The sequence below is a fragment of the Primulina eburnea genome, chromosome 11 (assembly GCF_022965805.1).
Source record: "Primulina eburnea isolate SZY01 chromosome 11, ASM2296580v1, whole genome shotgun sequence".
Classification (NCBI taxonomy): domain Eukaryota; kingdom Viridiplantae; phylum Streptophyta; class Magnoliopsida; order Lamiales; family Gesneriaceae; genus Primulina; species Primulina eburnea.
The window spans coordinates 7,251,091-7,364,396 of record NC_133111.1 but is presented as its reverse complement, the minus strand read 5'-3'; the positions used below and the strand labels follow the sequence as shown (position 1 = coordinate 7,364,396).

General features: G+C 35.4%; 6 protein-coding genes, 1 long non-coding RNA gene and 2 other non-coding genes across 10 annotated transcripts; 3 read left to right on the top strand and 6 right to left on the bottom strand.

Moving 5' to 3' along the window:
- Positions 1 to 15,578: 15,578 nt before the first annotated feature.
- LOC140806437 (small nucleolar RNA R71) lies at positions 15,579 to 15,685 on the bottom strand. The gene has a single exon (XR_012112512.1). It is a non-coding gene; the product is annotated as a small nucleolar RNA R71 (small nucleolar RNA).
- Positions 15,686 to 28,871: 13,186 nt separating this feature from the next.
- Positions 28,872 to 28,977, bottom strand: LOC140806413 (small nucleolar RNA R71). The gene has a single exon (XR_012112489.1). It is a non-coding gene; the product is annotated as a small nucleolar RNA R71 (small nucleolar RNA).
- A 19,176-nt stretch (positions 28,978 to 48,153) lies between these two features.
- On the top strand, positions 48,154 to 50,883 carry LOC140805026 (uncharacterized). Its single transcript, XM_073161205.1, has 3 exons — positions 48,154 to 48,366; positions 49,584 to 49,789; positions 50,421 to 50,883. The coding sequence occupies exons 1-3, from the start codon at positions 48,277 to 48,279 to the stop codon at positions 50,683 to 50,685; spliced, it is 561 nt and encodes a 186-aa protein (XP_073017306.1). The 5' UTR covers positions 48,154 to 48,276; the 3' UTR covers positions 50,686 to 50,883.
- An 8,812-nt stretch (positions 50,884 to 59,695) lies between these two features.
- Positions 59,696 to 63,668, bottom strand: LOC140804952 (uncharacterized). 2 transcript variants are annotated; one of them, XM_073161118.1, is made up of 4 exons: positions 63,336 to 63,668; positions 63,125 to 63,255; positions 62,974 to 63,049; positions 59,696 to 60,131 (listed from the first exon to the last, which is right to left on the bottom strand). In XM_073161118.1, the coding sequence occupies exons 1-3, from the start codon at positions 63,520 to 63,522 to the stop codon at positions 63,023 to 63,025; spliced, it is 345 nt and encodes a 114-aa protein (XP_073017219.1). In that variant the 5' UTR covers positions 63,523 to 63,668; the 3' UTR covers positions 59,696 to 60,131; positions 62,974 to 63,022. The 2 variants fall into 2 exon arrangements, with proteins under 2 accessions (XP_073017219.1, XP_073017218.1); XM_073161117.1 differs by lacking the exon at positions 59,696 to 60,131 and having other exon boundaries at positions 62,414 to 63,049; positions 63,336 to 63,666.
- A 175-nt stretch (positions 63,669 to 63,843) lies between these two features.
- On the bottom strand, positions 63,844 to 66,554 carry LOC140805138 (uncharacterized). The gene is made up of 3 exons (XR_012112281.1): positions 65,939 to 66,554; positions 64,812 to 64,954; positions 63,844 to 64,682 (listed from the first exon to the last, which is right to left on the bottom strand). It is a non-coding gene; the product is annotated as an uncharacterized lncRNA (long non-coding RNA).
- Positions 66,555 to 68,327: 1,773 nt separating this feature from the next.
- On the top strand, positions 68,328 to 71,772 carry LOC140805077 (ribosome biogenesis protein BRX1 homolog 2-like). Its single transcript, XM_073161262.1, has 8 exons — positions 68,328 to 68,611; positions 68,705 to 68,846; positions 69,096 to 69,174; positions 69,307 to 69,431; positions 70,036 to 70,137; positions 70,690 to 70,758; positions 70,840 to 70,938; positions 71,349 to 71,772. Exons 1-8 carry the CDS (start codon positions 68,412 to 68,414, stop codon positions 71,478 to 71,480), a joined length of 948 nt encoding a protein of 315 aa, XP_073017363.1. The 5' UTR covers positions 68,328 to 68,411; the 3' UTR covers positions 71,481 to 71,772.
- A 472-nt stretch (positions 71,773 to 72,244) lies between these two features.
- LOC140804663 (choline transporter protein 1-like) lies at positions 72,245 to 77,580 on the bottom strand. Its single transcript, XM_073160752.1, has 10 exons — positions 77,203 to 77,580; positions 76,114 to 76,472; positions 75,793 to 75,938; positions 75,381 to 75,564; positions 75,032 to 75,105; positions 74,771 to 74,884; positions 74,085 to 74,441; positions 73,741 to 74,001; positions 73,174 to 73,401; positions 72,245 to 72,694 (listed from the first exon to the last, which is right to left on the bottom strand). The coding sequence occupies exons 1-10, from the start codon at positions 77,412 to 77,414 to the stop codon at positions 72,509 to 72,511; spliced, it is 2,121 nt and encodes a 706-aa protein (XP_073016853.1). The 5' UTR covers positions 77,415 to 77,580; the 3' UTR covers positions 72,245 to 72,508.
- Positions 77,581 to 85,163: 7,583 nt separating this feature from the next.
- On the top strand, positions 85,164 to 87,132 carry LOC140805344 (uncharacterized). Its single transcript, XM_073161621.1, has 2 exons — positions 85,164 to 85,212; positions 86,492 to 87,132. The coding sequence occupies exons 1-2, from the start codon at positions 85,164 to 85,166 to the stop codon at positions 87,130 to 87,132; spliced, it is 690 nt and encodes a 229-aa protein (XP_073017722.1).
- Positions 87,133 to 100,227: 13,095 nt separating this feature from the next.
- Positions 100,228 to 101,037, bottom strand: LOC140805210 (protein GRIM REAPER). The gene has a single exon (XM_073161439.1). It carries the CDS (start codon positions 101,014 to 101,016, stop codon positions 100,528 to 100,530), a length of 489 nt encoding a protein of 162 aa, XP_073017540.1. The 5' UTR covers positions 101,017 to 101,037; the 3' UTR covers positions 100,228 to 100,527.
- Between the last annotated feature and the right edge of the window lie 12,269 nt (positions 101,038 to 113,306).

Below are 113,306 nucleotides of genomic sequence, written 5' to 3'. Positions count from 1 at the left end.
CAGTTTGATATACATTAGTTTAATTTTTTTTTGGAGAAATTTTAACTTATATTATAATTTCATAAAAAAATATAATTTTAAAATAAACAATTTAGCGACTGTTAATTTTAGCAAAATTTTTTTATCAAACTGTCGCTAGTTTTAGCGACAATTTTTTCTAATTTTGGCTACGTTTTCTAAAAACGTCTCTAAACTTGCGACGATTTTTGAAATTCCGTCGTTTATGGTCAACGACTACCGATATAGGGATGTAATTCAAAACTGTAACTATAACCATCGCAAACTGCCTTTTTTTGGAGAAATTCCGTCGTTTATACCTAAAACATTATTTTATGCAACGGAATTTAAAAAAAAAAACATTACTTTATGCTACAAAATTTCATTATGTAGTTATGTTATAAAAATATTTCATAATATATGTTACTTTGAGTAAAAATTATTCAACCCGTGAAAAATTATTTTTTCGTAATTTTATTTTTCATTGAAAACTTTCATTATTATGAAAAATCTTCCGTAATATATGATGATTTGAGTTAAAAGTTGTACTTTTATATCAAATGTTTTTTAATTTTCATTATAGGTATGAATAAGATCGACCAATCTTATGAATATTAATATGTGAGACATATGATACCTATTCTTTTAATTTGGAGATAGATAAATAGCAGTCTTTTTTGAAAAAAAAGTATAAACGTAAAGGAGAGATATCAAATTATCTCGTTATTTTTTTATTTTCAAATTTTCTCAATCATTGCAGCGATTAAAAGTTGAAGATCTTACCGACTTACCCCATATGTGAAATCCCCCAACTTTACTGATTTCCATTGTTTGTAGTGTTATTGATTCATTATTAAAAATTTAAAACTAGTGGTCATGACACCGTTAGGTGTGATCCATAAAATAAGTTTAAAAAATAAAATGAAAGTAATCAATTTTTTAAATTAAAACGATAGGAAAGAAGAGATAAGAAGCTTCTAAAATATGAAATTGAGTAATTAAATGACATTTTTGGAATTATGAATAAACTTTGCCAAAATTAGTATAAAATGTTTAACTTTAATTAATAGTATATACATTTTAAGAACCTAATTTTAATAATCCATAATTTGAGGACCTAAGTGCAAAAATAAAAATCTAAGGGAATATTTTAGAATTTACCGAATTTTGGGATTAAATTATGAGTTTCGAGAATTTTAAGGTTTAATGAGGTTATGTCGAAAATTTAATGAAAAAAATACAAATTTTGAAGAGTTGTAGGGTGAGAATTATAATCTTAGAGAGCTTTAAAGGACCAAATTGCAAATTCCAAAATTTTGAGGATTAAATTCGAACTTTTGGGGAACACTTGGGTAAAATCAGTAATTTTTCGAGGTTATGAGAATTGATTTTGAGTTTAATAAGCTTAAAATTTTTGAAATTTATATTATGGGAAACCTATAAAATAGAATTAAGAACGCCAAGAACTTATAGGTAATTGTAGAATTTTAGAAATTTAGAACAAATCGGGTAATATTCGAGGAAAATAAGAACTAATTTTGCAATTTTAAGAAATTTGAGGACTCGTTTAACAGTAAGTGAGAATTTAATGGTATAAATGATAGGAATTGTCGGTGATTTAGGCTTGAAGGATATTTAGAACCTTTAGGTATCTGGGTTATAATGTTATAAGGAATGATAATCAAGGATATTGTATGATAAATCAATCTCGAGCTTGAAAATGTAAGCGTTAGTGAAATAATGTTGTGGTAAATTAAGAATTTAAAGTGATGACAATTTACGGTAAAGTTGATTAGTTAATTAAGCTATAAGATTAGACATTGAGTTAACAAATTTTTGGAAACTTCAGTTTGATGTGCCATAAGTTTTAGTCTTGATATTAATAGTTAAGATTATATATTTTTTTTTTTGGAATTTAATTTTTCTAAGAAGTTGAGTATGATGGTTAGGTTATTTGATAGACGCATGTAAGAAGTGAGTTAGACACCATATCTTAAGAATTTTTTTTAAAGTCATTGAGAAACTTGGGAATAAGTGATTATATGTGTGGGAATTATATATGTTATCTAAGACTATTTGGGTTATGTAAGCTTGAATTTCAAGATTTTGAAATAGGTGTAAATACAAGAATTTTGGGTGAAATAAAAACAAAAGGGTATTAGTTGTGTTCAACACAGATTATCATTGGACGAATATTAAGATTTTTATCGAGTAAGAAATCTAAAATCTTGATATGGAGATTTTAAAGTTCTCTGGGTTATAAGTGAAGTTGATTTATTAGAATTAGTCTAAGGCTAACATGAGATAACTTATTAAGTTTTATACGCTAGTATTAATTAAACATTTAAGATACATAAGAATGCGATATTCGTTCCAATGAGGAAAGCCCAAGAGTCTTAGACCTCAATTATATTGTAATTGGAAAGGAAATAGTTTAAGCATGTAATTGGTACTAGAATGGTTTTATTATTTAGGTAGAAGATCGGCGTTGTACATTTTGGATTTTATGGATTAACGTTACTCGAATTTAAGATTTGCAACAATTTAATATGTGGGATGTACTCTTAAATAATGAAGTCACGTAAGTTTGGTGTCGTAAGACAAGATCTGATTCAAGGATCTTAGGTTAATATTATTATGGGGTTGAGGTAAGGTTTAACTTCTAAGTGTAATACCAATGATAGAAGTCGATCAATAAATTTTGGTGCTAAGGTTTCTTATGTCGAACTGCGTAAATACAAATGTCATAGGTCATTGAAAATTACGGGTATAGTATAAGAAAACTAAGACGCAATAAAATTCGGACTGCCATTCCTAATATTGAGAATTTTGAGAAAAGTTGAAATTCAAAGTTATAGAAAAAAAATGGAACTAGGTCACCATGGGTTGTTAGAAGCTGAATTTCGCAAACGAAGATTTAGAAGGTAGAGTTAATCAGGACCGAGGAAAACATAAGGACACATTAAGATTTATTATTTTATCAGAGTAGCGCTGCAGAAACGTGGATTATTGGGATACTAGAATTAAGAGTCTAAACTTTTGCTCATCGAGGATAAGCGAATTTCGGCGACGAAATTCAATTTAAGGGGAGAAGATTGTAATTTCCCAAAAAATTTGAAGGTCCACGTAAACCACATGCATGCAAGTTATAAATTTTTTTGGTATTTTATTAAATTCTTTTAAAGCATAAAATGCATGTTTATTTTATTAATTGATGTTTAATTATTTTTATGCATTTTATCCATAATTCAGGTATGATAGGATTTAATTCAGTGGAATTTTAAAAGTTCACGCATTAGGGTTTCTAGGTGCATTTCACGTTTGAACGAGGATCGGAGACCGGAGAATTTTCAGGAAAATTATTTTATTGCACGATTATTTCTATAAATTAATTTAAGGTGTTTTTAATGGGTATTTCTCAAAAATGAGATTTTATTTGGGTATTTTTACCCGCAAGATTTTATTTTTAACATTATGCAAATTTTATCAAATCGGAGGACTTTTTAAGGGTTCAGCGATTATTTTCAAAACCTTTTCAACACGAATTATTTTACGTGAGTGCGTTTGGATGTAATGGTTCAGTTTGAAGCTTATCGTGCTTAAAACCCTTTTAAAACTTTTAAATTGCAAATTGTGGCTAATTATCAATTTATTAACTATATAATTAGGATTTTAAACACCATTTACCCTAAACCTAAACCTAAAACTAAGTGATCAGACGACACTCTTGCCCCCAGCTGCTTTGTTCTCTCGGGTTGTTCAGCACCAATCTTCAAGAAAATCTCGGTGGTCTCTTGTTCTTGCTTAAGGGAGCCTCACTCTCCTCATTTTTGGTCATCAAACTTCATAAGGAAAGCTTGTTACTTCTTTCATTGCATCATGCACGTCATATTAATGCTGTGTGTACATATCTTCATGAAATCGTTCGATCTAGTCAAGAGCACGATTTATCCTTCGGGTTTGCACCATTTTATCACATCGTGATTGTGTGTGGCTCACGGTTTTCTGATAATCTGTGCAAGGGGCTGCTGTGAGGTGTTGATAAGGGGCTGAGATTAGTTTCAAGATGTTGTATGAAGATTTAAACCAAATGCCGATGCTGTAGGGTGAGAGATCGAGAGTTTGGGGCTTGGGTGGTTCGAATTCTGTCGGCTAGGGCTGCAGCTGTGCATGGGCTCGATCCCAGCCATGTCTCAGCCTTTGTCATGTCTGGTATGATGTTAGGAGTGGACCATGGGCACCTGGACGAGGGAGGAGTTCGGATCTTGGAGATGTAGTTTGTGTTGGAAATTATTTAGCATCCGGAACAATTCCGGCAAAAAAAAATTTAATTTCGATCAAATCGAAACACAGCAGAAGCGATTATATAATTTCATAAATTATAATCGAACATATGAATATTAATTAAATATGAATTTAAATAAAACAACTTACAAAAAAAACTAACCTCTTGTAGTTTTCTCTTTTTTGCGAATCCGAGATGCGTAGGAAACCACAGCCTTCCAGTACGATCCTTCCAATCGACGGTAGTGTGTGGGCACTCAAAAACACAAAAGCTAGAAATCAAAACTTTTTTTTCTTATTCTCTACTCTCTTTTCAACTCATGAAAAAGTAGAGGAAAAAATGTATATTAATGTTTTTTTGTGTGTTTAGAAAAGACTACTAGGATCCTATTTATAATATTCAAATCAAGAGCCAAAATCCCAATCTAATTGAGAATAAACCATCGGCCATCACATCTTGGATATCCCAAGATTTTATTTTATTTGAATAATATATTTTATCCATTTTAAAACTATTTTAAAAGGCAAAAGATTTCTAAAATCTTATTAAAATAAATTAGAATCTCATTCTAACTTATTTAGGAGTTAAATAATATCTAAATTTTATTCACAATAAATTAAAGATATTAAATAGGATTTCTAAGATCTTATCAAGATAAATTAGAATCTTAGTCTAATTTATTTAGATATAATATCTAAATTTTATTCACAATAAATTAAAGATATTAAATAGGATTTCTAGGATCTTATCAAAATAAATTAGAATCTTATTCTAACTTATTTTCAGATAGCAAATAATATATAGATTTTATTCGCAATAAATTAAAGATATTATCAACATCTTTTGAATATTATCACAATAATCCAAATCTATAATTATCTCATAATTATAATTTAATATAATTAATATACTCATAATCAATTATATTTATCTACATACTCTTGGAGTTATGGAAACATTTTTCCATATCCACACATGATTTCTAAATTGTATTTTTTTTTATTCGTCATTAACTTGAAAGGCGTACCGGGGACCATGGACTCATAATTAGAAGCTCCAATAAATTATATAAATAATTAAACTCTTTAATTAATTTATCTAATTTATTAATTCCACAATTACTCCACTAAAAATATGGAATTGCACTCTTCTTCATTATGAAATATCTTACTCTACAAAATTGAGCAGTCCATTGATATAATCATTACATATGGATTAATCCTCCATAGACAATTCGTAATTGAAGCTAGGAATTTTCCGTTTACCTCTTCAATTACTTATTATCCTCATTTACCATTAATTCACTAGTGAATGGTTTAATTTATAACTTAATTATAAATTAGTTGAGCCCAACACTCAGTTCTAGAATTAACAAATAAGAGAATCGTCTTTCTACTTCTCGCAAGAAGGAATGGATTCCATGTCTGTGAATTCATATTCCCAGCCATTTATTTCAAATATAAATCTAAAATGCAAGTAATGAAAAAGTGCACAATTGCAAATTTTAAACAAGAAAATTAAGAATCATATTGAAATGGACAGGAGTTTATAATCACATCAGGATTAAGATTTTTCCATATATGATCATCCTATGATTGACAAAAACTTGTGTGAGACGGTCTCACGGGTCGTATTCGTGAGACGGATCTCTTATTTGGATCACCTATGAAAAAGTATTACTTTTTATGCTAAGAGTATTACATTTTATTGTTAATATGGGTAGGGTTGATCCGTCTCACAGATTATGATCCGTGAGACGGTCTCACATGAGACTCACTCCCTATGATTTAAATAGAATTTCATATTTAATAACGGAATTTATTATGAAATATTTAATTAAATCGGTCCTAGTCCTATATAATCTCATTATATATAAATGCCCTCATCTAGATGTCTCTACATCGACGTTCCGGATAAGACAGTCACATTCATAATGTTCATGAGCCGCATTAGTGATGTTTTAATTAAAGATCCCATACTTTAATTAATTTCATCACGGACTTAATTTAAGTTTATTATCCATAATTTTAATCCTCGTGTATATATAACTTTTATATATACTAAAATCATGGTTACATCCAATAAACTAAGGATTTTACTATGATATTCATGACAATAATATTTCATGAAAAAATGTTCAATAATAAATGTCGTTTTTATTAATAATAAAACATAATTTAACAACAATGCTTTAAGAGCACTATCCCCAACAGTTTGTTAGGGAGAAATTGTGTTAGCCGATCGGGATTTACGTATGATCTTGTACAACAGCATTTCTCTTTGGATTGGCTTAGTTAAGAGGTCCTTACGGTCATAAGGAAGAGATTGAATTGCTGGACAAGTGGTAGGATTAGAGGGGACCGAGTGATTTATGATTGGGGGACATGTGTTGTATTGTGGTTATAGAATAAGATTGGCCGAGAGCTTTGTTTATTTCTGGATCTTTCAGCCGAGAGTTTTGGAGCTGTATCTATAGTATTAGGAGCTTATTAAGTGTTTTTATGATATGGTAAAAGTGGTAGAAGATTTGGGTAAATTTTGGATCGATTAGGATTAAAACCGGAACCTCGATTCGAGTTTTAGAACGAATTAGAAAAGCTGTGATTTTGGCTCGAGTTTATGCCTAGAAATGCTTTTAAAAATGTTTTGGGATATTTTAAGAAGTTTGGTAAGCTTCGGGTCAATTTTAGAGGTCCAGGGATAAATTGGTAATTTTTGGGTTTCCAGGGGTAAAATGGTCATTTTGCATCCGGGGTGAGAATTTGGTCATTGCAGCGCTCTGAGCACAAATTTACTTTATTTTAAATGTTTATGCATCATGATCATAATTTCTAAGATTTTATGAAAATGTACGTTGCATGCGTGATTTTAAGGAAAATTGCATATGTGTATGATTTTTATAAGTGATGAAAATGATAATGTTTTGAATGATGGGAATTATTTGTGGCTGTCGAAGTATATGTAAATGTTTAAGACGTATATGTAAATGCTGATGATGATGCCTAGGCACAGTGGATGGGTGATCCTGTCACTGATGTCCGTCAGCTCCGAGTACCGCGATTCTATGTATGATGGATCCATCGTAAATGATGTACGATAGTCACCTCTAATGAACTGAATTAATCAATGATAAATGATGAATGATGAACGATAAATGATGAACGATGAATGATAAATGATGAATGATGATTAACGATGAGCTGTTTTGACACGTCATGATTTTACACGACACGTTTATGTTACGTTTTTTAAAGTTCATGAAAGTTATGTTGAGTATGATATTTTTCACTGCTGTGTGCTATGCATATATATTTGCTATTAATGGTGCAGGTGTGTTGGGTCTTTAGACTCACTAGGCGTGTGTGATGCAGGTGAGCTTGATACTGAGGAGACTGGAGGTGATGAACTCTGAGTAGGCAAACCTGGAGGGGCGACACGACCCGATGACCACATGTTTTTCGCACATCACGATTTTATGAACTTTGAGTAGACACTAGCATTTTACACGTTTTTATGATACGCTGTTGATTTTCAGGATTTTACTCGTTTATTTTATTTATGCACGATTGTGGGCCGAGTTGGCAATATTTTAAACTGCTATATTTTTAACGTCAAATATTTAAGATTATTTTTAAATAGAATATTTTTCAATAGGGTTATATGCATACAAAATATTTAAATATTATTTCGAAAATGGGAGTTAAAAAAAATATTTTCGCATTTTTAAAACGAGTAGATATTTCAAAAATATTCTAAAAATTTTAAACTATAATGTCTCAAATTAAAATATGATACAAAAAGAGAGTATTTTTTTATAAGTAATATAGTTGAGTTAAAATTAATGATTCTGCTGCAAATATTAAAAACGAATATATTTTGGATAAAGAGAATCCTAATATTATATTTTCGTATTTTGATGTGAGAATGAATAAGCGAATGATTAAAAAAAAATGTTCCAAAAAAAAAAAGATAAAAACATATGATCAGATAATCCCAAGTAATCAGGGACGGAGCCAAAAGAGGACGAGGGTGGCAGCCACTCACCTCAACTTTCCCTTGTCCCACCACACTTTCATTATAAATGTAAGTGTTACGATTGAAAATGTGTTTAGAGAAGATGAATAAACACTTTAAAATATATTGACAAATATTACAAACTTAAGTTGTGTTAGCAACTTAGGTAAACTTTTCCAATTAAACTAAGTATTAGAGCAATTGACAGATAAAGTTCGGAAATATATCAAAATAAAAAGTGAAAAAAATATGCAAACTCACTTCAGCTTCTTTACCAATCTTATTGATCTGAAACACCTAGTCTCATACAACAATTTCATCTGTTTAGAACACAATTTTTTCTGTTACAATGATTCTCACAATACAGTATAACTCATGTAAACAAGTGATAAGTGAGAATAAACAAGTGCACAAATTGATATTTGATCAATCTGATAGAACTTTGAGCGTATGCAAATTAGCTTGGAGATAAAACGCTCGAGTGAGGCTGATAAAGATTAAGAAATACTTATTCGAATGCAACATTTATAGTGACAAAGTTCCTTCTTCTTCTTCTTCTTCTTCTTCTTCTTCTTTTAAAAAAACATTTATGATTCATTCCCTTCTATAAACAAGGGTCCCAACGTTAATAATATAGACGGTATTCACAAGTGTATTGGATGCTCAACAATAAAGAGTGTCAAGTGTCCTTGACTTCTTTCTAAAAATAGCACCAAACAATTAAATTCTCTTGGACACTAACTGAAAGAGACAACCAACGAATCTTTATTTTGTTACAAAGATTTTTTTCATTGTTGATCAAATTCAAACTAAACTCGAAGATAACTATATGTTGTACTCAGAGAAAGTATTCAATTCAGTCCAATGATCAACACGATTGCTTTTAACTCACTAATCTGTTTCATATTAATATATAATTGAATGCTAGACAAGATCAGATCGGTACAATTCTGTTATAAGCTTATCATATCACTTCTTGATGCAGATCAGTGAAGTTCAGCCTATCCCATTTCAATACCTGAGAGGTGGTTGTGTGGAATATGGGATTAAGTTGATGCCTGGTACCACACCTATCTCTAAGGCATCGTATTGGTTGGCCCCAACAAAGATGAAGGAGTCGAAGGAACAGTTAGAATAATTGCTTCAGAAAGGATTTTTAAGAACTATTGCTTTTCTCTAGGGATCATCGATTATTTTTTTGAAGAAGAAAAATGAGTCTATGAGGTTTTGTATCTATTACCGAGCGTTGAATATGGTGACTGCAAAAACAAATACCCTTTGCCAAGGATAGATGACTTGTTTGATCAGTTGCAAGGGTCGCGGTGTTTTATAAGATTGATTTGAGGTCTGGGTAACATCAGTTGAAGGTGAAGGAAGTATATGTGCACAAGACATCTTTCAGGACTAGATATGACCATTTTGAGTTCTTGGTGATGCTATTTGGTTTGACTAATGCGGCAACAGCTTTCATGGATTTGATTAACCGAGTGTTCAGCCTAAATTGATCAGTTTGTCATTGTATTTATGATGACATCTTAGTGTATTCCCAGAGACGAGGGGAGCATGTGTGACATTTGTCTACAATTTTGCAGACATTAGGGGCATATGGACAGTTCAGCAAATGTGACTTTTGTATGGAGCATAATACAATTTTGGACTACAGTTTCTCAGAAAGGTATTCAGGTACACCTTGCAAAGGTTGAGGCGATTAAAGATTGGGTTGAACCGAAGAATGCTATTTAGGTGAGTAGGTTATTACCGAAAGTTCATTCAGAACTTTTCTCTAATTGCTTTTCCATTGATGGAATTGACCCAAAAGGGGGTGAAGTTTGGGTGGTACTATAAGTATGGGAAGATTTTTGAAGAGTTAAAAGGAGAGTTTGATATCCGCTTTTATTTTGGCTATTTTAAGTAGTTCAGTGCATTTTGTTGTGTGTTGGAACATTTCATGTTCGCAATCTTGATTTTGATATTCACAAAACTTGTTATTTTGTTTCTAATGATTTTACCTAAGTGCGTAGAAACTGGATCTTCAAACTGATCAGTTATCGAGCCAAAACTGAAGCTATCGAGATGCAAACTGAAAGCGCCAACTGATCACCCAAAATTAACCAGTTCAAATGAACTATCAAAAGACCGGTTCAATTGATTGTCTAGCTGATAGGCAGTACAACATAAGACCTTCAGAAGCCCGACTAGCTGATGAAGAGCTCAAATGATGAAGAGTCCAGCTGACCAGTTCAAATGAAGCAACGAAATCAATTCAGCTGACGAGCCAACTAAATTCATCGAACCAGTTCAAAATCAGTTCAACTGACCAGTTAAGAACATAAGTTAGGAATCAATCAGTTTACAGAACACGAAAAGCTTATTCAATGGAATCCAGTTGTGCACACTGAGGAAAAACTTTTGTCCAGTCAAAGGAAAATAATAGACGTTGCAGCAGTGTTTAAAGCCAAAACATTCCAGAATGGCTGTCAGAAAGTACAGACAAATTTCGAGGAACAAATTCAAACTGAAACGTTCATATTTGATGAGTCTTGGTGTATGGTCACATTGTCCGTATAAATACCAGACCAATATCATCAATATATAAGTGTGTGGAACACACAAGTGTGTGAAGATAAAAAAGAAGAGAACAAGGGCATGCCAACTACTTTGTATAGAATCAAAATTCTCAGTATGCAAGAACACTTTTGTGTTGTATTCATAGTTCAGTTCTCGCACACACACACACACAATCACTCACATATACAGAGAATTGAGCATACTGATAAGGTGAGTGAGTCTTGCACAAAGTCATTAAACTTTATATGTAGTTTTTGACACATAGACGTTGAAAAAGTGTTGGCTGGAAGGTGTTGCCTTCAGTCTAGGCTAGGAGTTCAGTTAGGCAGTAAGATAAGTCCTAAGATGAGTGTGTTTGTACAAACTGTTTTATAAATCAAAATCTTCTAGTGGAACCTACTCGAGGTAGTAAAAGGGGTGACGTAGAAGCAATTGAAGTCTCTAAACATGCATAAACAAATTGTGTGTTATTAACTGTTATCTATTTTTTTTAAATTGATTTGATCAATTCGAGCAGTTTTCAGTTCAATTTTCACCATAAATGAACTGATATATACACGAACTAATCCCCTTTATATCAGTTAATCGGTTTACACAAGTTAAAAGCTTTAAACTGATTAGCTTTCTTAACGAAGAATTATTTCGAGTTTCCGATTGGTTTAAAACCAAACTAGATCTAATTCATCGGTGTTTACATTCTTAGAACACGAGCTATTGTAGCTCATTGAGAATATTGTGTTTGAAGTACCTTCAAAGTTGCACTCACACGATCCATCATTGTGTATACAGATGCTTTGAAGCAGGGTGCATTGTTGATGAAAAACGATTAAGTGATTGCCCATGCCTCTAAGCAGTTGAAAGTGCATGAGAAGAATTATCCCACTCTTGATCTTGAGTTGGAAGCAGTTGTTTTGCATTGAAGTTGTGGCTCCATGCCATTGCCTCTATGGTGAGAAGTGTGAAATGTTTACAGATCGTAAGATTTTGAAGTACTTCTTCACTCAAAAAGAGTTGAATATGAGAAAACAGAGATTGTTGGAGTTGGTGAAGAATTATGATCGTGACATTAGTTACCACCCTAGTAAAGCTAATGTAGTACTTGATGCATTGGGTCGAAATTCTGCGACATTGGCTCAATGGACAACAGAGAGTCAATTTTTTTTATTTATATTTCAACGATTGAGTTTGGATGTCCTATGACTAAGCAAATCTTTGATGTTTGCATCATTGACAGTAACTTCGAATATGCTAGACTGTATCCGTGTAGGACCTGCCTCTAATGAGTAGTTGGTTAAGTTGAGAGACCTTGATGAGGCTAAGGGCAGAAGATTGAATACAGTGGTTGATGGGATAACAAGGTTCAGATAGCAGGTTTGTGTCCCTTTAGCTGGCCAATTGAGAGAGGTAATTTATGACCGAGACACATGTCTCTCTGTATTATGCTCATACAAGGAGTACGAAGATGTATAAATATTTGCAGCAGTTGTACTGGTGGCTAGAGATGAAGTTGGAAATATCTTGTATTGTGAGTGAGTGCCTTACTTGTCGGTAGGTGAAGGTTGAGAATCATATGCCAGCAAGGACGTTGATACCGTTTCCCATTCCTATGTGGAAGTGGGAGAAGATTGCAATAGACTTTGTACTCGGTTTGTCTACCTCCACAAGATGGATGAATTATTTTTGGGTGATTGTGGATAGATTGACTAAGTTTGCTCATTTCATTCTAGTGAAGACCACATTCATAGTGAAGTTGTTGTTATACTCGAGAGATTGTGAGACTCAGTGGGATCCTATTGAACTTTGTATCAGACAGGGATGTGAATTTCACATTGAACTTTTGGCAGAGTTTGCATCATGATTTGGTATTGGTTGGTCTTTTAATACCTCTTTTCACCCGCAGACGGATGGTCAGCTTGAGAAGTTTTATCAGATTTTGGAAGACATGATTAAGGCATGTGTGATTGATTTTAACGATGGTTGGGAGTGGAAGTTGCCATTAGTCGAGTTCGCTTACAATAACAGTTATAAAGCTTCTAACGGTATGGCTCTTTATGAGGCTTTGTATGAGAGAAAGTGTATGACTCCAGTGCATTGGGAGAAGGTTGGTGAGAATCTAGTTCTTTGACCTGACAATGTGACGGGTACAGTTGGCATTGTGGCCAAAATTAAAGAGAGGATGGAGGTTGTAAGGACCGTGTATCGTATTATCGTAAATCTTATATGATTATCGATAATTCATGCATTTGATATGTGATTATACATTGGATTTATAATATGACCATGAAATTGAGAAAATGAATATTGTATATGAATTGATGTTGTACGAACTTGATTTGAAAGGTCGGACGCCAATATAGTACAAAAGTGTATATTTGTACAGAACATGTGGCGCCCGGGCGGTAGAAAATGACCGCCCGAGCGCCAGGGTTGAAATTATGAGTGTTCGGGCAGAACACCCCGCGCCCGAGCGGTAACTTTCGACCGCCCGAGCGCGGCGTAAATAATTCTCGGGGACAGAATGTCTCGCGCTCGGGCGCGAGAATTCTACCGCCCGAGCGCGAGAGTGGTTGATAGAACTCGTTTTTACGTGTTTTTAGTGTTGGTTTCGAGTCGCATTCATACATCATATTAGCTTGTTCTAGTTTATTCTTGCATTTTGTTTGCATTATTTAGCATATGACTGATTTCGTGTGTTTTGTGGTATTTTGTAGGAATGGAACCAAATATAGCAGAAAATGGGCACAACAACGAAGAAGCCTCGCTAGGGCGGTCAAAACTGACCGCCCCAGCGAGCATTCTAGTCTTACCGAGGATATCGAACAGAAGACCTCTCGCTAGGGCGGTTAAAACTGACCGCCCCAGCGAGACTGCTAGCCTGGACAAGAGAATTTAACAGAAGATCTCTCGCTCGGGCGGTCAAAAGTGGCCGCCCCAGCGAGACTAGAGAGAAGGCTCAAAGTTTTTATTCGAGAGTCACTCGCCCCAGCGGTCAAAACCTACCGCCCTAGCGAGTTACGCGATCCAGCAAGATTCTGCGAGATTTGTTTCTATTTTCATGGACTCTATCCAAGACCACTAACCTAATACACGAGATTGGGCGCCGTTTTTCAGACTTACACATCATATTTTCATCATTTTTTCTGGGAGAGAAGGCTAGGAGTAAGGAAGACTTTCGAAGAACTCGAGAATTCCAAGCGTCGCAGCCATCTTCCATCGTCATATTTAGTATTTTATTATTCAGTATTTTATTCTCTTGCATAGATTGTTGATTTTTAGTATGAATTTGGTTGGCTAAACTCTAAATTTGTTGGGATTTGAGGGGATCCTACCCATACTCGTTGTTTAACATTATTTCTTGACATTTTTACAAGTGATTTGTTTATGCTATTGTTATTTCTTGTTTCAAGCGAAGCCTAGCTATCTTCCTTTGATTATTGCATGTTGTTAACGATTTCGACAGACTAATTAACAATAGGATCGCATAGTATAAACCACGGACTTACAATTTTAGTAGACATACGGAATTGGGTACGTGTCGATAGTAATAGTTCACCCGGATGAAAGCTAGTGGATTCCATGGAACGTAATGCAATCGTGAACTGTTAAATAATTGAGGACACTTGATTACTGCATGTTTATGATTAGTATTAATATAGCTCGACAGAGTATATTGATTAGTCTAGGGAATTCCGTCGAATGCACGAGTAAAAGTCGAGTCTAATTATCTGAACACGAGTGGTAGGTGAACTGATAATTCCCAACAAATTCGTTTCTCATTTGATTTTCATCCAATTTAATCATTGATTTCTTGATTATTTGTTCTTGCATTTTAATCATTTTAGTATTAAATTCACTTTAGTTTAATCACCAACTCCATCTATCGTTGCTAGAGAAATTTAAGTGAAAATAAGAATAGTGTAACGCAGTCCTTGTGGATCGATACTCGTATTCACGTACGTTTATTATAACTTGACTATCGTGCACTTGCGATATTTTAAATCGAGCTTTCATTTATAAAACAAATTTCGGGACTATTCACTGTGCAAGTTTGGCTCGATCAAGTTTTTGGCGCCGTTGCCGGGGACTGTTGATTCACAATTTTTTATTTTTCATTTAAATTCTTTAGTATTATTTATTTTATTGTTAGTTGATACTCCTATTCTGTTGCAGATTTTTCTTGTGGTGCATGCGAAGATCACTCGACGTGGAGCTTGAATTTGACCCTGAAATCGAAAGAACTTTCCGCAGACGAAGACAGCAACAAAGACTCAAAGAACAGATGGAAAGACACGAGCAAGAACGTGGAGAGGAACAGCGTGACAATAGACAAGTTGAGATACCACGTCGCATTCCGATGATGGATTATGCACAACCGTCTCTTGAGGGAGCACGTCCAAGCATCGTGAGACCAGTCATCCGAGCTAACCAGTTTGAGATCAAGCCAGCTATCATTCAGATGATTCAAAACACTGTTCAATTTGGGGGAAGTGCACTTGACGACCCTAATTCTCATATAGCTGATTTTCTTGAAATTTGCGATACTTTTAAGTTTAATGCTGTGTCTGATGATGCTGTTCGTTTGCGTTTATTTCCATTTTCACTAAGAGATAAAGCTAAGGCGTGGTTAAACTGTTTGCCTGTAGGGTCTATCACTACATGGGAGGATATGGCGAAGGCATTCCTGACCAAGTACTTTCCTCCGTCGAAGACTATGAAGCTGAGAGCCGACATTACTACTTTTGCTCAATATGAGTTTGAGTCACTTTACGAGGCATGGGAGCGATACAAGGATTTATTGAGGAGATGTCCACACCATGAGCTACCTCTTGGGTTAGTTGTTCAAACTTTTTACTACGGTCTGCTTACTTCTAACCGTACCATGATAGATGCTGCTGCCTGTGGTAACTTGCTGAGAAAAACGGCTGAGGAAGGATATGAATTATTGGAGGAGATGGCTGCTAGCAGCTATCATCCTCATTCTGATAGGCAGAAACGAGGTGCGGGGGTTAATCAAGTTACTGATTTGTCTGCGGTGTCAGCACAGTTGGAGGCTTTGAACAGAAAGATTGATGGGATGAGTGCGAGTGGATCGGTTATGCGTCTGCAAGAGATTTTCTGTGATAAGTGTGGAGGTGAGCATGACGTGCAGGATTGCCAAGATGGCAATCCATTCTATGTGCCTGAGGGAGCAAAACACGTGGGATTCCAGAACCGTCCTAGAAATGACCCTTATTCAAACTCCTATAATCCGGGATGGAGGAATCACCCAAACTTTTCGTGGGGAGGTCAAAACAACCAAAACCGCCAACAAAGAGGGCCACCACATGGGATGCACCAAGGATTCAAGCCAGAACCGCCTAGGGAGGAGAAGTCAAATTTAGAGCAAATGATGACTAAATTTATTTCTGCAACCGAGACGAGATTTCAGAATCAGGATGCATCCATAAAAGGGTTAGAGAATCAAATTGGACAATTGGCTAAGTTAATTGCTAATAGGGAGCAAGGAACTTTGCCAAGCAACACGGAGACTAACCCGAGAGAGCATGTGAAAGCTGTGGAATTGCGCAGTGGAAAGGCACTTGAGTCTAAGGAGGAAAAGAACAAGCAAGGTGAGGATGAGGTGGAACAGCAAGGAGGTAAGTCTTCTAACTCTACTTTTACACCTATTGCACCGAGTAAAATTGTTATCCCCCCACCTTTTCCTGCAGCACTGAAAAAAGCTAAGTTAGATGCACAATTTGGTAAATTTCTTGAGATATTCAAAAAACTGCATATTAACATTCCTTTTGCTGATGCTTTACTGAATATGCCAAGTTATGCAAAATTCTTGAAAGATATCTTAGCAAACAAGCGGAAGCTAGAAGATCATATGACTGTGAACTTGACTGAAAATTGCTCCGCTTTAGTTCAAAACAGGATGCCTCCTAAGCAAAAAGATCCAGGGAGTTTCTCTATACCTTGCATTATTGGTGATATTAATTTTCATAAAGCTCTATGTGATCTTGGTGCGAGTATTAATTTGATGCCGTATTCTGTGTTTAGGAGACTGGGATTGGGTGAACCCAAGCCAACTAGGATGTCATTGCAGCTGGCTGACAGATCTGTCAAGTATCCACGTGGGATTATCGAAGATGTCTTGGTGAAAGTGGATAAGTTTATTTTTCCTGCAGATTTTGTAGTACTTGATATGGAGGAAGATTTGGAGATGCCTTTAATCCTAGGGAGACCATTTCTGGCTACAGGGAAAGCACTGATCGATGTTGACGAGGGAAAATTGAGACTGAGAGTTGGAGAAGAAGAAATTATTTTTGATGTCTTTAATACTCTCAAGCACACAATGCACGATGATAGTTGTTTTCGCGTTGATGTCTTAGATTCTCTTGTTTGTGATTTTGTGCAGGATGGATTGCAAGAGCCATTGGAGGCTACTCTCACTACTGAAAAACAGGAGGACGAGCTGGACAAGGAAAGGATGGAGATGGTAGCTCATTTGAATGCCATTCCACCTTGGAGAAAGCAAGTGAGGCTTCGACTAGAGGAATTGGGGGATAGAAAAGATTTAGTGCCTCAAAAGTCAAGCCTAGAGGAGCCACCCACTTTGGAGCTCAAACCACTACCTCCACATCTCAAGTACGTATATTTAGGAGAAAATAATAAACTGCCTGTTATTATTTCCTCTTCTTTGACAGACGATATGGAGAGTAAGCTCTTGGGAGTCCTTAAGGAGCATAGAGGAGCATTCGCTTGGAAAGTTTCGGACATCAAGGGGATAAGTCCTTCGATCTGCATGCACAAAATCCTAATGGAAGATAAGTACTCACCTCTAGCACAACCACAAAGGAGACTCAATCCAAAGATGCAAGAGGTAGTAAAAGCTGAAACGATCAAACTTCTGGACGCAGGTATTATCTATCCTATCTCTGATAGTGCGTGGGTAAGTCCTGTACAATGTGTGCCTAAAAAGGGTGGGATTACTGTTATTGCCAATGAAAAAAATGAGTTGATTCCCACTAGAATCGTTACGGGTTGGCGTGTGTGCATGGATTATAGGAAATTAAATGATGCAACCCGTAAAGATCACTTCCCCTTGCCATTTATTGATCAAATGATTGAACGATTAGCCGGTCATGAATTTTACTGTTTTTTGGATGGATATTCGGGATACAACCAAATCACAATTGCCCCCGAGGACCAAGAGAAAACTACTTTCACTTGCCCTTATGGTACTTTTGCGTTTAGGCGTATGCCCTTTGGTCTATGCAATGCACCTGCTACATTTCAAAGATGCATGACCGCTATTTTTCATGACATGATTGAGAATTTTCTTGAAGTTTTTATGGATGATTTCTCTATTTTTGGCTCTTCATTTGATGAATGTTTAAAAAATTTGAATTTGGTGCTCATTAGATGTGAAGAGAGCAATTTGGTGTTAAATTGGGAGAAATGTCACTTCATGGTGCAAGAGGGGATTGTGTTAGGACACAAAGTATCGGAGAATGGAATCGAGGTCGACAAGGCCAAGGTGGAAGTGATCAAAAATCTACCACCACCTTCATCGATAAAGGGAGTTCGAAGTTTCCTAGGCCATGCGGGTTTTTATAGGCGTTTTATTAAGGATTTTTCTAAAATTGCTAAACCTTTATCCTCTTTGTTGATGAAAGATGTTGAGTTTAATTTTGATTCTACTTGTCTGCAGGCATTCGAAGTACTCAAGAAGAGCTTGGTGACAGCACCTGTGCTGACTGCCCCTGATTGGGAGTTACCGTTTGAGGTAATGTGCGATGCTAGTGATACAGCTGTTGGTGCGGTGCTGGGTCAAAGGAAGAACAAGGTATTTCATACCATCTACTATGCAAGTAAGACCTTAAATGATGCTCAATTGAATTATGCTACTACTGAAAAGGAACTACTTGCTATAGTATTTGCTTTTGAGAAATTTCATTCATACCTTGTTCTGTCTAAAGTGATTGTGTATACAGATCATTCTGCCCTAAAATACTTGCTTGCTAAGAAAGATGCGAAACCTAGGTTAATTAGGTGGATTTTACTATTGCAAGAATTTGATCTCGAGATTCGAGATAAAAAAGGTGTAGAAAATGTGGTTGCTGATCATCTGTCTAGGCTTGAGGATGTTAGAATTAATGGCTTTAACACTGATATAGATGACTGGTTCCCTGATGAGCAATTGTTTGAGGTAAATGCGTGCCCTTGGTATGCCAATTTCGCAAATTTTCTTGTCACTGGCACACCTCCCCCAAATTTATCGTTTCACCAAAGAAAGAAATTCTTTTCTGACGTGAAATATTATTTTTGGGAGGAACCGTTTTTGTTTAAAATCTGTGCAGATGCCATGATAAGGAGATGTGTAGCGGAGGAGGAAACCAGTCAAATTCTGAACCACTGCCATGACCGTGAGGTAGGTGGTCACTTTGGACCCATACGGACGGCATCTAAGGTACTCGAATGTGGCTTCTATTGGCCAACTCTTTTTAAGGATGCTCGTTTGTATGTTCTCAATTGTGATAGATGCCAACGCACAGGTAATATTTCTAACCGTCATGAGATGCCTTTGAATAACATTATTGAGTGTGAAATATTTGATGTGTGGGGGATTGATTTTATGGGTCCTTTTCCTGCGTCTTTTACAAAGAAATTTATTTTGGTGGCAGTAGAGTATGTATCTAAATGGGTGGAGGCGGAGGCTTGTGCCACGAATGATGCACAAGTGGTGTTAAAATTTTTGAAAAAACACATTTTTAATCGATTCGGTACACCACGTGCAATCATAAGTGATGGTGGCACCCATTTTTGCAACAAAATTTTTGATAAACTGATGGGCAAATATGGTGTCACCCACAAAGTTTCCACTCCATACCACCCTCAGACTAGTGGACAAGTTGAAGTGTCAAATCGAGAGATTAAGAGGATTTTAGAAAAGACGGTTAATGTGAATCGAAAGGACTGGTCCATTCGGTTAGATGATGCTTTGTGGGCTTATCGTACTGCGTTCAAAACACCTATAGGCACTACACCATATAGGTTACTTTTTGGTAAAGCATGTCATCTACCCGTAGAATTAGAGCATAGAGCATATTGGGCGACCAAGGCACTGAACTTTGATTTTGCTCTTGCAGGTGAAAAACGACTGTTGCAGTTGAGTCAGTTGGATGAGTTCCGAGGTACAGCGTATGATCTTGCCCTATCTTACAAGGAACGCACCAAAAGAGCCCATGATAAACACATTGTAAGAAGAGAATTCAAAGTGGGTGAAGCGGTGTTGTTATACAACTCTCGCTTACGACTCTTTCCGGGCAAGCTGAAGTCAAGATGGTCAGGACCATTCGTTATAGCCGAGGTGTTCCCATCAGGTGCAGTGGTGTTGCATGACGGCAAGGAAGGGACGTTTACTGTGAACGCCCAAAGATTAAAGCACTATATTGGTGGCACGATTGAGCCACAAATTGGAGTCACTCGGCTCCAAGACAGTCGTTAAGGACATGGGTGAAAAGTCGAGCTCTAGACGATAAATTGAGAACTACTTCTACTCCTTATTTTATTCTTTTCGTTAGTTAATTAATTGCATCATTTGCATTTAGATAATTGCATGGCATTTGCATTAAAATTTTTTTTTTCAAAATGATTTCGAAAATACCTCACTAGGGCGGTTCATTTTAACCGCCCCAGCGAGAGGTTGTAATTTGTAATGGATTTTTGGCCGAGCATGCATCGCTAGGGCGGACACTTTTGTCCGCCCCAGCGAGGAATCGAAATTTTCAAAAACATTTTTTCCCGAAAATCCCTCGCTAGGGCGGTCAAACTTGACCGCCCCCGCGAGTGTTACAACTTTTCAAAATTATTTTAGTCGAGGATGTCTCGCTCGGGCGGTCTAAACTGACCGCCCTAACGAACACTCGCGTCTTTTTAAAATTTTTAAAACCGAGGTTCTCCCGCTAGGGCGGACACTTTTGTCCGCCCCAGCGAGCACTCGTAATTTTCGGGCAGACAGACTCTCGCTAGGGCGGACACTTTTGACCGCCCTAGCGAGTCGCGAATGTTTAAAAGCTGCGCCCTCCCTTCTCTCTTCTCCCACTCGCAAAACCTACACTTTTCTCTCAAATTTTCGCCCCTCCACTCCAGATCTGAAGCGATTGACGTGGTTTCTTGCCAATTTACAGGTATATTTGTGAATCTCCATTGTTGCAAAGCCCAAGACGCGATTTTCCCGGCCAAATCTACACTCTCCGACCACCACCCACGCCGCCGCCTCTTCACGTTCCGGCGAGCTTCCAAATTTTCCGGCGACTTCATATTACTTGTGCACTCTACTCTTACCATGGCTTCCAAACGCTCGAAGGTAACCCGCGGTGCCTCTAGTTCTCGATCCACCCCCTCTATATTTGTGAATGATAGGGCTAGGGAGCGATTTGAGCAAGCTAAACTCCATAGAAAACCAATCCCTGAGAGGGGATGTACTTCGTGGATTTTAGATAATATTTTTGAGGAGTTCCAGGTTGCAGGACGAGGGTGGACGAATTTTTTAGCACAACCGAATGCGGCTGTGGTGCCGGTTGTACGTGAGTTTTACGCTAACGCCCCGGAAGGGACTGAAAATAAGGCTAGGGTGAGGGGACGTCAAGTCCCATATGATCCTAAAACGATAAATGATTTGTTGGGTTTACCGGCAGTGGATGATTCGGTATTCCAGGCTTGGGTGCTGAATCCGGATTACGATCTGATCATTCACACATTGTGTTATTCGGGCACTACGTGGAAGCAGCCGGGAACGTATACGGTGTTTCTTGAGAAATTTTTGAAGGTGGAGGCGGCACTTTGGTATGCCTTTCTATCGAAGAGATTGATGCCGGTAGGGCATACGAGTGATGTACAGCGGGATAGGGCGGTGGTTCTTTATGCGATCTATACCGGGATGCCTATTGATGTGGGCAAACTCATATTCGGGCAGCTGACTATCTGTATCAATTGCAACAATTTAGCCTTTTATTTCCCCACTATCGTGACTGAGCTATGTGCCCGCGCGGGTGTGATTTTCGCGCACGATGATGAGTGGCTACCGCCACTGAGATCCATCGATGAGGCTCTGCATACCTCCAAGTACGCGAAGAGACGGGATGAGCTGCCCGCTGATGTATTTTACGGTCACGTGCAAGCCGCTCCACCACCGCCGGTCGTCGGACATCCACCACCACCGCAGCCACGCCGCCGTGCCATTCGAGACCGAGTCGACGAGTTGGGCGCTTGGGCCACCTACCAGACTCATTATCAGGCCATCGACCAAGCCCACACTCTGAACATCGAGTACTTGGTGCAGGGCATCTCGACTCACTTGGGCTTAGACACTTCCGGCCGGCCGCCTGTTCCAGCATACCCGCCACCTTTCCACTTCCAGTACACGTATCCTATGCCGCCTGCAGCTGACGAGGGCAGTCCACCACCTGAGCATGATGAGGAGGAGGAGTTTTGATCAGGGGAGTTCACTGTTTCCCCTTTCTTTTTCTTTTGCATTTTCTATTGTTGCATTTGAATTCATAAGTTGTTATTGTTTTTCGTGTCTGTTTCGTTTTGTGCGATGAGGGCATTGCACAACTCTAGTATGAGGGGGTCGGGTAGTTTGTTTTGTTTGTTTGTTCAGTTATTTAGTTTGTTAGTTGGGTTTTTAAGTCGGTGTATTTTCGTTGTTAGATTGTGAGTCGTTTATGGTGAGTTGACATGATTTATGAGCCGATGATGATGTTGCTTTGAGAAATATTGATTGGGTCAATGCATGAATGATACTCTGGATTGTTGAAACATGAGTTTTGGTGCAAATTTTGAACTTTTTGAGCACATATGTGTGGGGCCTAGAATTTTGTAGGAATAATGGTGAAATTTGAAATTCTTGTTGGTTAACTTGAAAGACATCACGTATGAATTGATTTAGCATGAAAACCCGTGGAAATAAGTCACTAATTGAGATCGTGCATGATAGCATTTGACTGACCTTGAACCGTACATATGCCCCCTTGTCAATATCCTGAATTCAAATACAGTACTCCTAACCAGCTGTAATCCAAAAAGATATATTCTTAGCCTAGGGAGTACATGTGTGAAAATTGTGCATCAAAATGTTGAAATAACAAAGTTCTTGTAAAAAGAACTTTGTGAAAAAAGGAGATGTAAGGTGAGGGGGAGCCGAAAATAAAAGGAATGAAATTCTATTCCTAGGCTAAAAGTTGGAGATGTAAGGAGTCGAGGAAGTCTGACACACAGTCTTGACAATTGCGCAATGAAAATGATCGATGTACTCCCAACTTTTCGCCACTTGAGCTTATTTTCTTTCCTTTCGACACCCTTCTATGCACTTAAAAATTGACTAAAGTTCAAAATGATGGTTAGTGATGAATGGACACGGGGATGCATGCTAGTGAGATTTGTATTGAAGTGTTAATTGAGTGACTTGCATAACTTGACGATTGATCTATTTGACGTACGAATGACTAGACCCACCATGACACACACACGTTCGAATTAGTGCCAAGACTTATTTGTAGATGAAAAAGAGTATTTATTTGTGAAATGACTTGATTATGATGTGAAAAAATTTACTGAGGCACGAACATAAAATTGTTAACTCACCATTAACTTTTTCTGGTGTTGGTTATTTCGTTTTTTTTATTTATTTTGTCTGTTTAGAATCTCGTGCTTTAACCTATTTTACTCGAGGGCGAGCAAAAGGTTAGTATGAGGGGGTTGATAGAACTCGTTTTTACGTGTTTTAGTGTTGGTTTCGAGTCGCATTCATACATCATATTAGCTTGTTCTAGTTTATTCTTGCATTTTGTTTGCATTATTTAGCATATGACTGATTTCGTGTGTTTTGTGGTATTTTGTAGGAATGGAACCAAATATAGCAGAAAATGGGCACAACAACGAAGAAGCCTCGCTAGGGCGGTCAAAACTGACCGCCCCAGCGAGCATTCTAGTCTTACCGAGGATATCGAACAGAAGACCTCTCGCTAGGGCGGTTAAAACTGACCGCCCCAGCGAGACTGCTAGCCTGGACAAGAGAATTTAACAGAAGATCTCTCGCTCGGGCGGTCAAAAGTGGCCGCCCCAGCGAGACTAGAGAGAAGGCTCAAAGTTTTTATTCGAGAGTCACTCGCCCCAGCGGTCAAAACCTACCGCCCTAGCGAGTTACGCGATCCAGCAAGATTCTGCGAGATTTGTTTCTATTTTCATGGACTCTATCCAAGACCACTAACCTAATACACGAGATTGGGCGCCGTTTTTCAGACTTACACATCATATTTTCATCATTTTTTCTGGGAGAGAAGGCTAGGAGTAAGGAAGACTTTCGAAGAACTCGAGAATTCCAAGCGTCGCAGCCATCTTCCATCGTCATATTTAGTATTTTATTATTCAGTATTTTATTCTCTTGCATAGATTGTTGATTTTTAGTATGAATTTGGTTGGCTAAACTCTAAATTTGTTGGGATTTGAGGGGATCCTACCCATACTCGTTGTTTAACATTATTTCTTGACATTTTTACAAGTGATTTGTTTATGCTATTGTTATTTCTTGTTTCAAGCGAAGCCTAGCTATCTTCCTTTGATTATTGCATGTTGTTAACGATTTCGACAGACTAATTAACAATAGGATCGCATAGTATAAACCACGGACTTACAATTTTAGTAGACATACGGAATTGGGTACGTGTCGATAGTAATAGTTCACCCGGATGAAAGCTAGTGGATTCCATGGAACGTAATGCAATCGTGAACTGTTAAATAATTGAGGACACTTGATTACTGCATGTTTATGATTAGTATTAATATAGCTCGACAGAGTATATTGATTAGTCTAGGGAATTCCGTCGAATGCACGAGTAAAAGTCGAGTCTAATTATCTGAACACGAGTGGTAGGTGAACTGATAATTCCCAACAAATTCGTTTCTCATTTGATTTTCATCCAATTTAATCATTGATTTCTTGATTATTTGTTCTTGCATTTTAATCATTTTAGTATTAAATTCACTTTAGTTTAATCACCAACTCCATCTATCGTTGCTAGAGAAATTTAAGTGAAAATAAGAATAGTGTAACGCAGTCCTTGTGGATCGATACTCGTATTCACGTACGTTTATTATAACTTGACTATCGTGCACTTGCGATATTTTAAATCGAGCTTTCATTTATAAAACAAATTTCGGGACTATTCACTGTGCAAGTTTGGCTCGATCAGTGGTGGAGATAAGAATGAGTTTCTTTCTTTCGTTTTCTTCATTGTACATTTCAGAGTTTCGAGAAACACGAGAGATTTTCATTTTCTTTCGTCCGATTCGACTTTGGAACGCTGTCTAAACGCGAAACCAATTATATATTTGTGATTGTCGCGTCGAGGGCTTCTGACTGAGGTAATTTTCTTCTAGTTCCAGCAGCTTGAAATATCAAAGTGCTGGAATAGCATGTATTTGAAGTTGAATTTCTGATATGTAGTAGAATAACCGACAAGAAACTCGTATTCGAAGTCGAAATTGAATTATGATAAGATTTGAATTTGATATTAATATTTGAAGTTTCAAATGATATTTGAAACTCATATTAATGATTTTGGAGTATGTTGTTGATTGGAATGAGTATGTTATTGATGTAGATAAAGTGTAATATCAATATCTTCAGGCTACATCAACTGGAACGAAGAATTGAGGTATGTTGCGACCGGGTAACATACGACAGGTATCTGTATTATATGATATATGTTGGATTGATTGGATTGGAATACGTGTCTATGTGCCTATTTGATGATTTGACGTGGCATACATGACATTGAGATTTGAGTATCGATGTATAAAATAAATGTTTTGTTGACACACATTGTTTGATGCATACATCGATACATGACATACACGTTGAGCTATGATCCTTGGATACCCTGATATGATTGAATTGGATTCCGGGGTTTGTGAACACAATTGCTATGCCGGTATTATATGACCCGTAAAGCATAGACAATTGTGGCCCCATATGATTGGATATGAGATGTGGGATTTGATGGCGCTTTGCCGACAATATCATACGTGTATTCCCATATCGGCCGGTGTGCCAGCTCGAGCATTGATTTGATTTGATAGCGATTCGATTGATTCTGACATGTGCTCAGTGGATGGGCATTTGACCTGATACTTCCACGACATACATGCATTGCATAACATATATCATTGTTTAGATATCTGTGGTATATATGATTGGTTGTTTCATACGGAGCTTTGCTCACCCCAAAGGGGGTTGTTGTTGTCTTTGTGTGTGGACAATGGCAGGTACTCCAGGATATCAGGAGACCGGAGAGGGTACTTCTGGAGGGAGCCACAGCTTGGGCTGAGGTTTTATGTTTATGTCTTGTTCCCAGTATATATGTATATGTATCTATATACCGGGGCATGTCCCGAGGATATGAGATGTTTGTATGTGATTGGTTGTGATTACGTGTGGGCATGATTATGACGTGAGATGAGATACTACTTTTAGTATTAACATAAAATCACTTGGGCTCATTGTAAAGAAATTTTAAACTCGTTTTCCGCTGTGATTAATTAACCCTAATCAGATTGCATTGTAATAACGATTAGGAGCTAAGGGCCCCACAGAGGTTGTCCAGAGTAGACATAAAAGTTATGCCGATCAAAGGTGTCGTGAGTTGGAGTTTTGGGTAGATGATCATGTGTTTTTGAAGGTGGCTTCTATGAAAGATTGTTTGAGATTTGGAAAAAATGGAAGCTCAATCCTAGATATTTCCTTGCCGCCAAATATGTCAGAAGTTCATAATGTGTTTCATGTTTCAATGCCTCAGAAGTACGTGAAGAATCCATAGCATATCAATCAACATGAGCCAAATTTGTTATATGTGGAAAAGACATTTCATATTCTCAGTCTCAAGTTGGAAAGTTGATATGTGTCGTTTTTACGTGTTTTATTGCATTAGTCGGTGTGTGTTTTCATTGTGCATCGTTTATTTCAATCACATTCTGTTCATTTATAGTAGCCAAGTGCCAAGGCAAGAAAATGAAGTGCAGCAAGGTCGGCGCTCGAGCGGCAGTTTTCTACTGCCCGATCGCGGGAGGTGAAAGTCCGAGGAAATTTACAGAGAGTTTGGCGCTCGGGCGGTAGTTTTGTACCGCCCGAGCGCGAGCAGTGATCCCCAAAGAAAAAATACAGAAGAGTCGGCGCTCGAGCGGTAGTTTTCTACCGCCCGAGCGCGAATGCCGCACTTCCCAAGGAGATTTACAGAAGGTGTGGCGCTCGAGCGGTACTTTTCTACCCCCCGAGCGCCACCTATTTTTGGAAAATATCAAGTTCGATTTCATTCCCTAATTTCGGAGGTGGCTGATATGGAAGGACTCTTAGACGACTTTGGGGTGATTCAGACTTCGTTTTTTTCAGCCGTCACAAGTTGGGAGAGGAATTCACGCTTGGATTGAAGATTCGAAGCTTTCCGGGCACCGTTCTTCACGTTTTTCGTCAACTCTAGTATTTCTTATTTAGTTTTATCATTTAAAATTTGCTTTGATTATTTTGATTATGAATTTCAGTAGCTAAAACTCTATTATTTGTTGGGATTAAAGGGGATCCTACCCCGAACGTGATTTGAATTAATTTATATTTCGATTTTGCGTTATTCTTGATTTTACTACTGTTTTATCGTGTCATTAAGGCGTAGCTAACTTTAACGACGTTTCATATCACGAGTGAGTTCGAGAGAATAACGAGTGATAGGACCGAGTCGTAGAATTCGCGGATCTACAATTTACATAGATATATGAAATTGGATACGTGCCGATAGTCATAGTCCTAAGGGTCGAAAACTAGGGGATTTTATAGATCGAAATGCGATTCGCTCGTGATAAATAATTAAAGATATTTAATTACTTCATTGAGTGGAATTAGTTTGGCATAGCTCGAGAGAGTGTGTTCAATAGATTAGGAAATCCTGTCGGAAGCATAGATCACGATCGAACGAATTAATAAATTAACGAGAGGTAGGTGAACCAAGATTCCCAACAAATCCATTTTTCATTGAATTTTACTCAACAATTTTAGATATTAAATCTCATTACTTGATTTTGAATCTTTTTATTTGCATTCTTATTTGATTTTAGTAGTAATAAAAGAATCAACTCAATTTTCGTTGCTAAATGTTAAATAACTGAAAATAACAATTGTAAAACACAGTCTTCAGTGGAACGATACTCGTACTCACGTACACTATATTATTACTTGACATCGTGCACTTGCGATTAATTTTTGAGCATACAAAATCATATTTTATTGGGGATTTCACTGTGCAAGTTTTGCTCGATCAAGTTTTTGGCGCCGTTGCCGGGGACTGTTAATCTACAATTTTATTTTTAGTTATTTCCTTTAGCATTATTTTATTTCTCTTGAGATAACACTTCATATTTTATTACAGATATCTCTTCCAGTGCATATCAAAGTCACTTGACGTGGAGCTTGAGTTTGATCTTGAAATTGAAAGAACCTTCCGCAGGAGAAGACAACAACAGAGGCTTAAAGAACTGATGGAGAGACACGAGCCAGAACGTGAGGAGGAACAACGTGAAAATAGACAAGTCGAGATGCCACGCCGCATACCGATGCTGGAGTATGCCCAACCTTCTTTGGAGGGTGCACGCCCTAGCATTGTGAGACCTATCGTGCGGGCAAATCACTTTGAAATCAAGCTAGCCATAATCCAGATGATTCAGAACACAGTCGAATTCGGAGGAACTGCAGTGGATGATCCAAACACGCACATCGCGGATTTTCTTGAAATCTGCGATACTTTTAAATTCACTGGAGTTTCTGATGATGCTGTTAGATTGCGTTTATTTCCTTTCTCCGTACGTGATAAAGCTAAAGCGTGGTTAAATTGTTTGCCTGTAGGTTCGATCGCTACATGGGAGGACATGGCGAAAGCTTTCCTCATCAAATACTTCCCTCCCTCCAAGACCATGAAGCTGCGGGCAGACATTACAACATTCGCTCAATTCGATCAGGAATCTTTATATGAGGCATGGGAACGCTTCAAGGACCTACTACGAAGATGCCCACATCACGAGTTACCACTTGGGTTAGTCGTTCAAACATTTTATTACGGTTTGCTTACTCCTAACCGTACTATGATAGATGCTGCTGCGTGTGGGAACCTTTTGAGGAAGACTGCGGAAGAAGGATATGAGTTGTTGGAGGAGATGGCTGCTAGCAGTTATCATCCTCAATCTGACAAGAACAACCAGCGGAGAAGTGCAGGAGTGCACCAGGTAACTGATTTTTCTGCTATTACTGCACAACTTGATGCTTTAAACAGGAAAATAGACGGCTTGAATGTGGGTGGTACGGCGATGCGTCTCCAAGAGATATTCTGTGAAAAGTGTGGAGGGGAACATTATGCGAAGGATTGTCAAGACGACAATCCATTCTATGTGCAAAATGAGGCACCAGTGAATCAAGTAGGAGTCCACAACCGCCCAAGGCATGACCCTTATTCGAACACATACAATCCTGGGTGGAGGCAACATCCTAACTTCTCATGGGGCGGTCAAAACAGTCAGACTAGACCGCAAGGAGGACAACAATATGGCAAACAACCGATGTACAGATCCGATCCTCCTAGAGAAGAAAAGTCCAACTTGGAGCAAATGATGTCTAAGTTTATTTCATCCACTGAAACTAGACTTCAAAATCAGGATGCGTCGATTAAGGGACTTGAAAATCAGATTGGTCAATTAGCGAAGATGATAGCAAGTAGAGAGCCAGGCACCTTGCCCAGTAATACCGAGACTAATCCAAAAGAGCAAGTGAAGGCCATCGAGTTGAAGAGTGGGAAAGTTTTGGAGTCAAAGGAAAAAGAGAAAACTCAAACCATAGACGAGCATACTGCGACATCTAAAGGTAAGTCTTCTAACCCTACACTAGCACCCACTACACAACAAAAAATCGTTATACCTCCTCCTTTTCCTGCTGCATTGAAAAAAGCAAAACTAGATGCACAATTTGGTAAGTTTCTCGAGGTGTTTAAAAAGTTGCATATCAATATTTTCTTTGCCGATGCTCTAATGCAAATACCTAGTTATGCTAAATTTTTGAAGGATATCTTAGCAAATAAGAGGAAGTTGGAGGATCATATGACAGTCAACTTAACTGAAAATTGCTCCGCTTTGGTGCAAAACAAAATCCCACCTAAGCTAAAAGACCCAGGGATTTTCTCTATTCCTTGCATGATTGGTGATGTTGTTTTTCATAAGGCATTATGTGATCTTGGTGCAAGTATTAATCTGATGCCATTTTCTGTGTTTAGGAAACTTGGGTTGGGAGAGCCTAAGCCGACGAGGATGTCCTTGCAACTGGCTGACAGATCTGTCAATTACCCCCGCGGAGTGATTGAGGATGTGCTAGTGAAGGTGGACAAATTCATTTTTCCTGCCGATTTCGTGGTGCTCGACATGGAGGAGGATACCGAGATGCCTCTCATTTTGGGGAGACCATTCCTTGCGACTGGCAAGGCACTGATTGATGTTCAAGAAGGGAAGTTAAGATTGAGAGTGGGCGAGGAAGAGATTACCTTTGATGTTTTTAATGCACTTAAACACACACTGCATTCTGATAGTTGTGATAGAATTGATGCTTTTGATGCCTTTGTGTCTAACTATGTGCAGGATGCTTTGAGAGATCCTTTGGAGGCTGCTATCACTACTGAATTGGGAGAAGATGATTTAGACGAAGAAAAAGCTGAAATAGTGGCATACTTGAATGCCAACCATCCATGGAGAAGGCCAATGCGGATGAGGTTAGAAGATCTGGGAGATCGAAAAGACTTGATCCCACAGAAATCAAGCCTGGAGGAGCCACCGACGCTCGAGCTGAAGCCACTGCCTCCACACCTAAAGTACGTATACCTAGGTGAGCGTAACACTTTACCGGTCATTATTTCTGCTGCTTTGACAGAGGTGATGGAGGACAAACTGTTGAAAGTCTTGAAAGCACACAAGGGTGCGTTTGCGTGGAAGGTGGCAGATATCAAAGGGATCAATCCATCAGTCTGTATGCACAAAATTTTGATGGAAGACAAGTACTCACCTCTTGTGCAACCTCAGAGAAGATTAAATCCAAAGATGCAAGAGGTAGTGAAAGCTGAAACGATTAAGCTTCTCGATGCAAGTATTATCTATGCTATATCTGATAGTGCATGGGTAAGTCCGGTTCAGTGTGTGCCAAAGAAGGGTGAGATTACTGTGATTGCAAATGATAATAATGAACTAATACCCACCAGAACTGTTACGGGATGGCGTGTGTGCATTGATTATAGAAAATTGAATGATGCCACCCGAAAAGACCACTTTCCCCTTCCCTTCATTGATCAAATGCTTGAGAGGTTAGCGGGTCATGAGTTTTATTAGTTTTCTAGATGGGTATTCGGGGTATAATCAAATCACCATTGCACCTGAGGACCAAGAGAAAACCACTTTCACTTGTCCTTATGGAACTTTCGCCTTTCGCCGCATGCCGTTTGGTCTTTGTAATGCTCCTGCCACATTTCAACGTTGCATGACCGCTATATTCCATGATATAATAGAAACTTTTCTTGAAATTTTTATGGACTGACTTCTCTATTTTCGGCCCTTCTTTTGATGACTGTTTGCAGAACCTGAGGGTGGTGTTAGTGAGATGTGAGGAGACGAATTTGGTGCTGAATTGTGAAAAATGCCACTTCATGGTACAAGAGGGAATTGTCCTAGGGCACAAGATTTCGGAGCACGGGATAGAAGTGGATAAGGCGAAAGTTGAAGTCATCAAGAACTTGCCACCTCCGGCAGTCCATAAAGAGAGTTAGAAGTTTTCTAGGCCACGCCGGCTTTTATCGGCGTTTTATAAAAGATTTTACGAAAATTGCCAAACCTCTATCTTCCTTAGTTATGAAAGATGTGCCCTTTGATTTTAATTCTAACTGTTTGCAGGCATAGGAGGACTTAAAGGAGCGCTTGGTGACGGCTCCTGTCTTGGTGGCACCGGATTGGGACTTGCCCTTCGAGATCATGTGCGACGCCAGTGACACTGCAGTAGGGGCCGTACTTGGCCAGCGGCGAAACAAGGTATTTCATACAATTTACTATGCAAGTAAGACTTTAGATGAGGCTCAATTGAATTATGCAACAACTGAAAAGGAATTACTTGCAGTAGTATTCGCACTTGACAAATTTCATTCATACCTTGTTTTGTCTAAAGTAATTGTATTCACTGATCATTCTGCCCTTAAATACTTGCTTGCTAAGAAAGATGCAAAGCCACGCCTTCTTCGGTGGATTTTATTGTTACAAGAATTTGATTTAGAAATAAGAGATAAGAAGGGTGTCGAGAATGTGGTAGCGGATCACTTGTCTAGATTAGAATTTATTTGTGATGATTCTGTCGATCGTGCTATCAATGATTGGTTTCCTGACGAGCAACTGTTTGAGATGAAACATTGTCCATGGTATGCAAATTTCGCTAACTTCCTTGTCACAAGCACACCTCCACCAAACCTATCGTTTCACCAACGAAAGAAATTTTTTTCTGACGTGAAATACTATTTTTGGGAGGAACCGTTTTTGTTCAAAATTTGTGCAGATGCCATGATAAGACGGTGTGTTGCGGAGGAAGAGTTTGATCAAATTCTCAACCATTTCCATGACCGTGAGGTAGGTGGTCACTTCGGACCAACAAGGACGGCATCCAAGGTACTTGAATGTGGCTTTTATTGGCCAACTCTCTTTAAAGATGCTCGTTCTTACGTGCTACATTGTGATAAATGCCAGCGGTCAGGTAACATCTCTAACCGTCATGAAATGCCGTTAAATAATATCATCGAATGTGAGGTTTTTGATGTTTGGGGAATAGACTTTATGAGACCGTTTCCTAGCTCTTTCACGAAAAAATACATTTTGGTTGCGGTGGATTATGTGTCTAAATGGGTAGAGGCGGAAGCATATGCCACCAATGATGCTCAAGTGGTCCTAAAATTTTTAAAGAAAAACATTTTCAACCGATTTGGAACACCACAAGCAATCATTAGTGATGGTGGCACGCATTTTTGCAACAAACTATTTGAAAAACTTTTGAGCAAATATGGTGTCACACATAAAATATCTACCCCTTATCACCCTCAGACGAGTGGGCAAGTTGAGATGTCTAACCGAGAGATAAAGCGAATTTTGGAGAAAGTGGTAGGTGTTAGTAGGAAGGATTGGTCGGTGAGATTAGATGATGCTCTTTGGGCATATAGGACTGCTTTCCAAAACACCAATAGGCACGACACCGTACAGATTATTGTTTGGTAAAGCATGTCACTTACCTGTAGAGATAGAGCATCAGGGCATATTGGGCAACAAAAGCACTAAACTTTAACTTTACTGATGCAGGTGAACGACGTTTACTTCAACTAGATCAGTTGGAGGAATTCCGGAATCTGGCCTATGAACTCGCACTAACCTACAAGGAAAAGACGAAGAAGGCCCATGACAAGCGGATCATTGAGAGAGAGTTCAAAGAAGGTGAAAGTGTCCTACTCTACAACTCTCGGTTGCGACTATTTCCCGGAAAATTGAAGTCGCGATGGTCTGGTCCATTCGTGATCTCAAAGGTTTATCCATCGGGAGCTGTAGAAGTGAAAGATGGGAAGGATGGGACATTTACGGTCAATGCCCATCGCCTGAAGCACTACATGGGTGGCACAATTGAGCCACAACTTGGAATCACCCGGTTCCAAGACATGCCGAACTGAGACAGACCGACAGTCAAGCTCTCGACTGTAAATTGAGAACTATTTTCTTCCTTTCTCTCGCATTTGATTTAGATTTTCTTTCATGTCAATTTAGTTTTTTTCTCTTGTTTTTGTTTTATTTTATTCTTGTTTTTTTAAAAAAAACAAAAACAAAAATAACAAAAAAAAATTTTAAAGGAAAAAAACAGAGGGGTTCGCGCTCGAGCGGTAATTTTATACCGCCCGAGCGCGAACGTCTACCTCGTGAACAAAATTTTCCCGAGAGGTTGGAACTACCGCCCGAGCGCGAGCGCTTAACTCTGGAAAATAAATTCCAGAGAGGTTCGCACTCGAGCGGTAGTTTTCTACCGCTCGAGCGCGACTGCTTTTAAAAGCGCGGAACCCCTTCCCCTTTCCTCATTCTGCACGAAATATTCACCCCCAAATTCACCCCCAAATCCCTAACTCCTCTCATATTTTTCCCTTTTCGATTTTCTTGTGCAGGCACCACCATCTTCACTCAATTTTCCGGCGGCAAGGCACAATCTCCCTTGGGAAGCAAGAACACCATTCTCCAATTCAAAGATCCAACTTGTCCAACACAATGGCTCCCAAAAAGCAAAGAGGTAATCCTAGCTCCTCCTCTTCATCCTCATTTGATAGGGCACGTTTTGTTAGTACGGAGGCTAGGGCTCGATACGAGCATGCCAAAATTCCCCGCAACCCAATAGCCGAGAGGGGAGTCCGGCGACAGTTGGAGGACATATACTTGGATATTATTGTTGGTCTGGAAAGAAGGGGATGGGACAAATTCGGTGAGCAACCTAAGGCGGCGGTAGTCTCTGTGGTTCGCGAATTTTATGCCAATGCAGCGGAGGGGCGAAATGGTTTGGTGTTTGTTAGGGGTAAACATGTACCGTATGATTCGGTGACGATCAATGCACTGTTAGGGACAGCGGAGGTTGACGACTCCCACTTCCAGACATTAGTTGCCAACCCGAATTATGATACGATTCTCGCCACATTGTGCCATCTGGGCGCAATATGGAAACCATTGGGCGGCTCGCCGAGTTGTTTTGACGAGAAGTATTTGAAAGCCGAAGTTGCCCTTTGGTATTTATTTGTGGCTCGGAGAATGATGCCGGTCTCGCATAAGAGCGAGGTCCTAGAAAGAGTGGGCGGTGCTGCTTTATGCTTTGACCGAGGGATACGCCATCAACGTGGGCACACTTATAAATTCACAAATCACACTGAGTGTCCACAACAGTCATGTGGGCCCTGTTCTTCCCCACCATTATCTCCGAGTTGTGTGCCAGAGCGGGAGTCGTATTTCGCGATGATGAGGAGTGGTTGCAGCCCATGAAGCCTATTTGTGTCGAAGACCTCCAGTGGAAACGAGCTAAGCGAATCAGTGAATTTCCCCCTCGGGAGGAGGACGCCGGTGGATCTAGCACTGCCATCCCACGCCGCCGCCCACCACAACCCCGCAGGCGAACTCAGAATGACAAGATGGATGAAAATCTCGCCTTCCAAGCGCATCAGAGTCAGTTCAACTCTTACGTCACGGACCATTTATCGCACATTGACTCCATGATGCGCTCTTTGCTTGTGCACGGGGGCGTTGACCCGTCGACCATTCCACCGACTCCGTTACCTCCTCCCCCATTCCAGTTCCAGTATGATTATTCTCAGCAGGGGGACGCTGCCGGAGTGCCACCACCCGAGCACGACGACGACGACGAGTCTTGACCAGGGGAGTTTACTGTTTCCCCTTTCTTGTTATTCTTTTTGCTTATTCTGTCGTTGCATTTGCATTCATGAGTTTTTTGGTTTTTAGTGTTTGTTTCGTCTTGTGCACTGAGGGCATTGCACAACTCTAGTATGAGGGGGGTAGATTGTTTTGGTTGTTTAGTTAATTGGTTTAGTTTCGTTGCATTTCTTTTGTTTGGTGTCGTTTATGGTGAGAAGACATAGTTTATGAGCCAATGATGATGTCGAATTGATAGTTTACAAAAATATTGATTGGGTCACTTCGTGAATGGTACTCTTGATTGTTAAAGCATGAATTTTGGTACAAAATTTGAACTTTTTGAGCACATATGTGTGGGGACTAGAATTTTGTAGGAATAATGGTGAAATTTGAAAGTTTTGTGTGGTTAACTTGAAAGGCACCATTTATGAGTTGATTTAGCATGTAAACCCGTGAAAATAAGTCGCTAATGGGGACCTTGAATGAGAAAATTTGATTTGCCTTGAACTTTACATTTACCTCCTTTCCAATGCACTGAATTAAAATGTCATACTCCTAACCAGCTGTAATCCAAAGTATTATATTCTTAGCCTAGGGAGTACATGTGTGAAAATTGTGCATTTAAAAAAAAAAAAGAAAAAGAGAAGAAAGAAGGAGATGTAAGGTGAGGGGGAGCCGAAATAAAAGGAATGAAATTCTATTCCTAGGCTAAAAGTTGGAGATATAAGGAGACGAGGAAAGTCAGACGAAAAGTCTTGACGATTGCACAATGAAAATGATCGGTGTACTCCCAACTTTTAGCCACTTGAGCTTATGTTCCTTCTTTTCGACACCCTTATCTGCACTTAAAAGTTGAATAAAGTTCAATTTATGGCTAGTGATAAATGGACACGGGGATGCATGCTAGTGAGACTTGTATTGAAGTGTTAATTGAGTGACTCGCATGATTTGATAATTGATCTATTTGAAGTACGAATGACTAGACCCATCATGACACACACACACGTTCAAATTAGTGTCGAGATTTATGTGTAGATGAGAATGAGTATTCGGTTGCGATTTGACTTGATTATGATTGGTAGTGGGAAAGTAAACTGAGGCATGAACATAAACGTTGTTAACTCACCATTGACATTTACTTGTGTTAGTTATTTCTTGTTTGAGTAATTTTGTGGTTGTTGAGTTTGTTTAGTATCTCGTGCTTTAATCTATTTTACTCGAGGGCGAGCAAAAGGTTAGTATGATGGGGTTGATATGTGTCCGTTTTTACGTGTTTTATTGCATTAGTCGGTGTGTGTTTTGCATTGTGCATCGTTTATTTCAATCACATTCTGTTCATTTTATAGTAAATATTTGCATTTTATCCTATCTCACTCGGGCACGATGAATTTGTAGGAAAAGTGGCCGGAAAACCAAAAATTGGAGCCAAGTGCCAAGGCAAGAAAATGAAGTGCAGCAAGGTCGGCGCTCGAGCGGTAGTTTTCTACCGCCCGAGCGCGGGAGGTGAAAGTCCGAGGAAATTTACAAAGAGTTTGGCGCTCAGGCGGTAGTTTTGTACCGCCCGAGCGAACTACCGCCGAGCGCGAGCAGTGATCCCCAAAGAAAAAATACAGAAGAGTCGGGCGCTCGAGCGGTAGTTTTCTACCGCCCGAGCGAGAATGCCGCACTTCCCAAGGAGATTTACAGAAGGTGTGGCGCTCGAGCGGTACTTTTCTACCGCCCGAGCGCCACCTATTTTTGGAAAATATCAAGTTCGATTTCATTCCCTAATTTCGGAGGTGGCTGATATGGGAGGACTCTTAGACGACTTTGGGGTGATTCAGACTTCGTTTTTTTCAGCCGTCACAAGTTGGGAGAGGAATTCACGCTTGGATTGAAGATTCGAAGCTTTCCGGGCACCGTTCTTCACGTTTTTCGTCAACTCTAGTATTTCTTATTTAGTTTTATCATTTAAACTTTGCTTTGATTATTTTGATTATGAATTTCAGTAGCTAAAACTCTATTATTTGTTGGGATTAAAGGGGATCCTACCCCGAACGCGATTTGAATTAATTTATATTTCGATTGTGCGTTATTCTTGATTTTACTACTGTTTTATCGTGTCATTAAGGCGTAGCTAACTTTAACGACGTTTTCATATCACGAGTGAGTTCGAGAGAATAACGAGTGATAGGATCGAGTAGTAGAATTCGCGGATCTACAATTTACATAGATATATGAAATTGGATACGTGCCGATAGTCATAGTCCTAAGGGTCGAAAACTAGGGGATTTTATAGATTGAAATGCGATTCGCTCGTGATAAATAATTAAAAGATATTTAATTACTTCATTGAGTGGAATTAGTTTGACATAGCTCGAGAGAGTGTGTTCAATAGATTAGGAAATCCTGTCGGAAGCATAGATCACGATCGAACGAATTAATAAATTAACGAGGGGTAGGTGAACCAAGATTCCCAACAAATCCATTTTTCATTGAATTTTACTCAACCATTTTAGACATTAAATCTCATTACTTGATTTTGAATCTTTTTATTTGCATTCTTATTTGATTTTAGTAGTAATAAAACAATCAACTCAATTTTCGTTGCTAAATGTTAAATAACTGAAAATAACAATTGTAAAACACAGTCTTCAGTGGAACGATACTCGTACTCACGTATACTATATTATTACTTGACATCGTGCACTTGCGATTAATTTTTTAGCATACAAAATCATATTTTATTGGGGATTTCACTGTGCAAGTTTTGCTCGATCAAAAGTTGAGAAACAACAAAGAGATCACGGTGGTCAAAGTCTTGTGGGACAATCAATCACTGGAGGAGGCTACTTGGGAGATCGAGACCAACATGAAAGCTTGATACCCGACTTTATTTGGTGAGTCAAATTTCAAGGATGAAATTCATATAAGGAGAAGGATTTTAACTTTGAGAAATTTTAGTTAGCCCTCACGAATTTTTTAAAGTGATAATTGAGAATAAACAATTGCACTAAAAATAGTAATGAAAAATTGAATTCTCTTGGATACTAGCTGAAAGAGGCAACCAACAGATAGCTGTTTCAAAGAGATAATTTATTTCCTCACTGATCGAATTCAAATTAAACTCTGAGATAACTGTATGTTGTACTCTTAGAATGTTCTCATATCAATTAAATGATCAAAACGATTGCTCTTTACTTGACCAATTCAACTTAATATATACTTGACTGTCGAACAAAATCGGATTCGTACTATTCTAATATAAGTTTATCAGTTCACTTTTTATAGGAATCAGTGAAGTTCAACATACCCCATTTCAATATTTTAAATCAAATTTAATTCGTTGAGATACCTGCATTCATCAGTTCAGTTTATAATCACCAAAACTTAAATCCAAATTTTATCTTAATATTAAGGTTGCGTTTACTTTCGAGATATGATTGTGTAGAGATAATTTATACGGTAATTATTAAAAAAAATTGGATAGGATATAGAGTATGGATAAATAATAATATGTTTAGTTTATTAATAAAAAAATGTGATTAAACAAAAAATAACAAATTTGCGCTTTAACTATGATAAGATAGAATGAGAATGATATATTAGGAGTTTTTCCATTTTCTTTCTATTTATACAAGATATATATTATTTATTCTTATTGAAAATAAGGACTAAAAATCATACCCAAATCCAATTATTAACGAGCCTTTGAGTTTAAGAAATTTTTTATTTTGCAAGTAAATTCAGATTTCTTGGGATATCACATGTTAATATACTCAAGTAAACAGAACCTAAATATTTAGCACTTTACTTGGTCAATATTTTATCCAATGTTTTCATAATCAAACCAGTGATCAAACTGATGCATCTTAAAATTGTGGTTTAAATGGTCAGACCAGGACACTATTATATTTTATACAATAATAATATAATATAGCAAATAATATATTTTAAATTATAAAGATATTAAATATATATATAAATAATAAAATATATATTTTTCAAAATTTTAAAAATCAAATAATCTTTAATATTAACTATTATATTTTATACAATAATAATATAATATAGCAAATAATATATTTTAAATTATAAAGATATTAAATATATATATAAATAATAAAATATATATTTTTCAAAATTTTAAAAATCAAATAATCTTTAATATTACTAAAAATAATATTTCTAAAAAAGTTCTAAATCCAAATAATCATATATATATATATATATATATATATATATATATATATATAACCAAAAAAAGTTTAAAAAAATGAACCAATTCAACTGTTTTTTCATGGTTTATCGATTCAATACTGATCTGGCCGATTTTGACATTTAAAAAGGTTTTTTTGATATTATCTGGTCGGATCTGTGATCGGTTTCATGATCGAACCGATCACTCCAGTCCAATTTTAAAAACATAGATTTTATCTCACAACATTACCTGCCTCCCTCAAACTCTTCCCGACCCTGCCTATCAACTCTAAAAACTCAAAATTAAATTATTTACGACATCCTCACTCACTCGATTTTTGTCTCATCGTCAAAATCAATTATTCTATCTAAATAATATTTTAAAAAATAAGAATAATAATATTAGAATGATTAAATGATAATCTCCAAGTTAATGTGTTGAAAGATGTAAGATCAGCAAGTTAATGTGTTGAAAGATGTAAGATCTTGATAAATCCATTGAAGTTTCTCTCCCACAATGTAGTAATCAATCTCAATGTACTTCGTTCTCTCGTAGAAAACAGGGTTGGAAGCAATATGAATTGCTGATTGACTATCACAAAACAACACGACATGCTCATCACAAGAAACGCAAAGATCCTTCAGCAATGATAACAACCAAATCACCTCACAAGTGGCATTGCCCATCGATCTATATTCTTCTTTAGCGGATGACCTAGAAATGGTTTGTTGTTTCTTGTATTTCCATGATATTAAGGACTCACCAAGAAGACATGATATCCAGAAACTGATCGCCAAGTATCTTGACAAGCTGCCTCATCCGAGTCAGGAAAAAAACTAAGTTTAAGTGGGGCTGATTTACCATAAAAATATCTTGGTTCGTTTCACATACTTAAGGAATGAATATACAACCTGCAGGTGTTAAGTTCGAGGCTTAGACACATTTGGCTTAATTTGTTAACTGAATAAGCTTGGTCATGCCTTGTAATGGTTAAATATAAGAGCTTCCCCATCTTTCTTGGATAGATAGAAGGGTCACTCAACAATTCACCATCTTCATTGTTTAGCTTCGAATTTAAATCCAAAGGTGTTGTGCGAGGCTTGGATCCTGAGACCCGCCTTAGTATGTAGGTGAAGGGAATAGTGTTGTTGACAGATAGAAATACGACGAGAAGATCTTGCAACTTAGATCCCCATAAACTTCAAACTGCCCAAATATTTCAGCTTAAAATTTCTATTCAAGAATATCTTCAAGTTTAATGCTTCTTTTTCATTATCTGTGGCAATAACAATGTCGTCCACATAGACCAATAATGTAAAAAAAAAAAAAAATCACCCATGATCGAGTAAACAAAGAACTGTCAGCATGTGACTGATTAAAGCCAATAGTGAGCAATGTAGTTGAAAATTTGGAAAACCATTGTCGTGAGGCCTGTTTGAGACCATATAAAGATTTGTGTAGCTTGCAAACTGCATTTTGGGCAGGTTTGTCCCATGTCATCGATATCCCGGAGTTAATGACATATAAATCTCCTCAACTAAATCACCATGTAAGAAAGCATTGTTGACATCGAGTTGGGTAAGAGACCAACCACGGATTGCAACCAACATTAGCAGTGTTCTGACCGTGACAATTTTGGCCACAGGTGAGAATGTTTCAAAATATTCCACCCCTCTTCTTGTGTGTATCCCTTAGAAACCAACCGCGCTTTATACCTTTTTGGTGTGCCATCGGCTCAAAACTTAGCCTTATACATCAGCGACAACCTACAACACTCTTCCCATGTGGCAAAGAAACAATAGACCAAGTTTGATTGCTTTCTAGAGCTTGCAATTCAGTATCCATGGCTTTACTCCCTCTGGTTGCACAACACCTTGAGAGAAAGTATCTGACTCGGCAATGGAAGATATGTTGTGAACAAGGACTTGGTAAGGAGTGGAAAGTTTAGGGTCGCTGAGGACAGAAGATAAAGGGTGAATTGTGGAGGAAGGAGAGAAGATGCAGTGGCATAACAGTGGTAATCAGTCAACCAAGCAGGCTTAGTTGGAATTCGGTGTGGACGAGCAACATCATTATTGGAATTTATAACCGAGGCATCTAAACGTTGTGAAGGAAAAGGAGCCTAAGTTTGTAAAACAGAATCAGAAAAGAAATTAAAATCCACATAGGGATGAGAATCACATTGGGAAGGGAAAATATTCTCATCAAAAGTTACATCTCGAGATATATGAATCTCATTAGTGAGAAGACTAAGCAATCTATATGCTTTGTAACCAAGTGGATAACCGAGGAAAACAAATTTTATCGCTCGAGGAGAGAATTTTGTACGACGACTAAGAAGAGTTGAACCATGGCACATGCAAAAAAAACACCTTTAAATGAGAATATGAAGGACTTTTAAGAAAGAGTGGATCAAAAGTAGATTTATTTGATAGGAGGGAAGTAGGTGTGCGATTAATAAGATATATGAATGTGTGAATATAATCACTCCAGTATATCAAAGGGATATGAGATTGAAAGAGTAAAGCATGTGCCACGTTAATGATGTGTTGATGTTTTCTTTCCACAACTGAATTTTGTTGTGGCCGTTCCACACAAGAATGAAATGGGATAATTCTTTCGGACTTGAAAATTTCCGAAAAGTGGATTTCAGTAGCATTGTTAGATCTAAATGATTTTATTTTCTTGTCAAACTGTCTATGAATCATCCGACAATAAGAAAGGAATATGCAGTACACCAGATTTAGATTTGAGCAAATAAATCCATGTATATCCAGAATGATCATCAACAATTGTGAAATTTTTTGAAACCATCAACACTTAGGCATAGTTTGGTACATGGGATAAGAGAGGGATTGATAAATAATCCTCCTTATCCCATGTTTGGTACCTTTTTAAAAAGCTCATGATAATATCATGGGCCCTTGATAAATAATTTTTTAGAAGGATAAAATATCCATAATAGAAGGTGTGATAATTTTAATCAAATGATAAAATACACTACAAATGACTTAATTATCCTCAATTTATAATGATTTTTTTATAAATCTATGCTAGTAGGTAGAAATTAAAATCAAATAAATATTTTATTTATTTTTATATATTATATAATATGATAATTATATAAATGATTTCGAAATAATTATATAAATAATTTTTATAAATCTCAATAAAATTATTAATATCACTCGATTAACCTTAAAAATTGATATTTGACTTGACTCAAAAAATCAAGGGCTCAATTATGATATTATATAATATATAAAATTAGGTAAAAATAAATAAATCATGCAAGTACTATTGACACATGTACAGATAAAAAATATGAACTCAAGCAACAACTTTGAAATTATAAAATTTATTATGATAAGGTTAATTTTGTCATTACAATCTAATATATAAATTTAATCACTCTTATTAAAATCATACCAAACATTAAATATAATATCCTACATCTTATTTATCCTTAACATATCATTATATTATATATCACATGTTTATCCTATCATGTGTACCAAACTATGCTTTAATGGATTAAATGGGCCCCATACATCAATATGAATCAAATCAAAAGGACGATCGGACAATGAATTGTTGGAAATAAATGGCAATCGTCTTTGTTTTGATAAATGACATATATTATAGTTCAATATATCATCATAATTGATGGAATTAGTGTCCAAAACTTTTCCCAAAACAAATAACTTGGGAAATGAAGCATTTCCAAATCTATAATGCCAAAGTTGAGACTTGGAAAGGGAAACATTAAAAATCATAGTAGGAACTGGAAATGGGCATAAAATGTACATGTCGCCCACTCTTCTACACATCCCAATCATTTTGTCCTAGTTGATAACCTGGATTTGACAATAATCGGGAGAAGAAAGACTGAGCAAGGAATTTGCTTGGTTAAAGAACTAATGGACATCAAGTTAAACTTGAAATGAGGAACATACTGAACATCTTTCAAGATTAATTCACGAGACAATTTAACTATTCCCATGTGCATAACAGAAACAATCAAATTATTAGGCAATGTGACACTAGAGTGAAATGGTCTGAAGACATGGAAGACTTCAAAGAACAACAAATATGGTGTGTGGCACCTGTGTCTATAATCTGAGATAAAGAAACAACAGGAATAGAATCAGTCGAACAATGAGGAAGTACTAGTGAAACAAAGTGCAATATCAGGATGGTGCTATGAAACCAAAGTATTGTTGTCACCAAGCTGAAGTTGCGAGCTTAAGAATGCAATAAGCTGCCGGCAATTATCTGGATTCAGATTTTCAAAAACAGTTGGCAGTGACCCATCATAATTGTTGCAAGCATGAATAACATGGACTTTTACTTCAGTCTGTTTCTGCTTATACTCTAGATGACTCGGGGGATATCCGTGCAATTGTAACATTTGTCAATAGTGTGATTAGGAAAATGGCAATATGAAGAAATAGGCTTATCAGATTTGTTTCCTTTAAAATTAAGAGCACCTCTTACAACTGTAACATTCGAGGTATCGAAGACTAGTGATTGATCAGGTAGAGTCACATAAACATCACCATGTATAGATATTTGCCTCTCCTCCTGAACCACCAAAGAGAAAGTCTTCGAAATCACTAGTAGTGGTTCCATCATCAAGATCGGAGTATAGATATGAGCATATGACGCATTTAAACCCATTAAGAACTATATCACACACTCCTGATTGTGATAATTCGACCTTTCCTTTATTGAACCACAGTGACACAGAAATTGGCAAAAAATCTTTCAATTTTTCCCACAAGGTTGTCATTCTAGTGTAATATGAACTTATATCCATTGAGCCTTGATGTAGTCCAGTCAAGAGCTTCTTACTTTGAAAAACTCTTGGAGCATTAGTCTGATGAAATCTATCTATAAGATCATTCTAAATGTCATATGTCGTGGATATGTATAATATGCTATTTGTAATCTCTCGGTTAACAGAGTTAAAAATCCACAAGATGACCATGCTATTACAACGAATCCAAGCAGACAAATCACCGAATGGAGGGCGTAATTGTGTACCATCAACAAACATAAGCTTATTTGTAGCGATCAAAGCCATTGACATCGCTCTACTCTAGGTATTATAGTTGTTACCTGTAAGTATATGAGAAACCAAGACCAAACCAGGAAGATCATCATTCTGCAGACAGAACGGGTTACTCGAATCTTCGAAAGATACTCGACCACCTGAATTGTTTGAGCTTGTAGCTTGAGACGAAATGGACACTTGATTTCCTCTCGCCATTGAAGATAATCGGAGATACAACTTAGCTATAACGTAGCTCTGATACCATATCAGAAGCTAAGAAAATTAGAAGAGTCAGGTTTTTCATTATCACCAAAACTGAGTCAAAGACCTCGTATCAGAAGCTACAATAACCGTCGCCCTTTTATATCAATAAACAGAAACACGGTTATGCTTAGCAAATGGAAGAAAGGAAACAAATAAGAAAACTTGTTTCGCTTGTCAATAATCAATTCTCCTATCATTATTTTTATAATTTTCAAATTTTATCTCCAGCACTATTTTTGAAATCCAACTTTCAAGCTTTCTAAATTGTTTATGTTGATGCAACCTAAAGTTCCACGTTGGAAGATCTAGAGAAAGATCATGAGTTAATAAAAATGGAATGATATCTCCATTGGTATAGGCCTTTTGGATGGTTCCAAAAGCAAAACAATGAGGGTTAAAACCCAAAGTGGACAATATCAGTACCAATGTGGAGTTATCCGGATTCCATTGGTCATAACAAGTGGTATCAGAGCCATGGTCTAGATCGAGCCGTGTGGGTAGAATCCTCGATACCTAAACGAAGGAGGTGAGGGATCCTGGTAAAAATTCTTGATTAAACTCTTGGGATGGTTTATGCTCCCAGTATTCATGTAAGGCGTGCGCTCCAACGCAGTGAAGTGGAGTAACCTCGATTGGAGGACGAATAAGGCTTGAGAGGTGGCTCGGACCAGGAGAATAATAGTGGAACTTCGTTTGAGGAGAGTATTGTTGGGATGCAACCAAAGTCCCACGTTGGAAGATCTAGATAAAGATCATGTGTTAATAAAGATGAAATGATATCTCCATTAGTATAAGGCCTTTTGGATGCTTCCAAAAGCAAAACCATGAGGGTTAAAACCTAAAGTGGACAATATCATACCAGTGTGGAGATATCCGGATTCCATTGGTCCTAACAGTTTATATTTTAAACTGTTTTCAATATCATTATTAACCTAATTATATTAATATGAATTTTATGAAGATGATTTAATCACTAATATATATTAAATAAGGGACTGCTTAAATTTTTAGTGTTAACACATTTATTGACGAGCTTTAACTTATGTATCAATTTTTTTTTTTTGGGCATTACACGTTGTTACTCCAATTTTCAGTTGATTTATTTTAAAACCATATATAGTTTTTAAATTTTTTTATTGTATGAAATTTTATATTTTTGTTTAGTATTTAAATACAAATATAATAATTATTATTAATATACTCGCAAACATAAATTAATACATTTATATTTTTTACTTTTTAATTATATTATTTATTTCCAAACCCCCTTTCATTTTTTGGCTCCATTCTTGCAGGTGATCCCTATTGCCCACTCGACACAGTCTTGGACTTCTGTCGGCGATACCAACTCATGATTAATGTCCTTCTTGCATCTCGATTTTATTTTGAAAACCACAATTGTAAACTGAGTTTATTAGAAAATAATATTCTTGTAAATATATTAGTGTAATTAGTTTAGATATCTTGTGAGACTATCTCACATACCTTTATTCATGAAACATAACAATTGTGCTCATATTTACGATAAAAATTATATTTCTTGTATAAAAAATAATACTTTTTCAAGGATGATCCAAATAGTATATATGTTTCATAAAATTGACATTTGAAACTGTCTAACAATTGAGTGGGTCTCACGTGAGATCGTCTCACAGATCTTAATCTGTGAGACGGGTCAACCCTACCCATATTCACAATAAAAAGTAATACTCTTAGCATAAAAAGTAATACTTTTTCATGGATGACCCAAATAAGAGATCCGTCTCACAAATACGACCCATGAGACCGTCTCACACAAGTTTTTGTCTTCACAATTTCTTTTATTTTATGGTAAATCAAATCCCACTTAAATCAGATCCCTAGATTGTTAGCCTTAGAAAATAGGCAAAAACTTGTGTGAGACGGTCTTACGGGTCATATTTGTGAGACGGATCTTTTATTTGGGTCATCCATGAAAAGTATTACTTTTTATGCTAAGAGTATTACTTTTTATTGTGAATATGGGTAGGGTTGACCCGTCTCACGGATTAAGATCCGTGAGACGGTCTCACATGAGACCTACTCTAGAAAATAACAAGATCGATTCTTCTATATGTGTATATATTGTGTGCATTATTTGTTGAGAATAATATGACAAGAATTTCCACCAAGACTATTATGATTTTCTCGCATTATTACATCAGTATTTTACAAAATTTTACCCATATTTCAACTATTATGGACACAATCTCTTGGAGGGATAAATTCTGGCTATGAGCACCATAAAATTAATTTTTAAACACAAGTTTCCTTTTTTTTTTTATAGAGAGTATTTGCAACGCCTAAAATAAAATAATCATTTAATTTTCACTTAACTCTTTATTTGGGCAGTTATCAATAAAAGTAATCTTAATAAAATGAAGTCCGAAAATGGATATTCATGGACTTCAAATGTGACCAATTACTGAATATAAAGTTTATTTTTTGTCAGTTAGACCATAAAAAAGATAGCATTAGATTATATCACTCGAATCATCTTCCATATCAGTACCAACTCTAATATAATCTAATAATAATATCAACTAAATAAAACCTAAGATATTTTGTAATATATCACAAAATAATGCAAGTACATGTTTTTATCACTAATTTTTTTTTTAAAAAAAACATTCAGCCCAAAACATAAAAATTGAAGTCAACCATGTAGATGGATATACCTTGATTTGACCCACCGACACCAAGTTCCACAATTATTATATTCATTTCACTTTTTAAATAATTGATTAAAAATATACTAATACTCCAGTAAATGAGCAAAGTATTAAAGAAATGATTCGAGTTGTTATTTCACTAATAAAATTTATATTTGGGCCTGCTTCAATTTAAAACAATATAATTGTTATTGAAAGTTTTGAGAAATATAGAAAAATGGTAAAAACTTGTGTGAGACGGTCTCACGGGTCGTATTTTGTGAGACATATATCTTATTTGGGTCATCCATGAAAAAATATTAATTTTTATGCTAATAACATTATTTTTTATTGTGAAAATCGGTTAGGTTAACCCGTCTTACCGATAAAAATTCGTGACATCATTTCACAAGATACCTATTTTAAAAAAATAAAGGTTAATGTCTGTTTCGTTATGTAAATAGACGAGATAAATGTACACGATAGATATACATGTTATATCAAAACTTATATATATATATATATATATATATATATATATATATATATATATATAAAATATAAATTTTTTTGGTAGCATTAATTGGGCAAGCTGTCACAGCTTCCCACTCACTCAACAGGTTGCCGTTGAGTAAAATGTTAGATCTGGTTTTGATGCGCGTGTTCTTGTCTACTTGAGAATCTGTCTCCTTTTCCCACTTCAACAATGGCTTCTAAAGTGTTAAGGATTATCGTTTTTATCTTCGATTTAATTGCTTTTGGCTTGGCTGTTGCTGCTGAACAGAGAAGAAGTACTGTAAGTTCTTTTTTCATCATTTGCTTTCCTGATCCGTTTTGTTGTTTTCCGAACTGATTACGATATGAATTTCTTGAAATGGGTCGGGAATCATGAATGCATGTGGTATGGAGAGTGCAACAGAGATGAACATGAAGGGTTTTGATATTATTCGGCACTTGAGTTGGGAATCTTGAGAATTTGTCGGTGAAGTGCTCGGATCCAGTACTGGCTACACTAGAGAGAACGCCCTTTAGTTAAAAAACAAATTTGAAATAAAGATTTTAGTTTGGCATTCCATTGCCTCCAGCTTGCCATTTCATTTGGGACTTGGCAAAATGAAATGGAGGTGCCTAAACTATTCTCGGGCATTTAATGATAAGCCCACTGTTACGTTTTGTTGACAAACTGACAGCTTGTTGGTGCAATGTTCTTTTGTGAAGATGTATTAATCTGATATGATGATCTTGCATAGATTGAATATGTGTGGCGTGTCAATAGTATTTACCGAGTTTACTAACGATTTCTTCGGACATATATTATCTGTAATCAAGTGATTTTGGTTGTATCTTTGTGTCAGTAAGTTTGAAATAAAACCATAGGAAACTTCAGCGGATAATGCAATCTCCTCTATCTTGAAACTGGGGAGTCATAGACTAGCATTGAGCCACAGAACAAAGAAAACTAACGATGGCATAAATCCATTTAACACGCATAAAACTTGTTTGTGCGTATGTTAGCTGGTGGACAATAAGTTAGGACCTTAACTGTTGGGGATCAAGCTTGGGCGTTTGCTGTGTCAAGTATTCCAATATACAAGCCTTCTTTTCCATGGTTTTTTAATAATGTGATGCATCTCTCTCGAGGTTGATTATTACATTGCGATGTGCAATGACTAAATTCAAGGAAACCACTGAAATTGTGTGGTGAACAAAAAATGCCATAAATATGGTTCAAACTGCTTATGTACCATGAGAAATAAGAAACATATAGGATAGTTATTCCTCATAGACACATCCTAAGAGCTTATGGACACAATGCCTTCAGCATTTGACTCGTAAAAACTTGATCAGAAGTCTATCAGTGATGGTGAAGCAGTAATACTTGAACTAAGTTTGGACCTCTGCTATGCTTCCTTCTATTTATTGATTATAAACTGGCATCTGAGCTTAATATAATGCTGTCTTTCTTTCATCTTCTTTGTTCTCTAAATTTCTGAGTCTTATGACTGTTGACAGGGAGTGGTGAAGAAAGATAGCGAAGATAATTATCAGTATTGTGTTTATGATTCCGATATTGCAACTGGATTTGGTGTGGGTGCGTTTCTGTTTGTCCTAATCAGCCAGGTACTTATAATGATCGCGAGCCGATGCTTCTGCTTTGGGAAGTCTTTAAATCCTGGAGGTTCAAGAGCTTGTGCATGCCTTCTTTTCATCTTTGTCTGGTACACACTCATCACTAGCATATTTGAAATGATAATATTTTGTGATGAAAATTGGAAATATATGAAATGTTGGGAACATGATTGAAGATGCAGTATCACTAGAACAATTCATGTTCTCTCAGTATCTTCTTTCACACACTCGATAAATTATCGAGTGAAAAATGATTTCCATGTCATATTTTTGCACTTTCATATTGTTAAGCCTTAAATCCACTATTGAAGCCACTAGTCGTCTATTAGATAGAAGATATTTAAGTATCACTGCACACTTATGAAAAACTGTTGTCAATGGAGGTCTACGATGTATGTCTTCCACCGATCTTAGTATTTTATGCATGCACTTTAAACTCATTATAAGAGCATAACAGAAAAAAATATGCTAGTTGATCTGAAGATGCTGTTCAGCTGTTGTGGAGTCAATGTGGAACTTCTATCAAGAACTGCCGATAATTCCATGGGGTGAAAAGTAGTTTCAGTGTCATTATTGTGCCGATTCTAGTGCATAAATTGTAAACGTGTTGAAATTCTTATCCTTGATGCTCTCAAGTGGCATAGATAAAGTATGCCCTGAGATTTACTTTATCTACATTATGTATTTTACGCGTGACCAAAATATTAAAATCTTATGCAGGGTGACATTTTTCATCGCGGAGTCATGCTTGTTAGCGGGTTCTGTGAGAAATGCTTATCACTACAAATACACTGTAAAATTTTTTGATAACCCTCCCACTTGTGAGACTGTGAGAAGGGGAGTATTTGCGGCAGGCGCGGTGTTTGTTCTGTTGTTTTGCCTACTATCGGAGTTTTATTACGTCAACTACTCCAAGGCTAGGGGAAGCTACACGCCTTATGGCGGCGGTGGAGAAGCCGGTGTTGGCATGGCGACGTACAAGTGAGTCTGATATCAAATAAAAAACTATAAATGTGTGGTTCGTCTGCACAATGTTTCATTTAAGTCAGTGCAGTGGAATGAGTGTTTGCTATTTGTCTTCCTTTTCTTTTGTTTGATACATTTGTGCACTGAAATGGATATAGAATATATGAATCATGACTGTTAATTCATCATTGTTATAAATTACGGCTCTTAATTTTTATATATCAATTCATGCTCTTCTCATAATTGCATTTATTTTGTTATTTTTTAGTTACTTTTCGTCTCATATAGTTTAGCTCGTAATAATATGAATGGATAAATATCAAGATATTTGAATTTATTTTCTTTTCCGGATTCTTTCTATATAATAATTTTGAGTTCTTTGATTTGATTTTATTAACTTCATCTTAGATTATACATGATGGATATACCATTACGTTATATTGTTATGTTTATAGCAACTTTTTAGGAATTTTGTGAAATAATTGATTCAACTTCAAAATAATTTACCAAGAGCCAAATTTACATCTCATAAATATGAGTATGTCTCTTGTGAGATGGTTTCACAAATCTTTATCTGTGAGACGAGTCAACCTTACCGATATTCACGATAAAAAGTAATACTTTTAGCATAAAAAGTAATATTTTTCAAATTAAAATAAGATTAATATGCCTACTCTTTTTTTTTTTTGAGGGGATAAAATCAAAGCATATTATTAAACTAGATCTCAGAAACAAAAGTAATTGACGGTTGAAACCAGCCTACAAGACCAGCCATAGAACCAACACTTTCAACCTACAAAACCAGCCATCGAACCAACACTCCCGGCTATTATATGAGCGGCTTGGTTCGCAGATCTTTTCATAAATGGAAAAATACAAGATTATATATCTAGTGCTAAGATGTTACAATCTTCGATTATCAACCCAGACGGGATGAATCTGAGGCCCGAGAAGTCGAAGGTTGCACTACCATATATAAGAGCATGATCTGTCTTCACTAAGATGTTGGGAAGCTGCTGGTGTTTTATCCAACTAAGGGCCTCCCTAATCGCCAAAGTAGTATAAAACACACCAGGGAGATAACGATATAAGAAGCAGGTTGGCAATGCCCATTCCACACAACATCATTGCGATTTTTCCAAATACACCACATAACTGCTGCCGTGAGCTCAGCTTCCATGGTACTTACTACGTGTTGTGATAATATTATTCCACCACTCGATCATCGAGCTCGCCGCACCAACTTTGTTATCGATAGGGGTGAGACACCAAACATTTCTCGCTGAATAACAAAGAAGCAAAGCGTGAAAGTCGTCTTCAGATTTATGATGACAGATTGGGCACCACTTGAATCAACTCAGGAATGCATTATGAATCATTATATTTTCTCGTGTTCGAAAGTTTTTAAAATTCTATTTGACATTTAAATAATGCTTTTGGATACTCGTATAGTTTAAACAATAAAATCATTCAAATGACGTTTGTGAATTTACTTTTAGTGAATAAATCACTTGGCACCAACTATTTTGTGGTTAACAGATATAGTTTTTGTAGTATTTTCTAAGAACAATCTTCTTGAATTCCTTTTTCAATCCTCCTATCGAGTCCACGATTGGATCGTTTGTTTCTCTATTAAATTGCATTAGAATTTAGAAAATATTTTAGCGTTTGAGATTAAAAAAAAAACAAGAGGCTGCTCGAACCCTAATTTTTCTAGGGGTGGCCGAAATCTCTTATAGGGTGGAGACGAGAGTTTTCGAAAATTTGAGTAATGTGGAGGCTAGGGTTTTATTTTTGCCTCTTTACTTAATTATGAATCTTTGACCTAATTACCTTAATTATGTGTCAAGGGTTTCTTATTAATCAAATAGTTATCCATAAAATTGGATATTAAACCGGGTCAAAATGATTATTAAAACAACTTAAAATTTTAACGATAAATATTTGACTATTAATCTATCCTTATTTAATCCACTCAACCAAACACACACTTAATGTGCTAAATTAATTGGACTAGTACAACTAGTTTAATTAATTATATTAAAATATATTCAGAACTTTAATTATTTAGCATGTTGGACTAGTACTCCTACAAGTCCAATATATATACTTTTCACTATATTTAATTTAATATTTAATAAAATCAACCTTTGTGTTTAATATTTTAAATTCTCAATTTTTTAAAATTGAACTCCTTTAATTTATTCTCTCCAAATTCTGATTAGCATAAATTCAACTCCTTGAATTTACTATCTCATAATTTTTATATAAGTTCAACTCCTTGAATTATTATCTCAACGAGAACAAATGATCTAATGCTTGTGTGACCCTTAAAGGTTCATGGATATAGCTAACCGTGAGTTCACGACTCTTTGTGATTCATGACATTTTCTTTTATTCGGGCTTACCATAATTTGCCTCATTCCATGCATTAACATTTGATAATGAGAATGTCAGAAATCATTTTCTAATTAAAAACCCATCGATTCATGGTAAGAGCATCTAGTAGCATTGTCTCATGATTCCCTAGGTATCACTGATAGTGCCTGCAAGAACCAATTGGTTATAATTAACGTACAATACAGTCTCTTCATCTCATATATCCCGATTGAATATGCAACAATTGGTTCATCGAGGATTGCATATTAGATTCGATAGCTGTGCGATACAATCATGAAATATTCTTAGTGTCGTCGCACGCGAAACTGGAGAACCCTTATCCTTAATGTATATCTTACACTCTGACAAAGATTCATGTACTACTATTTCGTTAGATTATATATGATATCCACACCCGTAGGTAAGCGGTGAATTCCCGACTACAATACATTGGCTCTTACACATATCTTAATTGCACCCAACCTCGCCACCTTGTGCCCTCGCAGAGTCAGTAAATGATTCAAAGAAAAATAATAATATGTAGAGCATCAGTGTTGTCCCGGGTTGTAAGGACTAATTATGTACAATCACAAACCACATATTTTTCCTCTCGATGAATGATAACCATTTGGAAAGTCCGAGGGAGGGTTGTTCAATACAATCATCATATGATTATCCATCTACATGATTGGGCATCTCTATTCCCTTACCCTGAAATACGGCACACAACTTCACATATGCTAGTCTCAAGCTCAAGCGACCTTTATCCTTGTTTTAGGTTGCTGAATCGACTAGGAACGAATTTGTAAGGCCCTAGATATATTACCCAATAATTGGAATTATTAGAGTAATTATGGAAAGTCCGAGGGAGGGTTGTTCAATACAATCATCATATGATTACACATCTACATGATTGGGCATCTCTATTCCCTTACCCTGAAATACGGTACAAAACATCACATATGCTAGTCTCAAGCTCAAGCGGCCTTTATCCTTGTTTTAGGCTGCTGAATCGACTAGAAACGGATTTTGTAAGGCCCTAGAATATATTACCCAATAATTTGCATTATTAGAATAATTATGGACTTGATAAATTAATTATTTATGCCAACTAATTTTTGAATGCGTGTTAAAAATATGTATTTTAGAATATCAGAGTTAAAACTATATAAAATACATATAGAGATAGAAATAACAAGTTAGAGAAAATAAATGCAAAACCAGGATAAAAAGGACATGAATATTACATTATATACATATACATATACACACAACTTACCTTATTAGAGAGAGAATGAAGAAACCTTTTCCCAAACCCATTCCCGTAACCCATCTCCATTTCCCGTCACTTTCAGCACCTCCATCTTGGAGACGCCATAACTTTCCCGTCCAGTGTTGAAATATCAAACGGTTTGAGGGGTTGTCTTCCTGACATCAGTAGCTTCGTTTTGAACCATGAATTGCTACTTTTGATGCTAGTTTCAGCCCCATTCGAGCCTTTTTGTGGCTGCTCCTATGTGAGTTTCTTGTTCGACCTTAGATGAGCTATAGCTTCGTTTTTCTTGGTTCTTTAGATTATTTTGAGCAAGGATTTGAAGCTTAACTTTTATCTTGTTGTTCCCGCATTTTCTAGCTAGTTTACAGTTCAGTTTTTGGTCGTGAATAGTGTTTTCCGTCGTCATCTCCGGCGAGCTTCACCTTGAGACCGCTAGCAACTAGAGTAAGCTTCGAATCTTGTGTTTCCCGGGTCCAAAAATTCCATATTTTACTTCTGATTTCGATTTTTCATGTATTGTGCACTAATAATCTTGACTTGTTGTTCAAATAGAACTTGTAGAGCTATTTGTTAGCTTTCTATAGCCGCTAGAAAAATGAAATTCCATTAAGAAATAGATTTGTTATGATTTTTCTATCAAAATGTGTCAAAACCGAATTCTGCAATTGAGTTGTGTAAAAATGCTTATGTAATTCGAGAATAGTCAATTGGAATTTGAAATTTGGTTCAAATGAAAGTTGTAGATCTTCGAATTACTTCGAAATGGTATCAGAATCATTAAATTCTATCAAGAATGGAGAGAGTTGTGCTCGTTTTACTGAAACTGCTCAGCGGCTAGAATTTTGTCCAAGAACAGATTTGATATCTTGAGTTCAATGTAATGTTGGGTTCAAATGATTGAGAATTTGAATATTGTTTCAACTGCAAAAACTTAGATAATTGATTTTCTTTCATTTCCAGTAGGCATATATTGATTTGAGTTAATATTGAGCGAAATATGAATTTTATGCTCTTTAGTGCCAAATCGGACATGAGAATAGAACGTAGTTTTCATGATCGGCTTATTATTGTTTTGTTTAGGCCGAGGATCTTGAATTAAAGTCGATATTTGGATTTTTCAAGTTGGTATAAGTATGTTACAACTCAATAACATACGACGGTAAAACATAAATTGTGTTTTAATTGTCATTATGCGTTGCACGGATAGTATCTATGATTTATTGACTGTTGTAAGTTGTTAAATGCATTCGTTGTGGTATATGTTTATTTTGTGTCATATTATTGACATTTAGCATATGGCCTACTACTGTAATATTAATGTTGAGCCATATCGTTCTTGTTAGCCCGTTGTTGATATCATTTGTTATATAGCATTGTTGTTTATCTCGGGATTATGGTGTGGCTGATAGGCCTATACACATGAGACCGTAGATGTAATCGAACAATTCCGTGGTTAGCTGCATGACGATGTAGCTCCATGAGTTATTGCTCGAGCATTATTCCTGTTGTTATCGTACCGTTTATTGGCTCATGTTATCCCGATTGTCGTTGAGCCGTTCATGCATTGCATATTACATTTTATTATACGATTATGCATAATTTATGTTTATTGTTGCTATTGTTGAACTGTATTATACCAGAATCATTACCTCAGTTTCTGGTGGGGCTGCTGTGGTTGCTATTGGGCACCATGGTAGATCTCCCAAGTCGTTTTGCAGCATCAGGCCGAGGTTTCGCCAGTGGAGCTCGGGATTGAGGCTGGATTGCTTGGTTCTATTCAGTAGAGTCTCCCAGTTAGCCTATATGTATCTCTTGAAGTTTGTTTTAGTCTTGTGTTGTAGTTTATTTTTCGGGGAGATCCCAATGTATCTGTAGTGATATTTGGTTGTTTTTGTGATGTTTTGAGTCGAATCTGTCGTTTTTATGATCTGGAGAGTATTTGGTAAGTTTTAATTTCTGCTTAGTTCTGGACAATGCAGCTATATGTTGTTTGAATTCGGTTTTTTTTTTTTAAATGACTCTATTCGAAGTATATTTTGATATAAACTGCTGCTTGAGTTTTTTGGATGTTCTATTTGTGAGGATGTCATGTCGAATTTTTTCTAGGCCCTGAGGTCCATTTTAAAGTATTTTAAACCTTTTTTTTCCGCTGCTGCTTTAAATCAAATAATTATTGTTTGATAATTAATTGTCATTAGAATAAATGAGCCTCACAAATTTAGAATATACAGTATTTACAAATGAGCTTCAAGATTGAATTACAATTAATTTGTATTACATTATAATCAATATATATGTCTATTGTATGTGTATATAGATAAAGTAAAACGAGACCATGAAACGACAATTATATTAAAATAAATATTGTTAATTACAACTGAGTAGATAAAATCTCTAGCCAACTATTGGCTTGCATGACATCTACTCTAACACCTGGATCCCCTCATATCTATCTATACCTGTAAGTTGAGAGATTTTGTACGACCTCTTTTAAAAGAACGTCTTTACCTGCTTGAGATAAGAATTTATGCCTCCAACCGTGCATACGACTCCAAGCTTTCTCCTTGAGAAAAGCAAAAACTTTAGATTTTTTATGACCAATAAGACAAGGAAGCCCCAAATAATTGTTGGAGTACTGTTTTATCACATTCAAAACGCAGGGAAAGTTTAAAAATTTTAGTTTCGACATCGAAATTTTCATTGGGCGTCATACGAATTGAAACATTCATTTGGTTAGAATGGTTATCTTTACGTATATTACGCTTACTCCAAACTGTTTCTGATTTTAAGCGGAGATAGTCCTTGTATATTCATTCGAACATATCTCCCTCTTTTGATCGCCTAACGAAGTCCATGATCAGATACTCTATTTTTTGTTTGGATCGCATTAGAGATTTCAAACAATTTCTACATTGAGACTAGGATTCACGAATTTCAGAAATCCGGAGTCGGTGCGGTGGAGGTGGAAGCACAAGGCCCAAAATTTTTCTTCAAAATTTTCATGATGGCCGAGACTTTTTTGGGAGGAGAAGAGGAATTTTGTTGTGTAGTGTGTGTTGTTATCAACATTTGATAACAAATTTATTCAAAAAAACACAAGTTCTATGTTACTATGATTCCTATTTCTAGTGTCCTTAGGATTCTTAAATTTCATTAATTAAATTCTCATTATATCATATGTTAATCAATTTTTGAAAATCCATGATATATTTATAGATACATTTTTGTTTCTACATCAAAACCGCAATCATCAAATTTAACTCTTTGAACTTGGACTATCTTAAAGAAAACACATAATATGATATTTTTATGACCCTCAATGGTTCAACGATACAACTTGCGGTGGGTTTACACTCTATGTGATTCAGAATAAAATTTATTCTAATTCGGGCTTACCCTAATTAGTCCAATTCTTTTCATCAACATCTGGATCAAGAATATCATAACTCATTTCTGATTGCACCAAATAGATCATGGTAGGAGCGTCTAGTAGCATCGCTCCATGATCCCTCAGGTATCGATGATAGCAATCATTGGTTTATCGAGAGTTGCATATGAATTCGATAATGATGTGATGTATCTTTGAGTAATAATAGTGACATGATATGTACAACTGGAAAACACCTTTCCAAAATAATGCATATTTCTTATGCTAGAAAAAGATTCCTTGCTCTATGAACTTATCAGATCACATATTATATTTTCACCCTTGGGCAAACGACGAATCCACGACTACAATGCATTTGTTCCTACATATTTCAAAACTACATACAACCTTACCACCTGATGACCCTTGCTGGAGTCGATAAACAGATAAAAATACATGCTAGTACGTAGAACCTTTATGTTGTCATTGGTCAAAGGACTAATGATGTACAATCATAACAGTGGACTATTCTATTGGATAAATGATAACTACTTGGACATTCCAATGGGAAGTTATTCAGTATATCATCAAATGATCATTCATTTGTATGAATGGACTATGCCCTTACTATTGAAATACGACTTCTATATCACAGATATAAGTCTCAAGCTCAAGCCACATTTACCCTAATTTTAGGCGGCTGATTCGATTAGGAAACCTGATTAGAATATATGTTATGTTTCCTGAGTTTCATGATCTTACTTTGAAAGGTAAATCTCATGGTATCTCTTATATATTCAAAGACTTTATCTATCCAGTTTACATTAGTGTATAAATAAAGTAAATGAAATAATTGAATGAAATCGTAAAATATTATTAAAATAAAGATTTTTTTTACATTAGACGTAATAAAGCCTACGCCAAAATTGGTTCATAGACACCTACACTAAGAACAGCTCCTTCCTGTATCATCTTTAAGCTGTACAATAGTGCTTTTCCATCCACGAGAAGAACCATAATTATGAAAAAAGTCTGGTATTAGCATCGCCTGCATGAAGCCAAAATAGTTTTGCACGCTTCTTCCAAAGTGCTTCCTCTTGAGCTAATAGACGATCCAGCTAGTGTTTGGTTTCCACTATTTGTGCATCAGCCAAATCACTTCTCATTCTCTTCAGAAATTTCAAATTTTCTCTGCAGTGGCTTATCTCATGCTTAAATCTTCATTTAACTTTGTTGCCCCAAATCTCTAAGTACTTGCCACATATCGCTAGTTGCCTTTGAATATCTTCTCCATTCCCTTTTGTCCATCATTCCCAGACCACCTCACGACACTCCGGTTCCAAAAGCCAAGCATTCTCAAAGCCAAAAACCTTTGATTTTTTTCTAGTATCAACAACCACCTTCAGAAAAATGGCGCTATGATCTGATGTGGCCACCTCTACATAGAGTATTTTGTTTTTTTAACTTTGCTGAATTAAAACATTGGACAAGAGGAATCTGAACATCATACAAAAATGAAGTTGAGCCAGTACAAAAAAGTATTGGTCAAAAGTCCATGGACCATCTTGAAGGACTCTTGCTACATCCAAATCATGATAGAACCATGGTTCGTTGTCACGGTCGCGGAGATCGGAACGGATGCTAACTTTCCAGTTACAATGAAATTTCGCGGAACAGTCGCGGAACGGATATTTAAAAAAAATTATTATAAATATATAAAAATTAAAAATTTTGGAAAATATTTAGAAATATGAAAATTAAAATAAATATCATTTAAATAGATTATTTGATGTAAATAAGAAATTAAAATATTATTGAACACAATTTATATCGTCATTATATTTAAAAAATTTCCAACCATATCAAAAATTAAATATACTATTAAAAATTATTTGTATTTAATTAATTAGACTTTAAAATATTTTCGATTGGATATATATAAGTTCACACAAATTTGAATCAATTTAAAGTGATAGACTAATAAATAAGCATCAAATCTTATATAAAGTGATGTTACAAATTATTTAACATCAATTGAAATAGAAATATTTTATAATTAACTTAGTTTTTTTTCACAATTTGTAAAGAAAATTTTTCAATAAAAATAGTTGACTTGCGGTCTCTTCTTTATTAGTCTTTCATTGATGGATGCAACGGGAAGAAGACTCAAGATTCACCATCTCACATCAACCGATGTGCTTTGTTTTCCAATGTTCCTAGTGAAATTAATGTTAAGCTTATTAAATGACTCATATCATATGATAATAAAATAACAATGAGAAATGAAATATAAGTTGATGAAAACAAACATTTATATAGAAAAGTACATGTAAATATTATATCATCGAGACTAATACCATGAGGAATGACGTGGAGAAACAAAATCATTAGTGTATTCTTCTTCGGGATTCAGTTGAGAAAATTGATCTCCACCATATGGTTGCTGATATAAACCATTGTTAAATTGTCCTAGTGGATATGCATTGAATAGTGGATTTGAAACTGAATGCATATGGTGTAATGAGGGAGAATTTAATAATGTATCGTCACGTCGATGGTAGTCTCCAAATTCTTGATGTCCAAAATGTTGGAACTTTTCAAGTTCGCAATCTTGAATTTGATGTTAACAAAACTTGTTATTGTGTTTCTAACATATCTACTCAAGTGTGAATTTGTTAACACAAGAAGCAAACTGAAACCGAATTCTGCACAAACTGAATTTCTGGCGAACTTCGGTGTTTTGATGATATCTCCCAGTTGGAGGATTCAAATGACAATCCGCCAATTGGACTGATCAGAAAACTCAATTTAGAACAAGTCATATCTCGCGTCAGTTGGGCAAAAATCGGATGTTATCATGGTCTAACTGAATGCTCAATTACCGAACTGATCACACGAAAACAGCAATCAGTCGGGTTTGAGCAGCTGAGGTATTTTGGTCATATCTCTCAGCTCGGTTATCGAAATGAAGCGATTCAGTATGCGTTGGAAAGATAAGACAAAGATCTACAAATCATCTTCAGAAGTTAAAGTCTGAATCGAAGCTTACGATGCTGATAAATGACGATAAAGCTACTGGTACTGCACAAACTGAAATCAGCTAGGCTGATTTCAGCACACCAGCTGAACTGAACCAGCAGTTGACCAACTGGACTGAACTGAACCAGCTGCTGACCAGTTGAACTGAACGACCAGTTGAGTTGATCAGACTTGATCAGTTGACCAGAGTTGACCAGTCGGGAAAATGTCTAGCAAGTTGAATTTGACCGTTGCAATTTCAGAAACATTACATAAACTTTCCAAAGGATCATATTCTTGTGTCTAACGTATATATCATTGTTGGGGTTTATAAATACAACATATTGAAGATAAAAAAAAAGCTTTTGAAGTGGATTCAAAGCAATAGCAGTTAGCATGAAGAAATCAGCTAGTTGAGAGCACAAGCTCTTGTGTGAGGATACATTTGAGATGTACACTTTAAAGGATAAATTCCTCACATACAATCACTCACACATATATAAGAGAGTTGAACTTCAAAGTTTAGTTGAGTGAGTCTTGCACAAATACAATATACTTGTGTATGTAGTCTTTGCATATGAGACATTAAACAATATACTGATTGTGAGGTGTGCTGCCTACAATCTTGAGTGTTAGGAGTTCAGTTTAGGCAGTGGGTAAGTCCTAGCTGAATGGGTTTGTACAAAGTGTTGTATAAATCAAAGTCTTCTAGTGAATCCTTCCCAAGGGTAAGAAAGGGTGACGTAGGAGTGTTTGAAATCTCCGAACATCCATAAACAAATTCATGTCTATTTGTTTATTGTATTTACTTATCATTTAAATTGTTTTAAGGATGCATGGTTGAAGCATTTTATGTGTTCTTCAAATACAAAATATTGCATACCAAGTATTTGATAAAATACTTCAACTAAAATATTTTTACTCATTCAACTTGCATATATTTTAAATGGTTTACAAAATATTTAATCAGTTTCTACGAAGGATTATTTTGAGTATCTTCCGCTTGGTTTTTAACCAAACTCGATTTAATTCATCGGTATTCAATATTTCAAGAACCGAGCTATTGTAGCACAACGATTACCCCTATTCGATCCCAACAAAAAGAATTACTGGCCTCACTTGAAGATATAGAACCATGACCATCATGTCTAATACCAGTGGCTGCTGGTGCTTGAGGATTATGATATTTATTTCGGCCACTATTAGAAAATCTCTCAAATTGATTATTCCTAGAACCGGTGAATTGAGGTGATCCATAATCATGAGGTGATAAATCATCATGTCTTGTGCTATAATCATGAGAATACCCAAAGTCTGGTTCATTATATCCAATGGCACCACGACCAAAATCTTGAGAGCTCCAATGGTAATTTCTCGAATCATCTGCAAACTGAAATTGATGGTGACCCCCCATGCCCTAATTTTTTATTTTCTCTTCAACACGCATATATGGATCTGAAGATCCACTAAAATGTTCATCATCTTCAGCACTCGAGAACCCTGTCAAACTTGATAAAAAGCGACGTTGTTCTTCTATCCCAGGACGATACATATGATCAGTGTCTTGTGTTGCATAATAATTCTTTTTCCCCCGTGCCCATGACATGCCAGTATCATATTGATCATCTTGACATGCTTGATCAGCATCTCCATGTTTTTTGCCACTTTACCGATTGTTCCCATCACCACTATCATCATTGTCGTCACTTTTATCTTCATTGTCAGTTTCATCACTTTCATTTAATATGATTCTTTTTCCTTTTGATAATCTTGAGGTGCCCTCATTGTTTTTGTTCTTGTTGCTCTCTTGGGCATTTGATATTTCATGACCTTGATCTAACCATTCTAAGTCATCGTCTTGCAGCACAGAGGGTTTATTATCTCTAGTCCATTCATTTAAAATATCATCATCTTTGAATATGTGATCAAGATCTATAGGACTATAGTAACCATCATCTCCACTTTTTTGCATCAAATTTCGTACTCTTAACCGTACTCTTAACCGCATATTGTAATGGACATATACCAATTTATGCAATTTTTCAATCGCCAAACGATTGCGAAGCTTAGTATGTATTAAAGACCATGTGCTTCAATTTCTCTCACAACCAGAAGATGAACATGTTTGACTGAGAACTTTAATTGCAAGTTTTCTTAGGTGGGGAGCTTCTTCACCATACTCATTTCACCATTCAGTTGAAAAATGAAACATATGATATATATTGTTTAACTTTATTATCTATGAAAAAACATAAAGAAATTCAAACCTGGAAGACTTTTTTTAACCGCCATTTTTGCAAGTGGGGATCCAAACTCTCAAATTTGTTCAGTAAACAATTTAATCTGTGAAACATGTTTGATAAAAACTATAGTATACTGGATATAAAATATTTTAAACAAAAATTATAAATATCATACCTCATTAATCATTGCATCTTGTGTATTTAAATCGGGCTCTAGTCTTTTGATTACTGTCTTCAATCCTCGTCTTACTTCATCAGTGTAAACACAGGTTCCAGAATATTGGAGCATTGAATTGAGAAAATATGCTAAAAGCACACAAATTTAAAATTATATAACGATAACCACAACAATGGATCTATTTTTTGTAAATATAATCTAATTTTACCTGCAGCATGTAGGTGTTGGTGTAATTGATTATACCAACGCTTATCAATCACATCCCAGTACAATTGCCAGTCTTTCACACTTTCTTTTATAGATAATTTAGCTCTATCCATTGCTTCATATATAATCGACAGTGTTGGCTTGTTGTCTTGATCAACCAATTTCAAAACTTTGACGAGAGGTTCCATTGCTGTGCATATATCATGAACCGAATTACAAACTTTTGTGTCCAAAATGATCGATGTAATTCTTTCGACATCTTTTCTTCTCTTGCTTGTATTGTTGTACTCATGCCAATCAACTGAAGTGCACAATCTCTTCAAATCTTGACAATACCAGACGAGACTTTCTAAAGAAATAAATTCAGTAGAAAAGCGAGTGATTCCAGGTCTCAACAATTCACGATCATTTGTGTAGATTTTCATTAATTTCACGATTTTGTCACTATTGTATATAAAATTTGTTATTTGCTATGCTTTATCAATGCACCTCTTTACCTTTGTAGTGATTCTAGGTCTCAACAATTCACGATCATTTGTGTAGATTTTCATTAAGTTCACGATTTTGTCACTATTGTATATAAAATTTGTTATTTGCTTTGCTTTATCAATGCACCTCTTTACCTTTGTCATCTTACCAATATCTTCAAGCATAGATCAATGCAGTGTGCAGCACAAGGTGGGCAAAACATGTGAGGTTTTTCAATCATCAATTTTTGTCCAGCAGCTTTGTTTGCACTTTCACTATCTGTAACCACATGTACAACATTTTCTTCTCCAATATCATCAATAACATTATTCAAAAGAGATAATATAAAATCGGCTGTCTTTCTTTTGTTTGTGCAATCCACTGAACTATGAAATATCATGTTGCGATCGCAGTATATCATGAAATTAATGATAGGATGCTTGTTGCGTGTGATCCAACCATCACACATTATTGTACATCCATATTTTGGCCATTTGGATTTTAATGTATTCAAATATATAGTGATATCTTCTACCCCATCTTCCAGGAAAACACCACCTATTTGACGTCCCGAAGGACCTTGTACTCCAGGTCCAACATCTGCGATGGTATTAATCATTGCTTGGTAGTATGGACCATTATCTGCTGCATGAAATGAAATTGCATTGTATATAAACTATTTTGAAATAGCCTTCCCAACATCTTTGACATTTTCAGGAGCAAACCAATTTTTTATACTCTTTCGTTTTGATGAAAACATGTAAGAATCAATCCCTTTTGATAGTAACCTGAGCTCCCTCTCGTATGCTAAAGCTACGAGTCATCTGTTTTCTTAAATTGGGATTTGCACTTGGTGATGATGAACTACCACCAACATTTCCTGAAATTAAATAATATAATCTAATCAGAATTTTTATATTACTCCATTAAAAATAAGTTTTTAAAATGATACATTAATTTTGAACCATATCGGATATGCATCAACTATAAAAATAAAATATTTATTTACCCGAATCATATCGGTTTTGCTTATCTTCCTCAAATGCTCTTGTTCTACGACTTTCTTTCATTTCTTTTCGCAGTGCCCTATTTTCCATATCTTTTAAAGTTTCTTCATAGGTGTTATCAAATTTATCATCATCTCCACTGTCACTGCAATTATCGAGTCCATGTATGCTCTGTTGAATTGCATTAATAACAATTTCTTTCTTTTTTTGATTAAATTTCTCTCGTTCTTAGTATTTTGAAGATGTTTCCAGAACATCAATGATATTTCTTTTGGAGTTAATGCATGACTCAACATTTCAAGCAACATGAGCAATATGTTGCTTTAATCTTGTAATTCCACCAGTTATAATTTTTCCGCAAAGTTTGCATTGTATTGTCTTTTTATCACCTCCGATGGATTTACCAAACTCCCAACCAATATCGAGTTTTGGAGCCATTGTTCATAGAATTTACCGATTTGCACTTTAAAATAAAGAAATTGATAAATTGTATCAAGAAGAAAGTGTAACTAATTTGCATTTTAAAATAATAAACCAAATATATAATAATATATATTTATTTAAATGCACAAAAATATAAGTAGAAAAAAATTGGTTGTTTTTTTTCTCTTTTTCAAGAATGTTTGAATATGTTTTTAACAATTATATAATACAAACTTATAGTTGGATTAATATTTGAGCCAAACTATTATTAATAAAAGTCGTTGAGTCAATTTAGATGATATAGTATTTATATTATATTTTAGAAATTATAATCATGTACACATAATTAAGTAATAAATTCACTATAATTTATATATATATCAAGTCCAACTACATATATTCACACAAATCTAACGAAATATATTCGAATTAAGCAAAAATCAAACTGTAATAATTTATTCACTACCATTTTGTATGAACATTAAGCCCAACAAACACACACACACACACACACAAATATATATACACGTACACACAAAACCCAAAATTCAATATGAGCTAGACCATATATATTCAGGCAAAGTGAAGAAAAATAGGATAGTCAATAACAATACGAAATACGAAGTCTAAAATTTCAGACAATAATTTAAATAAACAAATTGAGTTATATAATCTAAAAAAAAATTAAAGTTAGTGGTTGGCTTACCTATAACCGGCGGTGTACGGTGGTGGCGATGCAAGATTGTCCCTGCTGTGTAAATCTGAGGAAGTAAGAATGCCTTTTGTCTCTTTATTTACCAGAGATAATAGCTCAAAGAGGTAACCATGGCGGCAAATGAACGAAGAAATAATAAATAAGATTGTAATTCAACAGCAACCTCAGGAAACAGAAAATTGACAAAAGAAGTGGTGCAAAAGTACAAGAAAATGGTGAAGCCTTTGTGCGTTCGCGTCTCGAAACGTTACATGGAGAAGTTGAACTTTTCTTGGCAGTTGTACTTTCCTGCCGAAGCAGCTTCCAATAGAGGTGAAGCTGTTTTTATGCTGGCGGAGAGATGAGAGTTATCAAAGGGAGAAATCTACCAGGCATCAGCTGCAATCCTTTAATTGTTTTGAGAAAAATTCAATGTATCTATAGGAAAGATACGTGCTTTAGGTCCAATAACGCATGATTGCATGTGCTACTATTTGGAGCATCATGCAACTGTGAATTGTCCAAAAAGCCACACAATGCATGTGCTCAAAATTGCATTATTTGTACTAGAAAGCAAAGATACGTGTATTAGGACCTACAATGCATGTGCTCAAAATTACACACATATTTTTTGTTCTTGTTGCAGCTGTACAAATCTCTTCTGTTTCGTTTCGTTCTGCCATTAAATCCCCGTTTTCGGTATATGAAACGCCGATACAAGCCATCAACCTATATACCCCGGAACCTCGTCAAGGTTCCCGTTTCGTCCAACCATGGATAGAACTGAAAAATATATAGATTTAATACACATTCCTTTAACCGGTCTCCAAACAGAAGCCAAAGTATTCTGCATAGCTTGAAAGTGAATGGTTCAATCCGTCACAACCCGATCAACGATACTCTATTTAAGTTATTGCTTATCTCCTTCAGTACGAACTTGATCATATTCTAGCACCTCTCCTTCATCTTCTCGAGTGTAAGTCGACTACAAAAAAAAATCAGATATTAACGACAATTTGGGCAAAATTTTGCGACGGTTTTGGAAATATTTTATTTGCGATGGTTTTATTACAACCGTCGCAAATATTAGCGATAGTATATAAAATGTCGCTGAATAGCGACGGTTTAAAAAAAACTTCGCTGATTAGTGACGAGTTATGATAAACCGTCGCTTATTAGCTACATTGCAATGGAACTGTCGAGATCTGTCGCAAATTAGCGACGGTCATGCAGAAACCATCGCTAATTAGCCACGATTTTGCTGAAACCGTCCCTAATTATCGACGGTTGTCGCTATAATTAATGACCTTTTTCCAGAAACCCGTCGCTAATAGCGACAATTTTATGAACCGTCACCGATTTAACTCGGTGACAGTTCAAGCGACGATTTAAATAAATCGTCGCCAATAACGACGGTTTTCAGAGAAACCGTCGCAAATTGAATCGTCACAAATTGTCTATAAATTTGGCCATTATCTATGTAACATATTTTTCTCTCTTAAACAATTTTGTTGTTTACTTATTATCGAAATATTTAAATTGTTTCATACATTATTTATAAATTTGAAAATCATTAATTTAAATGAGTTGAGTAGATTATTAAAATATTTGTATAAATAATTTTTAAAATAAATTTTACTTAAAGAAATTATAAAACAACATTTTTTTATAATAACGAAACAACTAGCAACAGAATATGAAAACAACCGTCGCTAATTAAAAACAGAATTAGCGACGATTTTTGAAGATAAATTGAAGCTAAGTAGCGACGGTTTCTAACCGTCGTCAAATTAGCGACGATATTTAATTAGCGACATTTGTTCTCTAAACCGTCGCTAATTTAGCGACGGTTATTTTTAAAAACAATCGCTAATTCCGTCGCTAATTAGAGAGAAGAGTTGAGAAACCGTCGCAATATTTAGCGACAATGACTTTACCGATGTTGCGGAAAACCGTCGCTAAAACCGTCAATAATGTCATAACGACGCTTTATCTGTCACAAAAATCGTCGTTCATAGAGTTCTTATACCTCTTGAGTGTTGGATGCATTAGTAACCATTAATGGATCCAAAATAGAACATACCATGTTGACAAGAACAGAAAAGCTTGGACTTGTCAAATGAAAAGATATTCACACCCTTTGGTTTTTACTCGATTTATTATATACTATAATTTCATATAGCTTTCATTCATTCAGTAAACGCTTTTTATCATTAAATAACTCTGTTTGCAAATATTCAATCTATTAAATGATTAATAATTTAAATGTTGTTAAGTGTGTATACTTTATAGTTGTAGGGAGTAAATTGATATAATTTATGTTTTGAGGGGTTATTGTGTAATTATAATAATTTCAGGGGCAGCTAATATTTGGGCCCGTTACCAAGCCCAATTATCCAATTTTAGAGGGTTTAGGGTCTTTGTTTGTTTGCACCGATTCTCTGCAAGTTTTCGGTACCTTAAAGTGAAAATCTTGGTATTCGAAATGGGGAAGAAGCGAAAACACAGTGAAACGGATGCTGCCGCCATTGCGAACAAGGAAGAAATTGCAGAAGAAAGGCCTAAACGGACTCTTCTTGGCTTTAAAGACAGTAATGAGGGTGTTAAAGAAAATGATATCGCTCCTGCCGGTTTTAGGAATAAGGAGAAAGTATTGGTCACTTGCACACGCCGCATAAGTTTCAGGTATGGTATATTGCTTAAAATTTCAGTTTCGGTGTACTTGGTTGTTTTGTTTGTTTGCTTAATTATTACTTTGTTTGGGATTGGGATGACTAGGTATCGGCATTTGATGTTGAATTTGGTGGATCTGTTACCTCACTGTAAGAAAGATAACAAGGTCGAGTCAAAGAATAGCAAAGGCACGGCTTTGAATGAGCTGGTCGAGCTGAAGAGTTGCAATTCTTGTTTGTTTTTTGAGGTGACAAGTATTACATGATTGATACTTCTCAATATTATTTTTGGTTGTGGATTGGGCATGTTGAACTATGGCTACCTTACAGTCTTTGGAATCAGTAACATTTTTGTGTAAAGCTGCATTTTTTTCTCATCAATTCTTACTTGTCTTATTTTCACTAACATCAGCATGTGGTTAGAAAATTCCAATTTCATTATTTATATGCATGTTTGATTCATATTCTCGTTTACACTTTTTCATTTTTTTTTTCAGTGTAGAAAAGGTAGGGATCTCTATTTATGGATGGCCAAGTGCCCCAATGGCCCGTCTGTCAAGTTTTTAGTCAATGCGGGTATGTATCGATTGTTTTAAATGTTTGACCACTGGTTCATGTGGTTGATGAATGCCACCTCCTTTCCTGTATTATTTTTTAAGAGAGTGAGGTAGTTATCCTTGTTGTTGAAATTTTCTTTATGTTTTTAAGTGCACACGAAGGAAGAACTGAAACTTACTGGAAATCATCTCAAGGGTTCTCGCCCCATCCTGACCTTTTCCTCGAATTTCGATCAAAAGCCTCACTGGAAGCTGTTAAAGGAGCTGATTATGCAGGTTTGACTTCCCATTACACAGCTTTGCTTTGTACACAAAATATTTGACATTTCTCATGTGTATTTTGTTTGGAGGCTTTTGGAATTGGGAAAATGTCAATTGTGTTGGTTTAGCCTAAAACAGAAAAATTGCTTTGATGATAGTCGCATCAAATTTTAAAATGAATTTCATTCATTGTCATTCCTTTTTTTTAATGTTTTTTGGGTATTTCCGTACAGTACATCGTATGATGATGTTGAAGATTATTTTGGAGTAGGTTTCTGTGGAGTAGATTGTATCATGATGCTGAAGATTGTTGTGGAATAATTTAACATTTTATATACATTTTGCAATTGTTTGATCTGAAGAGTGACATAGTGAGTCATTTGATGTACTAGAATTTTAATCTTTTGTCATGAACAAGTACACTAATTGAGCATGGCACGATTGTTCCCTGCTTTGTTTTGAATCAATTAGCGTTTAGCTGATGGCTATGCTCCTTTTTAGACTGAAGTTTGTGAATTGTTGCATTTTTTCATTTGTTCCTTATTACTGGTAATTAGTTTCTTCACAACTCTAAGCATCTATATTTTCAATTTCTTCAATTTTGTTTCCCTTTATTCAGATTTTTGGCATCCCAAAGGACCACCGGAAATCTAAACCATACCACGATCATGTCTTTGTCTTCTCAGTTGCTGATGATCATATATGGTTCCGAAATTACCAGGTTGGTGACACTTTTGTCATGAACAATCATAACTTGATCTTTTGATGATGTAAATTAGCGAGGATTGAATATTTTGCTGATGTGAAATGTCCGGCCTTTAGATTCTTTCTTTATTAGGTTATTGCTTATATGATCTCCTTTTTATTTACTTTATGATCTTCAGCATTGAAGAACATATCTCGCGAGCTAGTTTGATTGTGCAGCTTCAGTCTTGTTTATTAGTCTGCCACTACTACATTTTCCTTTTTCAGTTCATTTTATATGACAACAGTTATCAAATGATGGCACATTTTACTCCATTTAATATTCAAAATAGTCTTGAAACCCAATCAAATCTAAATGAATACTTGATTTGTATTCAAATGATTCATGATCTCTCTCTTCATTATCCTTTTTCGCCACACAAGTTAGCTCAGGTTACTATTCCAAATTTGTTAAGGTTGCTTAAGCTTCTACTACAGCTTTTATGTTTATTTCATTTTATTAATAAACCACCTAGGTTCAAATATTTAGATAACGACCTATCTTCTTTTTTTTTTTTTTTTTTTGAAGATATCATGCCCGCATGTTGGAACACAAAAAGTTGATCGTGGGGACTTGGAGAAGATGACTTTAGTTGAGGTTTGTAACACAACACCATGTTTTGGTATACTAAATGATATGTGCTATTTGTATTTGATTGTCAAATTGTTCCTATGGTAGGTTGGGCCGAGATTTTGTTTGAAGCCAATTAAGATATTTGGTGGCAGCTTTGGGGGTCCAACCCTATATGAAAATCCATTTTATGTTTCGCCAAATCAGGTTGGTATTGTTCCGCAGTTCTTGGTCTTGCCTATCGATATTATAGGTTGATATTAATTAGTAAATATGGAGTTCCTTGGCAGATGATTCTTACCACCTCAGAATTTATTCGGGATGAGTAGTTGGTTCCATTTCCAATCCACTACTCTTTCTAAAGCCGAATAAACCGAATTTAGTTCTGAAATAACCGAACCAGCTGAAATGAACTTTCATAGAAACTAACCTAACCTAAATAATAAAAATATCAAACCAACCAAATCGAAACTTGCGTTAAAAAAAATTTCCCTCTAAATTCTCGTTATTCAGAAAATGTAATAACAAATTTACTGAATAAATAAATTGGTTGGTTTGGTTGAACTAAAATTTTGCATACCTCTAACATTTATTGATCTTATTTCAAACTCTTGTAGATTCGCTCATTGGCGAAGAGGCAACAGGCTGGTAAGTATGCAAAGAAAGTTAAAGCCAAAACCAGGAGGAAAATGCACGAGCTGGAGAATCCATTAGAGGTTGATGAGTTTGCTGATATGTGGAAGGAGTGACAAGCTAATGAGCCAAATGGGATTTGTTTCTTGCTGATAAACAACTACCGTTACTTTACCTTGTAGCTTCTTTACTTAGATGAAATAGGCCGAATGCTGTTACGAGCGTACCCATAGATATCTCTGATGTTGTGTGAAGAAGCTGAATACAATCATTGAGAGTATGGTATATCTTTCCTTTTCATTTCTTTGAAGTCTGATGTCCAGATCTATCATGTGTAGCTCATACTGACCATCTAGCCATTATGCGACAACATGAAGCTTGTAGTTGTCTTTTCCTGAACATTGAGAATATGAGAGATTGTAACGCTGACGTTACTTTTGTGAAAAGTTTGAGTTTTTGCGCACCCTACTGGGGAAAAAATGTGCACTTAAATCAGGGCATTTCATGGATTAAACTGCAGCTTATACTATTTCCTTGACTTTTACTAATTTTTGTGGTATTTGACATCTCGAACTGCTAAAAAAAGGTTAAGAAATCTGGAATTTAATTCGGTTTCAATTTCCTGCATTTCAAGCAGTTTTTGAGTTCCAAAATTGATTTTTGAACAATCATCTTTTCGTTGGAGTTTCCTTTCTCTTTCTTTTTTGACATTTGATTTTCTGTTCTTAAGAAAATTAGACCCAAGATTTTGGGCGAAGAAAGAAAAAAATATATTAATTTATATGAACTGCTAGTTATTTTTTGAAAAAATCACGAAATTTAATTTTTTTTATATGAATGAAAGGGCAATTCCCCCTCGGCCTCACTGGTCTCCCCAAGATCATGGGTAAAATTTTAGGTGCCAAGGTCGGTCTAACTAACTTTTGTTTTTTTTTTTGTTTCTCAAACAAAGTAAGGAAATGGGAAGAAATTGCATCACAAAATCTTCCCTGCCCACAATCTTTATATATACATTTAAAATTCTAAGATAAAACAATGGTACACATCACAGAACCAGTATTCACTGCCTATAAAAAAACAAAAACAAAAACCGGTGTTCTCTTGTGCAACACTGAAACTGAAACAGAAGCTCAATTCTAGATGTTCATTGCATCAATCTCTGCACTTCATTCTGGTCATTCAGAGTCTCGACCAGCAATGGGGGAGCGTATTGAGCAGTTCCTTGGTGTTCGTCGGAATCTTGACAGAATGAAAGAATGATCGTATCAATCGACATCTCTACTACCCCGAAGAAGAGAGTGGCGACGATATAACCAAGACCCCAGCATACCTGTGTAATGATGTAAACTTAGAGCAACTATTCACACATTAAACTAAAGAAAATATACTGACACAACCATGGTGGTTGTGCATCAAGTGTCTGTCTCCATTCACTAAACTCTTGGATTCACCCCTATACACAATTGCGACACTCACGACAATAAATTATTTACTCCAAAACTACAGCCATCTTTAAAAGCACTCTTCGATGAAATGGATAAAATTTTGGTAACATATTGTGTCGTATTGAAGACAAGGCAATGGAACAGTAGGTCTCTAGTGACAAAAGTATGTGGTCGAGGCAAAATAAGTGGTGGGTGAGTGTCGAGGGAAAAAAAGACAAATTCCTTGTTGATCATGTGTATAAAGTGTCCATTTGCTGTGCATGAGACCCGCACGATCCAAACATAATCAATACGAATAGTGTAATCTCTACTCTTGAGTTGCAAAATAAGATTTGAACCAAGGGTAAGATTTGTCATGGCATACCAGTACAGGAAACAGCGGGGATGATATTTTGTTGTGCGCTGATTTATATTTGTGCATGTCCAGCATTAGAAACGCAAAAAGTGCACTCATAAGGCTAACACATAACTTCCCAAGGAAGAGAATCACGTCGCCAATGACGTGCACCTTTCCAATTCGCATGATGTTACTCATTATTAAGCCTGTCGCAATTTCAGAAGCTTTAAAGAACCCTTTTCCTGTTATTGCAATCTGGAAAAATAGTCATCACCCTAAGTGAGAATTATGGAGAGACAACAAGAACTATGATAACAAAGAAAACATTTCATCCCCTAAAAAAACAGTAACAAAAGTCATATTTCCAATAAGGTGGACTGCCCTCAATTAAAAAATATTAGGCAGATTCAGAGAACTTGTATCACGCCCTAGACCCAAGAGATAGGGGCTAAAAAGCGAGACTCTGTCGATGTTGTTGTTAACAACAATTTCCTGTATGTTCTTGTTTAATCGTTAGAAAAGTATGTTCAATTCAAATAAAGACTTTCAAATTTCTCTCATAAACTGATATAGAACACCACAACACGGACTCACCATGATATAAGCGTTCCTGTTTACAGATTTGATGATCCATCCAACGCACCTTAGGCAACACTGAGAAGTGTGAAATACAACCTTCCCAATCCAGCTACTTGGTGTAGAATCGATCAGTTTAAGTCTACGACGGAGTGCTTCAAGCATAAAGCGGATGGACTCAAAGAACGATACAATTAGAGAACCGAGAGCAATAGATCCAAGACTGTATCGTGCAAGTCGCTTCATTGAAGAGAAAACAGGGAGAAAGGGTATCTCTGGCTGCACATAAGAAGGAAAAGACTATTAGTATATAATTGTATATTTTATATTTGCCCAAAATCTAGCATCATTCAGTGTCTTACCGATGTTTCCCCACCAATCCAATAATAAGAAGCCACGGATCCCGCAATAACTGTTGAAGAACATGCTATGAAAAATTGGGTAGCCCAGAAACCGCCGAATAGATGGAAAAGTATAGCCGCAGCAATATGAGAAGTATATTGGATACTATATCCACAGCAACTGTTACAGCTCAGTCTTTTTGCTTTGAGATCATAAGCACAGCAATTGGCATCACAGTCGTTTTGAATAATACTTCCCGAACTAAAAAGATGGAGGGCAGCCGACAACCAAAACATGTAAAATACTGCTAAAATGACATATGGTATAACCGGAAAAATTATCAGTGCCTGGACTTCTCCGATGACCTTTGCAGCGACCTGTGATTTTTTCAGTTAAATTATAAGAACAATAAGAAGTTTATGTTTTACAAGCATTCAGTGCCAAGTTAAAACAAACTATTGCTATTTTTTGCTTTCTATTTTGGTCAAAAGCTATCATTATTAGAAATAATGGAACTCAAATTTTTTAATATGTGCAGCAGCTCTAGTGCCAGGTTGAAGAAAGCTAAACTATATGGGGAATTGGGGAAATCTTTGCAATCTTCTTGAGTTAGCAGGAATATGAAAATGTTAACTCATCACTTCTAGAATTTTATTATCAGGTATTTACATGTTATTTGAAATTTTATTAAGATAATATTACTTGCCTTGAGCACAGATGTTGCCATCAGGATGCGACGGACTATAGCAATAGAAGATAAGAAAGCAACAATCATCACAACGGTCATGAAAACAGCAGCAACATGGAGATGATTTACTTCCTGGTTAAAGCACAATACATATAAGAACAATAAAACTAACAAAATAAAATATGGGCCAAGTATGGAAGCAAAGGACAAAAGCCAACTTAAACCCAATCAAAGGCAATTAAGCTGGTTATGAGAGCATTTAGACCTCAACATCCCTACCCTTGCAGATACGGTGTAATATGGGTCGTGCTCTCCGATGATAGGGGAGACAGCATCATTTCCAATCCATCCGGCTGAAGATCAACCAAAAAACTATTTAATTAAATTTTTTCATTTGCAGCTATTAAAGCACAGAAAATTTCCAATTACACTAAATTATGTAGAAAAACAGACCTATATTTTGCGCTCCACACAAAAAATCCGGGTGGGGTTAGTCTCTATTTGCAAATTTCAACATTCAAATCCTTATGAAATGATTTTATCACATCACCATAAATCAGACATAGACAAAGAAAAATTAAATCCTAGTAGATCCAGTCCATGAAAAGATCCAGAGATGAAATCTAACCTTTCAAGTAATAAAACATTGTCACAGAAATAGTAAGAATGTTGAAAAGAATGACAGTAATCCATGGCATTCCAGCGACAAAATGACGGATCATCAAAAGCCATAGAATTGATAGAAATAGCGGCAAAAATCCTCCACAAACAAGCAACACAGGCCATGATTTTCCAATATCAGCCACGTATCTCTGCAGACAAAAAGAGAGCACATCAATGCAATGGCAAAATATTATCCATAAATTGCATCAGGTTACAATCTCTATTTTTGTATAGAATTTCAACCTTCCCTTATTGATTTTTAACATAGATAAGGTCTAAAACATTGTATAAAAACTCATAACGAACTAGCTTTTAAAGGTTCATTTCCTCAATTCTTGCTAGAGTGACAGTGAAAGAAAGCTCGGAAGTTTGTTAACCTTTAGTACTGATGACCGAGAGTTGACTGATCTGTGAATAGCTTTATCAATTGCAATGTCTTCTATGACTTTCACTCCACCCATCTCCTCCCAATGCTTCAAAGAAATATTCGATGCACGAGCAATGAACTGGCAGGTCCAATACACTGACAATGTAAATTAAAGAATCACAGTTAAAAACCTAACTTCTTGGAGCTACTAATCAAGAAAACCCAAACCATTGATTAGTAAAAGCAACTGAGAAACAACATGCTAATAACTTGTGCCATTTTAATGGCATTTTCAAATGCAAAAGGGAATAACTTTAAATAAACAAATCACCATTGACACTTGGAAATATAACTGGATAGCATGGACCCTGGAGCTGAAGAGAAGTGTTCCTTAGTTCAGGAGTAAGGTCTGCAAAATAATCATAATTTCTGTCGATCCAATCGTCAACCGAGAGATGAATATCTCCTTCTGGATAGTCACAAACCCAGTTTAATGAATCTTCAGATGGAATAGGACAATCCATTAAGCAAATACTCCGAGCATTTGAGAGCTGGAAGTTGGTATCCTTTAAACCACTTTGGTAAACTTGATTGGAGTTTAACCAATATCGGAGTTCCAGTTCTCGGAGATCAAGATTCCCGTGTTTGTCGCCACACACATTTCCTTTATAATCCAGCCCATAATTTAACCTTTCAAGCACAACATACGCGAATCAAACATGTAGAGAGAAACAACCAAGGAATTGAAACAAATTTATCATCAACTGATCAAAGCATTGAGAATTGTTGGTCTGTTCCTATGGTCCTCTCAAATCTCTTTACAAGTTAAAACTTAGCAATCTCAGCTAGTAGGGAGGCCAAAGATAAGTGGAAAGAATTTCAAATCTTGTGAGCAATATTTTTTCAAAACATAAATTTCAACTAAAACGCATTTCATTGCCCATTTCAACAAAAATCATTCATCTCCCCATCGCAGTTGTTACTTAATAACAAGAAAAACATCCAAAGATGGAACATATAAAATATCAGTAGTTACTATTGGTATTAAAATATTGTCAGCAAATTCACATTTATAAACAAAAAATTCTAACTAAAATATGCACCCCACGCCTCCTGAAACTTTTAATGAGGCTGGAAAAACCAAGAATCCAGTCTCATGCCCTATTTTTCAATATCTAGGCACCAAAAGGAAAGATAGCAAACTTCCCAATGAAAAAAATAAAATAAAAACACTAAACAAAACTCAAAGGCATGAAACCAAAAATGTAAAGATGCAATTTTTTGCTCAAAAAGAAGGCAAAAGACGCCATCTTTCAGACAATGAGGACTTAAACACCAGATCAGAGCAGCATAAAGTTAAAAAACCCATCTTTAGCATCAAGAAAATGGTAAAAAAGAAACAACTTTTTTCCCTCTTCACCTCAATGGGTTTCCAAGATTGAAACCAAAGCTCGAGTTCACAATCATTGCTACCCAAAATCCAATGAACATAAAAAGAAAAACCACATCTCTGCATTTCCTGTTGTGTTTGATTATATCATCTTTTGATTCTTTTCTATTTCCATTCCCATTCACTGCATCCCCATCACTTGATGGGTATCTTCCTATAACCGGCCCCAATGGCCCTCTCATATTTAATCTGCGCAAGTAAGACCTTGCCGCAAGTGAACTTTTAGAGGAAAAAACAGAGCAAGAAATGGATGGGTAAACAAAGAGAAAGAGGAATGGAGAGTCTTAAAGCAGTGGAGTGAAAAGGAACAAAAGGGCAGTGTGAAAGGGACAAGATTTCCAAAGGGGTTCATGGGAATATTTTTCCGCTAAATTTTCAAGAAATTTATTTCTTCAAAGCAGCTTTATGTAAAGAGTCTAAAGACAAAGGTTTTAGTAATTAACAAAGAAAAAAAAGGAAAATGTTCTACAAATGTAATTCTTCTTTTCAGTATAATGTTCGAGGCAACGACTAAAAATTGTTCGAAATATTCCAATTTAAGAAAACTGCTGAAATTTTACATGAAAAGGTTAAAAAGTTGAAAAAAAATTGTGTGTTTGATTTTACGTGGGTAGAGGATAAATGCTGATTTTTTTTAAATCAGTTATCTATGCAATCTAATTATGGATAATGTGATTTACCTCCAAACCTGAGCGCTAATTATAGCATCTAAAACCATGTCATACATGGCACAAAACCAAACTTATTATCAAAATATAAATAAATTGTAAAGTCAAAAAATCAGTTAACGTAGACCGCATATATGAAAATTATTAAATTGTGAAACTATTTTAATTAAATATTTTGGATGCATGAATGATATATTTTGAGTGGCTAAATGATTAATTGTTTAATTTTGCTTGGTTTCGTAATTTAAAAATTTTCAGACGAATATTAGTGGTTGGCCGATAACGGAGGACCGACGATGATTAACGTGTTAAAGATTTAAAAACTAAATTTTTATTTTTAGTTAAGAAAATATTTATTTCAATTAATTTAAGATTATGATATTTTTAAAGTCAATTTAAATTAAATAGTGGGAAAAAGGAAATTATGTAATGTACAAGGGATTTTGGGAAATATATATTATTTAAGGCCTAATGATTTTATTAGTCTTAATGGGTCTAATTAATTATTTAAAAATTAGGGTTAATTAAGCCCATTAAATATGTGTTTAGAAACCTTTTTAAATTCTTTTAAAAGAGTCCTACGCACACCTAAACACACACACCCGAAACACAGTTGACATTACGTGAATTGACCGGGGGAAAAGACATCGGCCGAAACATTGCTTCCTTGCCAAGGGAGATTTCCAATTTTCTTCTCCATCATTCTTCCATTTTTTCATCGTTCTTCCTTCCAACAACGATCACTCAAATCTATTGCATCTGGCCAAGGTGGGTTTTTGACAAGAAAAAATGGCAGAAAAAAATAGAAATCATCCTCTGTTCGTCACCGACTTCCACTGCTTCTGTATTTGTATTTCGAACGTTTTAAACATAAAGACACGTTTCTAAACCTTCTTTTTCCACTTCCAAATCATATTATGTGTGTTTAATAATGTTTGCATGAAAAATATGAAACCCTCCTTCTATTTTCATTTTTATGGCATATATACGATAAAACTTGAGTTTTCATACTTTTAAATTCATGGTATTGATGCACAAATGGGCTGCCAAGGTAGGGCTATTAGATGGGAGGTTTTTCAGTACATTTAAGGGTCCATAGAGGCATGGATAAGGGCTGGACAAGATGGGGAAATAGGCTGAACGAAAATTCGGGTTTCAAAACAAGCTAGGGCACGATTTGGGTTCCTAGAAGGGCACGGCTGGGGGTTGCTATCGGGACATGTACAGGGGTCCTAAGAGGGTCTAGTCATGGTCCTAGATAGGTCGAGGGAAGGATGGTGCAAGGAGGAAGGCTGTAGGTTTGAAGCTTAGTCGCACTAGCCTTGTAGAGCACGGGTTTGGCGCAAGTTTATGGTTGCAAGTGCATGGGCTGTAGAGGCTGGTCCAACAGCTTGTTAAGATTTTGGTCTAGGTACTAGGAGGGTTGATCAGGGTCTGGTCCACTCGGTTAAGGTCTAGAGTCGAAGGAATTTATTGTTGGATGAAGTTAAGGATTTCAAAATATGTGCAGAAAATTTCAGAAGGTTCCTAGGCTAGATCAAGGGTCTTAAATGGCTTGAATTGGGTTGCATAAGGTATGGCTATGTGTTAATTGGCTATGGTTCAAGTTTGGTTAAGTTTTGAGTTGTTACGGGTTAAAACTGGCACTTGCGGTTAAGTTTTAAAAGAATTGAGAAATTAGTTGAGGAGCTTAATTTTACGTCTAAAAAATGTTTATGGGTGTATTTTAAGGTGTCATGTTAGGCTTAATGATGAAAAGTTTAGGCTTAAAATTTGGGAAGAAAATATTAAGTTTTGAATTTATTCGGGTTAAAAACGTTTCATGATTTAGTCGCTAAGTTATTAAATCGAAAGACTCATGTTTAAGTCTAAGAAAAATATTAAAAGTCAATTTAAGCTTATATGATAATATGGGATAAACTCGAGTCAATAAAGGTAAGAGAAAGTCAAAATCGAAAATTTTAAAGTCCTGGGGTAATATGGTAATTTTGCATCCCGATTAGTACGAAAGGTCTGACAGTGTCCCGAAGAATTATAATTTATGCTAAAACTTTACGATTTTTCTTGTTAAAATGCTAATTTTTGAAATTGGAAAGAACACGATATTTTATGAATAAAAAAGAAAGATAATATTTTGAAGGATGTGAATTGTCTATGAAAAACATGATATGATTGATAATATCGTGAGAGATAATGCCCCAGAGAGAGCCCGTCTATAGGAGAAGGCCCCAGAGGGAGCCCCGGATGCGGGAAAAAGCCCCAAAGAGATCCCATTTACAAGAGAAGGCTCCAGAGGGAGCTCGACGATCGTATTTCCTTTTACGACGGTGCCTAGTGTCTCTTTCCATGCGCAATAGTGAGCTAAGACTGATCAGTCGACCACATGATGATACGATTACAGCTAGTCACTTCCAATTATCAAACTTCACCCAAAATGATATTGATGATGGAAAGCTTTACGATTAAATAATTTATGATTACAAGTTTATTTTAAATAAGAGTATGATTTTATGTAGCTGATGATGATATCGAGGGAGTACATGACGCTTGAGTGGATCGAGTTCGACAGTACACTGCGAGGGACATTTATTTTCTTTATTAGCTTGATAGTAAAAGTTTTGAAGTAAATATTTTGAGAATGATTTATTAGAGATTTTTATACTTTATTTTGAAATTAGTTTTGATCATGTTAAAGGATGTCGTAGGAATTTTGTTAATTGACAATTTAGGGATTTTTATGCACTTGAGATTTTAAATGTTAAATTATTTTTTGGATTTGGGAAATTTTGAGTTATGCAAGTTTCAATGTGATTAAAAAAATAGTAGCATTTTAAAATTTAAAAGTAGTGGAAGTTTAATAAATAATCAGGAAAGTTCGTATTTTCTTTTTATATATGATGAGTGATATTGTTTTTAGTCATGTATGTGTGTGTATATATTATACATTAGTGAGTCTCATGTGAGACCGTCTCACGTGAGACCGTCTCACGGATACTAATATGTGAGATGGGTCAACCCTACTCATATTTACAATAAAAAGTAATTCTCTTAGCATAAAAAATAATACTTTTCATAGATAACCCAAATAAAAGATCCGTCTCACAGATTCGACCCGTGAAACCGTCTCACAGATAAGTGAAATTAACATTTTGATCTTGTATGTTAGCTTGTTTTTTGTTTTGATCCTGAATGTTATCATGTTTTTTGGAAAATTAATAATAACTTTTTTTTTATTTCGTCATGTGTCGTCGGAACCGAAGAGAACAGCTAGATTTTGCTTAGTTGACACTGGGCACTTATTAATGATCATGTGGCATAAATATGTTACACCTAAACAAAATTAGCTGTGTGTGTATATAGTATACAAACTCATATTTGAAAGTAAATCTACTCAAATTATATGATTATTAGATCTCAACTTACAGTTTCAAATCTCACACTTCTATTTCGATCAAATGCAATAAAAATTATGTTGCAAGAATTAGACCTGGCTACTGTTTGAGTTTGACTTAAACCTGGCCTGTGTTAACCAATCGACGGATTTGATCCTAGACCGTGACCGTAACCGTTTATATGCATTCAAATACAAATCCTTCTTTTTTTAAAAAAAAAATAATTGATTTTCAACTCGCATTTTAAATATATTTTAGATTCGGACTTCGAAAGATAAAACTTTATTTTCAGAATTTCAAATTCGTCAACGCTTTCAAAATAAAAATCCAGAATTAGACGAAATAATGAAGAATTTATAATTTTTAGATTTCGAGATTTATGATGTTAATTTGATGGAGATTCAAAAATATTGACATTTTTGAAATACTAATTAACATATAAAATGCCAAAGATATATCACATCGATTGAAAAATAATAGCCCACAAATGTTCCGAGCAGATTGTTGAGAGAGTAATTCAGCAAAACATTTTTTTTTTAAAAAAAAACACCAATTAATCCCAAGTGTATTTAATACACTCAAATACATTTGACATGGTTATTTTTCAAAAACGCGATTTGACCAAGCTTATTTTCCAAAATTTTGCTTGCTCGTTAGTCCTTGTTGGTGTGTTTCTTCCGAATTTGTGTTGGTTAGGCATTTATGAACTTCTTGCATTAAAAATCTAGTTGATATTAATAATTTTAAAGTTATGGAACTAACATATTTGATGAAAGATAATAATAATCTCATCATCAATTAATGAAAAAGTAGAATTCTAGTAAAAAAACAAATTTGTCCAGGCTTGTTGCAATAATTTCTCGAGTGGAAGGACGAGCTGTTGGAATTATTTTGTGGGCTCACATAATTTAATTAATTGTACATGGACAAGCTATCTAATAAATGACCAAATAAAGTGATCTAATTAATTATGGATTTCTAAATTATTAAATAAACTAGTATTTCACCCGTGCGATGCACGGAATGATATTATTAAAAATTAGTGAAAATGAATAGACATTTAAATTGAAAAATAATATAATTATAAAAACTATTTTTTCGCTAATTTTAAAAAACTTTCTTAAATACAACGAATGTCCATTAATTTTTATATCAAAATTTTAGATTGTGTTAGCTTATGACAATGACATGATGCTTATCGTGTTTAGTGTATTGATATCGACCACTAACCTTAATACATATTTAATTGTTTAATTTTTGAGAAGCTATACATTATTATTTTTTAAGATGTGATAAAAATATTTTTAAATCAAATTCAATAAAATTAATGAGAAATAATTTTTTTTAAATTCAATAATTTCATCTAAATCCACATTCATAGACAATTTTGTGACATAGTACGTGTTTGACACTTTTGAATGATAACAATAATTGTTTCATCAATATCTTTATTCAAATGAGTTGTGATTTTATCTACAAAATTTCTTAATAATATCAACAACAACCTATTATTCTTAAAGAAAAATGAAATATGTGATTGGAAATAAATTATGTATAAACCAAAAAAGTTATTTTATTATTATTTACTATGTGTATTCCAAAACAATACCAATAAATTTTATAATGTGTCTCCCTAATAAAATGTGTACTTTCTTTAGAATTGGTTTAATCATTTTCATTATGGGACATTTTTTACTATCATGTATCCGTGAACTTTGTAATATAGAAGAAAATTATCACATTAGTAAATATGTAATAATTAAAATTTTGTACAAATAGAAGAATAATATTTTTTATTTCTCGATCATGAAAGTCAGATTTCAAACTTAATGTCTCGTTGTTTCCATATGTAGGTAGTTCATAACAACGAACAAAACAAAATTTAAACGAACATTACATCTTTGAAAGATTCAACTCAAATATAGTGCTGAAAAGATGAGTCATTTCATAATTCAATTTTGAAGTAGATAAATTTAGTAAGATAAATAGAATAAAATTGGTTTGTAATATAATATGTAATATTGCATTATTTATTGAACATTGCAATAATTTGTATTTTAAATTTATTTATACAGTTTTTAATTAAATTGATTTATATAATCAATGAAAATTATTTTAATATAGTTTATGTTTTAATAAAGTTTAGTTTCAGTTTGAATTTAAAAAAAATAAAAAAAACATATAATATATAAATTACATTCGAATTAATATAAAAATTAATTAAATTCAAAATTGAATTAAATGAAATGATATAATCCATGCAAACAATAATTGAAGTGATCATTTATTGCAGTACACATATTTCAATATTCATGATATATCTTTCCTTTTTTAGAAATGTCATTTTTGCGGAACACTACTATTTTTGGCAAAAACTTTGCTTATATCTATACATAAATATATATATATATATTTAGTGATGTTGAACATTGCAATCATTTTTACTTAAAATTTATTTATAAATTTTGTAATAAAAATTAAATATATCATAGTAACAACAAATCACATCACAAATTAAATTGATTGATATAATCAATGCAAAATTTTTAAATAAACTAATTAAATATCGTATTTCTTTTCAATAAGTAATTTGGACAAGAAATTACTTAAAATAACAAAATGTATTTTTGAATGATTTACCTAATGAGTGATACTGAATATTACAATCATTTGTATTTTAAATCTAATTATACAATTTTTAATTAAATTGATTGATATAATCAATGCAAAAAATTTAAAATAGTTTACGTTTTAAACAGAGTTTAGTTTCAATTTGTGTAAAAATAAAAATAAGAAAAACATATAATACATAAATTACATTTGAATTAACATAAAAATTAATTAAATTCAAAATTGAATTAATTTAATTGATATAATCAATGCAAACAATAATTGAAGTGGTCATTTATTGCAATAGACATATGTCAAATATTCATTAAATTTTTTATTTCCTTTTTTAGTAAGTAGTTTTGGCGGGAACTTTCTTATTTTAGCAACAACTCTGCTTTTATATATATATATATAGATTGGTATGGTCCACCTTATGTGTAGAAACTCAGCCCAATTAGGTCTTCTATAATGGGTTGAAGACTGCTAAGGTTATATAAGGTTATGGTCCCCAAGGCACGGAGAATATAACACATAATACATACGGCACACGTATTCTAGATCTCTCTCCTTCTCCCATCAAAGGCAAGAATAAGGTGGTCGATTCTCTGTTGTCTTAGAAGATCCATAACTCTGACGCTAGATCAATCAATAGATTCTGGTACATGTTTACTGTTATTTATATTTTCTGATAATTCGACATGAATTTCTGGCGTGTTGTGATATATGGATTTAATCACATGATTTATAAATTTATTTTATTATATCTCCAACAGGTGGTATCAGAGCCATGTTCATGTTGAATTATGAGAATTTCGTTTATTGACGGATCGAAACAGAAAAAATATGTTTTATTCTCAGATCTGAGACGATTTTCTTGCCTATAAATTTTTAGATTCAGATCTGATTTTTTTTAAATTTTCTGAATTTGGATCTGAATAAATTCATGTTTTTTGAATCTAGTATTTTCGAATTTTATATCCAAAATTCAGATTAATTTTCGAAAAAAAAAATTCAAAAGCCGAAAATTCGAATTTTTGGATTCTGGGATTGGCCGCCAGATTCAGGGCAAATCGTACGTCTTCCGGAAAATTTCCGGCGGCAATAATTTAGGCGTTTTATTCACCACACTCTGGCGCTCCATAACCCTCCATCAATTGTCCATAAAAGGGTACACACTGATCGAATTTTTCGTTTGAATCGGGAGTTCATGCGCGCTATGAATCTTTCCATATTCCGGCTGATTTCGGCATAATATGGACCGATGACAGTGCACTTGTGGTCGCCGCCTTATGGGTCGTCTTTCCCCGGCAGTATGTCGGAGTTTAGGCAGCGGCTAGCGGGGTTTTTGTTGTTGGAATTAGGATTTCGAGATTTGGGATTTTTTTGGGTGATTTTAAGCCTTGTTTGGTTTCCAATTTTGAACCATATTTTGAAATTCAGGATTTTTTGACATTTTATTAAATTTTGGCTTTCATAATTTGGATTTTTAAAATTAAATTCGAGCATTCCAAAATTTAATTGCATGAAATAAAATTAATATGGAATTATTCGTTATTTTATCGCCTTTGTTTATTTCGATAAAATATTTGTGGGTGCATAATTATGAGGTATAAATATTTTATTTATTGCATATTTGGTCTTATGTTTTATTTGGCCCAATCAAAGTAAATTAAATTTTCTTGTGAAAATTTTAAGTTAAGTTGATATCTTGTATCTCAAATTTTATTAAATTTAAATTATATGTTAATAAAGTGATTTTGAGATATGTAGATATTGTTAAAGTTCAAAATAAATTGTATTTCAATTTATGCGCAAAATAGTCAGCTCAAAAAATAGTCAGCCCAAAGGAATATTATTTTTTGGTCAAATTCCAAACACAATAGATGATTTTAAAGTGCATCTAGATCTATGCGAAAAATAATCGACCCAAAGGAAGATTATTTTCTGGCCAGATTTTAGATTCAATATATCTTCTTCAAGTGCATTTATATCTATGTGAAAAATAGCCGGCCCAAAGGAAGACTATTTTTTGGCCAGATTGCAGATATAATAAGTGACAAAAAAATGTGTTTATATCTATGCAGAAAATAACCGGCTTAAAGGAATGTTATTTTTTTGCCAGATTATAAGCACATAATTAAGTGGTCTTACAGCGTGTCAAAACTATGCAGAAATTAATCGGCCCAAAGGAAGATTATTTTCTTGCCAGATTGTAGACACATTATATGATATTAAATTGTGTTAAATTTATACGGAAAATGATCGGCCCAAAGGAATGCCATTTTGTGGCCAAATTTTTTCATAATATGTGGAATTAAATATGTGATAATTTTGAATTTATCCATCCATGCAATTGTCAGTCCAAAGAAAGTCATATTGTTGGTCGGATTTATTATCAATATTTAATAACTATGATGTTTGAATGTATCACTTACAAATTGTTATTTTTGATCAAAGACTAAATATCAATGTTGTACTAGGTACTTTTTTATGGGCCCACTACCAACATGCTTATATTTTGCGATTTATTAATTTAAATATATGGATGGACTATATTTATTGTGAGTTTTTTGTTCTATTTTGTTACAGCATCTTCTATATCTGCCATTCTGAACAACATTACACTACTTAATGGCTCAAACTTCAATAAATGGAAAGAGCATGTTATGATAGTGCTCGGCTGCATGGATTTAGACTATGGGCTAAAGGAAGATTGCCCCGCAATTTTGACCAGTTCAGGAACTGCTGATCAAAAGGATTCTTTGGAAAATTGGGAGCGATCAAATCGCATGAGTCTGATGATTATGAAACATTCAATTCCAGATACTATAAGGGGTGCAATTCCTGAAGAAAATGATGCCAAAAAGTTCTTTACTCAAATACCAGATCATTTCACCGCAAATGAAAAGGTCGAGAAAAGTACTATTCTGAATAAACTTGTCCTCATGCGATACAAAGAGAAAGGGAACATAAGGGAGTACATAATGAAAATGTCAAATCTTGTGACTCGACTAAAAGCATTCAAGTTGGAATTGTCGGAAGACATAGTCGTGCATTTAGTCTTGATCTCTCTGCCTGTGCAATTTAATCAATTCAAAATAAGTTATAATACTCAGAAGGAAAAGTGGGCTTTGAATGAGCTTATTGCGCAGTGCGTTCAGGAGAAAGAGAGATTGAAACAAGATGTGATTGAAAGTGCTCACTTGGCATCTAATTATCAAGGTAATTGAATCAATACGAAAGGAAATGGAGCAATAAGGAAGGAAACTCTGGGACTTCACAACATACAGAACAACAGAAACAAGATAAAGTGATCACTTGTTTCTTTTGCAAAAGGACTGATGGGCATGTGAAGAAGGATTGTCCCAAATACACCAATTGGCGTGCAAAGAAAGGGTTGCCTAAGGATCCGATTGCCAACTGATGGTGAAAGATACATCTTATGGAAAATGACAATAAAATTGATAGTGTTTTTTTAAAAAAAAAAGCTTTATTTAGTGATAGGTGGTGTTTTTACGTGTTTATTGCATTAGTTTTAGTTGTGTTTACATTGTGCATGCATGAATTTCATTTACATTTTGTTCATTTTATAGTAATTATTTGCATTTTATCATGTCTCACTTGTGTGTGATGAATCTGCAGGAAAAAATGGTCGGAGAACGAAAATCAGAGCGAAAGGTGGAAGACTCAAGAATTTGGACAGAACAAGCGGCGCCCGAGCGGTACATTTCTACAGCCCGGGCGCGAGAAGTGAATAACTGAAGGACCAAGACAGAAATTTGGCGCTCGGGCGGTGCTTTTCTACCGCCCGAGCGCGAGAAAATGCCTCCGAAGTCATCCTTACAGAAAGTTGGCGCCCGAGCGGTACTTTTATACCGCTCGAGCGCGAGAAGTTGAAGTGCCAAGACAGGAAGTTGGCGCTCGGGCGGTGCTTTTCTACCGCCCGAGCGCGAATGCCGCACCAGCCGAGGGAAGTTACAGAGAGTGTGGCGCTCGAGCGGTACTTTTCTACCGCCCGAGCGCTGCCTATTTTTGGAAGATTATTGTGCGCGATTTCTTACCTTAATTTGGGAGTGTGGCTGCTATGGAAAGATTATTGGTCGACTATTGAGGATCATTCAGGATTTTTGGCAGGGGGGATCGAGTTTGGAGAGAGCTTTGGCACTTGGATTGAAGATTCGACGGTTTCCGGGCATCGTTCTTCGCAGATTTCGTCACGTCTCGTATTTCTAGTTTATTTTCCTTTATTTAAATATTTTTTTGCTTATTTTAATTATGAATTCTAGTAGCTAAACTTTCATATTTGTTGGGATTAAAGGGGATCCTACCCCAAAACTTTGATCTAGTTAATTCATATTTCGATTTGTGATTTGTTCTTGGTTATACTATTGTTTTATTGTGTTGTTAGAGCGTAGCTAACTTTAACACCGTTTTTATATCGCGAGTGAGTTCGAGAGAATAACTTGTGATAAGAACTAGTAGTATAATTCGCGGATCTACAATTTGCATAGATATATGAAATTGGATACGTGCCGATAGTCATAGTCCTTAGGGTCGAAAACTAGGGGATTTCATCAATCGAAATGCGATTCATTTTTGATAAATAATTAAAGACATTTAATTACTTCATTGAGTGAATTAGTTTGGCATAGCTCGAGAGAGTGTGTTCAATTGAATAGGAAATCCTGTCGGAAGCGTAGAACACAATCGAACGAATTAATTAATTAATAAGGGGTAGGTGAACCAGAATTCCCAACAAATTCTTTTATCATTTGAAATTTAATCAATCGATTTAGCAATCATATTTTATCATTTAATCTTTGAACTTGTTTATTTAATTTTCTTGCATTTTATTAGTTATAACACAACCAATCACTTTTCGTAGCTAAAGTTTAATAACTAAAATAATAATTGTTAAATACAGTCTTCAGCGGAACGATACTCGTATTCACATACACTATATTATTACTTGACATCGTGCACTTGCGATTACTTTTTGAGCATACAAAATCATTTTTTATTGGGGAATTCACAGTGCAAGTTTTGCTCGATCATTTAGGAACTGAGAATTTTTTTATTTTCTGGTATTTGAATTTGGAAATTACTTTTTACACATTTTTTTAAGATGAAATTTGATTTTTGTTTCATGTTTGGACAAATCAAGTTTTTCCTTTATCCATGTGGTATTTTAAATTTTTAGAAATTCAAATATGTTTGGATGAGCTCCTTGATTGATAAACTTGATAAATTGAACATCAATATTTTAAATGACATTGACATTATGCATGCATGAAATTTTGAAATTAAATGCAAATTAATTTCGTATGTTGACTTTAGTGGGAGTGAGTAACATGGAAAGTCAACATTGAGAATAATATATTGATGTTTATGTCCACATATGTGGTGATATAAATTTTATTATGTGGTAATCTTATTCGGATTTATTGAGAACATTGTTTAGATATTGTGAATATCATTAGAATGTTGGGCAGATATTTAAGAAACCCGACATTGGATTATTAATCGGGTTATGCGGTTCATAAAGTGAACTAAGAATTTTATGCTCACACATCGGAAATCTGACATTTGGAAATAATTGGATGTTTGGAATCCGAATAAAGTTGCGGAATTTTATCACCGGTAATGATCATTGGTTTAAGAAACCATTGAGGATCAATTGTGATAATAAACCCATTGTATTATATTTAAAGAGTAACTGAAACTTATCAAAGTTTAAAGATATTGACATGAAGTTTCTAGTTGGAAGGAAATAATTCAGAGTGGTTGTGTGTCAATTGATCATGTTATTGCAAACTCTATAATTGTGGATGCATTTGTCATGGGTTGGCCACCCAAGATTTTTGGGCATGTGACACACATTGGTGTTGTCCATATAGTTAATATGCATATATAGTGGGAGTTTGTATTTGTCAGGGCCCGTGCTCTCAGTTAATATTTAATTACCAAACAACAAGGATTTATGGTGTAAACAGCGAAAACGAGTTTAAAACGTTCATTAGGGCCTATAGAAATTTCGGCATGACCTCCCCGTAAGTAGGACATCCCAAAAATCTCAAAACACCACAACATTAATATACGCTCGAAAATAACAAGAAGTTCACAATCAACCAAACAAACATCCTACAGCCGCACTGGCCAGGACTAGACACAAGATAACACAATAAAATCCAAGCAACAACGAAACATCACCATACAACTACACAGGGCATCTCCCTGGCAAATGTATCAAACCAGAATAATATATAAATATCTGGGAACTCTGACACAACCCGACTGACTACTGGGTACCACTCGCTGACGCTCCACCAGACGCGTCAAATCCCCTGGCATGGCCTGCTATGGCATCAAAAACAACCACAACATCAAAAGAAAACAGGGGTCGGACCCTAGTATGACAAACCCGTAAAATCACGACGTAAATAAAGGACATGTAATAATATCAAGTAAATGCAATGCTATGCGATGCATGAATGGTAACAATGGAATAACGGATACCAAATGGAGTCCAAACGAAGAGCATCATCAACAGTAACAGTGGCCACCCGTGCCAAGAATGCAGCATCAAATCGCCGCTCGTCCATGCACGTAGCATCGGGAATGCGAGTAGCTAAGTCGCTCGTCCCTAGCTGTCATCTGGGAATGTGGCTAATCCTAACCCACTCGTCCCTCTGATGACTCAATATATCTCAACAGAATCAACATAAATAGCCGTCAAAGAAGTCTAGGCTCAATACGTTATGCCAACACAATTAATGCATGAATGCAACAGAATAAACATTCAATGCACATAATAGCAAACAACATTCACCGAATATTCTTACACGCCAATATAACCGTCATAATGATATAGGTTTGAGCGTACCTCAACTACAATACCACAGTAATCTTAAGAAATATCGGATGAACACTTCCAACGATAAAACCTACAATATAAATTCGCTATACACTTCAATATAATGCATTCTAACCGACTAAAACAAATTAAATCGGCTTGGGTAAAAATCGAAATCCGGGCAGCTTATATAACCATTGTACAATCTGAATTCAAGCTTAATACCTCAAGAAACGAAGCTAGAATGCACAACGGTAATTTCGCAAAGGTGGCTCGCCGGAACAAGTCGCCGGAAATACTGTTCACGTCGGAAACCTAAAACCAAATCGAAGCTCACGCACAGTGCTGGAAAACAAGGCCGATCGAACTCGATAACTTCCAATACATGGCAGGAAAGCAACTAATATACTGAAGGAAGAGGATTGCTAACCTACTACGCCAACATTCCGGCCGCTGGCGGCGTTATGCGAAGACGACAGAAAACCGAAGAAGACGACGAGCAAGGCTGGGGAAAAGTTTCTGGATTGAGCGATCTGATTCTAGTATGAAATGGGTTTGGGTATTTAATTAAATACAATGGGAAATGGGCTGGGCTTACTAATTATTATTGGGCCTCACAGTATTCGATTTAAGCATTGACTCATTTGACATGATTTGAGTTTCTGTACAGACTAAGGTTTATTTGAATTACTATGAAATAAAGTGAGGACTTTCATTGCGGTTTAGCATTTGGTTGAAAGTATGGTATTGGACTCTTTGAATCATTAGGAGGATCAGTTGGAAATGCAGGTTTTATTCTGGGATTACATTTTTTGTATTTCAATGCTACACATCCATACTTGATCTATGCTATTGATTATGTTAATATTGTGATCATTTATGGGTCTAGTGATTTTAAATGTAGCGATGACTACTTTGGTTCAATATTGATATAATTGATGGACCAGATTGTTAAGGAATATTTTGGTTTAGATAGCAAGAGCTCAATCCAGTTTTTTGCATGTACAATATCCGGATAACTTATGTGGCCCAAGTGAGAGATTGTTGGAATTATTTTGTGGGCTCACATAATTTAATTAATTGTACATGGAAAAGCTATCTAATAAATGACCCAATAAAGTGATCTAATTAATTATGAGTTTCCAAAGTATTAAATAAATTGGTATGGTCCACCTTATGTGTAGAAACCCAGCCCAATTAGGTCTTCTATGATAGGTTGAAGACTGCTAAGGTTATATAAGGTTATGGTCCCCAAGGCACAGAGAATATAACACAGAATACATACGGCACACGTATTCTAGATCTCTCTCCTTCTCCCATCAAAGGCAAGAATAAGGTGGTCGATTCTCTGTTGTCTTGGAAGATCCATAACTCTGACGCTAGATCAATCAATGAATTCTGGTACGTGTTTACTGTTATTTATATTTTCTGATAATTCGACATGAATTCTTGGCGTTTTGTGATATATGGATTTAATCACATGATTTATAGATTTATTTTATTAAATCTCCAACACGTGCTATTTGTTTACATCCATTAGTTTGTAAAGGACTTAGCGCTACAGAGTGTAAGTCCGGGAGGTGAAAAGAGCAAGTTTCCCTGCATGTGGCTCGTCCCTGCTTTTCGAGTAGGAATATTTTTGTTTTTCTCGTTCCGCTAGCAGATAGAGTTCACCTCGCGTAGACATACCACTTTACAAATTTCAATTTAAGAAAATGATGCTTCTTGTTTTTTTTATACATTATCTCAAATTTGGGACCATGCATGTTGTATCGATTTTACTTTTGAATTATGTGTTTTTGTCCAACGAGATTATCACGAATAATAAAACAAATTAAAGAGGGTCAAAAATAAAAAGAATATTTAACTATCCAATTTTAAAATTGGTAGTAAGGCAAAAGAATCAAAATCTACGCGACTTTAGAAAGTTTCCAGGGATACATTTTAATTTCAAATTTTTTCCCATTAATGAAATTGGTTATATGATTCTTCTTGTTTGATACCAATTGCGTGGAGAATTCAAAATTGGCAGTGGTTTAGTGAATAATTCAGCGATACACGAGTTTGAGAAAGTCGTTGTTTGCCTTTTCCGAACAAAATGAATGGCAGTCAATGTCTGTGTTTGATGCATACATGAAACATCGTGTTAGAGACGATGTGTAACGCAGCTTGGTTGTCAAAAAATAGTAGAGTAGGAGTAGTGAGGTTGAAGGAGAAGTCCAGCAGTAGCCGATGAATCCAGACCAGTTCGATTGTAGTCATTGCCATAGCACCATATTCAGCTTCTGCAAAGGAGCGAGATACCGTATTTTGTTTCTTAGCCTTCCATGAGACCATAGCATCACCAAGAAATATACAAAATCCAGTGGTGGATTTTCTGGTGTCAGTACATGATCCTCAATCAGCATTAGAGAATGCTTTAAGTTGAAGTTGGGAATTCGCCAGGAAGATCATTCGTTGACCCGAAGTCCGCTTGAGATAGCGAAAAAGATGGTGGACTACCTTAAGACGAGGCAAGCGGGGATGAGCGTTAAACTGACTGAGTTTGTTAACCACAAATGAGATGTTCGGGTGAGTGATTGTGAGATATAGGAGGAGAAAAAGTAGACTTTGATATTGGGAGATATCCTCTAGAGCATCACCATCCAGAGAGTTGAGATCAATCTCGGGATCCATAGGAACATTCACGGGCTTGGAGGAGAGATGTGTTCTAACGGCTTGATTGTGTAATTCCTTTGAGACAACACGATTCCAATAGAGGATCGGACGACTTGCATCCCTATAATCTTATTTTTTGTTTCCAAGTTCATCGTGTTATAGTAGATGTCCTGTAAGTCAATGGTTGACTAAGAAATTTATTAACTCACTTGTAATTAAAAATGTTTATTTTAATATTATTTACATTTCATGATTTCGTTTTACTTTATCTGTATATCCATGTAATCAACATAGATAAAGATCTAAATTATACTTTAATACAAATGAATCATCATTCGATCTTAAAACTGATTTATAAACACTTTATATTCTAAATTTGTTCCTAGTTGATTCAGCCGCCTAAAAAAAGGATAAATGCCACTTGAGTTTGAGACTAGCATCTATGATGTTGTGTACCATGTTTCATGGTAAGGGCATGGAGATGTCCAATCATGCAGATGTGTAATCATATGATGATTATACCGAACAACCCTCCATCGGATTTTCCAAGTGGTTATCATTCACCGAGAGGAAAAGTCTGTGGTTCTGATTATACATCATTAGTCCTTACGACACCAAGACAACATTGAGACTCTACATACTAGGATTGTGATTCGACTCGTTTACAGACTCCGTGAGGATCACAAAGTGGTGAGGTCGGGTGCAATTATGACATGTGTAGGAGCCGGTGCATTGTAGTCGGGAATTCACCATACACCTACATGTGTGAATATCCTATGTGATCTAACGAAATAGTACTGCATGAAATCTCTGGTCAGAGTATAATATGGGAATTAGAGACAAGAGTTCTCTAGTTGTGCATGCGATGACACTATGAATATTTCATGAATGTATCACATAGCTATCAAATCTAATACGCGATATTCGATGAATCAATGGTTGTAGATTCGATCGGGATATATAATATGAAGGGACCGTACTGTAGGTTAATCATAAACGATTGGTTCTTGAAGGCATTATCACTGACAGCTAGGGAATCATGGGGCGATGGTACTAGACGTTCTTACCATGATTCGATGAGTTTAATCAGAAAATCATTTCTGACATTCTCATGATCAAATGTTGGTACATAGAATGGAGCAAATAAGGGTAAGTCCGAATAAAGGAAATGTCCGAATCACAAAGAGTTGTTGTAACGTCAAAAATCAAATCACGTAACCGCATCCATGCAAATTAGTTAAATTATTTAAATAATTTATTTAATTGATTTTAAATGCACAAACGATACATAGTATATAATTAAATGTTTAATTACATGATTTCATGAAATTTAAAGATTTTATCCAAACATTCGATAATAGGCTGAGAAAAAGAGACCGGAGACGATCAAGATAAAAAAATTTTTTGATAAATATTTTTTAGGCTTAAAAAATTTGATTAAAATTTTCTAAAAATGCTAGAGCTCAAATTATTTTACGAGACGATCTCAATTTTATCCGAAAAGTCAGTTTTGGTCAAACGAATGACTTTTAAGAGCCCAAAAATTATTATTTTTGAAAGCAAATTTTGTAAAATTTTATTTTACAATTACATATGTCTTAATAGGCCTAATTTACCTAGATTAGTGGGCCTAATTACTCCTAAACGGAAAAACCCAAAACCCTAACCCATTAAAACTCAATTTTCGAAAATTATAAAAAAGAATCCTAGGGTTCTAAGGCCACATAGCAGCCAAAAATTTTCACACACCACACACTCAAAATTTTGAAATATTAGAGAGAAAAATTCCTGGTCGTTCGTTGTCCGTTCGTCCCTTTCGCAACCCACGGTAACGATCATATATTCGAGCATTTTTAATGCAAAGACACGCTTCTAAACTCTTTTGATACACCATTCAAATCATATCATGCATGTTTTATGTATTTTAGCATGAAAAATATTTGAGTACAAATCATTTAACGTTTAGATGATTATCTTCAAAGTTTTGATGATTTTATGATTCGTTTGTGAAAGTTATGAATTCTAAGGCATGTTGCCAATATAAGATGAATAAGTGATGGAAAAAGTGTTGTTTAGGCGCGAGATGATGGCTAGACAATAGTGTTAGGGCTCGGCATGGCTAGGAAGTCGAACCTAAGGTTTTTCAGTGGTTTCGCATTGGAGACATGCTACAGCTTGGGGCTACCGCACTAGGGCTCGGCCATCCATGGCCCTGGCCCTATGCGCAGCTTGGGTTAGATGCTAAGAAGAGTCCTCGGCAGGATGGATTCTTGGCTAGATGAGTGCAGGAGCCGCGCGAGGGTGATCATGAGGGCGCACGTCTCAATTCTAGGCAGGGAGAAGGATGTGGCACTGTAGGCTCTAACTAGAAGGGTTAAGGGTGGTCCAGATGAATGGATCGGCGGTGGTTAGGAGCGGCGGGTCAGGGCCACTATAGGAGGCAAGTCGTGAGTCCTAGAGTTTGGGACTATGCGCAGGGGCGGATCTAGGATTTCTACTCTGTGGGGACCGTTTCAAAATACGGACAAAATATTAAAAGAGGAAATACAAAAATTACATCGGTTATATTCAACTAAACATAAACAGCACGTTTTTAACAAGAAAATTTCTAACTAAAAGGAATTCGACGTTCCTTAAAATTTTCAAAGTCTTCAATAATAGTATCTATACAAATATTTTTAGCAATTTCTCTTTCAATAAATATCATCCATACATCCGAGAGAAAATCATCCTCCATTTTGCTCCGAAGCCTAGTTTTGACGATATTCATAGCTGAGAACAACCGTTCTGTAGTAGCGGTAGAAACTGGAAGAGTCAGCACAAGAACGATCACTCTAGATGCATGGTATCAAATGATTATTGCAGTTGCTAAAGTTTTAAAATGAATCTTATGTGAATTGAGTAAATGGAATTTTAATTTGCAATAATGATCAATTGCACAGAAACTCCACAATGTAATGAGAGCTAAACAATTAAACAAATCACACTTTTATGCTTTATATAATATATGTATATGCTAAATATTAAGAAGCATATACCCGAGGGTCTAGACTTACAATTTATAAGCAATAAATACACCTAAATACTGGTTGAGTTTTAAGCAACAAATACTCATTAAAAAGTATCAAAGATAATGTATTAATGAAATATAAAAGAGATTTAAGGAGCAGTAATTTTGAATTCATGGCTTCCTCATTTATTTATGTTATCTATTTTTCATGACCCCAGTTCTCAATTTTCAACAAGAATCCAAAATTTCGTTTTCATAATATACTCATAGTGTTAAAACTCGTACTGATCAAATCATTATTTGAGCCCTACAAATTTTAGTTTTCAGGAAATAAGTTTAGAAACATCTCTAATACAGAAGATGAAACAAATATACAAATATAGATACTCTTCAATAGAAATCTTAGAACAAGAAACTGTAACAATGCGACACCATAACATGATCTCATACAGAAGAATCACATAAATCCCATATCCCCAAATCATTTCTCTAAAAATCGAGGACATGCCCAAACACACAAACCGAATTGAAAATGGTAATTGAAAAAAATAACTAGAGAAAAACTCCACCAACCTCTTAGGGTAACTGAACGATTTCGCTTGTTGATCTTCTACAACACCGCTGCACTACCAATGGAGAATTGATTAGGGTAATCAATTTTTGGAAGAGTTTTATTTGAGCGTAGTGATAGACTGATAGTAGAAAAGTCTTTTTTGAAGGTGATAAATTTAAGTGATAAAGTATTAAAAATTTAAAAGTAAATCAATTATTAAAAAGGAAAAAAATCTAAGATTGGAATTGATGATTAGAATTCGGATTTACGCGTGAAACTTCTGACTTGCTATGGAGATATGTTTCATTCAATTTATTGTGACGAGGCCACTTATACATATATATATTTATATATATGTATGTATATATACACTAAAAAACTTTAAAATTTAGGGGGGGCCATGGCCCACACATGCCCTCACATAAATCCGCCCCTGGCTATGCGTGGCTCGGTTAGGGTGAAGAGTGGACGGTCTGGGATGCTAGGCGAGTCTAGTAGGGTCTGGAGAAGATGGCCAGGGGCTAGATGTGGGGTTCCAGGGGTCTAGACCATGGGTGGCTCGGGCTTTGTGTGAAGGCGTGGCTTGACTTAGGGTTTAGGGTTCGAAATTTGCAAGGAATAGAGGTGAGGGCACGAACTGTGGTTCACGGGGGTAGTTTAGGTATGAAAGTTCATGTTTAAAATTTGGGATTAAAATATTAAGTTTTGAATTAGTTTGGATTAAAACGCTTCACGGTTTAGTTATTAAGTAATTAAATCCAAAGATTCAGTTTTACGTCTAAAAAAAATATTAGAAGTTAATTTTAAGCTTATATAATGATTTGGGATAGGTGCAAGACCTTTCGAACTATCCGAGACATAAAATGACTGTTTTACCCTTGGGTTATAAAATTCTCGATTTTGACGTTTTCAATATTTTGAAAGATTTGAATTTATTGTGACAAATTAACATGATATGATATGATTGAGAATATCGTGTAGGAAAAGGCCTCAGAGGGAATCCGTTTACAGGAAAAGGCCCCAAAGATAGTCCGACGATCGTATTTCCACTTTTGGCAATGCCTAGTGCCCGTCCCATGCGCAATGGTAAGCTAAGACTGATCAGCCGATCACATGATTACAACTAGTCATTTTAAATGATCAAACTTCATCCAAAAATGATATAGAATGATGGAAAGCTTTACGATTTAATAATTTATTTATGTTTACAAAATTTACGCTAGCTATTTTAAATAAAAGTATTAATTTTATGCATGTGCCTTTATTTGTATTATTTTTTACTCATGTTTAGAACGTGCTGAGTCATTAAATTCACTAGGTTTAGATTGTTGTAGGTGAGGATGATTTTGAGGGAGGCGTTGACGCTTGAGTGAATCGAGTCCGGTAGTACACTCCCGACGGACATTGGTTTTCCGCATTTACTTATTTAGTATTTAAAGTTTTTACGAAATTTTTTAGGATTTTCTATTTAGAGTTTCATGCTTTATTTTGAAATTTAATTTTGGATTTTTTTTTTATATGTTGACATATGATTTTGGTGGTTGATGACTTATGGATTGTTGTGCATTTAGGATTTTTAATCGTTGAGTTGCGTTTAAATGAATGGTTAATTTTGCAAGTATAGAAAAAATATTAGTAGGATTTTAAAGTTAATACAGAAAGCTTTATCCGCTATTTACCTAGGCTCTGATCCTTAATCACTAAAAATACTGATTTTTCAGGGAATTTATGGATTTGGACTGACTGATCAACTAGATAGACTGGCAGTTGGGCTTCATCATTAAACTTTGAATCAGTTTGTTTACCAATATCCTTCCTATATTTTATCAGTCTGGCTTTGTAATCAGTTAGGTTTCTTAGAAAATTTCTTCTTATAATAATGCAGTTTTCCTCCTTGAATTAAGTTCGGTTAGGTTCAGTAATTATCTATTGGATCAACAACTTTGTTCAATCACAAAAACTTAAAATGTTCCAAGATTAAGGTTGCGTTTAGATGAGAGAGTTTGATTTGAAGTGGGATTCCAAGAATGTAGTTGAAATGATGTATTTCAAATTTATTATAATTAGCATGTATTAACACGAACTACCAACTGATGAATTTGAAATCGACTCAACATAAATTTGTACAAACAATCACTACAAGAATAAATGCTTATGGTGACATTCATAAATGTCATCATATTCAATATTTAGTTACATTTAAGTTTTAGTGACACCTCCAACAAATGTCATCTATTCCAATGTCGTCTTAAACTTACTGACATTTTTTAATGTCATTATAAGATGTTAATGACAACTTCATATGTGTTACTAGTTATTCATATAATGGCAATTTTAAATGTCAGGAAAACTCATGTTTAAATACATTTATAGATGCCTTGTTATTATAGTAATAATGACAAATTTACATGCCAGTTAAAATCATTTATAATGACAACTAAAAGTGTCATGTATGTTATTTATAGTGACAATAACAAATGTGAGAATATTTGGGTTGGATAAATATAGGAGGAGGCAAAATTAGATAAAATAAATGTGAGAATAAAAAAACATATAAGATTAGTTATCCTGACATTTTTTAATTTATGTCATTTTTTATATGGAGGGAGACAATTATTTTTCCTCCTCCAATATTTATCTTACCCAAATATTCTCACACTTATTTATAGTGAAATTTTTTACTTTTTTAACGATTTTTTACGATGTGGTAAAAGTAGTTGTTTCCCTCCATATCAAAGATGACATCAATTAAAAATGTCATGATAACTAATCTAATATGTTTTTTTATTTTACATATTATTAATTTTTTATAAGTGTCATTATTAAGTATTTGTAACAACATTTAATTAAAAGTGTCTACAAAAAAGTGTCATAATAGCCATTTATTATTGTAGTGAATCAAATGATTTTAAATTCATAGCTTCAAATTCTTCCATGCAAGCGCAATCTAAAAGTCAATAAGTTCGATTTCATTAGTAACAATTTATGTACCAATCGCCCAATCTAAATAGAAATCCCTGACCATTAATTCTAAGCCCAACACTTCATTCATAAATTAACAATTCTAATTAAAGCAGCCCAAGTATTTCACAAGCTACACGCACATTTTTTTTGACAAACTTGCTCGATGAAGCATAAAAATGAAATGTTGCAACCATGATATATAATAGCGTATGGCAAAACAATTAACAAGGAAACAAGATATTTCATTATCTTCCGTATAACTTCGACATGCATGAGATTTCGAATACAAATACAAATGTTTACGTACATTGAAACAATTTCCCCTATTGAAAGAAGGGATCCATTTACATCATGTTTGATTTCAAATGATGTTTCACTCTTTTATTTCACGAATAATAAACAAATGTTTTTTGATGCTAGTAGATTAAAGAAACATCATTTGAAATAGTATATTCGGTCTATTTTCAGATCCTTGATATTCAATGAGAAGGTGAATGTATAAAATTTGAAAAAAAAAACAAAATCAAAAGTTTAAGAAACGATCGTCCTGCTCGTCGCATGTTGTCTCCCCTCTGCGCCTGCACGCTTCATGCATACCCGCATACACCATAGTCACATTTAATCCCACGCGAGCACTTCTTGTTGCATTTTCCGCAATTATTCTTGCTCGTCATCACATTCGTGCAAACTCCACCGCAGCACCTCTGCCACTGCTGGCATTTCCGGCCACACACCCCACAATTGTTCCGGTCGCCGAGAACGTTCCTGCAATGTTTCTTGCAGCAATAAAGAAGGCCGGTCCCTTTGTTTGCAGACACCCCATTGCATACATTAGGTTTAGTTTTCGCGTTACAGCTCGCGCCTTTCTTCAAAACCTTGATGCTTGAGGCAATCAAGAATCTACTCCTTGTACTTAATCCGTTGCCCACGAAAGGTGAATCGAGTACGTATTCTTCGTCGTCGTTTTCTTCATCTTCTAAAGATGACACACTTGGAAAATGAAGGGTTAGTAGTAAGAAGATGGATAGGGATATTATTAGAATGGCCGAGGGTTTGGATCTTTTGGTTTTGGCCATTCTTTCTTATTATGATGTGTGTTGTTGCATTTGAGTGTAAATGAAGGGAGAGGGCTCGTGGGTTTAAATAAACTTTGGGTTTTGTGACAAGGAAATGTATATTTTTAACCATATTCAATGTATTTAATTTAAATTTAAGATATTACATAGTGACAGAAGGGCTTCCATCACATGAAAATAATTAATTATATTTTTATGTTTAAACTTAGGATACGATTTATTTCAAATGGAAATGTACAGTGACATTATATATTTGTTTTCTATATTCTTGTATCATCATTTTTTTAAAAATGATTTCCAATAGTTCCCCTAAAAACTCATTTTCACTATCTCCCGAAATAATTGTTGTTTTTAAATAAAATTTTCACAATTTTATATTATACTTTACAATTTTTCAAATAATTTTTCGAAAACGCATTTTCTCAAAACAAACGTACTAAAACAAAATGAAAAATATGCTAATATTTATTTTTGGGAAGAAAATGTATGGTTTTCAAACCAGACAGTGCATTAATTTTGGCCACTTGCTTTCGTTGAATTTGCATGTCATGTTTCCCACGATTTGTCAGAGTGTAAGATTCTTTGCTGACGTTTCCTGCTGTAATATAATTCCGACTAAAATTTTATTTAAAATAAGCTTCAATTTGGGTCCCCTTGACTAATTTTTATACGATTTTTTGTATGATGAAAATCACCACACTTTTCTAATTACTCATCTATTTTAGGATAAAATTAATTACTATTTTACGGATTTGTATTAACTTTTATGTAATTATTGCTTTGAATTCAAAGGTGAAATTTATTTTAGAAAATCAGACATATAGAATATTTATGAATAAATAATGCAAATACTATTACAAAGTAAAACAATAAAAATCAAAAAGTTATCCCAAATTGTTAACTAAAGGACATTATATGGACTGGATTAAAGGGGTCAAAATTAGAACTAAAAAAATAAATAGGGCCACGTGTTTCCTAATATATTTGGAGCTTGGTAACTAGTTCTATATTTTTGTAATAAATTAAATGACTAGGGTGAAATAAATTTATTTTTTAAGGAAGTTGATGAAGAGATTCTGTATCGCATATTTACGTATGTGGCTCTCACTAGTTCTATCTCTATATATTTTCAAATTAATGTCTGGCATGTTAAGCTTATCAAGTGAGATAGTATTGAGATGAGTGATCTGATAACAAATTTTCATGCATCATGTTATTGAACATCCGTTGCTTGATCTGTTTAGGTAGATGAACTATAAAAAAAGCAATATCGTATCATAACAAATAATATTGGCTCTGTCGGGGACATGACCATCGGTTAGGAAAGTGTAAAAGTGATCTTTAAAGAATATGAAACATTAACAACAGATAGACAGACACTTACATTCCCGAACCCATGTGCCTAACAACTGAAATCATTAGCACCCACGTGGGTGAACTCTGCGATGTCACGAGTATAGGGAAATAAAGTTGTGTCTTGACCAACAATTATAACTTTTGACCTCGTGACATGCATGTGATGAAAAGTTATGCGATGTGAAAGAAATTACTTGTTACTTGGTCGATAAAATAAATTCTTTTTAGTAGTCACCTAACAAAAAGAATAGAATTCAATTGATTAATACATATTGAATGAATACATTATATAGCTATGTCAATTTTTGCTTTATTTTTCAAGTTGACAAATAAAATACACGCACAACAATTTTATTGTGAATTAAATGAAATTAAATGCACGAGTCCTCTTAAATACGTCGGTCTCTACTCTCTACTAATCAATAAGCTTATATTTTTCTCATATTTATTTATGGCAAAAACTTATGTGAGACGGTCTCACGGGTTATATTTGTGAGACGGATCTCTTATTTGGATCATCCATAAAAAAGTATTACTTTTTATGCTAAGAGTATTACTTTTTATTGTGAATATGGGTAGGGTTGACCCGTTTTACAGATTAAGATCCGTGAGACGGTCTCACATGAGACCCACTCTTTATTTATTAGGCTGACTTTTAGAAGAGTTGGCCACCTACTTTCTTTAATTAAATTTTGATCATTGCTAAAAAAAACCCAAAAAAAATAGCATTGACTACAAGCTAATTAGCTAAATAAACAATTATATATAAACAAGAATATAGGCAGCGCATTACACTGACCAAAAACCCTAATTTCTTCCAAGGGTTTCGAATGTACACATAACACACATGTAATGATCTCATTTTCTGCCGAGGGATGCGATGAAATAACACTGTCGACAGCACATGGTCACGTTGAGTCTCACGGCGATCACATTACACGTTCCATGACGCCGACGGGCGGCTTAAATACATTTTTGTAAATTATTTATTTATATATTATCAAAATTAGTCGAGTTCTACATACGTACGCATGCTTATTCATGTATAATCTGTCGGCTATTTCTTTATAACTTCATTATCATAAGTCGGACGCTAATACATCAAAAAAAATTAAAGATGTGTGGTGAACAACCATCCCCACTTGACCATTCAGGCATACAATCAGTTTTCATATATATATATATATATATATATATATATATATATATATATATATATATATATATATATATATATATATATATATATATCTGTGTGTGTGTGTGTGTGTTCAAGTCATGAAAAATTTCACATTAGAGGCGAGCACGATTTATTTAATTTAATTGTTAAAAATATTAAAGCCATTACAATCTACGTAGGCTATTTGGTTTGCAAATATGGACCATTTGAGTTTTAAGTATCACTTAATTAGCTGGTTTAGCTAATAGTTTTGTATATTAAAATACAAACTATAGGAAATATATTAACCATTGGGTTTGCCCAAAAAAATAATTTTAAGCTTTATTCCATTGATTTTAAATATTTTAATATAAATTGTTATTTGTAAAACATGTGAGACGAAGTTCATAGATGCAAGCTGACAGGAGATGATCAAGCTAGGCTGACGTTGTAGCATAATTAAGTTGGAGTATATTAATTAATAAAAATATTTAATTTAGATAATAATTAATATTTTTTGAAGGGTTTCGGTGGCACTTCGACAATATACTAGTTGTTGTAAATATATATATATATTTATAAAGAATTAATTGTTCTAAATTTGGGTATTCATAATTCGTGCTTCGTCTTCCTAACCGTATTCAAACGTGCATTCCAATTCAAAAAGTTAAAACGCTAGTCTTTTTAAATTTGAGTTCGAACTAGAATATTATAAACATATACAGGCAATTTTTTAAAAGGTTTTATTGCATGCGTGTGTGTTTTCTTTTATTACAAAAAAAAAAAAATATCCCTCCGATCTGTATGTGTTAGTGTGCAATAATTATGTCTACTGGGTAGAACAATCGAAATTTAGCACTTGAGCTGATGTACGATTTAAAAAATTTAACTTGCTCAATTATATCAAGCTATAATTAATAAAACGACAAGCGTTCGGTCTTACAATTAGTATCAGAACAAGGTCATGAGTTCGATTCTCATTGATTGTAAGAGGTACAATTATTGAGAGATAGATTGTTGGTGTGTAACAATTGTCTCTACTGAGTTGATCAATCAAAACGAGACGCTTGAAGTGTTGTACAATTTTAAAGATTTTGATGGATCGGTTCGGGCACCATGGAATGTGCTTCAAACACAATATTCTCAATGAGCTCTAGTAGCTCGTGTTCTAAGAATGTAAACACCAATGAATTATATCGAATTTGGTTTTAAACCAAGCAAAAAATACTCGAAATAATCTTTCGTTAAGAAAGTTAATCATTTTAAATCTTTTAACTTATGTAAACTGATATAAGGGGATCAGTTCTTGCATATATCAGTTTAGTTATGGTGAGAACTGAACTGGTAACTGCTCGAATTGATCAAATCAGTTTTAAAAACAATATTTAAACATTTAATAACACAAGATTATGTTTATGGATGTTCGGAGACTTCAACTGCTCATACATCAACGTTTTCTACCATCTTGGGTATGTTCCACTAGAATACTTTGATTTATACAACACTTTGTATAAATCCACTCAGCTTAGGACTTACCCTACTGCCTAACTGAACTCCTAGCCTAGACTGAAGGCAACACCTTCCAGCCAACACTTGTTTAACGTCTATGTGGAAAAGACTACATATACAAGTTTTACATCTTTGTGCAAGACTCACTCAGCTAGTCAATAAGCTCAACTCTCTGTATACGTGAGTGATGGTGTGTATGCGTGTGTGAAAACTGAACTATGATATAACACGAAAGTGTTCTCACACACTGGGAATTTTGCTTCTATACTAAACAGTTGACATGCCCTTTTTCTCTTTCTATCTTCACATACTTCTTGTTCATTTTACTTCACTGATCTTTATATACTATTTATATGCACGAAGTTTGATCGTACAGTGAGACTCAATTATTGTATCTGTTCCTCGATATTTGTCTTGTACTTTCCGACAGCCATTGTGGAACGTTTGGGCTTTAAGCACTGCTGCAACGTCTATTATTGTCCTTCAACTAGACAAAAGCTTTTACTCAGTGCGCACAGCTGGATTCCATTGAATAAGCTTGACGTGTTCTGCAAACTGATTGATTCCTAACTAAATTCTGAATTGGTCAGTTGAACTGATCTTGAATTGGTTTGGTGAAATCAGTTGGTTACTCAGTTGGTTACTCAACTGAACTGATTTCCCTGCTTCAGTTGAACTGATCAGCTGGACTCTTCATTAGTTGAGCTCTTCATCAATTGGTCGGGTTTCTGAAGGTCTTCTGCTGAACTACCTATCAGCTGGACAATCAGTTGAACTGGTCTTTTGATATTTCAATTGAACTAGTTCAGGTTTTGACAATCAGTTGGCTTTTTCATTTTGCGTCTCGATAGCTTCAATTTTGGCTCGATAACTGATCAGTTTGAATCTTGATCAGTTCCAGTTTCTGTGCACGTAGGTAAATTCACTAGAAACAAAATAACAAGTTTTGTTAACATCAAAATTAAGATTGCGAACATAAAATATTCCAATAGATTTGAGTTGCACAGTTCTCAGCAGCTATAAATTTTGGTAAAGCGGCAAAAGCTTGGTCTTACACTGTGTATTACGAGGGCGTCTTTGGTTTATATTTCGTCGACCAATCCTTCCCCAAAATAACAAGAGATTTTTTTAAAAAATACACACAATTAGTGTATTGATCAAAATTTTGTCTATAGAAAATATGAATATTATACATCTCTATTCTTAAAACTCATAAAAAGTGTCGTAACGAGTTTTTTTCTCGGAAATCTATGTGCTTACCAAAGGAAAAAACCAATCAGAAATCATGTACTTGACTAAGAAATCAGGTGTCTGACTATTTTATTAAGGCAGGTCATAAATTTTTAAATACACGTCTATTTTAATCTTTTGCAACACAAATAGACAAAATTACTCTTAATCTTAGTTTTTACTTTTTTATTTTTAATTCAACAATAAAAATGTGCACTTCTTATCATATAGATAGACAATATAACTTATACGAATCTACATAATTTTTATAAATTAAAATATGACCCTTATATTAATTATTATTTTAGTATAAAGCAAAAAAATTATATTATACATTTTTATCAAATAAATAACTTTAATTAGTTTGATTACATCACGAACTGCAAAATTAATTGAATAAATTTTAGTTTAAATTCCAAGACCGAAACCAACAGAAGCGTGTATCGGTAACATCAATTTTCAAATCATGGTCAGACTTACTTTTAAAACATTATTTTTATCAACTATTTATTTTTTATTTTAGTAAAAAGTCATTCTAAAAAAAAATTTAAATTCAAAAATTCAAATACTTGAGTTGGATTTTAAAAAAAATTAAAAATAAAACCGAGTGAAAAAATTTAAGATTATGCATCATATATTATCTAATCACTTAATCTACTAAATTATACCTTGTAATAAATTCATTTTACTTTAGATAGTTTTTTGAAAGTAAAATTGTCAGGACAAAATTTATATCTAAGTTTTAGTGATTTTAAACTAAACTGATTTAACTTAAGTTTATATTAATTCATATTATTAAACTAAAATAACATGACTACAAGTACGATGATCAACCTAAATTGTTACAAGCTAAATTGAATAGACATATCGAGCAAGTAAAATATTTTGATATGATAAAGCTTTTTTCATCAATATAACTTGAACTAAGCTGTTCAAACAGAACGGATAAACTCGAAGACCAGTCTACCAAAATTATATGAAGACAAATAGTTTATCTATGAGTTTATAATAAAGTTGTTAGCAAGGACGAAATAAAGAAGATCTGTTGGTTATCCTTTTAAACTAGAGTCCAAGGAATTTGGCATGCGGTATGTCATCGCGGATGGACCAATGAAAATTATGAAAGAAAATACTTTTGTTGTTACAATAGATGGTGATCCTCAAATGGTAGAGAAACCCAAGATATAATGGACTTTCGAGGACAAAAAAAAATCTGGACGACGTTGCAAAAGATATCATTTATAAAAGATTAGATAAAAATATGTTCAGTAAAATTAAAACATGTTCAACTGCTAAAAAAATTTAAGAAAAACTAACTCAACTTTGTGAAGAGAATGATCAGACAAAGGAGAACTAGCTGACGGTGGCCATTCAGAAGTTTTATAATATCAAAATGATGATTGTAGGAACGATGAACGAATTTGATGAAATGTTCAAAAGCATAGTAATTGAGCTGGCAGCTTTTGAGAAGGACAACAACAACATGAAGATTGTACTTAAAGTAATGAGAGTCTTTTCAAGAGAATGAGACATCAAGACCATAGCCATGAGAGAATCCAAGGATTTAAATAAGCTCGAGTTACGTGATCTGTTGGCTGATCTAAAGGCCTATGAATTCGAGCTGAGAACTAGAAATGAAAAGTTATGGAAGCCTTCTCAAGATTGAAGAATCACCATCCAAGTCAGCAGAAGAGCTAAGCAATGAAATGTCATTATTTGTTACAAAATTTGGGAAGTTCACGAGGAAGAATCACTTTAACCTTCAAAACTCTTATAAAAAAACAATTATAAGAAACAATCAAACTCTTCTGATCAAACTTGTTTTAGTTGCAGCATAACATGCCTCTTCATTGTCGATTGCACTAGACCAAATAAGTATGACAAGAAATCATAAAGAAGAACCAAAGACGAGAAAAATCATTTAGAAGAAAGAGAGAACAGAAGATGTTGATAGCTTAAAAAAGTAAGAGTAAGTGAGTTGAGACAAACTCAGAAACCACCAGCTCAGATGACGACTCTAAGAATAGTGATGAAGAATCAGTTAATGTCTAATGGCTGATGAAGATATGGAATCCAACCTTGATGATATATCGAATTTAATTATGATGAATTTACACGAGACGATATAATAAATTCATTAAATAGAATGATAATTGATTACAAAGACTTCACAAACATTTGAGGAAGTCAAAGCAGAAAAAAAATGTATGACGAATAAGTCCACTAGCTCAGGCTGTAAACAACTCAATAAACTGGACAATCTTAAGAAAAAAGTTATCATGCTCACAATTGAAAATGACAATATTAGTATAAAATCCAAGTCATAATGATTGAAAATTAAATGTTGATTAATTTAGTCAACACTTGGAGAAATTCTTCTATTTCACTTGAAAAGATGCATGAAGGTCAAAAGAAAGTTAATTACATATTAGTCTTAGGCTTTGTTCATAATGGATGCAATTTTTTCGAAATGAGTAATCAGTTGTATGTAAAGAAAGACAAATCTAAAAACATAGATTTTGTCATATCAAGCATAATATATAAATATTTAGAACCTGAAATTCAAGTCAGTAAACATGTCTATCAAAAGAACAATATAATGTATCATGGACTTGGATATGTAGGACTTGAGATTCCTAAGTCAGGTTGGCTCAAGGACAGACTAAGAAAGAATGTATATGGTCATCATTCCAAGTCAAGCTGGTCTAGTAAGAGTTACACTATGCAAAATTCTATGAAGGTTACAAATAATCATACTACAACAGCAAACTAGTTCAAAAGAGAGATAAGCCAACTGATCAGAAGGAAATGTCTAAAAAATATTTTAAAAGTACACACCACACAACACTAACAAGATTTCAGCTCAAATTTAGGGATATAAACTAATCAAATCGTTCGCAAGCTATTTGGAACTCGGATCAATAACAAGCTCGTTTGAGTTCGTTTGTTAATCATATCAAGCTAAGGTCGAGCTCAATTTTGAGCTCGACAATTTAATCAAACCAAGCTCAAGTATAAGGATATTCTGCTCGTTAGCTCGCAAACATACTCGTTAATAGGCTCGCGAGCTCGAGCTCGGCTTGTTTAAGTGGCTCATAAGCTCGAGCTCGGTTCGTTTAGGAAGCTCGTAAGCTCGAGATTAGCTCATTTGTTGAGTTGACAAATAAAAATATTAGTAATTTTGCCATTAGAAGGAATTGAACAAAAAACCTTATTAAAATAAAGATGAATTCACACTACTTAGCCATGGTTATATATTTTTTATTTTACTTACATTTTTATTATACTAAAATGTTATTTGAAACACAATAAATAAAATAAATTAACATAAATACACCAACTTATTTTTTTTCCATACAAATTTACATCAGTAAGTCATATGCACGTTGAGTAACTTTATAAATTATTATAATAAAATATTATTTTAAATTGAATATAATGAATTTATATTGATTAAAAAATTAAAATCTAATTCTAAGATATTAAAAGCTAAATTCTAAGATGATATTATACTAAGATGATGTATTATTTTTATTGTTGTTGTGTTATTAGATATTTGGTAATGAATTTTGTTGTGATGTTATTTATATTTGTTAATGGGATACCGGTGTAGTATTTTGGGATGTTCAATAATATATTGAGTTCATGTGTTTTAGATGTTATGTTTATCGTTTTGGTTATTTATGAATTAGCTTACACTTTTATGTCTAATTTAAAATTGGAAAACTTAGAGATATCTAGGGGTGCAGACTTATCCCAGGATCTCGTCATCAGCCGGAAGACCTCCGAGACGTCATGCCTCCACATAACGATGTCTTGGTGGTGACGGCCATCATTGCCAATTATGATGTGGCGATGATATTTATTGATAATGGAAGCTCCGTAAACGTCTTGTTCAAGAGCACATTGAATCAAATGAAGGTGGAAGGATTTGAGTTTGAGCCGGTCTCCACCCCGCTGTATGGGTTTGTAGGACACGCCATCCCACCTTTGGGTTAGATTGTTCTTCCCCTATCCTTGGGGACTGATCCTCGGCGGGTAACAAAAATGATAGCTTTCACCGTGGTGGATACCCCGTTAGCGTATAATGGAATTCTAGGACGGCCACCCCTGTAGGATTTCAGAGCCGTAGCTTCCACTGATCATCATAAGCTTAAGTTTCCTGTGAAAAAAAGAGTTGGAGTCTTGTGCGGGGACCAGTCGTGTGTCGATGTTATGAAGGGGTAGTGAGGGAGGAGGGAAAAAGAGCGCGTGTGGAGGTTAACATGATTAGGAAAGGAAGAAGTGGGTGACTTGATCCTGTTGAAGATACGAGAAAAGAAGAAGGGAAAGTTGGACCCAGAGTAGGAGGGACTTTTTAGAGTGATTGAGAAATTTAATCCTGAAATTTATTACTTGGAGAATGTTCTAGGCAAAGCTTGAATGCTTATCACCTTAAGAAATATTATTCTGGATTTTATCGTTGATATATTCCAACTTTTAATTTTTCTATGTAATCAGCTGGAATTCAATAAAATCAAGTTTTTCTTTGCAGTTCATGAATGTTGTTGTATTATGAAAGTGAGAAAACTTTATTTTCCTACTAAGGTATCGCCTAATAGAGGAGCAGAGTGCAGGAGAAAAATTAGATTTTCCTACTAAGGCATCGCCTTGTAGAGGAGCATAGTGCAGGAGAAAAATTAAATTTTCCTACCAAGGGATCGCCTAGTAGATGATCAGTGTGCAGGAGAAAAATTAAATTTTCCTACTAAGACATTGCCTAGTAGAGGAGCTGAGCAGGAGAAAAATTAGATTTTCCTACTAAGACATCGCCTAGTAGAGGAGCTGAGTGCTGAATAAAAATTAAATTTTCCTACTAAGGCATCGTCTGCTAGAGGAACAAAGTGAAGGAGAAAAAATAAATTTTTCTGTTAAGATTTTGCCTAGCAGAGAAGTTAGAAGTGGAGGGATGAAGTTCTTATAGTCTTCTTGCTGAGAGTCATTGGGTGGAGAGGTGGAGTTTTTATTATCGGGGTTAGAGGGTGAGGAGTTGGAAGTGGATGGATGAAGTTCTTATTATCAAGAAAATTTTCATACTAAGGCATCGCCTAACAGAGAATTCTGAGGGTGAGGAGGTTGAAGTTTGATTCTTCCTGCTGAGTCATCGCCTAACAGAGGAGTTAGAGGGTGTGGTTGTGGAAGTTTTATTTTCCTGCTCAGGCATCGCCTAGCAAAAGAGTCAGAGGTTGAGGAGGTTGAAGTTTGATTCTTCCTGCTAAGGCCCGGCTTAGCAGATGAGTTACGAGATGATGAGGTAAAAGTTTTAGTTTTCTACTAAGACCCGGCTTAACAGACAAGTTACGGGATGATGAGATGAGAGTTATTTTCCTGCTAAGACATCGCCTAGCAGAGGAGTTAAATGGTGAGGAGGTTTAAGTTTTGTTTTTTCTGCTAAGGACTATTTTAGCAGAGAAGTCAAAGGCATGGGGAACTGGAAATTATTTTCCTTCAAAATCTTAGTAGAGGACCTTGAAGATGGGGGCGATACTGCGTTAAAAATAGTTATTTGATTTGTCGATAACGAAAGATGTTCGCCACTGAGAAAATTATGGGACGAGGTGCTCAGGCGAGAGCGTGCTTGGGCGAGGTGCGAGGCAAGGGTGTGCTTGGGAGAGGGTGTTCTTGGCCAAGAGAGCGAGTAAGTAGTGAGCCTTGGGCGAGGATGAGCGTGGCGGTAGGCATGGGCGATCAGGCGAGGGTGATGCACGTAGGGACGAGAGCGAGGCTGGGGGCCATGCGAGGTTGCGAGGTGACGGGGCGAAGGGCTAGGGTGAAAGCTTGCGCGAGGCGATGCTAGGAGGGAAAGCGTGCGCACAGCTGGAAGGGCGAGGCACGGCTAGAATGGCGAGGCGAGGCGAGGCTGGTAATACATGGGGCAGCTGAGGTGAGGGGCGAGGATATGGGCAGCGAGGTGGAGCTGGGCGAGGGGCGGGACTAGGGTGGGCGTAGGGGCGAGGGCGTAGGGGTTGGCGACGGCGGTGACTGGCGAGGCAGGCGCGGGGAATCAAGCGAGGCGAGGCTGGTAATATGTGGGGCAGCTGGGGTGAGGGGCGAGGAGATGGGCGGCGAGGTGGAGCTAAGCAAGGTGCGGGACTAGGGCAGGCGTAGGGGCGAGGGCGTAGGGGTTGGCGAGGGCGGTGACTGGCGAGGCAGGCCAGACGGGAGATTGGCGAGGACAATCGAGCGAGGCGAGGGGGAGAGAGGGAGGGCGAGGGCGAGGGCGAGGAAAACGTGAGGTTGGGCGAGGCTAGGGACGAGACGGTGATGGGCGAGGGGCGAGGGCAATGGAGAGGGGCGAGGGTACAACAGGCAGAGGCAGGCGAGGGCAGGGGCGAGGGTGCGGCAGGCGGAGGCAGGAAGCGTGCAGTTGGGCGAGGGGCGAGGGGCGAGGGTTGTTGGCGTTAGACGGGGCGCGATTGGGAGCGATGGTGTGAGGGGATGAGCACGCGAATAGGTGGGAGCATGCGGTTGCCAGGCGATGGAGAACTGGTGAATGAATTGCAGAGGAAATTCTGTATAGGAGAAATGAGAATGAAGTGAGGAGGGACAACTCTTTGTAGAGTGAGCCCAGACCAAATCTTTCCCTTCAGAACAAGATTGCAATTTGATATGTTTCCAAACTCTTGGAGACTAGTGAGCAGCAGAGGAAAACTGCATAATTCACGCCTTGTAAATCGAGAACAACACAATAAATCGAAATTCGAATCTACGATTCAGTTCGACACGGGAGGGGGAGACTGGTGATACCCCATGGATGGCTCATCCTTAGCCCATTACCCCTAGTTCATCCTTAGCCCAAATGGAAGACAGACTCATCACGGGCCCATGTATCCTCCTATAAATATCAGATTCGAATGTATAACTGGGGCATTCACTAAATTATTTTTCAGCAGCACCTTTAGCTGCTCTCCACTTATATCCTCAGTCTCTAACTTGAGCATCGGAGGAGCGACGTCGGACACCCTTCTGGCCTCTTCTAACGGTTCTATTCGTGATT

Coding starts and splice junctions, on each gene's coding strand:
- LOC140805210 (XM_073161439.1), bottom strand. CDS start 101,016: ATGGCCAAAACCAAAAGATCCAAACCCTCGGCCATTCTAATAATATCC.
- LOC140805344 (XM_073161621.1), top strand. CDS start 85,164: ATGACAGTGCACTTGTGGTCGCCGCCTTATGGGTCGTCTTTCCCCGGC. Junction 85,213..86,491: donor TGGGTCGTCTTTCCCCGGCA/GTATGTCGGAGT, acceptor ATTTTGTTACAG/CATCTTCTATATCTGCCATT.
- LOC140804952 (XM_073161118.1), bottom strand. CDS start 63,522: ATGGAACCTCTCGTCAAAGTTTTGAAATTGGTTGATCAAGACAACAAG. Junction 63,256..63,335: donor CCAACACCTACATGCTGCAG/GTAAAATTAGAT, acceptor GTGTGCTTTTAG/CATATTTTCTCAATTCAATG. Junction 63,050..63,124: donor AAGATGCAATGATTAATGAG/GTATGATATTTA, acceptor CATGTTTCACAG/ATTAAATTGTTTACTGAACA.
- LOC140804663 (XM_073160752.1), bottom strand. CDS start 77,414: ATGAGAGGGCCATTGGGGCCGGTTATAGGAAGATACCCATCAAGTGAT. Junction 74,885..75,031: donor ATTACACCGTATCTGCAAGG/GTAGGGATGTTG, acceptor TGCTTTAACCAG/GAAGTAAATCATCTCCATGT. Junction 74,442..74,770: donor TGGCAACATCTGTGCTCAAG/GCAAGTAATATT, acceptor AAAAAATCACAG/GTCGCTGCAAAGGTCATCGG.
- LOC140805026 (XM_073161205.1), top strand. CDS start 48,277: ATGGCTTCTAAAGTGTTAAGGATTATCGTTTTTATCTTCGATTTAATT. Junction 48,367..49,583: donor CTGAACAGAGAAGAAGTACT/GTAAGTTCTTTT, acceptor GACTGTTGACAG/GGAGTGGTGAAGAAAGATAG. Junction 49,790..50,420: donor CTTCTTTTCATCTTTGTCTG/GTACACACTCAT, acceptor AATCTTATGCAG/GGTGACATTTTTCATCGCGG.
- LOC140805077 (XM_073161262.1), top strand. CDS start 68,412: ATGGGGAAGAAGCGAAAACACAGTGAAACGGATGCTGCCGCCATTGCG. Junction 68,847..69,095: donor ATTCTTGTTTGTTTTTTGAG/GTGACAAGTATT, acceptor TTTTTTTTTCAG/TGTAGAAAAGGTAGGGATCT. Junction 69,175..69,306: donor CAAGTTTTTAGTCAATGCGG/GTATGTATCGAT, acceptor TATGTTTTTAAG/TGCACACGAAGGAAGAACTG.